General features: G+C 36.8%; 4 protein-coding genes and 1 long non-coding RNA gene across 7 annotated transcripts; 3 read left to right on the top strand and 2 right to left on the bottom strand.

Annotated features, from left to right (window-relative positions):
• Window positions 1-15,794: 15,794 nt before the first annotated feature.
• slc25a28 (solute carrier family 25 member 28) lies at window positions 15,795-27,802 on the bottom strand. The gene is made up of 4 exons (XM_082153702.1): window positions 27,287-27,802; window positions 21,446-21,674; window positions 19,283-19,339; window positions 15,795-17,380 (listed from the first exon to the last, which is right to left on the bottom strand). The coding sequence occupies exons 1-4, from the start codon at window positions 27,650-27,652 to the stop codon at window positions 16,842-16,844; spliced, it is 1,191 nt and encodes a 396-aa protein (XP_082009828.1). The 5' UTR covers window positions 27,653-27,802; the 3' UTR covers window positions 15,795-16,841.
• A 7,129-nt stretch (window positions 27,803-34,931) lies between these two features.
• On the top strand, window positions 34,932-49,699 carry pyroxd2 (pyridine nucleotide-disulphide oxidoreductase domain 2). The gene is made up of 16 exons (XM_082154484.1): window positions 34,932-35,112; window positions 35,997-36,016; window positions 36,112-36,205; window positions 36,448-36,521; window positions 39,838-39,993; window positions 40,102-40,255; window positions 40,406-40,467; window positions 41,530-41,627; window positions 41,722-41,863; window positions 41,987-42,121; window positions 43,840-43,912; window positions 45,273-45,429; window positions 45,654-45,808; window positions 47,901-48,007; window positions 48,195-48,315; window positions 48,478-49,699. Exons 1-16 carry the CDS (start codon window positions 34,995-34,997, stop codon window positions 48,546-48,548), a joined length of 1,737 nt encoding a protein of 578 aa, XP_082010610.1. The 5' UTR covers window positions 34,932-34,994; the 3' UTR covers window positions 48,549-49,699.
• A 1,057-nt stretch (window positions 49,700-50,756) lies between these two features.
• Window positions 50,757-70,877, top strand: LOC309486976 (uncharacterized protein). Of its 3 annotated transcripts, none has more exons than XM_082154501.1 (16): window positions 50,757-50,978; window positions 55,225-55,289; window positions 58,331-58,411; window positions 58,610-58,666; window positions 60,014-60,208; window positions 60,320-60,445; window positions 63,729-63,777; window positions 65,355-65,445; window positions 65,532-65,673; window positions 65,769-65,873; window positions 66,389-66,467; window positions 67,406-67,439; window positions 67,545-67,619; window positions 67,706-67,808; window positions 68,103-68,206; window positions 68,647-70,877. In XM_082154501.1, exons 1-16 carry the CDS (start codon window positions 50,924-50,926, stop codon window positions 68,717-68,719), a joined length of 1,434 nt encoding a protein of 477 aa, XP_082010627.1. In that variant the 5' UTR covers window positions 50,757-50,923; the 3' UTR covers window positions 68,720-70,877. The 3 variants fall into 3 exon arrangements, with proteins under 3 accessions (XP_082010627.1, XP_082010626.1, XP_082010625.1); XM_082154500.1 differs by having other exon boundaries at window positions 50,758-50,978; window positions 68,644-70,877; XM_082154499.1 differs by having other exon boundaries at window positions 50,761-50,978; window positions 68,687-70,877.
• Window positions 64,120-65,308, bottom strand: LOC309487035. Its single transcript, XR_014201720.1, has 2 exons — window positions 64,521-65,308; window positions 64,120-64,479 (listed from the first exon to the last, which is right to left on the bottom strand). It is a non-coding gene; the product is annotated as an uncharacterized lncRNA (long non-coding RNA).
• Window positions 70,878-83,885: 13,008 nt separating the features above from the next.
• loxl4 (lysyl oxidase-like 4) lies at window positions 83,886-123,143 on the top strand. Its single transcript, XM_082153701.1, has 15 exons — window positions 83,886-83,996; window positions 86,069-86,384; window positions 90,327-90,652; window positions 91,054-91,268; window positions 99,279-99,317; window positions 99,445-99,658; window positions 100,729-100,909; window positions 107,670-107,824; window positions 109,263-109,430; window positions 110,412-110,574; window positions 110,665-110,908; window positions 117,576-117,691; window positions 117,777-117,913; window positions 119,829-119,940; window positions 120,033-123,143. The coding sequence occupies exons 2-15, from the start codon at window positions 86,090-86,092 to the stop codon at window positions 120,101-120,103; spliced, it is 2,436 nt and encodes an 811-aa protein (XP_082009827.1). The 5' UTR covers window positions 83,886-83,996; window positions 86,069-86,089; the 3' UTR covers window positions 120,104-123,143.
• Window positions 123,144-124,270: the final 1,127 nt, after the last annotated feature.

Raw genomic sequence — 124,270 nt, 5'->3', positions numbered from 1 at the left:
CTTCTTTCATTTTCACAACTGTCTTCATGCGTAAATGCCAACTCTCTGTGTGGTATTAATACATCACTTTTGTGAGAGCAAGACGGTGCACTGTGCTCTCAAGACTTGAGGCCATTAAGAGTGTCTCACAACCATAAACAGCTGGATTTATTAGGGGAAGCTCCCTGTTCACAGCAAGCCTTGCATGAGTTTCTTTTATTTCATGGAAGGTGTGAAATATCCTGTTTTACAAGTCTAAACCAGTGACACAACTCAAGCCTTCACACACTTTGAAAACACTTTGCTAAAACATGGAAAAACAAATTCCAAACACTCACATTGGGTGAATCTTCAGGCATCTAGATAAAGAACCTGCTATTCAAGGACCGTTTACCCAACACCGGTTTAAACTAAAAATGGAAAACGTTTTATGCATTTTGGCCGTTCATTTACACTAAAATGGAGATTTGGGGGCCTAAAAATGCTACATTTTAAAAACGGGTTTCAAAGTGAAGTTTCTGAAAACACTACCATTATCATCTCTGTGTGAATTACAAAAACGTCATGCACATGTTCAGTCTTAATCTAAATGACATCGCCAACTACTGGCCTGGCAGTGGAATACAGTGTTTTCTTGGATCCAAACATTTTGATAATGTTGTCATCTGTACATGAAAAACACAAAGGAAACGCACTTCAAAGCAAGGGCGCTCATTTCTGTTCCTGGAGACCTCCCCATAGATATCATATAATAAAGGCTAGATGTCTCGTGCGCGCTGCTGGCCAATGGAGGTCGACGTCCGCACGTGGCGGCCATCTTGCCACAGGCAGCTCGCTCACTCGTAACATTGTGTTTTGCTGCATGTACTTTTTAAATAACCATAACTTGCTCAATTTTCTACTGATTTTCAAACGGTTTGGTTTGTTATAAACGTCAGAGATGTAGTTATGACACTGCATACATATGAATAATTATAACATACATGTTCAAGCATTCGGAATTATAGCCACGTTAATAATGTTTGTAAGAAACCAAACCGCTTGTAAATCCGTCAAGATTTCAGCGAGATAAGAGTATTTGTGTTCGTGCTGATCACTCACCTTACATCAGGTACCACAGAGCCCGACAGAAAGCCTGCCTGTGACAAGATGGCCGCCGGTGATGCCATATGAGACTCCGCCATAAGACATCTAGCCTTATATGGATATCTATGGATCTCCCTACCTGTAGAATTCAGATCCAGCCCTGATCAAACACACCTGTCGGAAATGATCAAGTGCTCCTGAAGATCTTAATTAGCTGCTTCAGTTGTGTTTGATCTGGAGCTGAACTTGGCAGAAAGGTAATCTCCAAGAACAGGATTGATTGGGCGACCCTGCTTTAAACCAACTGGACCAATTTGTAGTGGATATTATTCATATATCACAATATATTACAATTTACACTAATATTTACAAATACTGTATACGCTAGTTGTTGCGGTTTTTCTGACTGATAAAAAAACCTAATCTTTTATCTTGATTTATTCCTGTATCTTTTAACCATATCTTTCTAATCTTGAAAAATACACATATTATGTTTTTCTTACTAAAGTCCAATTTGCTTTGTATGTTATCAATGCAAAGCCATTCAAAAACGTGTCCAAATGCTACATTCATGTTATTGTCAAAATGAGAACTGAGGTTGTTAAATACTGTAAGCTGATCATCTGTTATCATCACATTACAATATTTTCATCCACACATATTACAGTTCAAAATTTGGAGTTAGTAAATTAAAAAACATTTATATCTTTGTTTAGCCTGGATGCATTAACAAAAGTTACAATAAAGACTTTTTCATTGTTACAAAAGCGTTCCATTTTAAAATGCTGTTCTATTAAACTTTTTACCAAATAATCCTGAATAAAATATATTGTGTTTCCACAAATATATTAAGGTTTTCAACATTGATAATAATAATAAATGTTTCTTGAGCACCAGATCAGCATAATTCTGAAGGATCATGTAAAGTAATAATGCTGAAATTTCAGCTTTGCTATCACAGGAATAAGTTACTTTTTAAATTATATTAAAATAGAAAACAGTTCATTTAAATTGTAATAATATTTTAAAATATTCCTGTTTTTACTGTATTTTTGATCAAGTAAATGCAGCCTTGGTGAGCATAAGAGACTAGTTTCAAAAACATAAAAAATCTTACCAACCTCAAACATGTGAACACTAGTGTCTTAGAAAGACAGTCTAAAAGATTAACCAACGTAGCAAACAAACTCAAAGAACTGAGGAACTGTCATGTCCTTTGGCTTGGCCGTGAGGTTTATCAAACTGAAGAGGAACCAGAAACAGACAGACAGATAGCAGCTTTCAGCACAGGCAGAGGGAAGGGACGGTAAAGGCAGGGCAGGTGTGTTTTCAAACAGCTTTCAGGGTTTTTGCCTGACTCACAGAGCCACAAAGCTTCAGGTAATCTGTCAAAATGAAGACTTGTCATGTGCCCATCTCAGCCGGTAAGTATCGTGCGAGTGTTAGAGTGTGACTTATAAATGAATTTGTCAAGTTAAATCTTAATATTCACCGAAATTATTCACTGTCTTCTGATTGTCAACAGTATAATAGAAAAGTATTTGACTACTGGTGTGTGAACAAACAGAACTGCAGTTTGGATAAAGTCTCATGCCTACAGGCTAATAGACATGGGACGAGACAGGCTGTCTGTCAACAGAGATTCTGTAAAGCAGTGTAACAGTATCATTGGAGGATTCTAGGATATTGCTGCTTTCTCTTTTTTAAGGTGCATGTTGTCAAGGGGTTTTACTCTACCTGGGCTGTCAATACCCTCTTCCATATGCAGGTGCACACGCTGAGGGGCTATGACCTATAGATTATGTTTCCAAAACATCAGCTTAGGCACACAACAAAAGGGAGAGAGAGTTGAGATTGTGTGAGCTTGTTTGCACGTGTGGCTTGTATAATGTAACAGACTTATTGCTAAATCTGCTTAATTGTCGACACTTTTAGAAGAAAACAAACACAACCCTAATTATTTATTTGATACAGAGGCTAAATCAATGACAAATAAATGTCCTAACATTTCCCAAAAACACAGCATAATGACTTCATGAATTTCCAGTCAGGATTTATCATCCTATCGTGGTTGCATCTCTCTATGAGTTTTACTGGACCTTAGTGCTGCATTTGATACCATCGACCACAACATTCTTTTGAATAGGCTCGAAAGTTATGTTGGCATTAGTGAAATCGCATTGGCATGGTTCAAATCGTACTTATCGGACCGTTTTCTGACTAGTTTGTAGCAGGAAACGAAGAGGTATTGATCACAAGTTTGGTATGGAGTACCACAAGGCTCAGTACTAGGACCGTTAATTTTTTTTAACCTGTACATGCTACCCTTGGGATATATCAAAGTATTAAACTAAGTCACAATGTGAGATTAAACAATTATGAGAAATAAGGTCACATTTGTGATATATCATATATATGTATGTGTGCATATCACAAAAAAGTCACAATTATTATTATTATTTTTTTTCTCTGATGCATAAACACTTCCATAGCTTAAATGCTTAAATATAAATGTATATGTTGTTATCTAATGCAATGATATTCCTACATTAAGTGCTGGCCAACACTTTTTGGGGCTACTTAGACTAAATGTTGATTTCCAGTCTCTAAAAATCTACATTATTTTAAATGAATATCTGACATAACTGTAGTTAACACAAAAAAATTGGTTTTTATTTTGCGTAACGTGTTATGCACATATTGTGCTGATTTCTCTGCACCCTGTATACACTAAGTTTTACACATTTCTTTCAAATTAATTATTTTATTCAGCAAAGATGCATTAAAATTAATCAAAAACGTCAGCAAAGATATTTACAAAGTTAAAAAACATTTATATTTAAAATAAAAGCTGTTCTTTTGAACTTGTTGTTCATCAAAGAATTGTGGCAAAAATGATCATGATAAGCAGCACACCTGATTTCAACATTGATAATAATAAGAAATGTTTCTTGAGCAGCAAATCCGCACTGAAGACTGGAGTAATAATGATACCATCACAGGAATAAATTACATTTTGAAATATATTAAACTAAAACAGTTATTTTAAACAATAATACAATAATATTTCAAAATATGACAGTTTTTAATATATTTTTGTACATTATTTAAAAAATTAAATAAAATTTGAAACTTCAACTTTTGAACAGTATTGTATTAATTGTACTGGATCATCAGAGAGCTGAAGAAGGTAGTGCCAGTTTTCGGAGAGAGTGGGAGTGTTTCAGTGAACCATGACATTACAGATTAGGCTGTGTGACAGAGAGCCGGCACTGGTTTGTGTTGAGAGTGCGTCTGCCAGAGATAAGTGAGTCAGAGAGGCTATTGCAGGAGGGAGTCCACTCTGTCATGGCTTATTTAGACAAGGCAAGTCCTGGGAACCGCTCACCACTCACGGGAAGCCAGACAATGGGATTCTTCAGCAGATCAGCTCTGTATATCCAGATCCAGCATAGGTCTCCCCTCTCAGCTGAGAGCTTCACGTCTGTCTGTAATGTACACAGAAGCAACTGGGCGCCATACTGTCTATCCAAAACACGCTCTCTGTGAAAGAAGGAAGATATGATCAAAAACCTTGCCAAAGGAAAGACTGCCTCTCACCCATCACATTTAACATGAGAGCTGAACATTATCCAGCAGCTACTCTAAAAACATATATTATAACCCAAAAATACTGGCAATCTCAACAAGATACTAAGCTCAACAAATATAGGCTATTCTTAAACTATTAGGCTCATCGTAAATTTGTGCTAACAGCCTTGCAAAATAGTTATTTATTGCTACGAAACACTACATTATTTTAACCAAGTAAGTTTGGAGTTCAAATATTTAATCATTTAAATAATTAACTAATACAATTTTAATCATATAAATTAAAGTAATTTCTGGTATATCAATCGGATTTGGTTTTCCATTGTGATAAATTATTATACAAATTAAATAAATGAATAAAATTTAACACACACACACACACACACACACACACACACACACACACACACACACACACACACACACACACACACACACACGCACACCCCCCCAAAATAAATAAATAAATTCCTTTTAAAAATGTTTTGTGACAACCTTGTTATATTCGGAAATGCACACTTTTTAAAAAAAATTTTTTTTTATGGTTCTATAAGAAAAATTCAGTTAAAAGGAACTGAATTGAAAATGAAAATAATATTCACTGTGATTGAAATTTGACCTATTCAGACTGATGTTTCAGTCATGTGACTTTTTCCTATCATCCTCCATATTTATGAGCGTCAGCGGGGGACAAAAAATAGCGGTGAATACAAAAACCAGGTCCAGTGACACAAGTCAGTCATTTTCACAAGCAGTGAGGACTTTCAAGACTCCTGCAAAAGAGAAAGAAGATAACTCTTGTTCGTCAGCGAGATGGATTGAAGAGGGGAGGTGTCTGCTGTAGGGAATGAAAACAAATGGAGTTGTGTGAGGGTCTGAAAGCAGATCTGTGATGGAAAACTGGGTAAACACAAGAGCTTCCTCAAAGCCTGCAGGCCTGCCAGTTACTGCTGTCAAAACTATAAGTGCGTCTCTCTGATTAATCATACGCCTTTCACCATGACTGCTAAGTGGTGCTATAACTAAAAACAAGATCAAGGCTTTTGTGGTCTGTTAATGTCCAAAAAAAGAAAGAAAGAAAAGAAAATAGAAAAAGAACATTTATCCTATACCTACCTGAGCGTCCTAGCCGAAACATCGCCCACCATTAAAGAGAGAAAAAAAGAGGCAATCCAAATAAATAATGGACATCAAATCAATCATATATACAGAGGGCATAATCACATTTACAGTAAAACAGTAATATTGTGAAATATTGTGAAATAGCGGTTTTCTATATATTTAAAAGGCAATTTATTCCTGTGATAGCAAAGCTGAATTTTCAGCATCATTACTCCAGTCTTCAGTGTCACATGATCCTTATTATTATCAATGTTGAAAACAGCTGTGCTGCTCATCGTGATCATTTTTTTTCATAATTCTTTGATGAATGGCAAGTTCAAAAGAACAGCTTTCATTTGAAATAGAAATCTTTTGTTACATTAATAAATGTCTTTACTGTCACCTTGGATCTATTTAATGCATCCCAGCTGAATAAAAGACAACAAATTTTGGAACGGTAGTATATATTTGCTGTTTTGTAACTTGGCAGTCCTAGTATTATCTTTAATAAAATGGCTCTAGCTTCCGAAGAGGAGTCATTCTTTGCATAATAGCACTGATGCTGAGAGGATTTCACTGCCAGACTAAATAGTTTAGATTAGGTAAGACTGTGTGTGTTTACAGAGACACAAAGGTGGAGACCTCTGCAAAAGGCCACATGAAGATGACCACCACGTCAAAGTTCACAGTCAAGTGGTCTCACAGTCACGATCAGGTCTCCGGGGTCAACCAATGCACAAACACATCATTCTGTAAAGGCAAAGCACAAGACCAATTAGTATAAATCACAGCTGGAAATCCTGTTCCTTGAATGTTGGTAAAGGTTGTTGCAAGATGGCTGGTGTGGATAATTTGAATGGCAAAGAAGGCTCTGGTTAATGTTAAGGTGGCCAAAAAGAGCAGCTGTCAGTTCAAATTATATGACAATGTGTTAACTTCAGATATAAAGACAGCCTCAGGCAAGGCAAACTTCATATCACACCTGTGTAATTGGCCTGATTTCAGGTGAGAGGCTTCCTTCTCAAACAATCACATATTCCTTGCCAATGGTGAACATTAAGGAGCAATTATTTTTAAGTATCTGTACTTTATCTGAGCATTTTTGCTACGTTCAAAAGCGTCTTTTTTACTGCACTGCATTTCAGGAAAACATACTTTTTTTGTTATTATTTGGAACTGAAGAAAGCAATATATGAACAAATCATTCTTTTGAGCCATTACCTTTTCACTGACTTGTTTGAAACAATTCAAACATCACGGTAAATGATTCATTTGTGAATCTGACAGATCCAATTGCAGTGCAAAGTCTGCACAGGTTTAAAGATCAAAGTGCACAACAAATAAAGTTTAGGGGCTTTTGCACCGGGTAGTTATAGGAACTCAGATATAGGAACTAGCCACCAGGACGGTCCCTTGAGAACTACATTTTCACCTAGGGCCATTTTTCTGGTTGCATTTGCACCGCCAGTAGGAAATCTGAAGTGACGTAAGCTCTGCCGCTCTGGTTGTTGTGCAACACTTTTAGTTTGATGGCGCTGAGAACGGCAGAGCCTGAGCACACAGCGCTCCCATTCTCCATCTTCATTTGTTTGCGATCTGTTTAACAGTCCTGTCTAATGCGTTATTAGATAGAACTGTTAAACAAAGAAAGTGGTAACACTTTACAAGAAGGTTTATTAGTTAACATTAGTTAACTACCTATAGTTAACATGAAACATTAAAATCAAGGTTGTATTTGTTAACATTAGTTAATGCACTGTGAACTAACATGATGACAAAGTGATGAGTAAATGTACGCTCACATTTAGTCTAGAGCTACAATAACCATCATGTTCACACAGTGGAAACAACACCTATGCTGCTCAGCATTCCCAGTTTCTCTCAACATAGTGACAGGAGAGCTATCAGTCAATATATGGGAAAACAAAGTAACTTGTATTACTTACACTATTTGAAAAAGTCGATTTAAAAGAAATATGTTACTTGAAAAAAAGTAATCTGATTACCTAACTCGTGTTACTTGTAATGCGTTACCCTCAGCTGATTCCTATTGTGCTGAGTTAGACCCTGGTCTAAAGTAGAAGCTACTTTAGTCCACTCAAAAGGTGTTCCTATAACTATAACCATTCTTAGTTCCTGTGGTGCGAACGTGCCAAAAAGCATGTACTTCTGCCAATAGTTCAACGCTATCTCACGACCAATTCGTACGAATTCGTACGAATGATAAAAAGTTGGCTAATTCGTACTAATTCGTACGACCTCACTCATACGAATTTGTACGATTTGTCTAAACCCACGTGATGGGTAGGTTTAGGGGCGGGGTCAGGGGTAGGTCATTCGTATGAATTCATACGAATTGGCAAATTCGTAAAATATGTACGATTTTGCAAAAATCGTACTAATTCGTACGAGTCAGGTCGTATGAATTCGTACGAATAAGCCACCTCGTAGAATTTGTACGTTTTCCCGTGAGATCGGGTTGAATAGTTATAGGAACCATGAAAACGTTCCTTCGGTGCGAATGCCCCTATTGTCTCCTAAAGAAAGAAACGATTTTGAACTGCTGAAACGAGTCATCAGCAATTCCAGTCTGACTTCCCGTTACATGCCTTCGTAACAATATAACAAATTGGCTGCCAACAAACAACGTCTACTTTAAGCCATCCTCAAACACTGTAGTTGTAGCTGAAACTGGCAGAGTCTGGTTCGTGCTGTCAGCATGTTGAGAAGTTGGGATTTTAGTGATGCAAATCCACTTTGCATGCATTACAAAAGAATGAGGACACACTGAAACAGTGCTACTGAAAAACTGTCCATCGTTCCTGTTCGTAACACTGTGATGCCTATACAAGTGCTAAGGAAGCCTCTGGAGATGAAATTCAGATATGGTAAAAGGCATTTAGTTTCTGACACACGCTGTAAGCGGAAGACCAGTCACAACAGACTGGGCCGTCTGACCAATCAGAGCAGAGGAGGCTCCCGGAATGAAGGGGTTTAGAGAGACTGAATCTTCCAACTAACCATTTTCAGACTCATTAAAGGTGCTCTAAGTGATGTCACGCATTTTTTAGGCCAACATTTTTTTTGTCACATACAGCAAACATCTCCTCACTATGCGCTAGCTGCCTGTCCCCTGAACACACTGTAAAAAAAACGCGGTCTCTGTAGACACCACAGGCTCCACAAACGGCAACAAAAACATTTTGGGCTCACCCGCACCACGAAACACAACAACAGTGCTCCAGCCAATCACCGACAAGAAGTATTTGAGGGGTGTGGTTTGGAGGTTAGTGCGCGTGCACATGAAGGGGGTGTGTGGAGGAGAGAGAAGCATGAAGAGGGAAGTTTGAATTATGGCCGACACATGACCAAAGAGACGATGTTCCGATGAACAAATTGCAAAGAAGAGGGACAAGGATAAGGGACAAGGATAAGGAACGCGCGAAGTCCCGAATTTACATCGGAAAAACCCTCGAAAGGTGGCGAGAACTCCGCCGGCAAAAGGGCTTCCGATCCGACATTCAGTTGCTCTGTTTTTTCAGAACAGGTAAATCCATCTTTCTTTCTAAACTGACGTTCATGTTCGCCAAACCAACACAAGAATGTAATTAGCTAGAACTATGCAGTCAGCGTTAGCTTTGGTGAATACAACATATATGTTTCTAGCAGCTAGCGATCAATCTCTATTGTAAATGATCAAGCAAATTCACAGTAGGGCGACAATTTGTGTGAATGGTTATTTTCATCCACTGTTTGTTATGGATTTGAATGTTCATTTATAGGCTATTGACAACTTTGACTAAATTTGTTTATGCTCACTGGGAAACGCGAAGCTAACGTTATCTTGCTATTATTGCGTCCTTGTATGGGAGCTAACGTTATAGTTATAACCTCAGGTGGCGAAACGATTTTAAGACAATGTTTCTCTTCTTCTGCATTCTGTTCTGCAATATATAAAAGCATTTATCTAACTTGGTGACATTACACATTGAATGAAGTATCAATAAAACTTAACTTTGTTTTCCGTGATTACTTTGACTTTCCTTTATGCCGGAAGGGAGGGGAGGAGGGAGGAGACGGGATGAGGAGGAGGGAGGGTCTAGCTAGCCTCCGTTTTGTTTGACAACAATTCGAATGTCAACACTCCCGGCATCACTTAGAGCACCTTTAAGAAATTATGTGATGTGTATATTATGAGGAATATCAAAGTTTTTAACCTTGAATGCATTTAACCCTATAGGAGACCTCCAAAGCAAAATTAGGAACCTTTAAAATAAAATGCCATAATAAGGACACTTTAACAACGCTCTGCTTCGTCGGACCCAATCTCAAGTTTTACTTTACTACATTCCAAACAAAGCATAATATTGTACTTTTTTACTGCACAACATTTAATAAAAACATGCCGTTCATTGTTATTTCAAACTGGAAAAAAAGAGAGCCGCTCCAAAATGTAATATGAATCATTCTTTTGATCCAATTTTTTGCAATGACTCACTCACTCAATGATCCAGTTGGAACAAAACAAACAAGTTTTACTTTCCAAAGCATAAGAAAGCTATGAAAACTAATTGTAAGGGAACTATCACTAAAAGTTTTCTTAGCTTCACTTTACATTTGATACTTAATAGATACTGTCACCTTTTTGAGCATAGATCTGAATTCAAATGATTGTAATTCATGAATGCTCTTTTATATTCACACATTATTTCACTTTAACACAGACCTAAGGTTGGTCTCTTTTTAAAGAAAATCCTCAGCAGATTATTGCAGAAGGAAAACAATTTGTGTTCCAAATCTGAAGTTAAGACCACCAAAACTGAGCTGCTAAAATCATGTAAAATAACGTTTCCTTTGTAACGCAATGTCCAATTTAAAAACGGTTTTCTAAGGGTGAATTTTTTGTGTTTAAGCTTTCAATGTAGAACTATTTTATGATGATTGCTATACAGTCAAGTGAAAAAGAAAGTACACCCTTCTGTTTTATGTATCTGGTCTATAGCAGGTTTTAAAATGAATTAAAACCTCAGATAAACAACAACACATAACATATTAAACCGTGTAATAAAAAAATAAAATAAAGCCAAAATGGAGAAGCTATGTGTCACAAACTACACCCCATGATTCAATAGCTTGTAGAGACATCTTTAGAAGCAATAACATGAAGTAATCATTTTTTATATGACTTTATCAGTATCTCATATCGTTGGGGAGGAATTTTGGCCCACTTTTTTTTAGTGTTGCTGCAGTTCATTGAGGTTTGTGGGCATTTGTTTATGCACTGCTCTCTTAAGGTTCTGCCACAGCATTTTGAGTTTAGGTCTGGACTTTGACTGGGCCAGTGCAACACCTTGGTTCTTTTCCTATCCAGCCATTCTGCAGTAGATTTGCCTGTGTGTTTGGGATTGTTGTCCCTTTGCATGATGCAGTTTCACCCAAGCTTTAACTGTCGGACAGATGGCCTCATATTTGACTCTAGAATACTTTAGTTTACAGAGGAGTTCATGGTTGACTCAGGTTGACTGTAAGGTGCCCTGGTCCTGTGGCTACAAAACAAGCCCAAATCATCACCCTTCCATCAGCGTGCTTGACAGTTGAAATGAGGTGTTTGTGTTGATGGGTTTTTGGCAAACGTGGTGCAGTGCATTAGGGCCAAACATCTCCACTTTGGTCTCGTCTGTCCAGAGGACATAGTTCCAGAAGTCTTGAGGTTTATTCAGATGCAACTTTGCAAACTTAAGCTGTGCTGCCATGTTCTTTTTAGAGAGAAGAAGCTTTCTCCTGGCAACCCTTCCAAACAAGCCATAATTGTAGAGTCTTTTTCTAATTGTACGGTCATGAACTTTAACATTTAACATGTCAACTGAGGCCTGTAGAGCCTGAGATGTAGCTCTTGAGTTTTTTGCAGTTTCTCTGAGCAGTGCACGGTCTGACCTTGGCGTGAATTTGCTGGGACGTCCACTTCTGGGAAGATTGGCAACTGTCTTGAATGTTTGAATTATCTTCCTCACTGTAGAAAGATGGACTTCAAATTGTTTGGAAATGGCCGTACAACCCTTTTCAGATTGATGTGCAGCAAGAAATTGCTGCTCTAAGATCATTGCTGATGTATTTTCTCCCTGGCATTGTTAACACACACCTGAATGCTACAGACCAGCAAACTGCCAAAACTTCTGCTTTTATAGAGTTGGTCACACTTGCTGATGATCAATTAATCAAAGGCATTTGTTTAGAATGGCCTGACTGCTACTTACCCTCTTAATTCCTATGGAAGCAGTAAGGGTGTACTTAGTTTGTCACACATGGCTTTTCCATTTTGACAAAGTGTGTGTTAAACAAATAATGACACTGTGTAATATGTCATGTGTTGTTGTTCATCTGAGGTTGTATTTACCTAATTTTAAGACCTGCCAAAGACCAGAAGATTTTTTATTATGTCCTCCTGATACGTAAACCATAGAATTCAAAAGGGTGTCCTTTCTTTTACACATGACTGTATATGTGATTGGGGGAAAAATGCAATAAAAAAAAGCATGCCAAGTGGGCATGCTATTTTATTGTACTTCTACTCAAGCATAAATAGGCTATAACTTTCAGGGGAATATTAGGTCATTATTAGGTCAGTAGGTGGAGAGAAGGCGGTCTTTTATGGCTGTTTCGAACGCATTCGACCACATGAGCGTTTACACTACGAAAGCAGTCCGGACCTGTATTTAGAGTTTTAGAGTGAACCGATCTCCTGAAAGGCATCTTGATACCAGGTATACAGGGCAATGCTTTTGTGATATTTTTGCCCGAGTCATAGGTTGATCTCAACATCTCTGAACAATTGTGGGGAAGAATACAACCAAATAGAGCTTCACTGCAGAACAATCCAGAGACTGATAAATAATCATTTCATATTTTATAATCATAAAGGCATAAAGAAATCAAGTCCAAGGGTATATACAGTTGTGTCTCAAACAGCCATGGTGCTAGTAACACCAATTGGGTCATTGGTTTGATTGATCGGAATCTTGCATGCAGAAATGCTGAGCATCAAATGCAATACATAACTACGTTAATGTGTGTGTGTGGTAAATCGATGGAGAACATCCCAAACAAACAAGTGTCTCATGAGACATATCCTCTACCTGGCCGTGAGGGCTCTTTATTAGAGTTCGAAGAAAAAGCAAACACTCCACTGTCTGTCAGCAGTCCAACAACTAAAGCAACACACACTCTCTCACATTCTCCCACTTAGGAAACTACTCCATGTCTCTCTCTGACTCAGCTGATCAAACATCAGCCCAGGCACATGTTCTAAAACAACAATAACATCACCTAATTCCCAACAAATACCTCATTCACCATCTCTGACTCCTTAAAGAACTGCGAAGGGCCGATCAGTGGATGGATCAGGAACCATAAACACCTCCTCATAATCCCCTACAGACTCTGCAGAGGAAGCTCATCAGCACCATTGTGGGCAAGCTTGTGCGAGCCACCCGCGACACGGATGGGAGGAGAGACATAAACGAAAGCTAGGGTGGGGTGAAACACACCATCACACACTCTCAGACATTCAAAGAGTGTTCATTAACACTCCCTGTTTGAACAGATGTCTACCTGACAAGATATACGTCTGGAGTAGAGAATGAAGACTGTATAAAAAAATAGCATCTTGCACCTGCAAACGGAACCAGCAGCAAAATCACCCAGATTTTGTTTTTTTGAATCAAACTTCGTACATATTTTTCAATGATACCCAATGTTCTCATTAAATCCAGTATTACTTTAAAAGGGAGAACAAATATGTCTGATGGATATGGATTCTTTCCGAAAGCAAATAATTCAATGTCCTGCAATGTGTGTGTTTTTTTGTGCAAACAGGACAATATAAAGTGAACACACTGGTTATGACTGACGTTAGACCTGTGTATTCACTGAGGCATCCAAGGATAGAAACTCCAGACCTGATTTCCATGTCAGGTTTGTATTCAAATTTGATCAGTTCTAAGAAATGGCAGACTAAAGTCAACATCACCTTGTCATTGTATGATTAGTCCCAGAAAATAAACTGTGCAAGAGCATCCAGATTAATAATCTACAGTTTACAGTTGAATTGAAACCAAGTACAAAATTGCATTGAGATCATTTGACTCTTTTTCCCTTGCCTTAGGCATTTGAATCAGGTCTAACTCACAGTGACATCCATGTGCGTCTCCATTACAGTCCAGCTCTTCCACCTGGCAGACTGACAGTCAAGTTCACGTTCAGCCGGCTGAGCCTTCGGCTCTCAGGAGCGGGACTGATGGTTCTTCGTCTGTCATCTGCTCTCTCTCATAGCTTTAGAGAAAAGGGAGGATTTTTTTAACCCCATCATCAGCGGCATGCTGTTACCTACCTGTTACATCATTAGGACATTATTGTGGCAGGTTTTAAAATAATATATACACTTAAAAAATGCATTATATGTAAAATATCAAACCAATAGGGATTTTAAACATTTTCAAGGAAAAACATTAAAGAAAGACCACTGTTATAAACCATAAACAACATATACAATCATAATTAATTACTGTGATGTCAAAGCTGTATCTCCAGTCTTCAGTGTCACATGATCCTTCAGAAATAATTCTAATGTGCTGATTTGGTGCTCAATTATTAATATTGGTTCTGATTGTCAATGTTGAAAATAGTTTTTGCTGATTCATATTTTGGAGTAAAATCAAATCTCATGTTACTTTTTTTTTCAGGATTCTTAGAACAATGAACAGCCTTTATTTGAAATAGATATCATTTGTAACATTATAAATGTCTTGTCTTGATTATATATAAATACAAAATTCTAACACACTCACACACTTTGTGATTGTCAAAAGTTAGTGGTTAATATATACTAGTAATTATTAAATTAATTACACATGTGCAAACTTGAGAGGAACTGACTTCATACATCTTCTAAAAACTTACCTTGGCACCAGGTGCTTGACAGCAAAACACACACACACACACACACACACACACACACACACACACACACACACACACACACACACACACACACACACACACACACACAAAAAGACTGAGAAACTGTGTTGTTTAAGTGTCCAAATACTTTTAGCGCCACATTAGATGCAGTCTCATAAAAAAAAAAGAAACATTTAACCCTCTTGTCCAGACATTAGCAGGTAAAGTGAGAGCTCCTCCATGTACACCCCTGGCAATTGTTCGGAAACTTGAAGTCAGAGGTCACATGTGCACCTGCGTCTTAGACCAAACACTGAATTTGCCACCAACAGAGATCTTTCAACTCTTCCTGCTTAAGAGGTGCTGCTCCTTCATTCCCGAGGACACCAGCAGAGGAATTCCACAATCCACACAGAGGAATTAGGCCACATGTATCTAAATATACTGGATAGCTTTTCAGGAGGTAATTACTAACTTATGAGCATCCAAGTAGGAATGTTAACACTTATGAATATACAGTAATGCACTTGGAAATAAATGGTACAAACAGTTCCAGAAGATTTAAAAAGCCAAAAATGAGACATTTGAGCTCCAAAGGTGTCTAAATTCATCTTTTAAGTACTGGGACTATACTGTTCTAGGTGAATTGTTTTCCATTGTAACCACTATGGGTGGATGTTTCTTAATGTTAACCAGTTTTATATTATATATATTCTTTACATTATACATACCTCTTGATATACATATTTCTTGAGCAGTAAATCAGTATATTAGATAATGATTTCTGAAGGATCATGTGGATAAAGGAATAAATAACATTTAAATAGAAAATCATTCATTTAGTTTGCAATAATATTTCAGAATATAACTATTTTTACTGTATTTTTCATCTAATACATGTAGCCTCGTTGAGCATAATAGACTTCTTTCAAAAACATAAATTATACCAACCCCAAACTTCTGAATGATATAATGAGTGCAATTTTTTTATATACAAACCAGTCAAAAAAATAAAAATAAAAAATTAATTTAACTCCCAACTTAAATTAGTTTACAGATAAATAATTGAAATCACACAGACATCAGCTTTATGCATGCCAAGGAATTTCCTGCACTGCGAATTTATTGGAAGCTGAGGAACAAAATGAAACGGGGGCAGTCAGACTGCTGTCAATAAAACTCCATAGTTTCAGCAGAAACTTTCAAAAACAAGAGCTCAAATTCAGTTAAGAGCAAACCAAATGACATTCTAGTGTCCATCAAGAAATAACTCAAACAAATTCATATTCATTTAATTACTCGGAAGGACTTCAATAGATAAAGAATCTGATTTAAATGACACTCAGGCCATGTGATCTGCATGTGTAAGGCATTGTTGACTAGATATTACTAATGCTGGGCAGAAAGGACTGTGTGTCTTTCTAAAGCTCTCATTCAGATCTATGCGGGCGTCCCCTAGAGACCTCAAAACTATTTTTAGAAGTTGTGGAGGGGCAGTGATCTCCGCCTCAAAACTTTGGAACAACTGCATGAGCATTCCCCACAAGTGCTGACGAAATGCCACAGCCAAATACTACAAAAATACCTCTAACATATATCTTTCATTACCTCTGAGTGCTATTCATCCAGAGAAGGCAATAAATTACTGTACAGGTCTACATTCTGCCATAAACAATGATTTAAATGACATTTAAAATTCCAAATTGAATGTACAGATACGTCTTTAATTGTGCGCATTGGTTTTGGCTGGGTATATTAAAAAAAATTGTTTCAGGTTTACTCTTGTGGGTACTGTTTAGATGAAAAAAAAAAAGGAATTGGAGAAGTCTAGAGATTCTGATGTCCACCCACACATTTAAAGGACCGCCCCCTCATTAGCATATCAAGTCTGAAGAGGCCTCTGATGCCCTCTTGTGGGACTCACAAAGATGGGTTTTTTTTTTTGGAGCTGTCACAGTGAAAACTTAGGTCATGATTATTAGCTGAATTATACAGGAAAGTATTAAATGCTGAATGAAAAGAAGTAAACAGACATGAGTGTTTCGACTCTATATGTGCGTATCATTTATTAAATCAGTCCATTTGCAGCTCGAGTGCTTATCAGGTTGGTTATGCCAGGGTCTTGCCGGTTACTTCTCTCCGTCCCTCTGGATCCTGCGCTTCTCGTGCTGGTGTTTGGTGATAATGTACTTGAAGAACTCGTAGACGGACCAGCTGATGGCGGTCGAGGGCATCTGGTATATGACCCTGGCCTGAACGCCTTTGAAGTAAGCGGGCAGGCCGCCAAGCCTGTAGACAGTCCGGAAGGCATGGCCGAGGCCTGAGATGTGTCTTCCGCCCTGGCTGACAGAATCGAGAGCCAGAGACTCCTGCGTGTTCAGCAGCGTCTTGCAAACGTCCAGTGGCGTCGTGGCGGCGGCGGCGATTGCGCCCGCCAGCGCGCCCGACACCATGTGGGACGAGGGGTGGTATTGTCTTTGGGGGTTCAACAGCTCTTGCAGGTATTCGTAGGTCATGAAGTGCAAAGCCTGGAAGGGCACATTCATGGTGAGCTGCGTAGTGTAACTGCGATAAAAGGCCAACATCCCCTCCCGCTGCCACACGCAGCGCATACAGTCCAGGACGCCACGGTATGGCGAGTTATACATCTGCATCCTCTGCTTCACCACTGAACAAGGGGAGGTCATCGCAGTCCAGACAGGAAACAAAAGAGGACAGGAAGGGGGACGTTAATCAAGTGCGTGAACAAGTCAGGTCGTGATTGAAATACAGTAAGGCCCATCAAAGGAGAAATGTCCGTTTCATCCGGACGCGAGCGGATCAAACGAGCCTCCTGCGTGACCTACAGTCAAGCGGTCTGCTGGGAACAGACCAGAAGGAGAGCAGGTGTCTACGCAAGGTCTTAGTCTGGCACCTGCGCTGTTAACCTTGAGCCTCAAGAGTGCAGAAACAGACGCTACAGTCTGACTGAGACTCGGGCCACTGGGGGATTTCGGCTAATGCTACCGTTTCAACATCGCACAGCTGTTAATTAGAGCAAGGCCAACCTGCTCTCACAAGGCTGTCTTTTGAAAATGTGTGTTTTTTTTTAAGGGAGAGAGAGAGTTTTGTAGTGAATTTAGATCTTTTCTGCCACCTCCTGGCTGGGAGGTTAAGGTTTGCTGCACAATTTGTGCATTATTTGGAGGAGAATTTTGTGGAATAAAGATATTTTATTTGATTAAATTTTTTATAAAATACAGAAAAAAGTTTTTTTTAACAAAAAAATAAATAGACTAGTTGTCAAAATAAGCAGTCGCAGTCCTACTAATTAGCATGGGACAATTTGCTACATCATCTGGTTGCAGAAAGCATCTTTCTCCTTTCTATCTTTTTCTCCTACCATGGTATGTGCCCCAAAAATATTATTGCCATGACATGAAATAAATCCAACAGTAAAAGAAAAGGACCCATACAAGTAAAAAAAAAAGTATCAATGTAAACTAGATACAGATGAAAAGAAGAGCAATAAACATACTACCATTCAAAAGTCTGGGGTCATTAACATTTTTAAATGTTTTTGAAAGTGTCTTGAAAATATGCACATTAAGGCTATATATATAAATTATAATTAGGGATGCACCGATAGGATTTTTTTTGCCGATACCGATTTTAATAAACTATTGGCTGATTCCGATATTTGTCACTTGCTCTCTTATTTGAACTTTTGTCATTAAAGTAGATTAGTGTTTTGATCATGTTTTAAATTAGCAGCCATTAAGCTGTACTATCTATTTTATTGCTGCATCATTAAATAATTTCAATTGAACATGGATTGGATCCATTTAACATTCAAAAGGCCAACATAAATTCATAAATACAAATAAACAGTGCTTTTCAGGAAGGTCAAACAGTAGTTTTCAGGTACAGAAATTAAGTAATCAAATGTAATATATATTACTCATTATATAGATTAAATATATAAAGTTATTTGGTTAAGAATAGTGTGCTTTTTTTGTCTTTTGTTGTTTAATCAAATGAGCATAATTAAGTGGAATTGAGTGCTCTTTTACATTATCTTGCGCTTGAATATTTCACAAGGCTTAAAAACATGTGCAAAGGATAAACTTTCATGAAAAAAAAAACGTATTTTACCCAGAGAAAAATTTTGTATTATGAAACAGACATTATACAACTTTTTCATGCTATAGCTGATGGTTTTAAATTGATCAAAATCTAAAAAATCGACCGATAAATATCGCCGGGCAACACATCGGTGCATCTCTAATAAAATTATTATTAAAAACAGTTGTGCTGCTTAATATTTTTGTGTAAACCGTTTTTCAGGAATCTTTGATGAATAGAATGTTCAAAAGAACAGTATTTATTTTAAATACAAATATTTTGTAACATTATAATTGTCTTAAGTGTCACATTTGATCAATTTTAATGCATCTTTACAGAATAAAAGTATACCTACCAGAAAATAAAATCTTACTGACCCAAACTTTTGAATGGCAGTATATATTAAAGACTTTTTAATAGAAATTAAGTGTAATAGTAAATAAAGTGAAGATTAAAGCTAATATACCTTCAGCTGGATTCATGGCAGCATCATGAAGCAATGTGGCAACACATCCAGCTGTCCCTGTAACACAGACCCTCAGACATTAGCACCAAAATTAGGGCATGCACACAGTGGACAGTCACAGGAATCAAAATACAACAATCAGATCTTCAGATGGATCAGATCACAGTCAAACAAAAACTGTTCAAAAAACTGAACAGCCACCAAATACCCCCCATGATTTAACAGAGAGATTAAGGATTGACTGGATAAACTCTGGGGAAATGTGGAGTCAGGAAAGAAAGAGTCTTTTGTTCAGAATACAGGCAATTACTTCACTCATCGTGTCTGTTTTACGGTAAAAAGCAAAAACTGCCGCTGCTACTTCTGAGAATACAAAATACAGAGATGCTAACAGGACATGAGGCATTTTCCTGCAAATCATGATCCAAAAATAATAATAATATGATGCAAAATAATTATTTGTATCCCTTTTCTGTGTATTCTACTGGTAAACGGTAATATGCCAGCAGTTACTTACCACCCTTTCACCCTGACCTGGAGGAAAGAGAAAGAAAAGAGACACAGCAACACCAACAATGACTTTTACCATGAGCTCCGCAATGTTGAGTCTAAGGCCGAGATTTACTAACAGCTTGCGCCGGCACAAAGCCTCTTTTGCCGTTAAAAAAAACTACCGTCAGGATACCGTAGCTGATGAAAAGCCGTGGACACAGTTATACTTGTGCTGACCTTATTGCATATGCATACGTAGGAGTTTCCATGTCAGACAGCTACATTTATGGGCAGAGAGTATTTAAAAGAATTATGCAATGTGATTTGCTAAGGCTTGCGGTAGTCAATTTTCTGGTATTATCACCATTATTTATTTAAACCCCCCCAAAAAGCATGTATTAAATGGTTAGTTCATCCAAAAATTAACTCTCACCCTCATGTAGTTCCAAACCCGTAAGATTTTTGTTTATCTTCGGAACACAAATGAAGATCGTTTTGATGAAATCTGAGAGCTTTCTGTCTCTCCATTGACAGCTACGCAACTACCATTTGACTCTTCAAAAAGTTGGTAAAGAGATTGTAAAACTAATTCATATAAATTGAGCGGTTTAGTCCACATTTTCTGAAGAGACTCGATTCGCTTTATGTGATGAACAGATTGAATTTAGGCTTTTATTCACATATGACATTCATCAACTCACACATCACCAATTGTGGTTAACGGAAGCTCAAGCGTGTTCGCTTGACGTGCGAGAACCAATGAGGTTCATTCTCGTGTTACGCATCACGTTTGAGCTTTCGCAAGAACCAGTGAGGTTTGTTCTCACGCATTAAGTACGGTTGAGCTTCTGTTTATATTCGCTGATCAATGTTTATGTGTGAATAAATTCAATCTGTTCATCATATAAAGTGATCATGTATCTTCGAAAAATTTGCAACTAAACCGCTCGATTCATATAGTCATTAGTTGTGCAATCTTTTAATAAAATTTCTTCATTTGCACTTCGAAGATGAACGAAAGTCTTATGGGTTTGGAACGACATGAGAGTGAGTACTGATGACAAGTTTTTGTTTTTATTTTTGGGAGAAATTAACAGATTTTGCACCTGACATGACTGAATTTGCACACTCTCAGAAGATATCCTGCAGAACTTTCCACTCCCACTGGTGCTTTTATTAGATTGCAGCCACATGTTAATTTGCTCTGTTTAGTAAATCTGGCCCTAAGGATGCTTTCACAGTTGGTTCGATTGCCCGTTCCAAACCAGAGTTCGACATCAGTCGGGTGTGCATCAAAAGTGCTAGTGTGAAAGCACCCTAAGTCTAAATATCCACTACAACACAATTTGATAAATGCAATAACACAATATAAATCAATCACTTATCAATAAACTAGTGTTCCATTACTATCCATAATTTAAGCTTTATAATGAACACTTTTCATTATATGGACATATAGCAGGTCAGTTTAGTTACTTTGGGCACTACCAATGGATCTAATATGTGAATACAGTTCATTTGAAAAGGCCTTATGAAAAAGCAAAAAAAAGACCTCAACTTAACACGTTTACTGACTGCCCTACGTAGAAATGCATGCCAACTAACAGTCTAGAATTGTGGGTGTGCAGGTAAGAGGAAATCAGCAGTGCTGATGGGCGGGAAAACTGGTACCGTTCGCCAAATGACTGTTTGCTCCTGGATGGATGATATCACTGAGGACCTTTTTCAACCTTTCATAACAGGCGAAGTAAAGTGCGTGGGCAGGCCCCGCCCCTACAGCTGTAACATTCAGGCCCCTGATTGGCCTCCAGATTCCCTCTGTCCTCACGATTTGCCGCAGAGCGTCCATCACGTTACGGTAGCGGGCAGCTGGCTCTGGCTGAAGGCTCTGCATGCGTGTCTGCAACAAAGAACAATTGTTTACTTACAAGCCCGGAATGTAGATTAACGTATTAGTTTAATGTGGATATAGAAATATTAGAAATGTAGATTTTTAAGTCAGACCTGCTGATACTTTATTTGTCCCACGCAAAAATAAAAAGTTTTTAGCAACTTCTTTTCATACATACATTATACAATATATGATATATTTAATCTGCAAAAATAGCTGGAAATAATACATCTACAATTTATAAATAATTTCAATGTTATTACAATCCCTTGATGGACTCTATCAAGGCCAAATGTATACGCACAAAACCACTGTCTTGACGAGTATGCACATAAACAGTCAGTTTTGTTGCAAGTGAATGTAAACAGTTGTGTAACTGCACGTGTAACAGTATATTGGATCCGTGCATTCGGTCTTAAAGTGACAGCAGCCTAATAATAACCCTGTCTTTCATTGTTAGAAGGACATTAATGACGTGCTGCTCTTGAATGACTAACTTTTGTAACCTTAATTGCAAGGATTAATGTATTTAGTTTATTCAGGGAAGACCATACAGTATTTTACATTTGATTCCTTATTACATTTCTTTAAAATGTCTTGATTCAATACTACTGTTAGACCTACCTTAAAAAAAAAAAAAAAATTAAAGCAGTTTATTTTATTTGTATCTTTATTCTATTTTATTTATTTGTGCTGCTCCTCCTTATTTTAGTACTGACTGTTTACTTCTCTTTTTTTGTGAATTCAATTCAGAGTTTAAAATCGGGCAAAATACTACCTTGCTGACATTTAAATCAGCAGGATTTGTATAATTTTATAGGTTGGTGGTGATTCCCCTTGGTTAGAATTGCATTCCGGTGGGGGAGAGTATATTCCCCCTTCGGTTGAAATCACGGGGGCCCCACGAAAGCCAGGGGCCCCGATATCGCCACCATCTTTCTTCCCTTCTAGCGACGGCCCTGAGGGCAAGTGTCCCAAAATGTCCTTATTTATTTGTAATTTATTATCTCAGGCCTGCAAAAAAGTGATATCAATCCAACACACACAAAAAAATTGTGCGTTAAATTAAGTACGTATAAGGTTTACAATTTATGTAAATACATTTTAAATAGACCATAAAAACTGTAGACCGCAAAAAATAAAACAAACATGATTGAATCAGCCTTGCAAACAATGCATTACAATGCTGAGTCATTGGATCTGTAGATCAGAACCGAAGTTTGAAGCAATAAGGTCACACAGGGACTTAATCAAACTAATCCTCTTTTCCTGCAGCGCTACTGTATCACCTGATGTACATCAGAAACATGGATGCAAATCAGTGCCTGAAGATGACTGAAACACTGAAGCAGAAACACTGGCTTTCAACAGGAAGAAAACTAAATGTTGGAAGCAGCCATGCACATGTTTAGTAGGTTTACGTTGTGAACTTTAGACTGCCACAAAAGTCATGTTTGTATTGACATGGTCAGATTTAGAGTAGCTGAAAATATTAGTTCAGAACAGCAGCTGCAATGTGGGGAAATTTGAGATGGCAACAATGGTTGCATGAGTAGTTTTATACCTGTAAGGAAACAGTACTTCCATTATAAAAGGCCCGGGAAATAATTATATTTGCCAATAAATGTGCGTAAATCATATCTTAAACCAGTTCCTCATGACAGGGGAGTGAGGAACTGCAACCTCCGACAGGAAGTTCCAAGATTTCTCTTGAAATGCTCAGGATTGCAAAATAGACGAAAGTACAGAGATTAGATCTGAAACCTTGCAAAACAAAGAACTGATCTTTTATTACAACAAAGGAAAATATTTCATTTCCATTAAGAAACAGCGTACTAAGATTAAGTCCATTTTCAAAAAGAATTCCCTTCCATACGTTTTTAGTCATTTGTGATTACTGATTTTTTTTTTATATTAATTTTCTGTTATTATAGTGAAGCATACTTTTTTTTTTTTGTGTGTGTTTAGATTCACAACTCACATTTGATAAACAAAGCAACTTTCAAAAAAGGTGAATACATAATATTGGTTTAAAAAGAAAGTAGATCTGTACAAATTAAAGTAACTAACCAATTTCATCTGCGCTTGCAAATAATATATATTACTTCAGTGTTCTACACTTTGTTCTAATTCTCTTCTCTAAACAGGGCCAATGTGCAGTGTGCCACCCTGACCCTGTGTGTTCAGTGATTTAAACTTAACCTTTGACTCAAGTGTAAATCCTTCTACGTTTACCTTCCCCAGTGACTCATACTGGTGTGAATCAACCTCAGCTTGGAATTTACATGTTTTGCAAAGAGACACAGACCAAAACAAATTTAACAGGAAAATACTACAACCAATTTTACTACTAACATGTTTCAAAATTAAGATATTCATCCAACAAAAAAAAAGTGGCGCGAACTTGATTTGATAGATTGATATATTAAAAACTGACTGCACCATAATACGTGATCTCTGATCGGTAGATGAAGAGGTGAAGAGAATTTTACATTTTTGTAAAATGTGTGGCAGTTGGAGCATTGTGGCATTCTGAGCATATGAAAATTTGAGGAAAAAAGCCCAACATGTAGGCTATGGCAAATATTTATATTTAGGGTTACAAAAAAAAATACATGTTCAAATATGCAAAACAGATTTGTGTTTTCTAGATTCACAATCTGGACTGGCTAATTTAGGAGAGAACAGCTGTAAAAGACATGATAAAGTGTCTTCGTCTGTAAAGAACCCTTCACATTATCCTGACAAGAGCAGCTGAACACTCAAAGCAGCTTCCTTAGAGCTTGCCAAAGGCATCCTGATCAGTGCATTCGCAGGCTCACTTCAGACTGCAGGTAAACCCGGCCCAAATCAGAGTTTTTTGCTCATATGCGACTCATATCTGCTTTTCCTAACAGTATGAATGGCACAAACCACATCAAATCTCATCTTTTCAATTTCAAAGTTTTGGACCACTTCCATATGGCTATGTTTACAGACTGTCAGTCCAAATCTGATTGTTTATGTACCTGGTCTAAATTATTGACTGTCCAGACTGTGTATCGAAACTGTTTGGGTCTGATTTGCATGTCCCGTGGTGCACTTTCATTTTCCGGAATATCTGCAATGGTTTCTACAGCAATGACCTTGCATACGCCATACGCCAAAAACAACAACAACAGCAATGTGGAGGGGTGTGCAATACAGATGTTGTCTTATTTACAACATGACAATGTGTAGTCGCCGCCCGCCCTGGACTACAACGTCTTCTGAGGCAGTGGCAGAAAGATATCAGGCTGGTATGCGCGGCTTTATTCCCTTCTGTCATCTCCGCCAGTCTTAAAATTCAGCATGTCTCCAATATAAACATCACTTTCTGCTAGACCAGCACTTTGTGACAACACAACCTTGTTTCTGCAGCGACTTTCAGCATGTTTACTATAACAGCGTCTGACGTGTACGCTTTACATGGCGTGATAAAGTGACAAACTTCCCATTAGAGTGCTCAGACTGAAATGGATTTCCAGAAATGCAATTTGAAAAAGATTTCAAACCATATATGAATGTAGCTCGAAACAGATTCGTAAATATCAATTGCATTTTGTGTGATTTTTTTTACATTTATACTTGCTAAATATGAGCGGATTCCAATCGGATATGCACACAAATCGGATTTGGACTGACCGTCTGAACAAGGCTTTAGTGGTCCTAAATCTGATACAGGTCAGATGTTTTGCAATGCGACCTCAGTCTGAACAGTCAAATCAGAATTCATCCAACTTTTACATCACGCTAGATCAACATTCATCACAATTCATGGGAGTCAGATTTAACCCACCCAGTCAGTCCAGGACCATTATCTTTTCGCACTGGAATCTGATATTGAGCACATATGAAACAACGTCAACAGCTATACAAAAAAATCAATAAATCGTAATTCAGCACTAAGGCTCGCAGTGTGAATGTAGCCTTATAGTTTTCCTGCAAAGCAGCTTCCATTACATATGACGTGACAAATGACAGTGTCCTGTTCAGGGAAACAATGGTTTTAGAGAAGGAATTAGGGCTGGGTAATGCCACAAATTTCATGATTTGATTCAATTTGATTTTGATTCCCAAGCTTTTGATTGAATTCAATTCTGAGTACAAATGAATTTGATATTGATTCATGTAGATAGACCTATAAATCAGGTACAGTTGTATATATATAAAAATATATAATAATAATAATAAAAAGAAAACGTTGTATAACAACGACGTTAGAATAATACATTTAATGACATAATTATGTTTCTTCTCCAATTAGTTTTTTTTAAATATAAACACTTAATTGGTGGCTGTCATAAAAACTTGTTTTCATGACAGATTTCTTCAAACATAGCCTACATTAGGCTACTGTATATACTTTAGAACAGGTTAAGTAAAAAATATAGCCTAATGAATATATAATGCTTACATTTATAAAAATGCTTCTCCATAGACTTCATTTTTCTAGCTGACTACCAAGTTTATGGACATAAATGGCTTTTGTAAGTTAAATGTAAAGTTTTGGATTGATTTTATTGACTGACTGAGCGATTATATTATAACTTGTTCATTCAAGTTAATTTCATGCTATAACTTGTAGTAAAGAGGAAGAGATGATCAGTTTGCCGCTTGAACTAAGGCTGGCTCTACAGCGATCTGCCACGCCACATTAAAGAGCGCCACATAATATTTATTGTTGAAATTTTGTGATAAAATGGACAGAATTTGAAAGCTGAGACTTTGTTTCATTGCAAAATTAACTAAGTTTACTGCGATGTATTGAATGGGAGGCACGCTACAAAGTTGTGTACATTTATCAAATGAAAACTGCTTAAGATCTATTCCACATGGGATCATCAAAATCAGAATTTATTAAAATCGATAAATCGATACTTTTAAACTCAGCCCTATGCATTCTGATATCGGTCTAGTCATAGAACTAGAGCATATCACAGATCTGCTGTGGTGCATATATTAAATAAATAGATATTTAGTTAATGTACTGTCTCTATTGTAACCTTTAACTTAAAAGACAAAAATAATCTAAATACAGACCATATTTGAACTAAAAATACAGCGGAATCAATGCGCATGCGCACTAGCCTAGAGCAGCGTCAACATGGTCATGTGGTTTAAGAGCGGAGCCACGTGTGACCTTCTAATCTTCTCATGTTTCATAATGACACCTCGTTGAAAGAAAGGTACTACAAACACTCCCAACCACAGGATGCAATCATATTACAACAACAAAAAAAGAGGCAAGTTGCTGCTGGAATTACATGCTAGGGACTTTAGCTAGTTATTACCAGATTAGTCCAGACAGATCTTGATGTTTAAGAGATTACAGAACTACAAATGAGCATTACCATTAATAACCGCAAGGACGGTGAAGTGCAGTAGTAAAGTTTAAAAGTACAAAAACTAAAATCTGAGAAAGGGCGTGAGGGAAATGACTGTCTGAAAAGTATGTAGTCTGTAAAATACAGAGGAGATCACAGGGAAACTAACTCGACCTTGCTGGATCTTTCAAGGGCCTGCTGGTCACATCAGACATGTTAATGAATTCGTTTTCTTTTTTAAATTCTTTATAAAACTCTCATCTCTCATTTATTTACCTTCACACAATCAATAGGGAACATCAGGCAATGCTCCATGATTCCTGCCACTGCTCCTGCCAACATGTGCGTGCTGGTGGAGGCGCCCTGGGGCAAACCCTCATAGTCCGGTTCCGAGAGATCAGTGGCCTCTTGGGAGCCATAGACATGTCCAACATGAAGCTCCGGTTCTGCTGCTAACCGAGGTGTCAAAGTGCCAACGAGACTTTCCGAAACACCCCAGAACCTGCCGCCGAGCCAGTGTATCTCCGCGCCCGCTGAAGCTCCGGCCACCGCGGCATCGCCGCCCGATGTGTCCGCTGTCATCCGCCGCCTGCGCATAAAACCATCCGCTTCCATTTGCAGCACCCTGTCCTTTAAAATCATGCGTCCCACGCCCGATGTTTACGCGTTCCGTTCAGGCCTCTCCCGCCTGCGCACCGGGGAGAGGACGCGTCTCGTTCAGCGAGAACTGCGCAGCAGGAGGTGACCGACAGAACAGGCCGCGGACTCGCGGAGGGAAACGGAAACGCCCTCTCACCCTGTCCTGCTCTGTGATTGGTAGAAGCCGTTGCCATTCAAAACAGAACGCGCGCAGTGACATAACATAGCGAAAGCAGCTAGGTACACACACACCACACATGCGCATGCAGTATTCATAAGCATATATATATATATATATATATATATATATATATATATATATAGTATACATACACACACACACACACATTTTTAGAAAAACGTACATTAATTCACGTCATAACTTAATTTGTGTCAACTCCTTCAGACGCATTAAAAAGAATGCTATTTTAATTTGATTCATCCAACAACAGCGTTTAAGTCTTCAATTATGTAATATGGTGTTCAGTAAAGGTGCTAAGTAAAAAAACAAACAAAAAACAAATCTCTAATTATTATTATTTTTTCTGGGTTAAGGTTATTAATAACAATCCAGTTCCTAAATTCCTTAAATCTCTACTTTTAATCTTAAACATATATAGGCCTAATCAATGTTCTTAGGTAAATCAGACGTAATATCATGTAGTTCAGTTGATGTTTTAATATTTTAACACAATAAATAAAAAATAAAATAAAAAGAATAAAATATTTATTTCAAAATTAATTGAAACCTTCATCTGACGGTGTTAAATATGCGGGAGTTGACAAAACCTGAAGGAGTTGACAAAGGTCAACTGAAGCAACAACTAATTGACAAGACAAAAAAAAATAAAAAAAAAAAAAAAAAAAATAATATTTAATGTAATACAACAATCCTTCCAGTGGTTTGTTTTTCTCCTTACAATACAGTAGGCCTACATCTCATTCTGGGTCTTCAGTAACTCACATACAAGCGTATGTTAGATTCAGTGTAATGGTAAGCATTATTATGTGCTGCTCTAGCAGAAATAAAAATGTTCCCACTGTGAATCCAAAGGATCTGTAGCTTGTCTTAAAACTGCATCATTACATACAATTACACCGGGGTGACACATTTTTCTATTATATTTAATTATTATTATGCTATTATTAAAAAGGGTGTTTACTGTGTTGCAGCATTGATTCATTTCTTAAAATCCAGTTAGACTCTAAATGTAATTTGCATTTACTATAAACAATATTAAAATTAATTTACATGTCTTTGCTGAAAAAAATATATTTTCTAAAAGGTATTTATCAACTCTGTTTGGTTTCACTTTATTTTAAGGGGTCATTGTTACAGTGCAATTATATATTTAAGTACTGAGTAATATTAAGCAACTACATGTACTTATATTGGGTTAGGGTAGGTTTAGTTGAAGCCAAGGTTAGTTGCATGTAATTATGCATAACTTACTGTTATTACTATACATGTAACATATATGTAACAAGGACACTGTCAAATAAAGTGTTACCCTCTGTTTCTTATGAATGTCAATAAAACTGTGATGCTATCAAGTTCATTCTGATACTTTTAGATCATGCATTGGTTCTTCATCGGTTTTCTGCTCAAACTGATTCAGTCTGATTCATTGTTCAGACTGGTTGATTGAAAAGATTTGACTCACAAGAGCTACACCCAGCTTCAGAAAAGCAATTGTCAGGTTATAAACAAAAAACTAAGGAAATGTACTTAACATAAACCATCTTAAGATGGCTTGCTGGTCCTACCTGGTCTTTATTTTGATAGTTTTAGAGGGGTTTTGGGATGAGACCAACAAGCCTGAAAAATAATAGTTCTGCCAGGCTCATGGACCATTTTTAAGGGATAGTTCATCCAAAAATTTAAATTCTGTCAACCAAAGAGTTAATGGATCCCATTGGCGTCCGTAGTATTTCCGTACTGAAGTCAATGACTACCGTCAACTGTTTGAAAACCAACATTCTTTAAAATATCTTATTTTGGGTTCAACAGAACAAAGAAATTCATACAGGTTTGGAACAACATAAGGGTGAGAAAATGATGACAACATTTTCATTTTTGGTTAAACTACCACTTTAACCATATAGCCATCGTTCCACCATTATGAATTTTCAGGAAAAACTCCTAGACCGTTCATCTGATTTTCTCGAAAATTGGCTCAGATCATCTTCAGACCATGCTGACAACATGTTATGGAATTCAAGTTGATAAGTCTAACCGTTCTTGAATAACACACAAAATAATTTGACGAAAGAGCAAAAAAAACGTCTCCAAATGTCATTACTCATTTTTGCAGATGATTTTTAGATATCAATACAGTTATTCTTATACTTGCAGTTTTTATAATGAGATTTTGAATGCCAGCTTTTTTTCTAGCACTCATAATAAAAATAACAAAAATCATATCAGCCTTCAGAGACTCGACAGTAAACATCATCATTATCTTGACCCAAAGGTTCAAAATCATCTCTTTGGAAGAAAATTAATAAGGTTACTTAACAATGAGCTAATTATACTTTAGAGCAGGACCATTTTCAGCTAATTTCATTTCGGACGCGAGCCCACGGTGTAGAATTTCTGCCGACGAAGGGAATGAAGTGTTAATTTTCGCTTACAAGAACAAAATTCCCTGGCCTTGATCAAATTAACGTTGACTGTGTGTTGACCAGATGTGTTCCTTCAAGGAAAGCCAAGCTGGCGTGCCTGTAGAGTATCTCTCAGTCTTGACCATAATTCCCCGATGATAGAGGTGTCGGGAAACCCTAGATTGTCTAATAGCGGGCTACTTTATTCCTTTTCCTTCTGAGAACCTGAATCAATAGGAGTTGTTTTTCACAGCATAAGCAAAACAAATAGAAGTTCAATGATATTGCGTACCGCGTCACAGCAATTACACATCATACAGGCTCGAATTGAGTTTCTAATTCATTTAAGGCCTAAGCTTTGGTTATCTTCTGTTACTTGAGTGGAATGCACAAAGCCACAAACCTCCTGTTTTTTAAAAGGTGTCTCTGAAAGCTGTCTGCAGTCCCATCAGCATGACGTCGATGCATCATCTATTTAACATAGAGAAAGAAGCACTTATGATCTGAAGAGACGGGCTCTTCAGTCAAGATGATTTCTCGAGAACATTTCTTAAGTATTCTTCTGATGGCATGGCCTTGAAGCATCTTTATTTGATGCGTCTTATAATAGAAGGAGACAGTATTCGAATTAACTATGACGTCTCAAATAGTCTAGGTCAAGTGAACAAGAATGAATATAAAAGGCTGATGCTGAAACTGTAAATCTCAGCTAACACTTTACAATATGGTTTTATTCTATTGTTAACATTATGCACTAGCTAACATGAGCTAACAATGAGCAATATTTTTAACAGCATTTATTAATCTGGTAATGTTAGTTAATAAAAATACAATCTTTATGTTTAGCGCATTAACTGATGTCAACAGATATTGATTTTAAAACTGTATATTGTTGGTAAATGTTGAACATGACATTAAGATTCAGAAATGTTAGAAGTATTGTTCGTTGATAGTTCTATATGTTAACAAATGAAACCTTATTGGAAGTACTTCAATCATAGTATAAAATGATATGTTGGCTTTTATTAACTTTTTTATGTCAACAGGTTTCACATAACTGGGTTACGTTAAACAAACATAATTTGTTCAAGTAACTTCAACATCGTGGAATGAAGTCATTTTAAGTGACCCATTTGAGTATAGTATCAAAATGAATTTTTAAAGGCTCCCTGACATGATTCAGGTATTCATATTCATTCATCCTTTAAGATATCATTTATTTTAGGGACACACAATTGGATTGATTGACTAGCTAACTATTTACTAGCAGTAGCACATATTAGCATCTTAAATGCTAAGATTTACATGCTCCTTCAGCCAAAGCAATTGAAAGTAATTGAATCAGTCCACAGCCTAACAAAATGCTCTACTCTTCTCCACAATGATAACCCACTGTAATTTTAATAGTTCTAGTAATTCCAATGTAATTGAACATTAAACAGTTACACACTATCAAGTCTTGCCTTTTCTCATTTTCTCAACCCCCCCCCCCCCCCCCCCCCCCCCAAAAAAAAAAACAACAACATAAAATAACACTTAATTTGAACATTTATTCTCTCCTAATTCAACCATATGCAATGCATGCTGGAAACTACCGCCCAGCTTCAGTTAATGCAACACAAATCATTCATGTAATCCAACACAAACGGATTAAGTAAACTTAAATTGTACATATATTTAAGCAGATTGAACACAATCAAATTAAGTTAGGACAAAATGTATAGCAATTGTGTTGCTTAAGCTCATTTTAATCAAGCAATTTGCACAAGCAGTAAAAAAAAAAATATATATATTTGTGTAAATAGCTCAGGTATTAGGCTTATCTGTAAGAATAAACCCCAGTTCCACAGACAAGGCTTAAGTCTAGTCCTAGACTAAAATGCATGTTTGAGCTGTTTTAACCCAAAGCAACTTACTGGCATATCAGTGCCTTTGTTTTGCCTCAAGATGCACAACAGTAATGTTTTTTATTTTTCTAAAGCATGTTTATAAAAGCTACTTAAATGTCCAAATTTAACAAAGGCCTAATCCTGGCTTAATCTAAGCCCTGTCTGTGAAACCAGGCCTAGATGATCTAAATTCTAAATTAAGGATCTTGAGGACAAGAGTCCTGCCCCTGACATCTCAAAGTCTTTGCTGCCACCTACTGGAATAAAATAATGGGGCTTTGTGAAAATCTCAGCTCTTGTCCTTCTTCTTCTTCTTCTTCTTCTTCTTCTTCTTCTTCTTCTTCTTCTTCTTGTTCTTCTTCTTCTTCTTCTACTCTTTCTTTTTAAGTCTTTTAGTGGACGACATGCCTCTGCACAACATGCAAAGATATTCCTGTTTCCAAATAATTTTGTCCATATTATGTTAAATAATGAACTACTATTTTACCCTTGCGGTTACTATTTTATTTAAAAAATAAACCATTTATTTGTTCATTTAAAATAATAAATTTTACATACAAAATACTAAATATTAAATAAAATTATTTTTACTTAATAAAAATAATCGTATGCTATAATTCAAATTAAACAGCTGTGGTAGCCATGGTCATTTATAAAATCATATATAAAAGGGAATTGTTGCATATAAAGTTATGTATAAAAGTGAATTGATAAAAAAAATAATAATAATAAAAATCGGAATTGCTTGTTGTTGTTCTTTTGCATGCCATTTCACCTCTCATTTCTTATAATCAAAACTAAAGGGATAGTTCACCCAAAAATGAAAACTTTGTCATTACTTACTCCCCCTCATGTTGTTCCAACCCTGTATGAGTTTCTTTCTTCTGTTGAACACAAAAGAAGAAATCCTGAAGAATGTTGGTAACAGTTGACGGCAAAAAAAAGTCGATTGGTGCCGTCAAACTGTCTGGTTACCAACATTCTTTAAAATTTCTTCTTTTTTTTTGTTCAACACAAGAAAGAAACACAAAACAGGTTTGGAACAACATGAGGGTGATAAAATGATGACACTATGTTCATTTTTGGGTGAACTATCCTCTTAAATGAGACGTCAAAGAACACTTCTAATATAACTTTGTGCTTCTTATTTTGCTTGCAAAGTTGTTGTTTTTTTGATCACATGGTTTGGTCAGAAAGCAAACTCTGAGAACGCAGGCATGCCACAGACAGGTGATATCTGTTTATCTTGTATAATCAGTTGTCACCATGCCCTCATATTTGGTTTAAGAAGCAGATCAAGACAATGGAGCTTCTGTGGCTCTGATCTGAGATCATTTGGCTCTGTCTTGTGATTTTCCCTTGTGCCTGGAGTACCAGGGTATTAAAGGACAAAGCTCTTTCAAATAACTTTATCTTGATGTGTACTTTTATTATGTGCTTCTATGAAGGAGCAAACACTCTCTCACTTTATGTTAACTGTTTATATTGAGGCATGCCATTAGTACAGATTATAAAACACGGTTAATACAATCCAAGGTTAATGAAAAGGCCAGGTTTATTTTAAATCACCCTTTGACCATCACATTTCTACTTAACATTGGACCTTGATCTAACACTATCAACAAGTTAGATGTTCAGTGTGTGAATAGTTATCCAGACACGCAAAACAACATACAGTTAACAATGAATAACGATTTACCAAGCTGAGAGGTTGGCGATTTTACAATGAATCCAACTGACTTTTTCACTTCACTTTTGTAGTCTATGGTATCCACTTATTAGTAAATTCAAAAATGCTATATTCTGCACATTTTCAGACCTCCGAATAATTTGAGTCACTGGAAAACAGTAATAAAAGTGACTGCCAGCAAAAGAAATGCTTTACAGCAGAATCAATGCAAGGACTGCATGTAGAAAAAATAATCAGATTTTTCTTGGAAAAAAGTTATTATGTACTGTAAGAAATTATATGATCAATAAGTTATGACAACATGCGTTTTTTACATTGCTTTAACTCATCAAAATAAGTTAACCAGTTTGCTACTTTTTTTTTAAAGTTATACTAGATTCAACTAATTTTTAAGTCAGTTTAATCTAATTTAAGTTGAAATGACTTAAACATCCAAGTTGATTGTACTTAAAAATGTAAGTAAATTTTTTTTTTTTTTTACCTTGCTCTAGGCTACTAAAGTGAGGTCACCACCAAACTTGAATGTGAATGACAGCCCTGGTTCAAAAAACATGCATGGTGCATGGTATTATGTCCAAAAAATGATATTTGTTTCATGATCTCATGATGCATCATCTCCAAATGTGAAGTGATAATCCTTGTGTTTTTACATGCTAAAATGTAAAAATAGGCCTATAGCGTATATATTTTTATGCATAAAGAGCCAATTTACTGTGAAAAAATATATTATTTAAATATTAAATATTATACAATTTGGAAAATAATATTTTATTTATAGCCTATAATAATTATATAATAAAACATTATTAAATGTTTTACTCAATATTGTACTGCAATGTCATAACCGTTATTTAATTATTATTTTATTTAATAATTTAATATTATTTTATTTAATGTTATTTATTTGTGTAATTTATTTATTTTTACATTTTTACCCTGCTTTTCCACAGATGCCTTATCGCGCGGGCCCCTGATCTTTAGCCTCTGATTGTTAAGAACTGTTTTACATGTGGGGGCGGAATGTTCTCAGAAAAGGAGAACAACACCTTGGACTTGGGAGTTTTCCATAAGAGTTTCCCCCCAATATACAGTGTTGAGGGGAGGAGTTGAGGAGTTTAAGCTAAAGCTTCGGGTTCGGGTTTGAGGGCTGTCAGGACTCATCATGGCTGCGGCTGTCGGGGCATGTCGCGCGCACAGAGGGTTTATTTCAGTGTCACGGCGCGGTAACCACAGCTGCACTGCCCTCAAACCTCAATATGACGCGATTGTTATCGGCGCAGGTATGCTATGACATTAATGCACGGACTAAAGAAACACAATAAAAATGTAGCATAGCAATGTGCACGAAATTGAGTGCTTCAGTGGGCGGGGCTTACTGCCCGTGCGTTTTCTCCGATTGGTCATATGGTTGTAAATAATAATTATTTTATGTGAACTCCTCATAGTGTATTTTTTTTTTTTTTTTTTTTTTTTTTTTTCAGTGTCGTTGGCTAAATTATTATACATTTACTATTTATTGACTATAAATTATTATTCAGTCTGTTATGGAAGTATCGCATAGACATCTTAGTCACGTGGGACCTGTTACTTTTCTCATCGCTCCTCAGAATGGGCCAATGACAGTCGTGTTTGAGTCGTTGTGAGGATTGTTTTGTTAAAATTATTTCATAGAAACTTGAGGGAATTTAAATGTGTATTCCATATGGTAATCTTTGGGATCGATATTTTTTAAACGATTAAGGGTTTCTATTTACAAACGTCCCCAGTGAGACCAAAAACGTCCAAAGATTTGAATGTGATTTAATATGGAATTCGCCCTGCTGAGCCCACATGCTCCCCCTGCAGGAATAAAAGTTTGCTACTGTAAATTAAAACATGCAGTGTTCTACTTTTTATACTTTTTTAAAATTCATTTCTAAAAATGTTGTCTCAAACTCCTGCATACTTTGAACCACACTCACACTCTTTCACAATCATCATGTTTCAGGAGAAATGAATGCCGCATTCATGAGGTGTTGCACAATAGCTATACGGAATCTCTATTGTCTCAAATGCAAAACTTGCAAGCATTCAATACATCAAAACCAGTTATTCAACAGATAGTTAAAAGATTGTAGAATTTAGACTCTTTTGAACAGCCTAAAACCCTTTTCTTTCTTTTCAGGTCACAATGGCCTTATCGCTGTAAGTATACACTAGATATGTTCTCAACATATGTTGCTGACTAATGATTGCACAACAGTTTCATCTCAAGAAACGTTCTGTTGTAATTTGCCCAGTCAGCATATCTGCAGAAGGGAGGGTTGAAAACAGCAGTCCTGGAGCGCAGACATGTCCTTGGAGGAGCAGCCGTATCTGAAGAGATTGTTCCAGGTGCGAGTTTTGGTTTATCACCCAGACCAAGGTTGCCTGAATCCCTTACAGACTGGTGGCCAAGTTCTGGTTCTCAAAACACTTTGTTTTCATCAGTAATTAGAAACTCAGAACTCATACAGTATGTAGTCTAAGAATTTTAGGTTTAAGTTGATGATTGGCCCTAAAGAAATATTAAAAAGAGTGTCTGCTTTGGATCACTAGTTTGCATGACTGTAATGGCTGTTTATTTTTATGTTCAGGGTTCCACTTTTCCAGGGCCTCGTATCTGCTCAGTTTGCTGCGTCCACACATCTACCAGGACCTGGAGCTCAAGGTGTTACATTACATGCCCCATTCTCTTCTTCCTTTTTTGACTATCTTTAGTGAAGCGCTTTAGACAGACCTGACAAACCTTGTGAAAAAGAAGTACACTTTAGCATACTTTTAAATGGAGTAGCCTACTTATTACGAAAATAATATAGCATACTTTAAAAGATCAAACTTAAATGTGAACTGAATGTAATGTTTTAATTGTAAATATTGCAATTAGATTAACTTAAGTGTGCTTTTCTTTGACATACTTAAGTTGGACTTAAAGTCTCCATGAAATCCAAATTGACAATTCTTGTTTCTTTATGGAATATTGCAGTTTTTACTATAAATGATTTATCTGTGAATATCATTATTATATATTTTTTTAATTCATGTGCTCTGGTAATCTTTAATCAAAATAACTTCCGCTACCCTTGCAGTGACTTCTCTTCTCTTCTGTGATGATGTGTTTACTGGCGTAAGGGCGTGGCAACCTGTCACTCACATGACATCGAGTCAAGTCAAGTCAAGTCAAGTTTATTTGTATAGCGCTTTTCACAATACAGATTGTATCAAAGCAGCTTCACAGTATTAAATTAAAATAATACAACAAAGTTTGTTTCAAGAGGAATTTATTGATCGATAAAATTAAATTAAATATCCCCAAAATATCCCCAACTGAGCAAGCCAAAGGCAACAGTGGCAAGGAACCGAAAAACTCCATCAAGTGACCTAATGGTGTCCTAAAACTCCATCAGGTGACCTAATGGAGAAAAAAAACCTTGGGAGAACCCAGGCTCAGTCGGGGGCCAGTTCTCCTCTGGCATTTATGAGCTAGAGGCCGGATTGTAGTTTGAACTGTAGGATTATATGAATGCCTGGCTGAAGAGATGCGACTTTAATCTAGTTTTAAACTGGGAGAGCGAGTCTGAGCAACGAACAGTATCAGGAAGACTATTCCAGAGTTTTGGAGCAATAGAAAACCACAACCATCCAATCAATTCCCAAAAGACAAAATCAAGTCCCGCCTTACATTTTTCTTGTTCGAGAAGCAGCTTCACTCAGATACGTCACAATAGGAAAATAAAGACTATCACAACTTCGGTTTTATGCTGACTTTAAGTAAATCTTTATATGTAATTTCATAATTTCTCCTGGTTTCTTTGAAATATGATTTTATTGTACTTTTGAATATACCGACAAAAATTAATGGTAAACTAAAATATACTTTAATGTTATTTCTACTGAAACTTGTATTTAAATGCATTTGTAATTAGCCTACACATTTGTAATGATGAAAGTTGCAATTTAGTACATTTAAAATATATTATCTTTAAATGTAACATCAAATAACACACTACTGTTCAAATTATACTCAAATTTAGTTTAGTATGTTTGCCAACTCATCAAAGTAAGCGTACTTAAAGAATGATAAAATATTATTAAAACAATTATTTAAACTTTAAAAGTAAAACTTAAGTGAGTTAAGAAACAGTCAAAAAATTGGGTAACACTTTATTTTACAGTGTCATTGTTACACGCTGCATGCAATTACTATAGTAATAACTGTTAAGTATGCATAATTACATGCAACTAACCCTAAACCACACCAAACCCTAATCATAACCATATGGTAAGTATGTGTAGTTACTTAATATTACTCTGTACTTAAATGTATAATTACAGTGTAACAAAGACACTTTAAAATAAAGTGTAACCTTAAAATTGTGGCCTTTTATTTCATTATCTGCAAGTACAGTTTTTTTTTTTTATATATACTTTTAAGATTTAAAGCACACTACAAGTGCACATTCAATACAATAAGCACACTTCTATTTCACAAGGGGAAGAAACATATGTCCCGCTTTATATGAGGTGTCTTTAAAGATGCACTAACATTTAAATTAATCATTTGATACATTGCACTTATTGTGTACATATTTTACATTGTACTTAAAAACAAAACACCTGCATGTCATTACAGCTGTAATCAATTTCTGTAATTACATCTATAATTACACTGTTGAGTCTTCCCTTAAAGGTCCCATTGCATGAAGATTTCACTTTATGAGGTTTTTTAACCTTAATATGAGTTCCCCTAGCCTGCCTATGGTCCCCCAGTGGCTAGACGTTTTGATGGTGTAAACCAAGCCCTGGGTATTTTTGAGAAAATGAAAGCTCAGACGGGCAAATCCAGAAATCTTCCCCTTATGTCGTCATAAGGGGAAAGGTTACCTCCCCTTTCTCTTCTTTGCCCGCAAAAAGAATTTGGCCCGCCCATGAGAAAATGAGCTGCACGAGTGCGATATTGTTTTTTCCTCGAGAGACATCATGGCTTGCAAACGAGCGAAGCATGGCAGTTGCTCAGTGTTTGGATGTACAAATGAACACAAAAGTATTTTTTTAGTTCCTTCATCCGAGGCTCTGAAGAACCAGTGGGTTATGTGAATTTCTGATGTGTGATTGTTCAAGTTCAGATGGATAATCTTTCTCTCAAAGTCGTTCAATACTGTTTATGCATTAGTAAATCAAGCCAGTGACTAAACGATCAACTTCACGTCGTTTCTCTTAGTAGGATGAAAATAATCTTACTTAAACTGTGATTAATATATATACAGAAAGCGATCAAAGAACAATCCCTTTCCAATCGCCCAAGCTGTCAATCACACAGCGCAAGTTTATCTGGACACTTGCCAAAACTCGTTATGAAATCAATGACGCTGTTACACTGCACAACGAAGCTCTTACTGTACTTACCTCATGTTTGCATTGGTGAAATCATTAGTGAGAGTGCAGAAACTGCGTTGCAATGATAAGATCTTCCTTCACGTGATCAACAGGCTGTCATCTGCTCAATGCTCATCACTGCAACCTTTTATGTGATGGGAATAGATCTAAATACTTAAAAAACTTCTCACGATTCGTTAATCCCGATAGCTAATAGTAAAAACGTATAATAGCTGTAATAGTAAAAGTTTTCGAGAGAGTTCCACATGTAATGCTAAATATTTAATATGCAAGCATGTCAGCCAATTACAGCAGTGGGCGTTTACACTGAAGTCTCACAGCAGACACGCCCCTTCAAACAGAGCGTTCAAATCCGAGGCTAAAATCAGGCTAGGAAATATGCCTTTTATTTCTAAATTATAACAACTTTTGACTAAAAAACATACTAAAATAATAAAATAACCCATGCAATGGGACCTTTAAACCTTCCCGTTCCACCAAACCTGTCCCTAACCTTACACGAATCCCACCTTAATAATAGCACACTTATTTTTTGATTAATTGCTTTTTTCTTTTAATCTAAGATGACAGCAGTGTGTCTTTCTGTGCAGAAACACGGCCTGAAGGTGTACATGAGGGACCCCTTTTCATTTACCCCGATGCTGGAGGAGGGCGTAGGAGGGCGGACACCACGGTCTTTACTGCTTGGAGCTGACATGGCAATGACCCAGAAACAGATTGGCAAATTCTCAGAGAAAGATGCCAAGGTTTTTATGTCAATGTCAAGAGGTCATGAGCTTGCATGTGACAGTAAAAAGCAAAACTCAATATGAATTTTATATGTTTTTTTTTTTCTCTCTGTCCTATCACTAAAGGTCTATCCTGAGTTTTTAACCTATTTGGAAACACTGGCCTGTGCCATCCACCCTCTTTTAGATGCTCCACCCGTTGACATTCCAGGACTGACTCAAGGCTCTTTGAGAAAGAGAATATCTGCCCTGAGGAGCTTGAAACCTTTGGTGAAGTCTGGTAATGATGCTTCATGGTTATATAACAGACAATAAACCAGATTTTCCACAATTGTTCTGCTGCTGCTGAAATAAGCCAGCAAGTCTTGTAAAGCTAGAGCTTATAAAACTGAAGCAATGAAGTAAAATCCATGTGCCTCTGTGTTTAAAGGGTTGAAGTTGGGAAAGAATATACCAGATTTCTATGAACTTGTTACAGCTCCAGTTATGAAGGTGGGTAATGTCTCCTCCTGACCTTGACAGAAAAGAAATACATGACATTTTTGAATATATTTGACTGAATTAGTGCCAGACCCTATGTCAATCCAAAAACAATTATGTGATTATTTTTCTCTTAGAAATTTGACACAAAGTAAGCCAAACAAGAAGTAAAACTAACAGTGGTCTGAGTGTCTCTGTGAAATTTAAGGACTGTGTCCTCTAGTGGTCAAGCAGTGTACATTTACATTTGCTCACATCAATATCTTGAAATCAGGTCTGTTGTCCTCAGATTGTTGGGATTGTGCTCAGGTTAAAATATGTCTGTCACTGTATTGTATTAATGGCTGCTGAATACTGATGGATGCAGATTCACTTAAATTGTAATAATATTTCACAATATTACGATTTTTTACTATATATATATATATATATATATATATATATATATATAACACAATAAATAAACACACACACACACACACACACACACACACACACACACACATATATATACTGTATATACACATATATATACTGTATATATATTTTGTGTAAATAACTTTATAAATAACTGTATAAATGTATAAATCTGTATAAATAACTTTAACTTATTTATCAGGCAATGCTCAAAATAAATTATGCATATTTTGATCTATATATTTTTTTAAATGTATTTTCAGATCAAACTTTTGAATATACAATTCTGGTTTAAAGTTTGGAATAATTACATATATATACATAAATATAAATAAACACACACACACACACACACACACACACACACACACACACACACACACACACACACACACACACACACACACACACACACACACACACACACACACACACACACACACACACACACACACACATATATATATATGTAATTATTCCAAACTTTAAACCAGTATTGTATATTCAAAAGTTTGATCTGAAAATACATAAAAAAATATATATAGATCAAAATATGCATCATTTATTTTGAGCATTGCCTGATAAATAAGTTAAAGTTCGAGGATGTTTCCTGAAATGCACACAGTATTGATGAAATTTGAGTTTTTTTGTCTGTAGGTGCTCAATCGCTGGTTTGAATCAGAGCCATTGATAGCCACATTAGCCACTGACTCTGTGATTGGCGCAAACACGAGCCCAAATAATCCTGGAAGTGGGTGAGGAGGATAGTTTGACATTTCTGTGTTTGAACTGAATATCCTGTAATTGACGTTGTGGATACTGTATGATAAACTGTGCTTAATCTTGTAGATATGTCCTGCTGCACCATGTGATGGGTGAGCTGGAGAAGGAGAAAGGTGCCTGGGGTTACGTGGAGGGAGGAATGGGTGGGGTGTCTCAATCAATCGCCCGCTCCGCCCGATCTCTCGGAGCAGATATTTTTACAGACAGAGTAGGTATTCAGGAAGAAGGTGTGACCGTTTTCTTGAGCCATTGTTTCCGTGCAAGCCATATTGATTCAAAAGAACCGGTTGTCCCACGGATATTAATCTGTCGCCTTTCTTGGGGCCTGTAGGATGTTGAACGAGTCCTTATCGGTCAGGGTGGTTCTGCCAAAGGTGTTGTGCTGAAAGATGGAACTGAAGTCCGCAGTAAAGTGGTTCTGTCCAACGCCACTCCCTACGTCACCTTCAAACAGCTCACCCCACAGGTACAGCCCTGATGGTATGTCCCGAGATCATGCCAGTTCTGCTCATTTTTAAATGTTTAAAAGTAATGAAGAGCATTTGTTTTTACATCAGTGCATTTAGATATGGTCATGACCTCATGATTATAGAAATTTCTAGGTCATTCCTTCCACAGTTACTGTCATCCCATTCTGTGTACTTCAGTTGTTGCCTTGAGCAAGAGTCACATTATCTGTTTACTCAAGGAGTGACCTTATTCTTTAACTGACAACACTCCACCAGTTTACACCTTTGTTGCCATTGGCTTGGCTTGCTTGCATTACATTTAACATTTAACATTTAACATTTAACATTTAACATTTAACATTTAACATTTAATTTAATATTCAACAATAATATTGATCTGCCTGCATTGACACTATTATACAATAACTGAACTGAGCTGGACGATGACATCACGGTTTACTCCAGAGCGGCTATGGGCCTTAACTTGCACCCAGCGCAATTGACTTTGTACACCGACGCATGTATCATTCCTATTTTGCACCCGCGCACTGCAGACTTTTCCATCCACAGACGCACGCCGGTAAACTAGGTAATTAACTTGCGCTCCCGGGGGCGGTTCAGCGCAAAGAGGAGGCGTGTTTCGGCGCAAACGTTCCCTGGTGCTATTTTGCAGGTTTAGAAAACAATTCCGCCACTGACCAGGAAAAACCTAGTCTAAAGTCAGTGGAGCATGTTATTCATATGCTATTTTAAGGGCGCATTCTTGGCCATAATCAATGTAGTGTTTGATTCAACAACCGACTTTGATTCTCTCATCTACACACAGATGCAGCAGTTCTCATTTTTGCAAATCATACATTATTACAAGGAAAACTATTAACACATGAGGGAAATCATTGTTGTGTCCATGAAGATGTGAAAAAATAGACATAAATCTAGCTTACACATTTACCCAAATTTTTATACGCCTTTTTAACCGAAGCTAATTTGGGTGGGTTTCTCCCATCCCCATACATGTCACTTCTCTGTGTTTTACGGCCCTGGCGAGAACGTCGGTCTCCTTGGCTGTGAACCGCTCCTGGCGCGCGCCTGGCAAATCCGCCATGGAACAAGCGCGCCTGCTCTTAAAGGGAATGTGAGATGTCGCTCTGATTGGTTTGTTTCACGTTACGCCCAAACCACACCTATGAATAATGAAGCTACTTCAGACCAACCCATTTTAGATTTGCGTCGGGCGCAAGAGTCATTTATCCCGCCGGTATAATAGCAGCAGCGCCCAAGACCCGCCCACAAAGTTACTTGCGTTTAGCGCTTGATACTTGCGTTTCAGATCGTTAAAATAGGGCCCTATATGTATATAAATGTTTTAAATTTTAAAACAAAAATTAAACATTACTGAACTTACTTAAGATGGACTGTGATGCTATTTTCTTCTGGAAACAAACTTTTTTACATTATTTTCCTGTTATCTCTGTAAAGCTGCTTTGAAACAATCTGTACTGTAAAAAGCGCTATATAAATAAATATGACTTGACTTGACTGTCCACATGCAAGTGTTAGTTCGGTTTACAGTAGAAATATATATATACAGTATATTAAGAATCCCATTGAACCTACTTTTTATTAATCCAATGTAAAAATAATATTAATAATAATGTGGAAAAATTAACAACCGTTTTACTTAAATCTTAATGACAATTCTGAATAATTGATGTCTGTGGTTGTCCTGGTAAAGGGTGTCCTACCAGAGGCATTCATCAGAGCCGTAGATCAGATCGACTACACCTCTCCTGTTACCAAGATAAACGGTATGATTACAGATGATTTAACGACTCATTTCATTGAACCAAATGTGCATTTTCTCATTAAAAACATGTTTGCAAGGCAGCAAAAGAAGAGTGTTGGTTCTTTGTAAATACTAAAGGAAGCTTTGTCGTTATCTTGATACTTAGCAAGCAAACAAGACAAGACCAAAGATAATTCATTATGCAATAGAAGCATGAAAGAATACCAGCTGGAATTCATTGTCGTTTAATTTAAATGGTGAATATTCAGTCACTAATTTAATTGAAATAAGTATTCATTAATAATGAATTAATAATTAATTAATTCCAATTATTAATTTAAATAAATATGAATTCATAATTAATTAATAATTCAATAATTTATACTAATTATAATTATAGTATTATAATAAAAATTATAGGCCTTAGATTAAGCTTAGTTGAGTTCAGAAACATGCCATAGAAAAAAACATTACTGATGTGCATCTTGAGACAAAACAATGGCACTGACATATTTCAAGATATGTCAGTGCAAATTGCTTTCAGCTAAAACAACTCAATAATGCATTTTAGTCTTGGACTATTTAAAGGCCCCCTGAAATCTAAATTTAAGTTTTTTAGCTTTTAGTATGAATATGTTAGCCTTAAGGTTATGAATAAGATGGTGTGTTCCAAACAATGACAAAATTTGCATTTAGGAGATATAAGCATTCAACATTTACAAATGGATCACGGATTTTTATGACATCACTACAGACTTGACATCAGCTTGGTAGAATCTAAAGCGTCCCGTCCCCTATGCTATAATACCGCTGACACGTCACGGAGCAATATGGGTTGGAGATGTGTCTTCGGTTGCTTAAACGCTTTAGTTTTATTCCATTTTCCAACTGTACGTTGGTTAAAAATGAAATGGCTAGAATTTATTCACACCTCTACTATTGAATCCAACGTATCATCAGCGCTCGGATTTGCTTCCATGGTGCTGTCAAGTACGACTTGCAGTCTGTGAGGTAAACTAAACGCTATTGGCTATTTGAAAAGGGGGAGGGGCAATTCAATATGTCCCGCCTTAGCTTCCTGTGTCAGTGGAAATTACGTCAACGCATCATACAAAGCTGCGCGTTATAAAGCACTTTAGGCTTTTAAGCCTTGTCTGTGAAACCTGGGGACAAAGTTTATAAAAAACTAAACGCCTCAGGCAGAATTTACACACTTGTATGTTAAGCATTTGGGTCTAATTAAGTTGCTGTTTGATATGTAGAACAAATTTCGAGGCAGAATATTTTAGGAATATAAACAGTGCTGTCTTGCAAAAGCTGTCGATTCCTTACAAGAAATTGTTGATTGGGATTATCTGATCTCTGTTTTTGCAAATACACAGTGGCTTTGGACAAGCTGCCTAATTTCTTGGCTGCTCCGAATAGTGCGGATGGAAAACCAGGTCCACATCATCAGTGTTCAATCCACCTGAACTGTGAGAGTGTGGAGGTTCTGGAGGAGGCCTACATGGAGTGCCAGCAGGGACGCCCATCCTCCAGGTCAGCAAAACCTGCTGCATATAATGGAAAAACTAATATTTGCACATTACACACACATGAAGGCGTCAGGACATGTGAATTTGCAAGTCATGACCAGGGTTTCAGTGACAGCAAATCTGTTGCTCTGGGTTTGGGGTTTATGGTGAGGGTTTTCCATTCATTGCACCAAACCACAGCAATTTACTTTATATCCTGATTCATCTTCTGGTGATTTTTTTGTTTAGGCCTATGATAGAAATGACCATTCCCTCAGTGCTAGATCCGACTCTAGCGCCCCCCGGCTGTCATGTGGCGTCTCTCTTCATCCAGTTTACGCCATATTTGATGGAGGGTCGCCGCTCTTGGACAGGCGAGGACAAGGAGAGATTTGCTGACACAAGTACCTAGTACCTTATTTGCATTCTTGTGTGCCGTTTGCTGGCACAGGCATAATAAGGATTGTGTATGTAAAAGGTCTTGGTTGTCTTACAAACAGTGTTGGAGAAAGTTACTTTTAAAGTAATATGGTACAGTATTGCGCTACTCCTTAAAAAAGTAACTAATTACGTTATTTAGTCTACGTTCACACAGCTGCAGAATACAGTTGTCAATCCTGTATTTAAGTCCTTAATATGGTTATGTTCACACTTCAGTTATACACGAGAGTGATGACTGTATTATATAACCGAATTCACAGCCGTACATTTTAAACTAGTTGTCTGTCATACAGAGTTGTGTTTTCCGTACAGCGACTTAACTTGCTGCTTAACTTCCAAAGTGTGATGCATCGTTATTCGTTAAAGAAATCAACTAGCTTGTCACGACTGTTTTCCGAAACCGTATTGTCGCAAACCTGTGATGACGTCACCTAAATCTAGTGATGTCACGCAGACTGCCCAGACAGCAACATAGTGTCGGCCCAGATCCGGCCCACATCTGGTACGTGTGGATTTCACGTGTAGTTTTGTGTTCTAAGTGCGACTCATATGCTTTGCTCTCCACCCAGATATAAAAGCTGCTATTGGTTAATGGTCATTTAATGGATGAACTTGAGGCTTGATTGGACTCTTGTCGTATCAAGAGTGCCCATAAGACATCCATAAGACTTTTCAGCCTTATGGACGTTATCTTTGATATTTGGTCAATGTCGCTATGGTTCGTAGAATACAGGCTTGACTCGCGTTGCACATTCATACAGACAGTATTCAAGTTGCTGTTTGAACAGGACATTTCAAGACTCACACATGTAAGTAAATGCAGTTTTCAATCCCAAAAACGGACAGTGTGAACGTTACATTTTATGGAAAGTAATGCGTTAAATTACTTGTGTGTTACTTTTTCTCTCCTGGCTGAGGCTCGCTCTCTTAAAGGCCTTGCAGATGTTTGTTTTTTTCTTTACTGAGAAGTTCTTTTTTGCAAGTGTTTAATGCAGTAATGCCTAAACATAGCCTAAATAACATACACCTTCATTTTCTTTTAAAACACATTTAAAATATTATTATATTCTGACCACTTAGAATATTTCCTGACCCCTAGAACTATGTATGACAAACAAAAGACCTCTTAAAGTCCCCCTGTGGTGAAAATCAAGCTTTTAATGTTGTTTATATGTCTATGTGGTGTTGTAGAAATGCTTTAAGACAAACCATGGGCAAATTTATGTCAACACCATTTCTGAGTATTTTCTCCTTAAAACTTGTAACCAATCACGTCAACGTGTAATTGTCAACGAGTGGATCTCTTTGCTGGTGCGAGTGAGTGGAGGCGGGGCTAATATGCATATTCATAGGACCACATATACTAAATTAGGCAAGGGTGTAGAGTTACATTCAAGCTATTTTAAGGCATGAATAATTTTTTTCAAGGAAAACCTTTTAAATATGTCCTTTTGGTGATCAAAGATAAGTTTTAAGAGATCAAATAATTGACTACAGTGAGACTTTAACATTACGGGTTATATTGCATTCTGTACAACTCTTTTTATTGAAATTTGAAAGTCATGTGTTTTGTTACTTTTGTACTTTTTGTCTGTTGCATGTATAAGTGACTACATTATGGAGAAAAGAGAGATTTTTAAATCAGTAGCATACTTTTTTTTAAGCATTTTAATTAAACTGAAAAGTAAAGTGCATTACTTTACTTGTTACATCAAAAAAAGTAATCTGATTACATATAATGAAGTTACTTGTAATGCGTTAACCCCAACACTGTAATATATACACTACCGGTGTACAGTAATACAGTAAAATCACATGATCTTTCAGAAATGTATAATATAAAATGTATAATACAAGAACAGGGTTTCTTGACTAGATTCTTATGTGATATTTTCTGCATTTTAAAGACCGCCCCAACATTCCCACTCTGATAGGCGGGCAGGAACTACCTACTTTTTAAACCCAGTGACACAGTTTGTGCTACCACAGTGATATCACATGCCTTGAAGTAATACGATCTTTGTTGTAATAGGTTCTTTGTTTCCCGTTTCACAGCATTCGACTGTGTTGAACGTTACGCACCTGGATTTAAAAAGTCAATAGTGGGCAAAGACATCCTGACCCCTCCTGATCTTGAGAGGGTCTTTGGTCTCACTGGAGGGGTATGAACATATCATTTAATTCATTTTATAGACATTGACATGGACTTTTTATAAATGTATATATATATTTTTTAATTTTTATTACAGAATCTAATATATAATATTGTCTCAAAATCTCAGTTAATTTTTGTAAATGTGCTCGTCATATCATTCAAAACATTAATTACATGTATTTTTTATGCAACAGAATATATTTCATGGCTCAATGTCTTTGGATCAGCTTTACCTGGCGAGACCTTTGCCCTCTGTCGCAGACTACCGCTCACCCGTCAAAGGATTGTACTTATGTGGCAGTGGCAGCCATCCAGGTCTGTGCCTGAATAAATAAAAGCTTAAACAGTACGTATTGGGTTTAGAAATGTTATCAGTGTGATATCAAGTATCATAAAACCAGGTCAGGTAAATGTTGAGCTTGACATGCATGACCTCCCCTGTGTTCTCCAACATTTATCTGAGCTTGTCTCATTCAGGTGGAGGTGTTATGGGCTCAGCCGGCTGGAATTCAGCTCTCAATGTTCTGGCAGATTTCAAGCGACTGTGATCTCGGCCTTCGATAGGGAATGTACCTTTCCAGTGGGATATTTCAATGAAAAGAGAGATGAAGACAAATAGTAAAGGGATAGATTACCCAAAAAATGTAAAGTCTGTCATCATTTACTCACCCTCATGTTGTTCCAAACCTGTATGAATTTCTTTCTTCTGTTGAACACAAAATAAGATATTTTAGAGAATGTTGGTAACCAGACAGTTGACGGCACCCATTAACTTCCATAGTATTTTTTTTCCTATATGGAAGTCAATGGGTGCCTTCAACTGTCTGGTTACCAACATTCTTCAAAATCTCTTCTTTTTAGTGCAGCAGAAGGAGGAAACTCATAGAAGTTTGGAACAACTTAAGGGTGAGTAAATTATGACAGAATTTTCATTTTTGGGTGAACTATCCCTTTAAGTGTTGTTGACATTGTGTAATATTTTTTCTGTCTTGCACAGTTTTTGAAACACTCCCAAAATATTACCCTATTTTGTGAAATTTGAGATCATGTAGTCAATTATAATAAATATAACTGACAAAAAGCTATGACATTGTTTTTATAATAACTTAAATTATATCATTGTGATAATAGATAATAAACTAATTTGGTGCTATGAAAGTAAAAGGTCTTTGAAGCTTTATTGTTTTCCTCTAAATTCTTAATTTTTGCAATTCTGCTCTGTGAAGCCAGTGATGCAGGACTGCAGATTTCATCTCAAATAAATGAATTACATAAAATAATATAAAATGATTTCTTTAATGCATGTCATTTCTCAATGCACATCAGAGCACGCAGGCAAGACTCTAGAAAAATAAATATTAATTTAAGGCTGTTCATTATAACTTTCTAACCTGAGTACAACTCTTCCTATTTTTTTACAGTATAAACAGTATTATGTAAACTACACACAGTATGCAAATGTCCTGAATGCTTGAAAATCCAGAAAATCCATTCAGTAAACATGCCAAATGTGCAGTAAACAACAGACCACATAACACAAAAGTAATTTCAAGTGTGATGAAAAGTTCAGCCATGGTTTTAACATCTCTTTATCTTGTTTGATTGATTTGCCAAAATAAACAACATAGTGAATTTAAAAATGTTTATTTTTTTATTTTTATTTGTGTGGTAACTGGATTAAAGTCAGCATGAAATGCAAGATGCAATGGTGTCTTCTTTCTTATTGTGATGTAGGCTATATCCAAGTGAAACTGCTTCTTGAAGATGAACCAGAAAAAAAAAAAAAGAAGGCCTGGACTAGATTTTGTCCTTAACCTATGATGGAAATATCCAGACAGAGAGGATTCTGAAATTAAGGAGCAGTTTTATGCCAAAGTGTTAAGACTTTTTTTTTTTTTACTATTTATTGTATTTTTCACTGCCACCTTCTGTATTTACTCATTTAACTCTGCAACACTTTACAGACACTTTTTACTGCCGCTTCAGACACTGAGACTTCTACCTCAGTATTCGTACTCAGGACTACTTACTATTCTTAATACTTTTTTTACTTTATCGTATTTGTTACTGCCACTTATTTATTGTTCTGCCTACGAAATAGCATGTCACTTTAATATCCCAGTGCCCACCACTTTGAGCTTATATTTGTGGTTATGCTTACTAAATGTGTGTATGGTCCTGTTAATCTTATGAAACGGGTAGTTCCGGTCCTTGATTCTGATTGGTTGAGCCGCGTTCGAAGCCGTTGTAAAACAAAATACATCTGACCGCATTACATAGTATTACTGCGCATTGCGCAACCGCCATTTGTGATTTTTTTTTTTCTTTCTCTACATGTGTTGCATCAACTTGCATGGCAACCTCTTTGGAACTACACTGCTTGGCGGAGGACTAAATGTGTTTTAACTTTATTTTTTTGTTGAATGAATTCATCTTTTTTTATGGAGTAACCGTTTTATAAAAGTAATAAGCCCTTTGAAGCCGTGTTTTACAGTGGATTTAGAACAGCAAAGGGGCGTTGTTAGACACGACGCAGTTTTTTTTTTTACAACGCCCCTTAGCTGTCCTAAATCCACTGTAAAACACGGCTTCAAGGGGCTTATTGCTTAAGTAAGTGTGAGCATCGTCACAAGCATTTCAGTGCCTAGTTTCCCCAGTGTAATTGTGCAAATGAGTAATAAAATGCTATTGACTTGACTAGCGAAAAGTGTGGCTCCAGCACACTATGGCCCCTGCGGCCCTTTAAGACGCTTGTTCTGGGAGGCGCTTGAGTACAGTTCAACACACCCGCCTGACGCTCCGCTCGACGCCCAGGAAGAGAAACAGCTCGCTACAAGTTTAAAGATGTTGACTCATTTGTTGTTTTAACATGTATTCTGTCGTGTATATGTTCCTGTGGTGTTATTGAGGGTAATAATGCTGGATGGTTGGACTAATGAAGTTCGGTTTGGATTTCGGCCGGTTACTGGGGCTCAGCGGTGAGTTTCACGTCTGCTTGTAAACTTTGTTTCTGTCTGTCCGAGTTATAAAGTTAGTTTTCCATGAACCAGAGCGTAAAACAAAGTGCACGATATGCTTATCTCGCCATAGCGCACTTTAGTGACTGATATCTAATGTGAGTCAGTTTTATATAGATATAAAAGCGTATTGAAGAAATCATGATGCCACTTGCGAATGTTTTTTAGGCTCAATGTAACTGCGGTTGTCAACCGGTTACCTTTTATTTGTCGATGGTAATTTTGTTTAAGCCTTAATATGTGTCAAATCCATATTTAATGTTAAATATTAATATTACAAAGACTAGCCAACGAACTCGAGTTAAACTTTGTTAGCCTAATCTCTCACATATTCTATATTCATTTATTTACAGTTGATTAATTAAAGAAATTAAATGTATACGTTTACCACAGGCTTTTTTATTTTATTTAATTCAGATAAATCACATGCAACTGGCCTGTGAATCACAGACACTAAATGTGATTTTAACTGCTGATGATTTCCTGTTTGAGTGTGTTTTTATTAAGAATAAAGTTTTTCAGACAAACCATTTCAGATGCATCATAATTTAGTTATAATTTGTTATGGTTTTAGCATTCTTGCAAATTTAAGCGCACAGGAGTTAAAGGCTGCCTCAAGTCTAATGGCAAAAATTGCCTTTTCATACAATAATAAACACAAAGGTTCTTCAATGTTTCTTTAGGATAATCAACAATCCTTCTTATCAAAGACCATTTGGGGTTCTTGAGTTACCCATATGATTCTTTGGAGATTATCTTGATTATTTTCTTGACAAGTTCTTGATCTATGTTGGAAAATCCTAGCTGGGAGCTGCGTTCGGAACATGATCACTGGTTCCTAGTTTTTGGAATGTGGTAGCTGGTAGACCCATAGTATATATATATATATATATATATATATATATATATATATATATATATATATATATATATATATATGCATATGTATATATGAGGCACATAGATGCCTCATTAGCAGCTGTTGGCCGCTATACGTAAGCCGTTCTCCATGTTGAAACGGTCAAAGCTGGTTTGTGAACATTTTGTGAGCAAGTTGCCCACAACCATAGTTAGACGCATGTATGAATATCTAAATCTGTAATAGACTTCAGCAGATGACTTTGCGAAACTTAGACACAACAAGACACAGGCTTTGGCTAACATTACATTAAAAAGTTACCATAGTTTAAAACCCAGTAATATTGAGTTAATACTTAAAAAACAGAAACCAACACATTCCCATCTGTGAAAGGTTATCCAATTTCAAATCTCAGTGGTTTTTACAACCAGAAGTTGAAAAATGTTGTGGCAAATGTGAGTGATCTGAAACGATGACATATCTGGTGTGGTGGCATCTACATGGGAAGGCCAGCCAATGGTCAGATAGAAACCTCTTAATGTTCCAAAACAGCTACCAGTTTAAATGATTAGTTCACCTAAAAACGAAAATTCTGTCATCACCCTCATGACGTTCCAAACCCGTAAGACTTTTGTTCGTCTTCGGAACACAACTGAAGATCTTTTTGATGAAATCTGAGAGCTTTCTGTCCCTTCCTTGACAATCTGTGCAACTACCTCTCTGACGCTTCAAAAAGTTCTTAAAGAGATTGTAAAACTAATCTATATGAATCGAGCAGTTTAGTCCAAATTTTCTGAAGAGACTCGATCTCTTTATGTGATAAACAGATTTAATTTAGGCTTTTATTCACATATCAACTCACACATCAGTTGTGGTAAACGGAAGCTCAAGCATGTTTGCTTGACAGGCGAGAACCAATGAGGTTCATTCTCGTGTTACACATCACGTTTGAGCATTTTACAAGAGGTTTGTTCTGTTCCGTCAATCAGGTTCGGTTGAGCTACTGGTAATGTTCGCTGATCAAACTTACATGTGAATAAAAACCTAAATTCAATCTGTTCATCATATAAAACGATCAAGTCTCTTGTGAAAATTTGGACTAAACTGCTCAATTCATATGGATTAGTTTTACGATCTCTTTATGAAGCATCAAGTGTCAGTTGCGTAGCTGTCAATGGATGGACAGAAAGCTCTCAGATTTCATCAAAAAGATCTTCATTTGTGTTCCGAAGACGAACGAAAGTCTTGCAGGTTTGGCACGACATGAGGCTGAGTCATAATTACAGAATTTTCATTTCTGGGTGAACTAACCCTTTAAACTGGATTCTTCAGACCAGAGTTTTGGTGTCTGGACTCTTTAAATAATGAATACATGGATGGTTTTATAAAAAGCTAGAGAATGAAAATTCTTTATGGAACTTGAAAAGGTTCCCCAAATGACATCAGGCTGTAAAGCCCCTTTAGCTTTTAATTGGAACCTTTTTTCACTGAGGTTTGTGTGTGTGTGTATGTGTCTGTGTGCATTGTCATTACATGAAGTACTGCTAGCTAGTTTGTGTTGTCTAATATTGGTCTGTACTCAAAAGTTGGTGGTAGAAATGTAAATATGCTTAAGATCATGATCCATCATTAAATGCTGAAGTGTACATAGTTTTTTTTCCCACCAGGGCTGTTGCTGTAAGTTGCTATTTGCCTGTCTGTTGCATTCACAGTAAAATGATCGGAGATGTGGAAGGTTGGCACTGGCAGGGTATCTACCAAGTAGCTTAAATAAACATCTTTGTTAACATTGTGACATTTCCTTACAGTCCTTTTCTGCATGCAAGTATTTAGGCTACCTATTTGTATTGTGAATCAAGATTTTCCACTGCTGTTTTAATCAAATGGATTCAGCATTCTGACTGGTGGCAGTGAAAACCGTATCAGTGGGGATCTTTGCATGGAACAGTTTGCATGATCCAAGGAAGACGTGACTAGCCAGGGGCCATCTGCGGTTTCTGTATCTTACCTAGGTAAATCAGTTTTTCGACCGCCATTGTCACGAGGCCATCGAAGTGTGAGATGTGTCACTAAAGGGAAGTTTGCTGGTCGATGCATCACTTCTCTGCAACCGCAGGACTCGTCTCAGATCACGGCCTGCTTCATTTGCATTTGCCTGAGATTTGTGGTGCTACTTTGTCTGTGATTTATAACTGAAGGCAAACTGTGTGCATCTCTTTGCTGTATGAGAACACTTATGTGGGATATTAAGAGTGTTGTAATGGCTAATAGGAGTGGTTGAATACACGGAAAATAAGTTTTTTGAGCACCTAATGTATCTTCATTTCTCTGGAATCGGTTAACAAGCTTGCAAAGTTCTGTCTCTTTCTGAAACAGGAATGTTATTGTTTGGCTAAGAAATGGCAAAAAAAAAAAAAAATTGGACTTGGTCATTTTGTGTTGTTTATGTAGGTTTTCGGACATTGTGCAGATGGTTGCGTATTAGGATGATCAAAACCCTGGGCTGAATCAAGGATAAAACTATCACTGAGCTATCATGAATCACATAAAAGAAGAGAAAACCTAAAAACTGGTCTGAAAACCATTTGCTTAGATTAGCTAATGGCAAAATCCAAATATCTGTCATTGGACAATCTTCAGAGAAAGTATTGTTTTACTAGGCCGTTGTTTAAATGGCTTTCTTGTGGAATGTTTTGAGCTGTGTAGTTTATGTGAGGCCGTGTAGCTTAGAGAAATGTCTGCAAGGTCTAATTTTACCGTTGCAGCAAGGAAACTTTTAAGATAGCTGACAAATGAATTGCAATCCTGCAGGGCTTTAGGCCCCATGTTTGATGAGGGAGTGTGTTTTTCTTTTTGCTGATAACTCTTTTCCCACTGGTTTAGTTGGCTTTTCTGTGGCAGACATTATGTGAAATTAAAATCTTTGCACAGCTTGACCCTGCAAATGCTAATTAAACAAAACCATCTGCAGTCAAGGTTAAAAATATAGCCTATGACATAGGCCTTAGTGGCTAATGCAATTAGAGAAGTACAAACCAAGACTTTATTTGTGAGGAAAGTTTTCATGGGTTTGTAACAATTTGACAATGTCATTTCATAGTCACAAATGAAATGGTATTTTCTTATTGTGAGTTTGTCGTGACTCGTGAGCATTTGGAGTGAATAAAGAACTAGGAAATGGGATTTGACAACATGATACAAAACAAGTGGCTTGTGTTGATTCTCTTTTCTGCATTATTGAACATTTTAATTCTCAAAAAGTGTGATGTTGGCTAAGGCTATAGTGATTATCTTTGCTTGAATTGGGACTTTGGACTTATGGATTGTTTTCTCTGGATATTTCCACAGGCTCCAGTGATGAAAGGCCAGAGGAGATGGACACAGGTGCTCCAAATGACCACATGCTCTCACAGGTACAAGAACACTGGGCTTTTTTTCATGAATTGTTACATTAAATCAGAAATGAGAATGAGAGGTCAAAAGACCTGCATGTTTCCCTGTTGTTTTTGAATGAACTGCTTCATATGTTTTCTGACCATTAGTTTTAAGTCTGAAATTTAATTAACTTAATTCAGGTCTTTTACTAACTGGCTGTCTTTTTAACTATACCTGATCGATTCCTGCATATCGACGTGTATAGTGGCCTTAAAAGTGTAGGCTATATGAAAATTTTAAGTATGTGTTAGTGTTGCATGGTGTACCGATACTTCAAAAGTATCGCGATACTCGGAAATTAAAAACGTCACGATACCTAAATTTATCAGTATCGATAAAAAAAAAAACCGCCTCCCTATGGACGTCTGTGTTTTTTTCCTGACGCACGCTGCAAATAACCTGCAGCTGTCAGTGTCATGTGACAAAACACTACAGCGAGATGGCTGCATGTGCGAGCACAAGTGGTCCACGACTCGTAGAAAAAGATGACGCGAGGAGTGACATATGGAAGTATGTTGCCTACCTTGCTCTGTTGCACGGTGCACCGATACTTCAAAAGTAAATCGGAAATTATTAACGTCACGATTCCTTAATTTATTAGGATCGATACTTCTAAGAATGACCGCGTTCCAGATTTGTAAGGCCGGCGACACACTGGCTGCGTGTCGTGTCCGTTTTTATTTCGGCTCCCATGTTAACTGCCTGCTGCGCAGCTCAAGACGCGCGGAAAACGTGTGCATGCTAGAAATAGAACCGACGCCTATTTTTCACGCGACACGCAAGCGTGTTGGAAGCGTTTCCAGGCAAAATAGAATAGGAAAAGATGTTTCTATGTCATTTTGACACGAATACATATTAATAAATTACATTTTGATGTTTGAAAGTGTTGACATAAATACAAAAATATTATCGATTTTCAAATATTGCACCTCTCAATACAGAACGAATTATTCTGTATCTTATTTTGCCGTCAACACTGCCGACGTTGTCTTTGCTGCTATATATTTATGTTTAACATGAAGTATAGGCCTTCCATAACTCTCTCCCCACATGTCAAATATATCACCAATGAGGCTTATCATATGTTACCAATATTAAACATTGTTTAATATAATCGCTGTTCATATTTTTATTCAAAGTTCAGAATCAAGATAAAGCTCTTATGTTTCTTATGATAAATGAGATAATGCTGCTAAATTTATAAAAAAAATTTACCTTGAATGTCATTGCTCTAATTTATTTTTAATATTTTGATATTTCATATTTTGTTCAAATGTTTAATATATCTGCTGTTCATATGTTCATTTATTAGTGTGTTATATGATTAGAATGTTGTCCCGGTTTTAAAATAAAGCACAGCAATGATATTTGAGAGTGTTTCTCCCTTTTCAGGAAAAGTATCGAAAAAGTATCGAAATCGCAATACTTGACTTGGTATCGGTATCGAAACAATCATTTTGGTATCGTGACAACACTAGTATGTGTGTGTTATATATACAGTGTATTCAAACATTACATTTGAATGAATTATTTAAAAAAAAAATCAGTTTGAATGAATGATTCGATGACATTTCACTTGCTTCATTACTGGATGAACAGCATTAAAAAAAAAAAAAAAAAAACTCATGAGTGAATGATACATATTTTTTTTTTTATAGTCACCTGTCATCACCACCTAGTGATGTAACAATATTATCTATCCATCTATCCATCTATCCATCTATCCTCTATCATCTATCTATCTATCTATCTATCGTGACTTTCTCTATTTTGACCGGTGCCGTAGAGATCAGTGTTTGTATCCAAACTATAACATTTTAACATCCCAGTACTTATGTGTTAATTTTAATTTATGTAAAAGAAAAGCGATACTGTGTTGTTCCCAATGTGTTTTGGAGAAAAACATTTCTTTCATAATGTGTTTTTTTTTTTACTTTCAATTCTGTTACTTCAATAAAAGGTTATTTTTTTATTTAGTTTAAATAAAATATCAAAAGGATAAACAATGCAAATACATTTTTTACAGCCATCTTTGATCATATTTACCAAGGGGGCAAATAATTCTGACCAGCGATAGATGGATAGATTTCTACGAAAACATTAAGCAGCACTTATTGTTATCAGCATTGCTAATAATAAAATGCTTCTTGAGCATCAAATCAGCATATTATAATGATTTCTGAAGGATCATGTGACACTGAAGACTGGAGTAATGATGCTGAGAATTCAGCTTTGACATCACAGGAACAAATTAAATTGTAAAATATATGAAACTAGAAAAGTTATTTTAGGTTGTAATAATATTTCAAAACAATATTTCTGTTTTGATTGTATTTTTGATCAAATAAATATAGCCTTAATGTGCATAAGAGACTTCTTTCAAAAAATTAAAATAAATAAGTGAATGAACTTTATCTTTCAGTCATGTCTCAACAAATCCTTTGGGTTAAGGTCGGGTCGGTGTGCTCCAAACAGAGTTACTCCCAGCATATTCTTTGCAGTTGTTTTGAGGCTCTTTGTTCCAAGAAACACTGTGTTATTTGGTGAATGCTTCACATTCATTGCTGAATTTCAAATGGCTTATCTATCCATGATAGTGTGCATTCTTCTACAGGCTGTATAATATCAGACATTGTAAGTGTTGTCTGCTCACACAAAACTGTTACACTGTGGTCATCTTTAAGAATTAAAGCTTTGAGTTACATTTTATTTGGTTAACCACTCATAGTGAGTGCAACACTGGCTTCAAACATTTGTGCTTTGTCAATCAGCATATGGATTTATAGAGGCCAAAGTCCTCCACAGTGGTTTTGCAACATTTTCAACCTTGTGTTAGCACGTACAACTAAATAAGTCTCTCAAATAGGGTAAACTTCCTTTTTTAAGGACATGCACTACTCTGAAACGGACCTCTGTTTGCTGCTATTTTGCTCAGTTTTTCTTTTCTGAAGCAAATAAAGTACCTGTGTGTTTGTTTGTTCCTGATACTCTCTCATTTGGGTTTGTGTGTGTTCTACAGGATGTCTTAAATGGTGAGGAGGGTCTTAGTGAGGAAGAGAAGGCCAGACGGAAAGCAGAGAGGCGCAAAGCCAAGAGGAAGGTGAGAGGAGATACACTTTGCCACACTAAGTATAAGAATGAATCACCTTTAACACAGAGTTTACTGTCAGGGCAGATCTATTATGCATTGTTTTTTAAATGTTGTTCTAATTGTGAAGAGAGCCATTAATAAGATGGATTTTATTGCATGCATTGTGTTGCTGGCCAACAAAAAAAAGATTTCTTTTTTTTTTTTTAGCGTCAACGGCAGCGGAAGAAACTAGAACGGGTTAAAAAGGATGAAAGTGCTGAACAGGTAAATTGAAACTAGTTTAATGGTTAGGATGGTGTGAGAAGGCTTTGACACAGGATGTGTTCCTTCTGCACCGTTTTTTAATACATTTCTGCAGATCAGTGCATCTCATCTTTTCCTCTTTCAACCACGGTTATTGAGTACTTAAAAAAAGCATGTTAAAAGTTACAATGCTCAAAGTTCAAAGCAAAGGGAGATATTTTCTTTTAAAGAAGTAGTTTTATAAGGACTACAACAAACAGCTGGTAGGGACTACACAACATTCCTCTCGGGTTAGTGACATCATAAACCCTAAAATTTACATAAACCCCGCCCCCTGAACACGATTTATAGATTATCAAGACAGAATATGCTAATCAATGACTTGAAGACAACTACACATAAATTCATCAACTTACCATTCAGAAATGTTGTCACTTCTTTTTTAGTCTCTCCATCTTTGTCTGACTCCGGTTTGAACATAAAAGGCTAAAAGTTTTTGAAAGTTTCAGTGCATGTCTGTGTGAAGTAATCGAAGCTGCAAAGAACAAGCTGTTGAAGCTCCGCCCTCTGTGCCGGGAGCAGCAGCTCATTTGCATTTAAAGGGACACACAAAAACACAGCATTTTTGGTCACCCTCAAAAAGTGACAACTTTAACATGCTATATAAAAATATCTGTGGGGTATTTTGAGCTAAAACTTCACATACACACTCTGGGGACATCAGAGACTTATTTTACATCTTGTGAAAAGGGCATTATACCACCCCTTTAAAACAATGGACCAATCAGAATTAACTGGGGGTGAGACGGTAATTTCCTTATAAACTAATTTCCTTACACACCCGTGTTTTTTTTGTTTTTTTATGTCTGATTCTCACCAAGTCTGCATCAAAAATACAATAAAATAGTATTACCATTTAAAATGGCTCTTTTCTATTTTAAGATTTTATGATGTAATTTATTCCTGTGATGATAAAGCTGAGTTTTCAGTGTCACATGGTCCTTCAGAAATCTTTATGCTGATTTGGTCCTCAAGACGAATTTCTTATCAATGTTGTGCTGCTTAACATTTTAGTGGAAACTGATACTTTTTTTCTTCAAGATTCTTAAATATTATTGACCCCAAACTATTTAAAATGCATGCAAATTGTATTGAACTTTAGCCATTGGCTGAAACAGGATATTTTAGAAGGCCAGACATTTGCGTGACACTGATGCCTTTAAATGCTGCTTACTAGTTCTGTAACAGAGACACTTTGTCTATTCTGTCATTTTTGTAACTTTAATATACTGTACATTTTATGTATATGCCCCTAGCTCTATCAACACACACTTTTAAAAATGTGATGTGATATTTATTTTCTTTCAGGAGGAGGATGAGAATGCTGGAGCTGATTCTGAGCTCGACGAGTCTGAGGAGTCTGAGCCAGAGGAGGTGGAAGATATTGGCCTTTCAAAGGTGGAAGAGAAGCCAGTCGCTCCTCCAAGTAAAAGTCTTTCTGGACCTCCACTGGCTTCAGGGAACAAAAGCAACCGGCAGCCGACGGCCCGTTCTAGTGAGGAGGTATGAACATGGAGACAACCATTCTGCCATAGCTGATGGACTTCCAGAGTTTGCTGTTTGAATGTTTTATTGTTTAAATTGCTGACTTTGACACGGTTTCCTCATGTTCAGGACCCGGGATGGGATGTGAACAGTGCTTTTGTTGCCAATGCTGTCAATCACATTCGACCCAAAGCTAAAAGTAAAGGAGCTCACAAGTCGAAAGAGAACAAGGAAAATGAGAGCAGGACTGGAGAAGTGAGTTTAAGTGTTTATTCAGTGTCCTGTGGTTTGTTGCCATCTGTGGGGCTCTTGTGTTGTAAAGGTGGAGCCCGCTGAACCTGGGCGTTGGGATTATTGGGTATTAAAGTGGTTTAAAAATCTGTAAGGTGCTGTCACTGTCGACTTATATGACAGCTTTTATTCTTTCAGCTGGTAGAGCTGCCACTTTTGTGACAGATTGCATGTTTCACCATACTATGCATCTACCCAGCAAGCCCAGTTCATATTATGCTGGATGCACACTGCTCGATTTTCAAAAAAAGAAGAATACAAATGAGAGAATGGTTGCTTGCAGAAGCCATGCTTGTAATGTTCTGTTGCAGGTCTATGACTCCTTCCTGCAAACGTTCTCTTGCCCTGTATTGCTCTCTCATTGGCTATAGGTCATCGCAGATTTAATTTCCAATCAAAACACATTTCACACTTCATGACTGAGTCGCAGAGACGGGTCCAGATATTTAGCAGGCTAAATATTTCAGATATTTCAAATATTTTCTTTGATCATACACTACGCAATTGTCACTCACATGAACAAGCCCCGGTTGCCTCCCGATTTTGCACATTTGTTTATTTCCACAAAACTGTAGCTAAAATGGGGGCTAAAATCGTGTAGTGTCTCCACCCGGCATCAGTTTGATTTATTGCAGTGTCTCATTTCTTTCAGTTGCGTTGTGCTCTTATGACATATCCACATTAAAATAGACTTAAAACAGTAATAAAAAATAAGAAGTGTCGCACATGCCTAGTTCCTTTACATTAGGTACAGGTAGGTACAGTACTGTCTTTTTTGTGGTTGTTGTGAAATATTTTGTTAAATAATACAAAATATTATTTACATGTTTCTGTAAATGTTGTTTCTTTACTTTTTTTTTTTTTCTTAGTTACGTTTAGTGTACACTCGTTCAAACATTTGGGAACAGGAACATTTTGGAGAAATGAAAAATACTTTTATTCATCAAGTTTGCATTAAATTGATCAAAAGAGACACTGATTGATTTGATTACTATCTCAAATAAATGCTGTTAAACTTTATTCTCATAAAAGAATCCAAAAAAAAAAAAAAAAAAAGTAGCATGGTTTCCACATAAACATTAATCAACACAACTGTTTTCAACACTGACGATAATAATACGAAATGTTTCTTGAGCAGCAAATCAGCATATTGGAATAATTTCTGAAGCATCATGTGACATTGAAGACTGGAGTAATGATGCTGAAAATTCAGCATTGGCATCAATGGAATACATTTTAAAATAACATTAAAATATGATATTTTAAAGGGGTCATGAATTGAGAAATCAAGTATTCCTTGATCTTTTGACATACAAGAGGTCATTGTACTTTACAAATATCCTGTACACTTCAGAACTCAAAACTTCCTTGTTAGTCCAAAAACAGCTTAAAAACAAGCTTCCAAAAGTAATTGTTTCGGATTTTGTCACATTACACCATAGTGCGACAAAAGACCTGCTCTGCAGAAGCTCAACGCCTACTTCTACATCATTGCCTCTTTAGCCCCGCCCACCGATTTGCACGTCATGAAGTAGTAAATACAAAACAGGCTTGCTGCATCAATAAAACTAAAGTGATTCCTCTGAGGATTACAAGACATTTTGAAGTGCCAAGTTGTGGAAAACAGTCTTTGCATTGCCTTCCTTGTTATCCTTAACATTAAGGAAACGTGTATGAACTTTATTTTTAACAAAGTTCCAGTCAGATCCAGTAAGACACGGTTCGTGTTCACTTCATTTTACTGCGGATTCGTTTATAAACAAGACATAGTTCGACGCAGGCTTTTCAGAGACTGAAAATAAAAGATTATGCAGTGATGACTATTGTCCCAGACAGAAATGTCCCATAAGAATAGCCAAGAAGAAAGACAGTGTGACAAACAATGGTACATTCATTCATAATTCTGTTTACACGAAACACTTAGTCTTCCTTTTGTCAACTTTAACTATGATACTTAAACTTTATTTGCCACAAACATGACTTATGAACCATTTGTAATATGCATAAATGTTTAACATTTTTGGCAAGTGTATAACTAAGTTTCGAGATATTTTTCAACATCGAAGTTTTCAAAACAATTCGACTCGTTTAATGGCGGGACGTTGAAATTTTAATATGCAAAACTGCTACCCATGCAATTATAGCACTGGGCGTTTACTTCTGACGCTCCTGCCAATGGCCGGGGACTTAAAGTCGACATGAAATCAAAATTGACCCTATTTACTTTGTTAGCGCATATTACTAGTCTTGTGGTGAACAATTCATCCGTGCAAGTTAATACACCGAAAAAAAAAATTTGCCGTGGTAATCTTTAATCAAAGTCTGAAAAGTTACTTCCGGTCTGAAATGGCGTTCCTTTTCTGATGACGTAGGCTTGACGGCTTGGGTTGAAAAACGCTTAACCACTTCCCTCAAACCGTTAGTCTGCTATGAGCAGAGATGGAGAGGAGGAGCACTGAAGTAAAACTCTGCCCTCTGTTCAATATTCCGTTTCACTTGGAAATACGTCACAACACTGGAGAAAAGTAATTTGCAACTTCCGGTTCACGCGGACTTTAAGAAAATTTACCAGCCATAGAAGTTTTTTACCGGCCATGAAACTGTTTTTGCAAAAACAGGCAGTTATGACATCAACATTTTAAATACCAGTGAAAATAGCCTCTTACTTCTAAATTAGAATTGTTTTTGTGATGTAAAAATCTCAATAACATAAGTGGACCTCAGAGAACATTATAACATTTTTAAAAATGCAGTTCATGACCACATTAAATTGTAATAATAGTTCACAGTACTGCACAATGTTACTGTATTTTGGATCAAATGAATGCAGCCTTGATTAACATAAGACATTTATTTCAAAAACATTGTACTACAGTAGTAAATTACGATTTGGCATGTGGTAATTATAATCCATTATAATTATACAGTGATTAGACTATTAGAATTGAGATGCAGCCAATGCTTTTGGGTTATGTCACATTCTTCCTGATTTTGTGTCACAGTAGAACTGTTTGTTCATACTTTTGGTATTTACATATTTGAATGTCTTTCATGCAGCTTTAAATGTGTTTCCTTTTTGCTTTAACAAAATAGATAAGTCAGTTATTTCAGTGGTAATCAGTAGCATGCTTATGTGATGCATGGACATTGTTGAAAATAATCCGTAATTAATATATTATCCTTGTATATTATTGTAATATATCATTAACCCGCAATTAATATATTGAACTTTTTTTTTTTTTAACAGGTCATTGGCTTATCAGATGCTAAAACTAAAAGAAGTGCCTTACTAGTAGGTATGTAATTCTTTTTTTTTTCTCACACACAAAAAAAACACGCAAAGTTTGCCTTGCAAAACCTTGGTGTTCTCCCGAGAACCTTTGGGTTTCCTCGCAAAACCTTTGCGCTCTCCTGAGAAACTTTGGGTTTCCTCGCGAAACCCTTGCGCTCTCCCGAGAAACTTTGGGTTTATTCGCAAAACCTTTGCATTCTCCCGAGAAACTTTGGGTTTCCTCGCAAAACCTTTGCATTCTCCCAAGAAACTTTGGGTTTCCTTGCAAAACCTTTTTGTTCTCCTGAGAAACTTTGGGTTTCTTTGCAAAACCTTTGCATTCTCCTGAGAAACTTTGGGTGTTCTCGCAAAACCTTTGCGCTCTCCTGAGAAACTTTGGGTTTCTTTGCAAAACCTTTGCATTCTCCCACGAAACTTTGGGTTTCCTCGCAAAACCTTTGCGTTCGCCTGAGAAACCTTTTGCAGTGTCCTGAGAAACTTTGGGTTTCTTTGCAAAACCTTTGCATTCTCCCACGAAACTTTGGGTTTCCTCGCAAAACCTTTGCGTTCGCCTGAGAAACCTTTTGCACTGTCCTGAGAAACTTTGGGTTTCTTTGCAAAACCTTTGCATTCTCCTGAGAAACTTTGGGTTTCCTCGCAAAACCTTTGCGTTCGCCTGAGAAACCTTTTGCACTGTCCTGAGAAACTTTGGGTTTCTTTGCAAAACCTTTGCATTCTCCCACGAAACTTTGGGTGTTCTCGCAAAACCTTTGCGTTCGCCTGAGAAACCTTTTGCACTGTCCTGAGAAACTTTGGGTTTCTTTGCAAAACCTTTGCATTCTCCCCAGAAACTTTGGGTTTCTTTGCAAAACCCATGGCGTTTGTTTGCCAAACCTTTGCGTCCCCTCACAAAACCTTTGTATTTCTCTTTGCGTTTCTTAGAAAGTCTCTCAAAGTTTTCTCGGGAACACACAACTTTTGCAAGGAAACGCAAAACATTTGCGCGACAACACAAAAGCATTGTAATATATGTTTTCTCTCCCCCCCCCCCCCCCCCCACCCCACCCCACTTTACCTCAGAGCGTCAGTTAACTGAATGAATTGAGAATATCACCTGAAAATCCGATAACATCAGCAATTTTCATTCAAGCAGCTGATTTCTGTTAATGAATGTAAAACTGAATGTATATTCCAGCACAGGGTGAAGTCAGTATATACATGAACGACGATTTGAGACAATGTACACTCATAGAGAATAATGTGTTCGAATTTTAAAGACGTGGCGCTGCGCTTCTCGTCTGGTGTGCGACCCCCTTTAGACATACGGAAATATAGTAGGCTAATTCTTACATTAACTGATCTGTTAAACACAAACACAGATTTGGTAACCTCCTACTGTCATGCTCATCTCAACACTAAATTAAAGGCCTGTCTCATATAGACGCCTGTCTCAAATACAAGCCGGTGCAGTTTTGCGATTTGGGAAAATAAAAGCCCGGGCTATTATTTGAAGTTTTACGGTAATTATTTTTAAACATTTGTGCTTTTATTCTTTACTAATGCAGTCTCCTCCATATAAGTCTGTCTTTCTTTTCACTCCAGAAAAAGGGATTCGATTCGTTCAGGAGGGCCAGTACACACAAGCTGTTAGTCTGTTTACAGAGGCCATCAAATGTGACCCGAAAGACTACAGGTGAGTCTTTGATTTGACTGAAACCATATCACATGTATTTCCATTTTTGTTGTTTTCATGAATTCACTCTGATATTTTGATAACAGGTTTTTTGGGAATCGCTCCTACTGCTACTGTTGTCTGGAGCAGTACCCTCTGGCCCTCGCAGATGCCGAGAAGTCCATTCACATGGCTCCTGATTGGCCCAAAGGCTATTACCGTAGGGGAAGTGCACTTATGGGCCTTAAGGTGTGACCCATTGGCATATTTATTTTTTCTCCATTTGGAGTGAATCTGCATTTAGGTGAGTCAATAACTTTGTTGTGGGTTTGTTTGTAATATAGAGGTACAGTGAAGCTGAGAAAGCCATGGAACAGGTGCTAAAACTAGATCGAGATTGTGAAGAAGCCGTCAATGACCTCTTGTACTCTAAAGTGCAACAACTTACGGTGAGGACTGGATCTCTTATTGTATCTCAATTGGTATACCATTGAGCTATTAGTAAGGTTTTTGGATCGATTCCCATGGAACACTACCAAACGTACTGATAAAATGTGTATTTTGAATGCACAAAGTTGTAGATCATTGTCATGAGAAAGCACATAAAAGCGCAAGATAATTAGTCCTAAATCATTTACTTATTTTAGTTTTTTCTTATTTTAAGTGGAAAACCAATGGAAAAATTTAGCATTTCAGTATGACTCATCCAAATGTAATTTTTTAGAGCTGCATAGCTTTGGTTGGAACAAAAACAACTTTTGTTCCATGGAAGAAAATTAGTCAAACAGGCTTTGAATAACAACAGGATGAGTAAATCATTGTACTTTTTGAGGGAATTTTTCCTTTGATCTTCCATTTAGAACGGGGTTAGCTTTAAAAATACTTCTTTGGAAGCTAAAATAATGCAATAATGCAAAAGAAACGAATATCATTTCAGGCTTTTTCTTTACTTTCTTCTTATTAGGATCTTGGATATGATGAGGAGCAGAGTATTCAATTGCTGGAAAAATACAATACAGTGCAGGCTGTCGTTGCAGCGAAGGGTAAGAGCTCCTCGTCTTCCTGTCTGATTTTTCATTGAAATGAACCACTTGAGGGTGCTGTTGCTACAAGCCAATTTAGTTTAAAAATAATGGGCCATGAATGACCAGAAATTAACAGTACAAGTCATTTTATCACACACAGTATTGTAGAAACGTTTCTATTATATTACAATTTAAAATAATGTTTTCTGTTTTAATACATTTTAAAAGGTAATTTATTTATGTTGGCAAAGTTGAATTTTCAGCATCATTACTTCAGCTACTTAATCATTACATTACTACATCATTACATAATTTATTATTAATGTTAAACAGTTGTGCTGCTTTTTGTGTGTGTGTGGAAACCATGTATTTTTTTCAGGGTTCTTTGATGAAAAGAAATTTGAATTGTTCAAAAGAAAAACATTCATTTGAAATGGAAATATTTTTTAATATTATAAAAGTCTTTACTTTTGATCAATTTAATGTGTCCTTGCTAAATAAAAGTATTAATTTCATTAAAACATAAAAACAATATACTATAAAAGTGTATATTATGTTTTATACAGTACTGTGTATAATAAATACTGTTAATGATAATAAAAAAATCTTTACAAATAAAAGCTACTTTATCTAATTTATTTTCTTTTTATTTCAAACCCGATGGATCTAAACCAAAAGATAATTATTCATAACAAATGATTAATTAGTCTGGCTTTAATGCAAAAGAAGCTTAACTTTGTGCAACTTGAGTACAACTAAAATGTTAAAATCAATTATTTTATAAATCAGTTAAAGTCTATATTATTGAGCATGTTGCTCTGCCAACATAAACAACTAAACTTTGCTTCACATTATACATTATAACATCCCTGTTATAACATAACTCAGCAGTTAAACGCTTAATTTCTCACAGCTAATTTGTCACATTGTAATAAACAAATCTATATATTTTACAGCTTCAAATCAGGACTGTGCTCTCCTCCTGCCGAGGTAAGCCGATTGCCGTGTTTATTTTCATACTTTTTATATGTTGTTCTTTCCCTCTAATCCTATTTCCATATTTCTCTTTTTCTTTCTCTCACTCGCCTCCACAAGTCCTTGTAATTCCCTGTGGGTGGGCAACGTGACCACAGAACTGACAGAGAAACATCTGCGGGACCTGTTCAAATCGTGAGATCTGATGCTATTGCAATATTTTAGTTCTAAAATGATTTCCCATGAATTTGGTTTTAATTTTTGATGATGATGTTTGCCAGTTACGGAGAAATTGACAGCATTCGGGTTCTGCATGAACGTTTCTGTGCATTTGTTAACTTTAAGAATGCCAACATGGCCTCCCGTGCAATGGAGAACCTCAATGTGAGTGAAACGCTTAATTCATTATTATTTATTGTTTGTTGTTGTTAGTATTATAGTTAGTATTGTTTATAGTTGTAGTAAAGCCATTTTTGATCCTGAATTTGTTTAAAATATTATTACAAAATAATAATAATAATTATAATAATTGTAGTAAATAAAATTGTAAGCAAGCCTTCTTTTGAACTGTGTATTTTATAAAAATGTAGTTAGTAGTATTATTAGTATTTTAATCAAGCCATTTTTGAGCCCTATGTATTGTTTATATACTTGAATGTGAAACCTTTTGTAAAACAGGGACATTTTATTGAGAATACCCGGCTAGTGGTTAGATATCCAGATCGACGGATTCCGAAAGTCCTCCCGACACCTGCCATTCAACAACCTGCAGGGGCTGCTGGGTAATTCAGTCTCTATGCTATTAAAGGGGATAGGTCACCCAAAAAAGAAAATTCTATCCTCATTTACTCGCTCTCATGTTGTTGTAAACCTGTACAAATTTATTTCTTCTGCTGAACACAAAAGAAGATATTTTGAAGAATATGTGTATCCAAACAGTTGATCGTCCCTATTGACTTCCATAGTATTTTCTTTCCATACTGTGGAAGTCAATGGGGCCCAATAACCGTTTGGTTACACATATTCTTCAAAATATATTGTGTCTGTGTGTGTGTGTGTGTGTACAGCAGAAGAAAGAAATTCATACAGGTTTGGAACAACTTGAGGGTAAAATGATGACCGAATTTACATTTTTGGGTGAACTTTCCATTCAATGAGAAAAGTAATTGAGGTTTCAAAAGTTGCAATATATTTTGATGCAGTTATTTTCTTCTTCAAGAAGATTTGAAAGAAATGTCCACACCAATCTGTACTACTTCCAGGCCAAGACGCAGAGGTCCTGTCAACGGAGATGAGTGTTACTTCTGGAGGACCACCGGCTGTCATTTTGGAGATAGGTGTCGCTACAAGCACATTCCCTATCATCGAGGCAAAGACTGGCAACCTTGAGTCAACACTAGCCTCTCTTCCTCTCCCTAAGAACTCTGGGAGTTGACTGCATGACTGTAGGGACTCTAATCTTCACTTTGATAATCTGTAGGTCAGGACCAGTATTGTGGATCAGCATCTTACGAAAGCTCTCGAGGCCAGAGTGCTTTGAACCTCGCGGGGTTTCAAAGCGGACGGGACTATGGGAAAAGTGTCTCTTTTGAGGTGAGGTTTGGGTGGTGCAGAGTGCCAGAGATTCGCTGCGCCGCATCACCGTCTGCTGAGGTTTACACGGCCTCTCATATCATACGCTCTCTTCTCTCTTCCTGTGCCAACACCACCAACCCCAAAGAAGAGCCGTAGATCTGGTCCGACATTTGAGTTCATCCTGAGAGAATGACTGTCACACTGCATTTGAGGTCACAAACCCTCAAAATGAGGATGGGAGAATCGTACCAAAGAATAATACTATGCCATATGTGGATTTTTACATGGAGAGAGAGAGAGAGAGAGAGAGAGAAAAGGGCATTCAGGGAAAATTAGCTTCTTAATTTTGCGTGTGTTTTGATTTGATTCCAGCACCTCAAACACACTCCAACTGTTCATTCATCATGTTTGTAGTCATTTCTAATCGGACTAATGATGTTTTTCCCGGCTACTTCTCTCAAACGGCCCTAATTTCAAGACCTGCGAGGGCATATCAGTATTGCAAAGGGTTAGAGCAATTGTTTGAATCTTTCACAAACTCATGCTAAATTATTTTCAGTTCTCCTTTTTGATTTTCTTGCAGTCTTGCACTTTACTATGGTGGATGTTGTCCCCCCTCCCCAAGAGTAGAGTCAGAGTCGTGTTGCTAAAAGTATTGATGATTCATGGTATTTTCTAATGGCCTGTCATTGTCATATAGATATTATTTACATTTATCTATACATATGAACATGGTTTTACATTCATGTGATCACAAACGCAGGTTTCAGTTGTAGATTGTGTCATGCTGCTCCACATAAAGCAGAACATCGTGGTTTTCTGTGTATATTCTGCAAGAGCTCTGAGACACAAGAAACTCTTGCTTTGGCTTTGGCACTTTTCATGCCGTCAGCTCAAAGTTGATCGGCTCATCACTTCCTCTTTTATTTAACGTTCTTGGTTCAGTGGAAGAGAAGGAAGTTGGCTGTTCGAGACGGTTCGTCATATCTTCCACCGCATGACATTTTCATGTAGGACAGCATGCACATTTTTGTTTATTTTATTCTAAGTATGATAATGAATTGATCAAGCAATATTCTCGTTGCAATGCATTTGAAAACTCGTATGACCTCGTTGTGCTGTTCTGACACACTTAACCAAAGAAACACTAATGTTTACCTAGTGTACCCCAGACAAACACATCTGCTACTTTTGTGCATTACACTATTTAGGACTTTTTCCTCAGTTTTTAGTTAAGACTGCATAGGCTTTTATGCAGTCTATAGTCACACTAGTGCTGTATTGGGCTTTAAACGTCATTACTTTTGGTACCTTGACAGTCCAGAGTGCCTTAAAAGCATTTGCTTTCTTATCAGATGGGTTATTTTAGCATTAATATTTAAGCTGAGGTCCCCCATGAACAAAAAGGTTTTTTATATATATATTTTAGGCTGTGAAATAGGGGACAAACTGAATAATGGCGAAGTTGCGTGTGTCTGTCACATGTTAATTTGGGATTGAAGATTACAGCTGTAGTTCTCATTATTCTTGTTTTTAGTTTTTTTTCATCTTTTTTTTTTTTAATACCTTGTGTTCAAATAAATTAGTCTGACAGTGACAATTTCTCATTGTTATGCTGCTCAAAGAGCAGTTAATAACTCAGTCATGCGTTAAAAGACTTTTATCAATCAAATGGAGGATTTTCATTTTGCTTGAAATCTTTAAGAGTTTTGCTGATCTCCACATAATTAAATTGAAGATCACATTCTCCATTTTCTCTCTCTTCGTTCCAACTTTTAAGTCACATTCTTGCTCCATATTCTAAGCATGTTTTCTTTTTACCCCTATTTAGCACGACGATGGAAAAAAAGTCCTTGTAATAAATGTATTGAATCTTGATTTTCTTCTCTTTTTTTGGGGGGGTGCAATTCAATAAGAGAATTTGTAGCTTGCTGCATGTGAAAAGAAATGCCATGTTCATGTTTAATTCAGAACTCAGAACATTGTTTTGGTTGGTTCGGCTCAGTGTGACTGGGCAGATAAATTGGTTCACGGCAACTGTGAAAACATTGAAAACCAAACATTAATCTTAGCATAAGTGCAATATTTTATGCTGTTGTTTTGACTAATTGGAAACACTGCTATTAAAGGGTTAGGTCACCCAAATTATCCCATCATTTACTCACCCTCAAGCAATCCTAGGTGTGTATGACTTTCTTCTTTCAGACAAACACAATCGGTTATAGGCTATTAAAAAAATAACCTGGTATATAAAACAATATCCTCTCATCTTTGAATAATAACTCCAAAATCAAGTGTATCAGTCAACACTAGGGGGAGTTCTTGCGCAGGATTCACAATACATTTTTAAGTAGGCTACACTCAAAAGCTCCAATTTCCAACATAAATCTTGATATAATGTGACTGAATATTACCGTCTTAATTTCTGTAAATATCTAGTATCTCTAAAGCGTCAGACTATAAATATCCAAAATAACTGTAGCATCACAAAATGCTTTTCTTTCATCAGAAGCACTTGAAAGTGACCTGTGGTTTGTGTGATCACAGGCGTTCCATATGAGCATATTGCAAATGAGAATCATTAGAATCAGGGAAAATTCTACTGTGTCTAAAAGCAAGTTTCAACTCAGAAAAAAAAAAAAAAAACTTGTGACCTACAGCATATTTAACCAACCACCAGCCTGCTGTTGTGGCCTGGAGAGCCAGCGGTTTGTGGTCTGTATGTATGTATGAATTGTTTATGAAAGTCTTCTGATAATACAGTTGTTGGTTAGAGGCCTCCATGACCCAAGTCAGACCTTTCCAGGAAATGTGTGTTTCTTATACTGAATTAACATTTGAGCATTACATGTAAGCATTGAATCTGTTAACTTGAATGTCGGTTGCATTGAGCAACAACCTCAATGAATACCCATTTATTTCATTTTATTTATTATTTCGTTTTATGTGTTGCTCTTCTCAAAAAAAAAAAAAAAAAAATATATATATATATATATATATATATATATATATATATATATATATATATATATTAGGCATTGTTTTAAAGGCATCATGAAAACAAAATTTACCTTATTTACCCAATTATATATTTTTTCATATTTGCTCTTAATGTTCCTGCTATCATACATGGTTTGTCTGCCTGAATCATGCACAATTAAAAAGAGTTTGTCTTTATAATCTTTAATCAAAATATGAAATCTTACAGTCCTGCGGCTGCCTCACAATTTTTCTTGTTAAATGCGTTTCTCTCTGAAATACAATAGATTATTGGATTATGAAAGTAAAATGGCTTGTGGATATGTCATCTCAGATTGGTTTTGAAAGAATTTGATGAGAAATATTTGGGTTCTTATTGAGATTTCAGAATTTTGATTGCGGGCTTAAGTTGAGTCAAACTTGAGAGAAGACATTGTTGAGATCTTTTTAGCCGAGTGTCAGTCATCTAAATTTTGAGAGTGAATCCCGCATTTATATGCGGCTGGGCCTATGTATTGGAATGTGTGGTGTCTTGTCAAGCATGGCAAACAAAAGTTTTATTCAAATTATGAATATATTATATTAATTATCCTATGGCCTAGACGGCGCACAAGCTGTCACTCATTCAATGAACGCTGTCTCACAAAGTTTCGTTATATTAATCAGTGAAGCTGACTACACAGTGAATCTCTTAGTTGTGTAATGTCTACACTTTGTTAGAGATCATTGTCGTCCTATGCCCTTTGTGCTGGTCTGCGACGCGCCAGGCATTACGTAATCACGTTGGAAAGGTCACGCTGGACGTGGGCGGAAGTACCGCCCCATTGTTTACAAAGCGAACATGCGAAGACTAATACAAAAGCCCTCTAACAAAAAAGGTAAAACAATGATGTCGGACAATTTGAAGTTGGAGGAGAAAATGAGATGGAGTTTTTCGCTCTACTCTACCTTTTTGAGCCAGAGTAGCCTACACATAGACGGTAAAAGAAAGGGAGTACACAGATGAAGACCTTACGCCCGTTTCACACATACTCTGTGCAGTGGCGCCTCCAGAAGTTTTTCATAGGGGTGGCCAGATGGGGGCACTTAAAATCTTGGGGTGGCACACCAAAACTATAAACCATAATTTCAGAATTGTATTCTACTGTTGTAGTAAACCGGCCTGTAGAAAACTCTCAGAAAGACTTAAGGAAACTCCTACTGATATACTTTGGTTTATTGTGTTATATTTAATGTTACTAATGATATAATGTGCATAGACTAATAACAGTACAGTTAACATTTTTGAGTTGCACAACAATTCTGTTTTATTTTGCGATTATATTTGGCATAAGGTGTACATTTATTGCAAACAAAACAGTTACTGGGGAAAAGCATGATACTGGCAGATACAAATAAAAGCAAGGACAGAAACAATCACATCTTTGCTTTATGTAACAGGACTTTCCCAACAGGGATCAATAGTCTGATCTGATTACCAGGCTATACAGTATGTGTAAGAAACATTTATATCTTTGCTTAATGTAAAACAAAAATAATTATTACTGTTACAAAAAGAACTTCCCAACAGGGATCAATGGTCTCTGATTCTGATTACCAGGCTTCAGAATAGCTTTATTCGCCTGTTGCTATGTTTTTTGGCAAACACATCCACAAAGTCATCAAGATTTATGGCCCTAGCCCTTCTTGATTCTACACTTAGCACACCCAAATTGCTTAAACGCTCATCAGTCATGGTACTCAAGGCAGTTTTGATTAACTTTAGCTTAGAAAAACTGCGCTCACAGGATGCAGTGCTCACGGTGGCACTCCAAACATTTGGTGGAAGACCTCCTTAAATGGCTCCAGAAAGACAGTGAGCTCTATTAATGCCTTTGGTGTTTCCTGACCACTACTTTGCTTCCTCTCAAGAATGCGCTTAAGCTGGGGGATCTCATATTGTAGATCCTCAGTACTGCAGTTGTATTGTGAGGCAAATGGAAACACTACATCTTTCTCACAAAATATGGCACTGCACGGATTCAAGACCTGTATCCCTTTCGTTATGACACAATTTTCTTTAGAAAATCTTCTCTTACCTCAGAGAGAAGCACATCAATAACTGGAATGAATGAACCTGTCCGAAAGGACTCTTTCTCTGTGCTCTCTTGTCTTTGAACTATTGGAGTGAACAAGTAATGCCCTTCAAGCAAAGAGCTTGGTCTGACCTGACGGCCTGAAGGTGTGGCACTGATGTTGCATTGCTCAGTAAGAGTTAAAGTATTGTCCCAGATGTCATTAAAGAGAGAGTCCTCTCTGTAACTCTCCAATGTGTCAACAAGAGAGTCAACAAGTGTGACAGCTGTGCCCAAATCAAGTTGTGGGGACTGTAAAGTATCTGACTGATATTTTATCTCACCAAGAACACTGGTGAATGTTACAAGGAGGCTAACAAACTTGAGATCTATTTGGGCTAATAAACCTCTTGCCTCAACAGCTCTGTCACCATTTTGCTCTTCTGATATTTCTTTTAGTAGACGTATGATGGCTGACAGTCTGTCTCTCACTGTCTTGCAAGCATTATACCCATAGACATAATAAATACATAGACGCCCTATTGGCCGCTGGATCGTACGTCAACGGCGCCGCCATACTGCGGAGGGCAACTTTCCTATACCTCTCATAACGAGAACTGAGAAAAATGCCTATTTCGTGTGCTGCTTGGGGCTTTACAAATCGAAACAGGTCTCAGGGAATTACCTTTCACAAGCAAAACTGAAAATTTGTTTCTGGTTGTATTTCATTTACTATTTTTATTTTCAGAGGAGAAAGGCCGCGAAATTTTAAAATACTACTGTTATTGTGTCACGAAATGTAGTTTTAAGAGTTTTTCAGTCGACAATGTAGTTGTTTAAAGCTCAAATCTGTGGTTTATTTATAAAGATAGCGCCTATTTAAAAATGTTATCTGACGGTTTTGGAGTTGTGAGATCCAGCGATCACCGGGCGCTCAGCGCTCATGTACCCCGCCGAGAACAGCCTTACCTCGGCTAGTGCTTCTGACGTTCGCCGCTGGATCTGATGTCTTTAGTCTAGTGGTTAAACATGAGAATAATTTGTCTTGTGTATATCTAACGGGCGATCTTTGGTCTCAATAATCTATAATTTGTTCCTTGGCAAATCGTTTTGGCTGAGGGCAAAGTGAAGTTTCATAACTTTATATATTTAAGCTATTTAACTTTAACGTTGTAGCCTGCTGTATGTTTGACTCAATCGTTTACTTTATTTCTTGACTTGTATAGATTCTTATACCTTTTAAAAACTGAAATTTAACAAAAAGAGACAGGGTTGAGTCATTTTATTTTATATAGCCTATGTAAGAATATTTTAAAATATATAAATTTACATTATTTATTAATGTTATTATAATAATATACCACTTGCGATTATCAATCTATTATAGTTATGCTGTTAAATTATTGTACTATTCATAGTAACTAATTATTTTTTATTGTCTATATTCTGTAATTGATATTTCATATTCTATTGCTATTATTATAGTATTATACATAAACTATATGCTATTATCAATATATTATTATTATATTATAGTACTTATGATATTATATAATTATACTTTTCATTACTATTTTATTTGCTGCTACTGTTTGTTTATTTTATTGACTAAACTATTTACTATTAGCCTACTTCTCACTTTATCTTATATTTACTATTTGCATTGCACTGTAGTTGTACCATATCATATGTATTACCATAAAGGATCTTTGTTATTGCTAAAATCGGGTCAATGACAGATTGCTTTTTCCACAATAAGAAAACTTTTTTTAATTTAATGTGAAAATTAAATTATATCTCAGTATGGGGGTGTTCACAATTCTTATCCAAGAATAAAAAGCCAAATACATGACAAGCCTGAGCTTTGGCCATTCCTTATTAAAAAAAATATTTTATAAGTCTAACTATCGAGATTTTAAATAACTAGGGATGGAACTTTTTTGTACACCAAATACAAACCACTGAAATCGGTTGATAAATGTAAAAAAAATTTGGTTTTTATCCAGACAAACCGCAGCTCACCTGTTTACTTGCATTTGATTACAGCGCAGTCTTGCCCTCTGCAAAATGGCGGACGCGTTGACGTATCGCAGCAACGTTCCAAAGCGGCCAATAGGGCGTCTATGTATTTATTATGTCTATGATTATACCTACAGTACATGCCCACCGTGTCTCTATCAGTCTTTGTAACTCTCTTGGGGCCCCCTGAAACATCTCCCTCTGTACCTCAAGCCATCTTTGGTGCACATATGACCCTGACACAAAAACATACAGTTTCTGCAAAAGAGAAAAGAAGCAATTAGCTTCAGGGATGCATTTCACACTGTCAACTAATACTACATTTAAACAATGCCCATTGCAGTGCACATAAAAAGCTAATGGGGACTCTGATTTTATGCGTGCTTGCACACCTGTGTTTTTTCCGCTCATGACTGAGGCTCCGTCATATGCTTGCCCTACAAGGTGGTTTTTGTAGTCAAGACCATGCTTCTGCAAAATTTGAAAGTGCTGCAGCATCAAGGCCTCAAAGGCAAGGAAGCTCTCACATACTGACCCATTGTAATAGTATCTTATTACAAAGGACATCTGTTCTTTTTTGCTTAGGTCTTTAGTCTCATCAACCAAAATGCTGAAAGCCTCACTTTGGGAAACTTCACTAGTTACTTAAGTGCGGACCATTTCAGCTAGACAATCAGTTATTTCATTTTGTGTGTCATGCCCAAGATATGTTGCATTTCTTTGACTTGTCATTTTTCTTTTGACTGTGGGATTGTGTTTGGCTAGCAGTTCCATAACAGCGAGAAAGTTTCCTTTATTCTCACCTTCTGATTCTTTATGTGCTCTCTGTGCTATGTTCTGCGTAGCTGTGAGAAGCAGGGTTTCTCCAACAACTTTAATGTACTCTCTATTTTCCTTCACTAATTTATTGTATTCTGCATTTAAGGAGGCTGAGAGAGAGGATGTGCTTGCAGTGGATTTTTCATACTCTGCCCATGCTAACATTGCATTTGTATGTGCTTCAGATTTGGCATGACCTAAACGTCCCCCATCTTTGAAGGTTGCCTTTTTCCAATGTTTGAACCCCTCTTCAGATGTAAATACTGAATCACCTGAGGAGGGGAGACTGAAGTGCCGGCAGGCATAACAGTAGGCAGAGTCTTTACTCTGAGAGTATTCCAGCCATTTATGTGTGTTGTACCAGTCTTTAGAGAAGCATCGTCTTCTGTCCCCTTGATAGGTACGAGGGAAGATTTTCAGATGTGGCTGCTTGGGCTCTGTGTGCAGTGCATACGCGGTGCAGGAGCAGCACGCGCTATAGTGCTTTCACATATGCTGCGTTTGCAGTGCGTAACTGATCCGTGGCTGTACCACAAACTCACTATTTGTATTTCAAATCCAGAAGTTATCAGCAAATTTGATTTAAAAAAAGTTTTTTGTCAGCATTGCTATTCTCTTTGTACACACATACTCTTTAATAGACGTATTCACGTTTAAACACAATTTAAACAAAGTATTAAATGCATTACTTCTATATAATTATATATTAAGTTGCTCAAGCAAGTGGTAAAATATTTAACCATGCACTTATTTATATTAAAATCGCATATATTTTAAATTAAAACTTAAAATTGACAAAAACAGCCTTTCTTTAGCATAATTTAAATCTTTATGCAATAAATATTGCATGTCACAAAGAACTTGTTTTTCCACCTCCACAAATGAGACGAGTGTTGTTCATTATGTCGCCTTGTTGAAGTAAGTTGTAGTTTTCCTTGATTTACCCCGGTCTTAAAGTAAAAAGATGACTGTGAAAAATAGTAGTATTTAATTAAATGCATTTATGGTAAGATTACTAGGCCTACATTTTATTTAATTAAATGTATTTATGATGAAATTACTACATTTTCATGTCAATCTGGTCAATCTGTGTTCATTTTGACCACGAACCATGCGCTGTCACTTTAATTCAGCGCGTAAAGCACAGCAAAAATAGACTCGGTGCGGAAACTATCGCTGCACTGCTGTATACGCACTGCAAACGGAGTAGGCCTATGTGTGAACTGTGAAACGGGCGTTCGGCAGATGGAGGAGACCGCTACGTCCAGCGTGACCTTTCCAACGTGATTGCGTAATGCCTGGCGAGTCACAGACCAGCACAAGACGAACAATTGTGGTTAAAAAGTATATACATTTTCATTTTATTTAGAAAATGACCGATCGTTTCTCTAGATAAGACCCTATTCCTTAGCTGGGATCGTGCAGAGCCCTTTGAAGCACTTCAAAGCCCTTTGAAACTACATTGATTTGTACTTCAATTTGGTTACCGTTGAAGTCCATTGTGTGGAGAAAAATCCTGAAATGTTTTCTTAAAAAAAAACTTAATTTCTTTTCCACTGTAGAAAGAAAGACATGAACATCTTGGATGGCATTGGGGTGAGTTTATTATCAGGAAATTTTCATTTTGAGGTGAACTAATCCTTTAACGAATTTAACTCCGAGAAGACTCTTAACTCTGAGAAACCACGCCGTGAAATGGGCTGGTGAAGCAATTCCTCATAGTTAAATGGCAGTGACACACAAAGGTTATAGTAATAGGTTATAGTAGTAGGCTACTGGAAATTGTAACCCATGTTACCATAGTATTATTTTTTTTTCCTACTATGGTAGTCAATGGGACCTGAGATCTGTTTGGTTACAAACATTCTTTCAAATTTCTTCCATTGTGTTCAGCAGAACATGTTCATTTATACAGGTTTGGAACAATTTGAGAGGGAGTAAATTATGACAATTTAAATTTTTAAGTGAACTATCCCTTTAAAGGGATACTCCACTTTTTTGGGGGAAATAGGCTCATTTTACAACTCCCCCAGAGTTAAACAGTTGAGTTTAACGTTTTCGAATCCTTTCAGCCGATCTCCGGGTCTGGCGGTACCACTTTTAGCATAGCTTAGCATACATCATTGAATCGGACAGGACCATTAGCATCTCTCTCAAAAAAATGACCAAAGAGTTTCGATATTTTTCCTATTTAAAACTTGACTCTTCTGTAGTTACTCTCATTCCTGCGTAATAATCAAGAAACTTTGCTGCCGTACCATGAGTCCAGCAGGCGTAATGATATGACGCAGCGCCTGAAAATAGGTCTAATAGGTTAGACAAACTTAGTCCCGGTCACGTTGGAAGTTACCGAGCTGGGGACTATTTTCAGGCGCTGCGTCATATCATTACGCCTGCTGGACTCATGGTACGGCAGCAAAGTTTCTTGATTGTTACGCAGGAATGAGAGTATAGTTCCTAGCCATATCAGCCTAGAAAATCGCAACTTTTCATTTTCCGTTGGTCTTAGTACACGATGTAACTACAGAAGAGTCAAGTTTTAAATAGGAAAAATATCGAAACTCTTTGGTCATTTTTTTGAGAGAGATGCTAATCGTCCTGTCCGAATCAATGATCTATGCTAAACTATGCTAAAAGTGGTACCGCCAGACCCGGAGATCGGCTGAATGGATTCGAAAACGGTAAAACTCAACTGTTTAACTCTGGGGGAGTTGTAAAATGAGCCTATTTCCAAAAAAAGTGGAGTATTTTTCAATGTGCAAGCACGCAGCATTATTCAATGTGTTGACATCATTTCCACTCAAACAGGAAGACAGGGCGGGACACATCGAACAGCTCCTCCCCTTTTTTAAAATAGCCAATAGTGTTTAGTTTATATCACAGCTCGGCCAGAGCCGTTGAGCTCGGTAAAGCTGCAGTTTCCTCCTAATCTTCTCCATATCGCTTTACAATATAGAATTCTGTGCAAAATTCGAATGGGTCTGATACGTTTTCTGTACTGTGCCATTCACCATGTAGAAAATATAAAAAATGACAGATTTTAGCCTCAGCTTCAGCGTCTTCTTATAATGGTGGGGGCGGGACACTTAAGATTCTAGAGAGCATTTGATTGGACAGAAAATCTGAGAAGCTGAAGTCATCAAAATATTGATCCATATTGGTGGAGGTGAGAGACTTTGATTGCTTAAATCTTCTAAATGTGAATTTTGTCAGTGTTGTGGAGCACACCAGGTTATAGATAACAGTAACATATTCGTACTAAAAGGCAAACAACTTCAATTTTGATTTCATGGGGACTTTAAATTCGCAACTTCGGATGGAAACAGAGAAACAATAGAAGATATTTGAAAGTAGTGACATGTTCTTCACTTTTTTATTTTAAACAACTAAAACTGTTTACTTGTGCAATATTGTAATTTACCACTTTGCTCTGAAGTCTGGCAGTATATTTACAAAAGAAACTCCAGTGCTTTATGCAGCGTTTCGTGAACACCATGGCAGTATTTTCTCAGACAGTGGTGCCCTTCATGGACGTGCGAGGCCTGCGTTATGAAACTTGCGACTCATGAGAAGAGAGAGAAAACAGTGGGGGTAAACCGGAGGAGGTGCTATAATTTGAAAAGGCAGTTGTTTATTGTTGAAGAGCATGTATTTATTTCATGGCACCGCAAATTGTGGCTAAGGGCAGAGCCGGGTCTCGGTGGGTAATTACAGAGCTTGAGGCAGCGCCCCACCACAGCAGCGTCTCTTAAGAGCCTCTGCTTTCCCTTACACACACTTACACACACACACACACACACACACACACACACACACACACACACACACACACACACACACACACACACACACACACACACACACACACACACACACACACACACACACACACACACAGACAGTCTACGAGGACTTGCCATCTATGTCCATTAGACATATGTCCATTCATCATGCTGAAGATGCCACCTGTGTTCTCAGCTAATGATGCTTCTACTAGCATTGTATTATGTTAAAGGTGAAGTATGCTAACAGTCAAAGTTTGGATGCATTTGTCTGAATTTGTTTCGCATGGTCTTATAAACATTACTGATCAAAAAGGTTTATGCTTTAAATGCTTGAAAGTACATAGCAGACAAACATTTGGGGTCAGTAAGATTTTTTATAATAAAATAAATGTCATCTCTTATGCTCACCAAGGCTGCATTTAGTTGATCAGAAATACAGTAAAACTAATATTGTAAAATATTATTACAATTTAAACTGTTTCTATCTTCATATATTTATTAATGTAATTTATTACTGTGATTGCAAAGCTGAATTTTCAGCGTCCAGCCTTCAGTGTCACATGATTTTCTGCTCAATAAATATTTCTGATTATTATCAGTATTGAAAACAGTTGTGCTGCTTAATGTTTTTGTGGAAATTTTCCAGGATGTTTTATTTGAAATATATTTTTTTGTCACTGTTGGTCAGTTTACTGAGCACTTGCTTATTAGTTCAAATAAAATTAATTTCTTCAGAAAACAATTTTTTTTTTTTATATATATATTTTTTAATAGTTGATCAAGATGACTTTTAATTAGAGTTCAAAGATTTTAATTGCCACTTAATCTCACAATTGTTATTTTATATTCTGTGTAATTGTGGCTTTATAATTACCAGACTGTTTTTATATATTTGTTTTATATATAATAACGAATCTATATCTCAATGCTACTAAAATCACAGTTGGGACTATGTAACTCACAATGTAACTTTTAATTGAGTAAATTCTCATGAAGTTGATTGAGAGTACAGCTATAATCTACTGTATGTATGAATATATATATATATATATATATATATATATATATATATATATATATATATATATATATATATATATATATATATATATATATATAAATACACATACATATTATAAACTATAAATCATCACATTATTCAGTTTGTGTTATTTTATAGTTTTTATGACTTTACCATTATTATAAAATGTGGAAAAACAGTAATAATAAGGAATGAGTGGGTGTGTCCAAACTTTTGGCTGCCAGTGTATGTCACGTATGCCACCCATGATGAGTCACATATAATGTACATGTATAGGTAGAAATAGCAATCTTGTTGATTTGAGGTGCTGATGTATATTTTTGGCTCTGTTTCTCTCTCTTCCAGTCAGTTGGTAAGATTTCTCTTTGATTCGCTGTTCTAACAGTAACCCCCCCTTCCTGTCTTGGTTTACCCAGTGGGAAGGAACTGCATTCAAGCACATAGTCACACCAAGTTTGGCACAAAAACAACTAAATTGCTAGTTTTCAATTGACAGCGAATATGTGAACAGAGGTTAGGTAATTAAGGAAATTGTTAAATATTTTCTCTTGATGGTAGGGCATTTTTCCATGTGGGTGTGATTTAAAATTTCTCTTGTTTGCTTCTAAATCTGTGCATGGAAGTTACGGTAATTGTTTCTGAGGTGCAGCCCACCTTGCGCACAGTTATGGATGTGATTTGCTAGAAATATGCCGGTGAATCTAAAACAGTCCTTCTGAGGTTTGTTAAAACTGAAATACACTATCAACAGAACATGCTAATTTTGTCACAAACTTTTCTCTCATAAAGCTCACAGACATGTAAACATTTAAAGTATGTACAAATAAAAACAAGTAGCTGTCCGGTTTATCTATAGAGTGACCGAACGATGTGTGGACGAAGTGAAAATGAGTCTTGAGATATTTAAGAGAATCCTTACTGTGGTTTAAAGAGAAGGATGTCTTGCTTTTTTGGGAGTGAGGTTTGTGGTCAGCTCACTGAAGAAACATCTATGTGGTTATGCAGCTTCTTTTAGTTACTTGGAATTGTGACATATGGAGTTATTCAGGACTCGAGATCTTCCTGTGGCTTTGTGTAACAAAGTTGGCCATAAAAAGTTGTGAAACGATACAAAATGTCAAACGATAAAACCAACTTCTTATTTGATGCGTTACATAAAACCCTTTGTTAAATGTAATCTTTTTTTTTTTTTTTTATGAAAGTATAATAGAATGAAGTTCAGATGAGTCTCCTTGATATAAAAAACAACATGCATATGCTCTATAACAAACATAATTTCGTGAGCTTAGAATTATAAGGTTCTATCTCCACTTTTGGTCGAAATTGAGTTTTTGACATAATCTGATCCATTAGGTGTTTATTAATGCCTGTGTGGTGTTATTTTTGTAAAAAAAATAAAATAAATTGTTAGTAGTTATTAATAATTAATCAAATAAAAAGGTTCCATCTCACAAAAACATAAACCGAGTTGGGATTATAAGGTTCTATCTCCTGTAGATCCAATCAAGCTGTGTGCTTGTATTATAAATATATAAATTGATTAAAATCAATGGTTATATACATTTATTCTTTGAAATGTGGGGTTTTATTTGTAAAAGTGGAGATAGAACCTTATAATTCCAAACAGAATCAGAGCTCTCAGAATTATAAGGTTCTATCTCCATTTGGGCCATCTTAAAAAATCCCATTTCCAAATGTGCCAGGATTTTGATATTCTATCCTCAAAGTACCTGTAGGGTGATGGTCTTGTTGAGCTATAATAGTAGATTATACTACATAACAGTTTTGCCAGCTGGGATGTAAAAACTTTGATGCTCAATATCTCAGAACTACCATAAACGGAGATAGAACCTTATAATTCTAAGCTCACGATTTATAGTTAAATAATTACAAATGCCTGGTTTATTTACTAATAATGAGTTATTTAGAAGAAAATGATCAGACACGTGTATATACGTATACACTCAGAACAAAGGTTCAAAAGCTGCGGGGGCGGTACATTAATGTTACATATTAGAACCTTTTAAAAGGTAAATTATCATATGAATGTATGTACTGTATACAATTTAATGCAAATATACTACAATACGAACAACTGCTAAAAAATTCACAATTCTGCTGGAGAGGCATTGATGTGAGAAACATTGAGATAAAGATGGAGACATCTGTGGGAGGGATGTAGAAGTGATAGAGAGAGAGAGGGAGAGGGAGAGGGAGAGGGACAGAGTGTATGTTCAACTTTCTCCTTCATTCATTTTCCTCCAGTCCGTGACTGACGTGACTTGCGTGTGGCTGCCAGGTGAGTGAAATTTGACTTTTAACTCTTTGGAGCGTCTGCTTGGGCTCCTAATGATATGATTGAATATGTGTTTCTTCTTCTTCTCTTAGTGCATGCTTAATGTTATAGTGGGTTTTAATGATTGATTCATGAATTAAGCCCATGATTTCTGGCCACTTACCTGGATGAGGTTGAAATGTTATGTGCTTTTGATATACATTGATCTATTTGTATATACATGATCTATTTGTATCTCTAATAATGTGTCTCCATATAGAGATTGAGAAATAATAGCTATTATTCCTGTTTGTTGTTTGGATACTTTAAACAAAAAAATAAATCATGTTGCTTCTTAGACCTACATAGACAAGGTTACTGTTATCACACCTCTACTGAAACTTTTCGTCCATCTAACATGCCCCAATGCAACATGTACAAATCTGTTGGGTGAACCTCACTAAACCTGTAAAGAGCATGTCTGAGTCATAATTAACTCCAAAATGAAACAAGAAAGAAATCAGAAATAATATTTGGGATATTAAAGGTGCGTCCCAATTCACTATGTGCTATTCTATGACGTTTTGTAGTATAAATAGTGTGAGTAGTGTTTTCACACAGAAAATCCCCCCCAAAAAAAGTGCACTTTAAATATCCTGAAGATGCACTTAATTAACCGAAAAAGCAAAGGTTGGAATGTTGGACGCTTCGCGCATTCACCTGACGCAGCTTTAGTTACGTAGCGGAGGGGGAGGGGCTTCAGATCAGACCTCGAAGTTGATTGACAAAATAACCTTATAAAATTCATACACTACACGGTTGAGTACATAGTTGCATAACATTTCCTACTTCCCACTTCTGAAGTTGTGATTACGAGCTCGTCGCATTCAGGTGTTTTGTTGTCGGAAAGAACAGAAATCATGGAGGACACCGGGTTTATTCTTGCCTATTTATTGGGAAAATTGTATTTGAAGCCAAAATGATATTTAGCTCCCATTCATTGACAACCATATAAACATTCACCATGCTATGTAGATAGTCAGCTTGCTGACAATTCTGGAATTTAAGTCAAATATTGAAAATTTTCATTGTGTATAAAACATACAATATGCTTCAAATGGTATCATATTGTAAATATGCACTACTTTAAAGACAAGACAAGGAGATGTAGCTGTTGTGGAAAAAAACGAATAATTCCAGTCACAGCAGCAATAGTCCTCCCCTCCGCCATGTTTAAAGTTTGTGGCCCACCAAACTTGTGAATTTGGGTGTTAAAATTATTCCCAAGCTTCCCAGTGATACGACTTGAGAGAGTGTAATGTTAAATGTTTAACTAGAAAACTTGTATTTACGATAATTATGATTGCGCGTGAAGGCAGCATAAATTCACAGTGTTTAGTGCATCATTTGTGATGCAACTTAAGATTTAAATTTTTTATTTTATTTATTTTATTAGTTTAGTTGTCATAATGCAAAAAATCCTAATGGTCTTCAAATAGATTTGTCTTCATACAAAATATAATTTGTTACATTTTTGTTTTGACGTTGAAGTGAAATGTGGCCTAGCACGCCAAGTCTAAAATTTTCGTATGCATTTTTTTGTATTCGTCATTCGGTGGCTCTGAATTGTCAAAACGACCCTCAAAATGCTTGCTAGTTGCTATGGATGCGAAAAACGCAGAAATCCCATTTTTTTTTATGACGGATGAAAGTTTCGAAGGCAGTGTGTAAACGTGATTGACACAACGTGAGTTCATATTTACTTTTTAACGTGCAAAAATTTCGGACTCTGTGTGCAAGGACCTTTTAATATTTCCCAAATGATCTTATTAACGGAGTTGTTTAATGTTCTGCTAATTCTTAAAAAATTGCTTTTGCAAAACATGTTTAGACAAAGACTCCAGTTATATCAGTAGCTTAATAAAAGCAGTTTAATTTTACATGTAGTGGGTCACCTCATGGAGGCTGCCATATTGAGATCACATGACCAGCCGAATAGCTACTACTCAATTTATCTCTATCACTCACTCATATTACTGTTAATTTAATTTAGTAGTTAATTTTCTAACATGGACCCCTGTTGTTTTCTATTCCAGAAGCCTCATCTGTGTGTAGTCATGATTCGGGCCATCTTTCCCTCGAGTGTTCTTACCTTCACACTCCTCTTTTTGTGCACGGATGCACGTCCCGAAACGCCTGTCCGGTCAAGGCGTGCTCCCGCTGCCAAAGTGCGACTGGCAGGTATCGGCCACAGAGAAAACGAGGGACGAGTTGAAGTTCTGCACAACGGGACGTGGGGCACCGTTTGCGACGACGAGGTCGACATTAAACTCGCTAATGTTGTTTGCAGGGAACTGGGTTTCCAAAGTGGCATAACATGGGCGCACAGTGCCAAGTACGGAGAGGGAGAGGGTGAGTGAATTTCTCTATTAAAATACATGGCATGTGGGTTATGAATCTCTTTTTCTTTTTTTTTTTAATTAAGATGTTGTCGTAATTTACTCACCTTCATTGTTGTCCCAAACCTGTATGCCTTTCTTTATTTAGAAAGATGTTTAGGAGAATGTCAGTGCTGCTCTTTTCCATACGATAAAAATGAATGATGAAAGCCTCCATGCTCCAATTTTGAGTTTTTGGGTGAACTATCCCTTTAAGTATTTTAAACACTTGCTGTCTGAGTAGCTGAGGCTTGAGAGTTTTAATCTCTGTTATTTTCACAAGTAACTGTGGATTATGTGAAAGGCTTGAGCGCAATTGCGTATAAAGGCGCATTGCTGTTTTAAATAGCTGTTTCACACTAGTGCAAGTGCACAGAGCTACAGTTCTTTACATCGCCCAAATCGCTCCCTGTAATTTCACTTTAAGGCAGCTATAAAGATAGCCACTAACCCAAAGCATGTATAACACTTAGTTGGCAGGACAACATCGTCATTAAAACTAAAACAAACCCTTCAGACAGCTTCACCAGAGCTCTTTTGTAATGTTTTTGTTGGTGAAACTTCTTTCCCATATTAAAGAAGTTTTGTGTAAATGAAGTCTGCAGACTTTTGCTGTATACTTATGTACCTTTTCTTAAAAAAAATATTTTATGACAATAATTGAGCTATTGGTAGTGTCTCGCTTAAAAGTAGTTCACCCAAAAATTGTCCTTATTTACTCATCCTCATGTCGTTCCAAACATTTATGACTTTCTTTTGAACACAAAATAAGTTTTAATAGTGATTGCTTTATTTAACGATTTGAGACTGAAGCTTTAAACTTAAAAAAAAATGTCAAAAGAACCATAAATGTCTCACAGAAGTGGTCGGTGCAACTTGTATGTTGTATTTCAAGTCTTCCAAGCAGATATTATAACTGTATGTTATGAACAGAACAAAATTGAAGTCATTATCCAATGATAATCTTCTCCTCTTCTCCAATTTGAGAATCATAATCTGATTCATAAGTCTAAAATGAATAATTCAGGCCAGTTTTGAACTGGATTGACTGATTCACTGAAAATATTTTACTTAAAATAATGATTAGTTTATTTTTCTTATGAACTTTCAAATATCAGGGTATCCAGTGAATAACGACTTCAATTTTGATCTGTTCATCACACAAAACGTATGAAACGAGAGTTATTCAGGCTTGGAAAGATATAATTTTCATATTTGGTTGAACTGTTCCTTTAAAGTGCCTATTATTCCTACTTTTGTTTCTGGGGTCTCATGTTATAGGTTTACATGCATCCAAGGAAAATTTTTTTTATTTTTTATATATATATATATATATATATATATGTATATTTTTCTCTTAATATACATTGTAGCATCACCTTTTTTCTCACAGTGTCTGAAATGGTTCGATCAAGAGTCCGGTGTCTCTAAACCCCTCCTTTCCAAGAGATTACTCTGCTCTGATTGGTCAGATGGCCCAGTCTGTTGTGATTGGTCTACCACTTACAGCGCATGTTGGAAACAAAATGTCCTTTACCATATAATGAGACCAGTATTGATGCCATCGATTTTACCATATCAATTCGAGCCTGAGTCCACATACTTTGGAAGTGCTTGCAAAGTGGATTGCTTTTGCAGCGCAGAAAACAGTGTCTTCTCGACATGTTGACAACACGAACCAAACTTTTCCAGGCCTCTGCTACAACTACGGTGTTTGAGGGCAGATCAAAGTAGTTTGTGGCAGCCAATGAGGTCCAACGGATGGCTTTATGCAAATTTGTTACAAACTTACAGTACGTAGGTTCAAGTAGGAAGTAAGGCCCTGCTTACACCTGATATTAAGATGCGTTTTGGTTGATAGGATCACAAGTGGATGATGCTAAATACAGATGTAAACAGGGTCTAAAACATTTTGAGCTTGTCCACTTTCAACCGCTTCCAGTGGTAGTCGAAAACGCATTCGACCACATTGCTTTTGTTGTCTTAACGCTCAGGTGGTCGAATGCGTTCGAACAGACACAAAAGACCGCCTTGTCTCCTTCTACTGACCTAATGCGTAAACATGGGAAGCACACTAGACAGAAAGGATTGAAACTTTGTCGGATGAAGACCCAAGTTTGGTTTAAAAACGAAAAACTTATCAAGCACAATGTTCTCTCACCATTCCTGATTTCTAACACAAACTGTGTTCGGCGTGGGCTTGCGGCTATCAGAGCAGAAACGAAATCGTCTGCTCTTCGTGTTTTTTTCCGTCATCTCCGGTCACATTCATATGTAAATTGCGAAAAAAAAACACATACATTTACCTGCCTATAGACCCTCCCCTCGAAGAAATCAGGACAGAAGTGGTTGAAAGTGGAAAAAAGACAGATAACAGCAGGTGTAAACGGGAATGTGTCTCTCTCATCTACTGATGATCTGATCGATCAAAACCCATCTTAATACCAGGTTTAAACACGGCCTAAGACTGGAATCACTGACGACTTGTTTCAGGCAGTTCAGAAATGGTTTGGGAGACAACTCCATTTGTCGTGCAGTTTGATCTTTGAAACTTTGCAAGACATTTTACATTCACAACCAGCTATATTACACACTACATGAGAGGTAATATGCAAAAAAAGCATAAGGGCATTTTAAAGCAACACTATGTAACATTGTTTACCTTAAAATAATGTTTCCAAAATCGTTTCAGTGGTTCATCAAGTCGTAACAGGGTGAAAGGCACTTATTCCTCTGCTTTGTGGTCCTTTATCTGCGATTACTACCAATTAGCCACTTTCCGACTGGAGGAACCTTTTCACAGTTCCTAGAACTATTGGCTATAGTACCCGTATGTTCCTGTGGTGCGAACACGCCGACTAGGAATTACTTTAGTTCTAGGAACTCCATTTGGAGTAGTTCCCTACTTCAGAGTAGGGTCTAAACCAGCACTATAGGAACTACCCGTGACGTTAGTGTACGCTGATGACCGAACGCATGCAAAACACCAGCACTTTCCATTTTTAAAACAGCTATATGTAAACACACAGATTATAGCCTATATTTACTCCAGAAACTAGATACAAACATGGAAAACAGTGATAGATGGGCCTCTAAACCTTTATGCTGAAGAGAAAAACCAACGCAACTTTGAGGGGACCAAGTCAAACATGATTATGTTTATCTGCCCAGCTAGCAACACTGGACATCAACCACACGGCATAGGCTAATAACTTTTTTTTCATATACTGTGTACTTTCTATAACAACTCTATCTAATAACATGTTAAACAGTACTCTTAGACAGATCGCTTACTAATGAACACAGAGAATGCGAGAATTGTTTGCGTTCTCAGCGCCGTCAAAATAAAAGTCGCCGTGCTTGCGTCACTCCCTATCCCTCCTACCAGTTCCTATGGCCACTTGGCCAGTGCGAACGCAAACAGCAAAACCGAGTTTGGGGGAGAGTAGTTCATAGAACTGTTTAGAAGTGGACAGTTCCTATAACTAAGTCCCTGTAACTACTTGGTTGGAAAGCGGCTTATGTAAGATTGCCAGATCGGGTCGCGTTTCTGTAGTTCTAATGAGACATAAGAAAACTACAAATTTGACTTGCTTTACGGCAAGCGTTAAAATAGTCATTATTTAGTTTTTCTTCGTTTCTGATGTCACAATACATCATACTTTCATAAAATCATGCATCATACTCTACCTTGTCTGTGGACATCATTTATTTTAAAGCCGTTGCTGGATAAACAGTTGGCGTGCGTGCGACAGTAGGCTGTGGTTGGCTAAATCATTTACGACAGCGGTAATGGACAATTCTGCTTCCAACCTGTAGGGGGACCGCTGAGGATAAGTTCCATTGTGTTGCTTTAAGACCCATAACTGATGTTTTATTCATCTAGTGCTTTTGTAACCTGTAACATCTGCCACAGGCCCCATTTGGATGGATAATGTGAGGTGTGAAGGAACAGAGAAAACTCTGAAAGACTGCAAGTCGAACGGGTGGGGTGTTAATGACTGCAAACACACTGAGGATCTCGGGGTGGTCTGTAGTCCAGAGAGAAGGCTGGACCAAGTGCATCCTGGATCCACCAGAAGAGGGCACACCATCGCTCTCAGACCAAACGCAGTCACCTCCAACCGTTGGCAGGACATTTACTCCAGTTCAAGAACACATGCACACCTCAGGCAAGGCAATGGACATTCCCAGGATCATACCGGATGGGATCAATTCTCCAGACAGCAGTTTCATAATCCGGTAAACAGAGAATGAAGTAGATCTGAAATGCTTATGATTAACTCTAAACCGAATCCTGACCTTGACATTTTTAATCCAGAAGTAATCTCATCTGCATTTTCTTTAAATTTAGATTTAGTTGAAAATTTAAACAAAGCATTTATTCATCTTCATATTGTTCCAAACTCATCTTACTTTCCTTCTTAGGTGGAACACAAAATAATACTTTTTGAAGAATTTCCTACTTGGAATCTAGTGCACTTGTTGCAATTGGCCACTTTTTCCAATACTTTTATAGTACTTTTTTTTAATGCATGACACATAAAAGAATAAAGGGTTTGGATCAATATGAGATGTTTCGTTGTTGGACAAACTTGCAGGTAAACTCATGAGAAAATGTTGTGTTTTCAATCTTCCTCTAGTCTGCCAGTAGGGTGAGGATTGAGGAAGTCCGTCTCAAGCCAGTCTTAACGGTTACAAAGAGGCACACTCTTGTCACGGAGGGTGTGGTGGAAGTAAAGCATGCTGGGAGATGGAGACAGGTGTGTGATAAAGGCTGGAGTTTGAATAGCAGCAGAGTTGTGTGTGGGATGCTTGGCTTTCCTGACGCGGAGCAGCCCAACATGAACACCTACAAGTGAGTCTTGCACTTCTAATGAAAAATACAAAACTGGCATGATTCTCTGAGGTTTTGGTCCTGAGATAATTAGTATTATATTAAAATCCAACATTTAGCGCTAATTCCCTGTTATTGGATGATATTAGTTGTGTGAATTTCATTGTGTTAGTACAGGGTTTCCCAGACTTTTGACTAATAACTAGTCCAGACTGCAGCATATTCTGTCCAAAAACTGCCCACTTGGACAGGAAAAGACTGTCTGGTTCACATGCAGCAGAACTGTATCAGCCAGCAACAGTTTTATCTGTACATGCTGTTTAAGTAAGGGTAAATACAGGTAAAATTTGGTATATTGATGTTGAATAAAAAATTCTAAATTTTAGGGTCTGTTTTGTTTTTGAACGTTTTTGAAGTATTTTATGCTCACCAAGGCTGCATCTATTTAATAATAAAAAAAACAACAATAAAAAGAGTAATATTGTGAAATATTATTAATTATAACTACAGTAACTACATGTAACGTGTAAAAATGACAATGTAAAATAAAGTGTTACCAAATATTTTATAGTATAAAAGTCATTTCTTTCATATATATATATATATATATATATATATATATATATATTTGAGGAAAAAAGATACTCCTTAATAATTTCAATTTCAGTATAATTTAAGGAAAAAAATATATAGAAAGACTGGTACCTGTTATTCAAGGGATCCTATCTTTATTTATTTTTTCCTCTTGTTTTGTTTGGTTTTGGATTTGCTATGTTTGTTGGACCACACAGGATGATGTGAGGATGATATTGCAAGTAGAAAAAGTTCATTTCTAAGCACAAAAAGATGTTTGTCTCTGCATGTAGTGGAACTTCGTCACCTTTATTTATATGGTGCTTTTTTACAATACAGATTGTATCAAAGCAGCTTCACAGTGAAAACATGAAAATAATACAACAAAGTTTGTTTCTAGAAGAAAATTGCATCATCGTCCACCTTAAGTAAGGCAGATCAATAATATTGTTGAATATTAAATGTCCCCAACTAAGCAAGCCAAAAGCCAAGGCAACAGTGGCAAGGAACCAAAACTACATCAGGTGACAGAATGGAGAAAAAAAACCTAAAATGTGTTGTTTTTTAAATCAAGCTGAGTGCTCGTTGCCGCTGCTATCAGTTGCATGGATACAGTGTTCCCTTTCGAGAGGTCTCTAGTATTGCGTAAGGCTAGCTTACGCTATGGGAAAACTCCTTTTCTCGAGAATATTGAAGCCAATTTTTTTTAAACGCAGTGCAGCTGCACAGCATACACAGATGAGTGACTAGCGCGGCCATTGGCTGTGCTGCGGCAACTGCACGAATCTATGGCGAGGCGGCTCAGACACGCAAACCAATCAGGTCGCTTCGCGCCCTAGTGCGTCAGAGCCCGCCAGAATGGGCGTGGCTTATGGCTATATAAGCACCCATTCTTTGCCAAGGAACTCAGATTTTATCTCCTTCAGCGAACGCTGATCTCTGGATAAAAGCCTTCGCGGCCGTCGACAAACTTTCAGCGGAACAAGCCTTCCGCTTCGCAGCCCTGAGGATGCCGGCTTCCTCGGTTCACCGGACGCCGCCTTCAGCCTGCTTTTCTGCTGTGCGATCCGGCGCGCCATATCCTTTAACGCTAGTGTGCTCGCCGTCGCGTCACAGTTTTTCTAAGAGAGCTAAATTTCTGAGGCGTTGCTTCAAATACCTCGTACCACCCGCGCCCAAAGGGTTCGCGGAGCGCTACACTGAGGCTCAGAAAGCGTCGCAAGCTATGTGTCACTTTCTCACAAATGCTCTCACAAATGCTGTGTCACAAATGCTCCAACTCTGCTTCGAGCCGCCAAAAGAAGGCGCCACCTCCTCAGCAGGTAAAATCAGCGCCTCCGGTCTCCCAGCCCCGCCCAGCGGCTGAAGTCTGTCACTGCTCTCGCTCTGCAAAGCGCCAGTAGTTCCCTGAGAGACAGGGACCCCGACCCAAGATTGTGTTGGACCCTGAGCCTCGTAAGCCTTCCTAGCCTTAGGAAGAAAGAGAGAGAGTTTGAGTCCCGCCAAGGCCGGACCACTCTCCAAAAAGCGTCTCACTCATTTCCCAGTCCCCTCGTTGCAGTAAATGGGTCTGTTATAAAACACACACACACCTGCAAACAAACGCCGTTTTTACGGCGACACAAATAAAGCACGAAAAGAGCTCTTTTCTGTCTGTGTCAGTGTCATATGTAGGTCACGCACCCCTACACACAAGCACTGTTACCAGTTTTTTTAACCTCTCCTCCAGCTCACGCTGGGGATGCAATAAATGCAGGTCATGTGCCCACTATACAGTACGCACCCCTGCGGGAGATGTAATAAGTGTAGTTTGTGTGCCCACTATGAAGTACTCACCCCTCAACATGAAAACTGTTCCCACAGTTTCAGTTCTCCATCCAGCTCGCGCTGGAGATGTGATGAAAGGTGATGAAAAACCTTTCCAATTGTCTATGAACCCTATATTATTTTGCGGACACCACTTAGAAAGTGAAAGATTCACCTCCTCTGTTGGTTGGAAAAGCACGTCTGTTTCCCTTATCTCTGTTCCTCAGGCACCTTTCACAAACTTGAGCACTTAAGCAATGATTAAAAGATCTTTCAAACGTACTGATGCTATCTAGACCCCAGTGCTAGTGAAATGAACGGTCTGTTCTGAAAGCTTAGATTTAAGTAAGAAGTCTAATATTCCTGCTGATTGTTATTGGAAAAGGACATCAGTTTAAAGCCTTCAAAGTGTCTGTTGCTGGAGAAAGAGTTTCAAGTTTGTTTAATGATTTTATTGACATTGTCACCCTTGACTTTCTCCTGGCTCCTCACAGAGTGTTTCCAACCAAGCTGTATTTTCACAGTCTTGTCTTTATTGATCAGTTGTTTTAAGTATATAAAGAGCAGATTACTGTTGGGAGTTTCTGGGCTAAATTTCACCTTTTAGGTATATTCTAAAAGGGCATTTATACAGTTTCCTACTTTTCTATTAGTTTACTCTCATTGGGTTAGACCTACCTACAATAGTCACTGTCACAGTTTGTCTTAGTTATCATAGACTTTTGTTTAGTTTGTTTTCATTAATTCTCATGTTCCTTTGTTTGATTTTCCGGCCGCTCCTTTGTTACCATGGTCACCATGAATTTGTTTGGTTCAGCTGTGTTATATTAATCATATTGTTTGCGTCACTATATAAATTGTTCCCTCGCGTTCATTCTCTGTCTGGTCTGTCTTATGATTATGTGTGAAGCCACCTTCTGTTTACCTTTTGGATATTTGTTATTAAACTCATGTTGGAACTTTATTCTTCTTATTCTTTGGAGTGCCACTGGTGGGGCAGTGAACCCAGGGTTACCCCATGAGTCAGTCCTAGAGCTCCTCCTGTCCGATTTTAGGGGAAAATCTGGTCTATTGGAGACGTACAAAATAGATTGAACACCACAGACACAGTACAAATCAACATGGGAAAAGCTCAAAGTAAAACAAGCAGCTGTGGAAAGTATGTACTTGTTTTGCCTGATAAGAAGTTTATCTATGTATAATCTTTTTACTCTTTTAATACTTTTTATAACTGCATCCACTGTACGTCCAACTGATTGCACTGTATTCCTCTTTTTGATTCTAAACTGAACTCAAATGGCACTGAGAATTGTGTAAGAGACAAACATATCCTAAATTACTTAATTGGGGAACTTGAGAGATGAAACCATGCTGATGACCTGAGTCTGTGGTGGAGTAGTGAGTTTGATGGATTAAACTTGAGGTTCTGTGGGGGACCAATTCCATTCCTAGAGCTCCCAAACAAATCTTTGGGGTGCGGACTGATGGGGCAGTGAACCCGAGATTACCCCGTGAGTCAGTCCTAGAGCTCCTCCTGTCCGATTTTGGGGATAAATCGGGTCTATTGGAGATGTACAATAGATTTCTTAAGCGCGCCGAAAGAATACCACAATGAAAATATCAGAGTAAAACTGGGAGCTGTGAAAAATATGATACACCGGTGTTTATGCCAGATGAGAAGTTTATCTATGTATCATCTCTATGTATTTTTACTCTTTTAATTCCTTTTATAACTGTTTTAATTTTCTTTGTTTTTATTTTGGGATTATTTTCATTCCTTTCTGTGTAAAGCACTTTGAATTACCATAGTGTATGAAATGTGCTATATACATAAACTTGCCTTGTCTTCATCTGTCTGCCTGCAACAACTTGTGACAGTCAGCCTATCATTCACCTACTCACCTACCTATCTTTTCACCTTCCAACCCCTTTTTTTTAACCTACTTTACTTATCCATATAGCCACCAACCAGCTTGCTGTACTTGCCCATCTAAAGTATCGAACTACCTTCCTATATATTTTCTTCCCCTCCTACCTGCTTACTTGGATAACTGACTATCATTTAACTAATTGCCTTCATATCTACCTTTTCTTTTTTTTACCTACCTTTTTACTTGCCTAACTACTTAGAAACCTATCCACATTATCCATCGGCCTGCATACATATTTCCGTCTCCTGCAACCTAGTTACCTACCTATCAATCTTTTTACCATCCTAGTTATCTACCTAATGTACTAGTCAACTACCTATAATTTACATACCTACCTATCATTTAACTATACCTACCTGCCTACTTAGTCAACTGCCTACTTACCTACCTATCTATCTATCTTCTTTTTTTTTTTTTTTACCATCCTACCTACCTTTCTACCTACCTATTTTTTAAACTCCTACCAAACTGCCTACCTACCTTTTTACCTACCTAAATACTTATCCTCCTATCTACCTACTTATTTTCATCCCCCTCCTGTCTTATACCTTCTTGGTTAACTACCTATCATTTACCTACTTTCTACATATTTACCATTTTTATCTACCTACCTACCTTTACCCAAACTACTTACACCTATCCACCAAATCTACAGTGTTTGCCTACCTCCCTTCTTATTTTCTACCCCTCCTTCCTTCCTACCTACCAACCAACCTTCTTATTTGTCTGTTGCACGAGCACATTTTTATTTCATGACCATGCAAATCCATTTAACTCTGAGCAGGTTTTCTTAGTTTAGTTAATAATTTGGTTTGAAATAGAGGCATTCAGAGGCATTTTTTTGAGTTACCACACTCTCAGCACAACTATTTTATTCCCATCGTGTGAATGGACTTTGGCCGTGCTGGCATGCCATCCCATGTGCTCATTATAAAAAGCACCACCTTAATCTTATGGGTCTGCGGCCTAAAAGCTTTTTTAGGTTTGTGCTGGGGCGTTATAAGTGTTGTACGTGCATTCTGCTGATGATTCTTCTAAGGCCTGTCTGCTGCTGCATTTCAAAATGCCCCGATAAATGTGCTTTTAAATTTGTTATGCTCAAAAAAAATAAAAAAATAAAAATCTTACCCAGCAGATAAGATCGTTGACAGGTTTTTGTTATCTTTTTTTCTTTCTTTTTTTTTTTTTTTGCTTTGTGCCTTTTTTCCTGAGAATCCTAATCTTGAGGTCACAGGAACACCTAAGCAAGCTTTTGTTTATGCATGACTCAAAGACATGCCACAAACAGCAACTTGAATATGCTGTTTGAACTTAAATTAGAGCTTATAGAGCTAGCTGTGGTTTTTGTGGCTTACGTCCTAGAGAATCTCCATTTGGCTCTTCCTCGTCTGTGAGCGTGCCCAGTACCTGACCTCACCATGTATTACGTGCATTTTGTTAAGTCTCCAAAGAGCACCAGACTTGGCAGATGTACTGAAGAGCGATCCCTCACGCTCCCACTCAGCGTCTCCGAGATCGCGAGCCACCCCGCCCTGACACTGCTTCTTCTGGATCCTCAGCTGAAGATGCTGTAATTAAATGTTGGGTCCCTCAGAAGATTTCCACGTTTCTGGCGAGTAAGGGAAAGACAGATTACAATTATAGCTGCGCCCCATAGGCTGCTGTGTCAGCAGGACACACTCTGTCACCGAGGAAACCGAAAGACTTAAACCACAATAAGGAAATATCCTTAGACGAGCATCTCAAGAAATGAAATACAATATTTTAATGGTTCGGATTCTGGTCTTCGGTCTAAAGCAGTGCCCCAGTCAGACTGTGTTCAGAAAGAAAAATCACCTTCTATATTTATGGAGTTTGTACTGTAATTTTTGGCTCAGTCATTTAATTGCAGGATTTAAACACATTTTCAGTCCATTGAGAATCACATTTGAGGGTCAAGCACAATAATCAGTTTAGGTGTGTTGTGGTGTGAAAGATTTTTCATTATTTTCATTATTTATATGTAGTATTATATCACATACATTGTACAGGATGAGGCACAATTCTTTTTCTTCTAATCAAAGGCGATGGCCAAATATATGACCTGCATTTAGGAAATAATTGCTAAGGCAATTTAGTTTCATGTTTAGTTTCAAGTAGGCAAGTTTCACACTTTTTATATATATATATATAAGTGGATTTTTAATAACAATCAACCCTGGAGACATAAAAGTGGCTGGTGTTAAAGAAACCTTTTCATCAAAACTTGCGTCCTTGTATTGTATTATGTCATGACTGTTGAGATTGGTCCTTAAGATGTACTATATTATTTAGAATATACTCAATATATCAGATATTTGAGTGCCCTATTGCTTAAATAAATGCTTAAACAGCATTTCAGAGAGAGTGAGAGAGTGAGTGAGAGAGAGTGTGTTTTGTGTGTATGTAGACTAATGCTTAAAACAGTGGCATGATTGTTGTCTCCAAACAGACCAGCTCTCTCTATCATTAAGTTTTCTTGGTTCAGCAGTAAACCAAGGGTGGAACTCTTGGACTAATTACATGAGCAGGTGGGTATCAGTGCCAGACACTGTAAGACTGTGTGTATATATTAGTTATGGTAAAGCATCTCTTCATGTTCAGAGAACTGCATTTGATATATAAAAGGATAACTTCATATATAAATTATATGAAATTATTTATTTGAATTCCAGCTGTAAATGATCATTTTTAAGATGGAGTTCTGTAGCTTTAGACATGAGTTACTATAATGTTACTCTGCTGCAGAATGTCATATGGAAGAAACATCCAGAATATTTTATGAGGTCATTGAACTGGAGATTCCACACAGCAGTTGACTTGTTTCTTTTCTGTTGACTGATATTATCTCTTGAATATTATCCGTTAAGACGCTTCCGTCAGGAAATTGAAATTGAATTGAATTTACATATTTTGAAAGTCCTTATTAAAGTAGACATTTGATAAACTATTTTGTGTGTGTAGTCAGAAAAACAGATTCAGCTAAATCAGAGTAAAATCCTTTGGGTTATACCAGCACAAATCTTTAATAACTACCACATTTAGTTGGACAGACGGTGGATGATGACAGTGATTATATAATGTGTCACTGTGATGTCACAGGTGCATTAGAGGGCAGGTGTTCATGGGTGGATCTCTCTCTCTCTCTCTCTCTCTCTCTCTCTCTCTCTCTCTCTCTCTCTCTCTCTCTCTCTCTCTCTCTCTGTCTCTCTCTCTCTCTCTCTCTCTCTCTCTCTCTCTCTCTCTCTATCTCGCGCACGCTTTCTCTCTCTCTCTCTCTCTCTCAGTTTGTTTTACAGTCTTACTGTGCCCATTCCGGGATACCAACATGCCAGTGGAAATATCTGTTTATAGAATGTACATATTTGAAAGCCAGTTTAGTGGTAGATTAAGTTAAAACACATGTTCTTTGATGTCTGTGTCTGTGGGCCATACATTTTATTATTATAACAGCAATGTAAACAGATGAATCTTTATTTTGAACAAAGACACAATGGTAATGAACTGGTCAAGACCTGGAATAGTGAGTTTTTACTCACTATAACTGCCTCCTAACGACAAAATCTCATGTGGCTTTCAGTACATTTATTTTGCCTTATTTCCAGTGTAATATGTTTTATATTATTAATCATATTTTTATATTATTAACAGCATCAGGAATCACTTGTCAGATTTTTTCCAACATTTTTTTTTTCATTTACAGAAAAATATGGGATAAAAAGGTCAAGGATTCAACAACAAGGTGAATTCAGTTTACTCTTCTTTACCGAATATCTACATGCACACTAAAGCACATTTCTTTACATCAGAACATCTTATTATTCTTAATTTAACTTACTAATGCTCTTGTGAACTATGTTGTCTCTTAGATTGAGTCAGATGACCAAGAAGAAGGGATTCTGGGTTGAGAAAGTACATTGTCTGGGTACAGAGCCCAGCCTAGCGAAGTGTCACGCCCAGCTGTCAATCCCTCGAAGCCCCGTCCCCTGTAAGAACGGTCGCCATGCTGTGGTCCGCTGTGTCCCAGGACCGCAATTTGCTCGTATGTCCTCTGGCAGACCCCAGGCACCTCACCCTGTGCAGGTAATCCTTGAAACATTTAGACTGTTCAGACTGCCAGCAAAAATCCGATTTTTTGCATTTCCAGATTTTATCCGGATAGTCTGGACAGGAAAAAAACACATGAAACCTGAATTTTTCAAACCTTATTCAAACCACATTTGGAGGTGGCTTGAAATGCGATTTCAATCAGAGTCTGGACACTCTGTCAGCTCAAATCGGATTTCAAATTTTCTTTTGCATCACTCTTAATGTGACACATTGATAACGTCAAAGTCGGTGACGGAAATGACGAAAGTATTAATACGGTATTCAAAAAAAAAAAAAAATCTATTATCTAATATTTCAGATATAAAAAATATACGTTTTTAATGTTTGTATCAGAATAACCAATTTGTCCCCACTCATCATTAGATTTTAATGGTTATACTGAATACATAACTCAAAAATCACAAAAATAAATCTCTTAACAACACTAATAATTACTATAATCTAATTTGACCCTCATTATGCCATTATTGAAATTAAATTTTCTATTCATCAATTAGTCCTGAACAAAATGCATCAAGGTTTCCACTAAAACATTAAGCAGCACAACCGTTTTCAATGTTGATAATAAGAAATTTTATATCAGCATATTAGAATGATTTCTGAAGGATCATGTGACACTGAAGACTGGAGTAATGATGCAGAAAATTCAGCTTTGCTATCACATGAGTAATTACATTTTAAAATATATTAGAATAGCAGTGAATTATAATAACATTTTATAATATTACAGTATTATTTTACTGCATTTTTGATCAAATAAATACAACCTTGGTGAGCGTAACAAACTTTTAAAAACGTGTATAGTTGTAATGTGCCGTTTTGTCATGGGTTATAAACAGATATTTAGGGTTGGGGCTATTAGAATTAACCAGTGAAAAAAAAACCATATTTGTTGACCACTAATCTGAAGATTTGGGAAGGCGGTCCCACTGGTGGTCCTCAAAAGTCTTTTGTGGTTATAATATCCCTGGTACTTTTGGACTGAGGCGGAAAATGATGATTTCCTGAAAGTAACCTTGTCAATCTCTTTTCTCCTCTCATAGCTGTCAGTGCGCCTGAAGTCAGGGCCACGTCTGGGAGAAGGCAGAGTCGAGGTTCTGCGCGAGGGGAAGTGGGGAACTGTGGTTGACCACCTGTGGGACCGTATCTCAGCCAGCGTGGTGTGCAGAGAGCTGGGCTTCGGCTCTGCCAAAGAGGCTCTTTCCGGAGCATACATGGGTCAAGGTGAGAATTCCAGTAGTTTAAGCTTAAAGAAATAGTTGACCCAAAAAAATGATTTGCTATTATTTACTTACCCTCATTCTGATACCAGTTGGAACTACTTGAGGGTAAGTAAATGACAGATTTTTCATTTTTTCCTTCAATCTGCCAATATGGTGTTTTTGGGAAGAAGGTGATTCATAACTACAAACATGGTTATTATACTGAGTTTGGCACATGAATCATGATTCCAACGAAGTCTGAGTCTGAGCTTAATTGGAAAGCTCTGCTTATCTGTGGGATACGCCTGTCTGCAGCTGAATATGAAAGCAGTCTATGACGTGACACGAGGATGTCTTACATTATGCGAAATCACACTCCAGACGCAAAGCATGAATGTACCGTACGGGAATGACGATTCTTTAAGCCAAGGAACTTTCCCTGAACTTTCTCTGCCTCAGATCCACACTGCATGTGAGTTTATTTAAGCTGACTGAGACAAAACTCAACACTGATCTGTATTCCGAGCGGCATCTCTTCTCTTTGGCAGAGCAATTATCTCATCCGGTCAGAGCGAAGCGATGACAGTAGCAATCTATTGAAGACTTCCAGATATCACACTGATGAAAAACACAGCCAGTAATGTTGTGCAGATTTTTGTTTTGTTTGTTTTTTTAAAGGAAGGAAGTGAAATGACGTTTGACACATAATGATGTTTTATCAGGTGCTACCATTCAAAGAACTGAAATGATGAAATGTTGATTTATGGATTATGATAATTTTAGGGGTGTGTTACTTTAAAAATATAAGCTGTAATGCACCAGTAGTGACTCATATGAAAGTACAGACTTGAAATGAATCTGCCTAAGGTTGAGTACTTTCATCTTATGAAAATAATCCAATCAAGGTTTTAATTTAACACTCGCCAAGTGCCAAATTCTGTAAGTACAAATAGGCTATGTAATGTGTTGCTTGTCTGTTACTGGCTGATATTTTGTTTTAGGAATGGCAACTTCAGAATTAAATTCAAAGCAACCAGTTAAGTACCTGTTAAGTGGTACCACTTTAGGCTTATTTATACACATGGATGGAATATTTCTTGCAGCACCCTTACAAAAAATAAGTATACTTCAAGTTCATTTTATTAAGTATATTTAAGTAAAGTTCAAGTATATTTTTAAGTATTAGTAAGCAGACTAATATCAATGTACTATAAGTATACTTGTAAGTGTACTATTTCATTACTAATTGGGACTAAATTGGCCCACTTTTTAGTGTATAAATTATACTTTTAAGTATATTTTAAGTGTAACAGTAGTAAATGTTGAGTACACAGTTTACAACTATGTTTTTCGTTTGTACTGCAACTATACAGTACAAGTGAACTTATAGGTATACTGATAGTTTACTAGTTAAATACTTGTAGCACACTTTTTAGTTTATGAAAGTACACTTTGAAGTGTACTATCAGTAAACTACTAGTTTAGTAGTTTTATACTGCAAGTATAATTGTAAGTTTTTTTTAAGTGAACTTATCATACTTATAGTTTACTATTTATATGAAGAGTTCAGATGCAAAAGCCTCTAAATGCCATCTGAAATTTTCTTATAGAATGATCATTTTTATTAAGCTTGTATATTTAAGTTCAGTAATTTCACTTAAATGACAATTAATAGGTAATCTTCATTGCCATTTAAGTGAAATTATTGAATTTAAATATACAAGCTTGATAAAAATTATCATACTATAAGAAATTTTCAGATGGCATTTAGAGGCTTTTGCATCTGAACTCTTCATATATTGATTTTGCACTGAGTATACTACTATGTTCCTATTCGTATACATTTTTATATTTGAAATTTACTTGATCTTCTTAACTGTACTTTAAGAAGATCTGAAGTAAATTCCTATGTACACTACCAGTGGACTACACAAAAATTCACATACTCAGACAAAACATGTATGTTTTCTTTGTTTGAAAATATTGATTTATAATGTAAGTTTATAAGACCGTATAAAACTGTGAAAGAAGTATTTAATAGGCAACTCAAACAAAAGAGTAAACACAACTACAAGGCAAGTATACTTAGAAAACTTACAATTATACTTTTGTGTATATCTCGATCAAAAGATTGAGTAAAAGTAGAGGCCAAATATCTGTATAGGTCAAATATACTGAATTTGCTGTCAGTATAAGTCAAGTATACTTATATACTTCATGTTTTAAGTATATTTCTGATAAATACATAATGTTATTTTTAGTTTAAAGAAGTAATAGCACACTTAATAAACATCTTCTTTTTTTTTTGTAAGGGTAAAAGCTAATATACACTACTGTTAAAGTAGAAAACAGTTATTTTAAATTGTAATACTGTATTACTGTTTTTACTGTATTTTAGATTAAATAAATGCAGCCTTTGTGAGCATAAGTGACTTTAATATATCAGATTATAATTGCTATAACGCACAAAGAAAAAAAGCTAAATCTCATTGTCACTGAGACAAAAATACACAGCCTACATTTGAAATAAAACAAATAATGTAAATTATAGTTTAATGTTGGTTAATAAATATTTTTGGTTGGTAAATTTTCTTAAATCACCCTTCATCGGCAGGTGTGGAAAAAAAGAAAAAAAAAGAAGCTATTTTAGACTACACTTGCTGATTTTTGAACCCATTCGGATGTAAGACTACTTGAGATCAAAGCTTATGATTTCTGTCCATCTATAGCGTCGAGGTCTTTAGGTATTTAGATGTCATGTATAATTTTCCCATTGCAGCCGAGGCCACAAAAACATATAGTGAGTGAAAAGAGACACAAATTAGTGTTTCAATGACAGAACAGAGCTGGACTGTTTGGGACAGGCAGTAAAAATAGGAAATCTGTTGAGATGGGCTACATGTACCAGACTGTGGTTACCACATTTAGAAATGATCCTGAATAATGGTGTTGGTACAGTCCTTATTGCACTGCCAGATTTTTCCAGACATTTAATATAACATAAAGGGATAGTTCGGCCAAAAATGAAAATTCTGTCATCATTTACATCATTTTGGGATGAACTATCCCTTTAATGTGCTTAGTGGTGGAAACAAGTTTGAAAATTGGATGTCATTGTGGCTGCATTGTGGAGCACATTCTTTCTGTGGATTTTTTTGTTCAGAAATGTTTTTATGGTGGAGTTAGCATGAACCCTGTTTGACGATGTAGATCTTTTAAGGCCAATGCGGCGTGAAGCAACAAATTCTGTTGAGGCGTTCTCTAAGTCTGACCTCCCAGTAAGAAGTAAGTAAGCGTTTCTGAAGTCCCTCGATGACTTCATGTTTTGAGATTTGTTTGAATGCAGTATCAGCTGCTTTTACTTCAGTCAGACACTATAGACAAGGGATTTTAAAGCCACGTTCACCGGTTCACCTTTTGCTTTACTGACAAAATGTATAAGGTGAGAATATATTTTTGTATGCAGTACACACTAAGTTTTTCCTCTGGCTTGGAACTGATGCTGACACATGCACTTGGCTAAGAGGAAATATTTCTTATATAGCAATTTAATCTGCTCTTAAAATAGGGATTATAGTCATTCCATGAAAGGAAAACACCATTAATGCGGAATATATATATGTAGTTTTATTTTAGGGAGAACAAAATGTCCATTTTCCGTAAACCACACTCTAGTGAAACTATTCACTGCAGTCAGTCACAGAACCACTCCCTTTCCTTCAGCCACTTCTGGAATACTTACTTATTTACTTGCCTTTTTGTGCATACATGGTTTTATATTTATGCTAAGATTTTTATTTGTAAAACAAAAAACAAAAAAATAAGGAACCATTCAATTGATTAAAAGTAACCGTAAACCCAATCACAGTATAATGTTCATAAATTATTAGATTTTTTTAAATGTCCACAAAAAGATTTAGTTTTCAGCACTGATAATAATAACAATAAATGTATTTTGAGCACCAAATCAGATTATTAGAATGATTTCTGAAGGATCATGTGACACTGAAGACTAGAACAATGATGCTGAAAATGTATCTTTGCATCAGAGGAATAAATTCAAAAATAGTGAAATAGAACACAGCTATTTTAGGTTGTTATAATATTTTACAATATTACTGTTTTTTTGTTCTGAATTTTTTATTAAATAAATGCAGCCTTGGTGAGCATTAGAGGCTTACTTTAAAAACATTAACAATCTTAGTAACCCCAAACTTTTATGGTAGACAGTGTATATTTATTTTGTAACAATATATTATTATTTATTTATATGTATATCTATATTTCTATAGTAGCACATGACACAAAGAAAAAGTTTTGATTGAGCCATTTGAGTCCAAATTATGATGTCATCATGCTGTCTACTGGAGAAATTACATGAACAATAATTAGACGTCTCTTGCATTTCTTCTTTTTTTCTGTAGTCGATCAATGGGTTTTTCAATGACTCTTAACTTTTACTTTTGGTCTCCACTCTTTGCTTAACTCCTTGATTATATATAATATTCTCTGTGAGGGAACATTTCCATATTAATCCTCATGGTTTTAGCCAATCTATAGCAATTTGCTTCAGAAGCGAGTCCAAATAGGGTGCTGTGTTTGCTTTTGTGCTCTATCATTTTTGCTTCAAAACTAAACAGCTGGTCATTATTTCTACTTCATTTACCCAGCATGTGTTTCTGAGATGGGGAAAAACTTTATAATTACTCTTACACTAATGTTGCTGTGGTACATTTATGCTGCAGATTTCACATGCTTGTGAGATGCATATCTGAAGTTTTAGCACACTGCTCACATTGGACTCTGATTTCGACCGACGTCACAGTAAACAAAGAGGGAAATGAACTGTGACGTCTGATACTTTTTATCAAGCTTTTTATCTCCATAGAACCTCAAGAATGTGATGATAATGATTTCACATGAACAAATCCACTCCTCTGTATCTGATCAGACTCATGTGTGGCCCTCTGGTGTGTGAGGAATATTTAGAACGTCCCCGTTTTGTGGAAAGTTACTTTTAGAAGTAATGTGTTACACTATTGCATTACTCCCTAAAAAGTATCTAATTGCGTTACTTAGTTACTTTTTGCGTCCCCTTTTCTCATCTTTCTCATTTCAAAAATGAAATGAATAAGCCTCAGGTTGAAGGAAATGTAAATGCACGTCTGTATACAGTAGAGGGCTCGGCTCAAACAAACCTTTCAGCTGTGCTGTCATTCTGGATTGCAGAAGAATGGGACGCAGGAGAAAGTTCGACACTTACCTCAGCAATAAAAACAAAAAAATAAAACACAAATGTGATGTTTATCTAAAATAGTTTTTGCTTATTAGTATTAGTATTGAATCATCGAAGGTCAGCAGCAGAGACATTGGTTCATAAAGTGAGATTAAATACATAAAGTATATTTGTGTTATTTCACATAACCGGTTTGCAGAGTTTCTCTCAACATGGGGACAAGAGAGGTGTCCGTTTATAAATGGGAAAACAAAGTAACATGCGTTACTTGTTTGATATTTTGTTGTAAATGTAAAAGTAATGTGTTACTTTACTAGTTACTTGAAAGTAATCTGATTACATAATCAGATTACTCACATTACTTGTAATGCGTACACTGCCCATAAGAATGAATCCATTTACAACATGGTTTTCGGTAATAATTATGACCGCCGCTAGCGTATCATATAGGGATTGTCAAAGTTTTTATTTTTTATTTTTTTCGTCATCTACTGAATTTTTCGTCAACGATACCAGGGACACCGAAACACCGGGGAACATGAAATTTGGTGGGCATGTAGCCCCACTAGACTTTTACGGAAAAATTTCTTTTGGTTCCCGGGGGCCACTCCCCCCCCCCGCGCTGGGCCCCCCCAAACCCCAAAAATGCAGTTTTTCCTAATTAACTACCTGAACCGTGGCACCGAGGATGAAGACATTTTTATGGTATGTTGGTCTTAAGGGCCCACATGCAGGAATACAAACAAACGCAAGCATGCACACACACTGACATCCACACGCACAGACACACACCCATACACACACATACAAATCCACATGCACAGACACACACACACAAACATACACGCGCACACACATGTACGCACGCATACATACACGCACAGACACACACACACACACACACACACACACACACACACACACACACACACACACACACACACACACACACACACACACACACACACACACACACACACACACACACACACACACACACACACACACAGACACACACATACACACACATACACAAACACACACACATACACACACACACAGACAGACATGCACATACTATTACTTTTTTTAGGTATATACATAAACACGCAATACAGCCAAATTGCTCCACGTCATTTATTTTTGTGGAAAGCCAGTGCAGGCCTGAGCGGCGGTCATATTTTGTACCGCCATGCGGTACATCTAGTTAATGGATATTATTCTTACATGGGCCGGATGAATTGTGACGATGCAAAGCTTATTTATCTGCCATTTTTATAACAATGAATTGTTCAGTTACTCAGTAATTATCCTCAATAGATTTACATCAGTAAAGATCAAAGATTAGTTTGAGAAAGTGACAAATGGCAGCAGTTGGTCAGTTATGTTTTTTAAGGCCATTTTTGGAAAGGGTCGGTTAGAAAGTATCTAGTGTTCTCTGTGGCAGAAAGAACTCAAACAGGCCGAGTGTTTGTTATTTTGTTTCATATTTGAGACTTTTAACTTGTGATTCCCCAGTGACATTTAATGTTTGTTTGTTCTACAGGGACGGGGCCAATCCACATTAACTCTGTCCAGTGCACTGGCACAGAGCGCTCCATTTTGGATTGTTTCTTCCAGGAAGTCCCTCCCTGGACATTCAAACACAGCCAGGATGCTTCTGTCAAATGCTATGTTCCTAAGACAGGCGTGGACACCACGGTGAGCAAAACGATCACAGGTTACTCTGATATATTTCAGATAGCTCCTATCAGTCATGTTATCTGCACAGTAGTCCCCAAAAATATTTGGACACTTAAAGTGTAGCTTTGTAGATTTTCGACCCGCCTTGTATTGTTATAATGTGGGTTGGTAGTATACAGTATGTAAATGAATAATGTTGACTTGTTCTCCATGTTACCTGGAGAGAGAAATTCATGTTTATTTGTCAGCAAAAGGACTTTTTACAGATCCAGAGCTTTTGTGAAAACTATTATTCTTCTGCATTTTTTGTATACCTGGCCACAGACAAGTTGGATCAACAGATGGTTATTAACAAAACCGTTATTGTAAGGGTATTGTATTACTACTCTTTATTGTGTTGTCTTACATTATGTTGCATTATGGTAAAAATGGAACACTTAAAACAGCTTTCTTACCTGTACGCGACAGCGTTTTGCCTTGGGTTGGGTGTTCTTTCAGTTTTTCCCCTCCGTTTGGCCTAAAACACGAGTGTTCGTGCTCATCAAGTTTGAAATGTTGACTGCAAACATTGAGGTTCTCGCGCCGTTCTCTCCGTATTTACGATTCTTTGCTGCCTTAAATTAGTCACGGCCTACAACACGCTGGATCTTTCACTGGAATCTGAAAATAACTCACTCCTACTAAATGTTTACTCTTTGAATTCTTGCATCCGGGAGTAATACAAGGCAAGTGACTAAAAGTTTGCTAAAAAAGTATTTCCTACTAAAGTAAAGCGGTATTTGACTCTCGTAAGCAAATTCATAGCAGACTGGCTGGAGTAGCCTTGGTCACCAACATGCCCAGTGCATTATGGGTGTTACAAGTTTTACTAGCTATTTGGCAAAAGTGAAGACAACAGCATTTTTTTCTCTGTTTTCTATAGTCAGTAAGAACCAATAATAATAATAAAATAAAATAAATAAAAATTTAAAGGCCATTTTGCCAGCGGTGAAGTACCCCTTTGGCCACACTTAAAATGTCTTTGCGTTATATAATGCACAAATATACGTTATTTAAAATTTCTTTGCATTTAGTGCATTAAATGACATTTATTTTAAATAAATATACAGACTTTGCTATTTTATATAATGTATTATATGGTAGTTATTCATTCCTGTATCTCAAACAGCGTTGGCAACACCAAGGTCATGGGTTCGTCTCCCAGGGAATACACAAACTGATAAATAGATAAGCTTTTAATGAAAGTTCCTGCCAAACGCTACATTTAAATATGTACATTTAAATGCATTATGGCATTTATTTTAAATATACACACTTAATCCGCTAAACATCCCCTAGGAAAGTGAAGTTAGTTCTGAGAAACGTTCTAGCATCATCTGTTTGCCAAAGTGTTTGTTTATTCTTTGAGGTCACTGCGTGTGTAGTTTTCACTCCTGTGAGCATGTTTGTGTTTCAGGTGCGGTTGGCAGGCGGCAGGGATTCGGCTGAGGGTCGTGTGGAGGTGCTCATGGAGGTGGGGGGCAGAAAACGTTGGGGGACGATTTGCAGTGAAAACTGGGGAATAAATGAAGCTATGGTGGTGTGCAGGCAACTGGGCTTTGGTTTCGCCTCGCGTGCCCATCAGGTGAGACTGCTGAAAAGAATGTTGTGTTTTCCAGTAATCGCTCTTAATATGTTGCTTTGGTTGCCTTGCATTTGAGAGCTTCCTGTGCATGTTTAGGGGTTTGGATACTTCTGGGAAACATAAGTGTTATACAGTAGCTGTTTTGTGAAGATGAAGAGGTGGGACAGGTTTAGAAATAGTTGAAAACAGGAATCAAGGCATTTATACTTTCATTTCACACTGTTGACCTTAATTCTGTCTCTGTACTACATGTGCAGAACTAAACTGTTTTACGAAATCTCAAAGAAATGTCCAGGTCATATCAAAACCCCAAATAAATGAATGAATGAATTAAGTTAGGGTTATTTATATTCAGTTACTTCATTAAAAATGAGTTGTTTTAAAACTGTAATGGAGATCATCTAATCTTTCTTCCCCCAAAAAATCGGCATTAAATAAATTCAGGATTAGTGTGTGTTTTCAGTACAAATTCAGTATAATTTATAATATGTTTGGGGAAAATTGGACAATTAATGTGCTTCATTTTCACGTCAAAAAATGGAAGAAGGGTAAAATTGCATTATTTCTGGTAATAAGGACTAATGACCAAGTTCTGGACCCATAAATAAGTAGATTAACATCATCATGTAGATTTTAAGTTAAACTGAATATGAATTAATATAGGTGTGTGTATACTAAGTCTTGTAGAAGGTTATTCTTTCATTTTCTTTTGGTTAACTTGTTGGCTTCACCTTGTTACTTCACTTAACTAGTAAATGGTGCATACATACAGTATAATCATATTAATTAAGTACAAAGCATAATTAGGTATAAACAAGTACTGTAGGAAGTGCTAAATTAAAATAGTTAAGATTATTCATAACTTGTGAAACTAGAGGGCATATCATCTTCCCAAAAGTATTTCATGTCAACTACCTACCTTGCATATTAAGCATAGCATACGATATGCAGACAAATAAGATTTGGCCTTCCTGTGTATAGGACACATATTATTGGCAAGGAGACCCTTCGGCAGCAGAAGTGACATTGAGTGGGACTCACTGTGTGGGAACAGAAATGTCCATCCAGCAGTGCCGTCGGAATAATCACGTCCACTGCCCTCGAGGAGGCGGGGCTAAAGCAGCAGGTGTCACCTGTTCTGAAAGTAAGTGATTTGGAATGACAAAATCTGATGCATTTTATAATTGTATCTGCACTGAATGATCCCAATGAATTAATCAACATCTTGTTTTAGCGGCACCTGACCTGGTTTTGGATGCACAGCTCGTGCAGGAGAGCGCTTACCTGGAAGACAGGCCTCTGCACCTGCTCACCTGTGCTCATGAGGAGAACTGTCTCTCCTCCTCTGCCAACCGGATGCAGTGGCCCTACGGACACCGCCGGCTTCTGCGTTTCTCCTCTCGTATCATGAACTTGGGCAGAGCCGACTTCCGTCCACGCTCCTCTAGAGAGTCCTGGACCTGGCACCAGTGCCACAGGTGAGGGTTTCCTTCTTTCTTCTGTTTTAATGTCTATACAGAATGAAACAACAGCCTGAGATCTGCTGGGAAAACATAGTCTGGTCATCTTGTTTTATAAAAAGCTCCCCTTGCTGAGAATTCAGTATGATGCATAAAGGAAACTGGACCCCAATACCAAGAAACATTTGCACAGATGTTTCAGTGACAAAAACTGAATCTTATTCATTAGCTACCTGCAATCCAGTTTACATTTTTATTTTAGTTAAAGTAAAAGTTATTTTATTCTCTTCAGAATATTTTTATTATTAATAATTTTATATTATAATTTTTACTTTTTCTTTCCTGTTTCACTTTTTCTTTTCCTGTCTATTACTTTTATTTATTTTTATATTGTTTTAAATATCACACAGCGTCACACAAACCCGCCTCCCCTCACTCACTCTGGATGAATATTGTTGGTGTTACAGGGCTTGAATTTCGACATGGGATTGCCCGTATTTCCCATAATTTTACTCATTCACGTAGATTTTGTGCTCACACCCAAAGTGTGCACACATAAAGCCACCTCTCAATACTAAATTTCGCTGCTTATTGCTCTTAAACAGTCAAATACACCGAAAAATAATGTCAAAATGCCGGTCTTGATGAGGATTCACATAATTAATAATAACATAACAGTATAATGGATCCATGCGTCAGGTCTTAAAGTGACAGCAGTCTAATAAATCTGCTGCCAAATTATGAGATAATATTAAGAATGTCTAAACGGCACTTTTCACCATGGTATCAATGTCAAAATTGTGGCCAGTGAAAATGCTGACCAAAAAAAGTTAATGTCAAGCCCATTTTATAGATAGATAGATAGATATTGATAGATAGACAGATAGATAGATAGGCTTTCAGCATTGTAAAGAAACAATTCAGGTTATTATTATTAATATTATCATCATGTATTATTATTCTATTGTTCTTATTATTTTTATAATATTATATATTTTTTTGCTTTCTTCCTGTTTTATTCATTTCAACCATTTTAAAATTACTTTTTATTTTTTATGACTTATTCTTTAAAAAAAAAAAATGTAAAATTGAGTTTTATATGAAATTTATTTTTCTTACTCTTTTTCATGGCAATGTATAGTCTTATAAGTGCAGCATATATCCATCCAGACATGTGGTGTAGTCAAGCGCTGTTTTCGCTGTACAGTCCCAGTAAAGTACCTTTTATTACATCATGGTAGTCGTCTGCATCCTCCACAACTGGAACACTCAGAATCAGCTTTTGCATTTATTCTTTTAATAACTCGGGTACTAAAATAATGCAGAGAGCACATGAAACTAAATAGAGCTTGAATGATCAAATGGAATTCAAGCGTAGTTCAGACAGACCACTGATCTCTAAACAATATCAGCTGACGCTCAGCTGATTTGTTACTCCACCAACTCTAATCAACTATAGTATTTAAGCTCATTCAACATCATTCGCACAGACATTAACACCCACCCTCCACCCCTTCACCTCCTAGCATCTTCATAATAGAGCAGTGGATTCTGTATTAGAAACTCTATGTACGTGATCACTGTATCTCCTTAACATATGCTAAGAAACATTTGGTTATTAAAAGGCTTGTGGGATTTGTGTCTCAAGGATGTATCTCAAGCTGTCTGGTATGGCAGCTCGAGCAACTTAGAGCCAGGGCCGGATTAACCATTAGGGCAACTGGGCACTTGCCCAGGGGCCCATGACATCTAGGGGGCCCTGACAGGTAGGAAATACAGGTATCAAACTCTTTACAGTCTTCACTGCATAAACTGCATCTACGCGGGTTCACGCAGACTTTCCTCCCGCTGAACGCCAGCGATTACTAATTCGTGAAATGCACTCCCGCTGGTTGAGTGCGGTAAAGTTCATTTCAGGTTCGCAGGGCTCGCAAAATTTCTAAATCTCTGGTAGCCCTTCGGGCAGGCACTCTTCAGATTTTGGTAGCCCGAAATGAATTTTACTAGCCCAGATAAAAAGACAATTTTCAATGTAGAAAATTGGTTAGGAGTCAAAACAATGAATCAAAAACTTTTTCAAAACACAAAATATCAACAAATATGCATCTGGTTCTGACTGAACTGAAATGTGTGTGACAAGTATGGAACATGAATCAGTCATGTCTGTGACTTAGCCCCCAATGAGGGTATGATAAAAACATTTTAAAAAGTAACACTTTAGTTTAGGGTCTAATACTCACTCATACTCAGTCAGGGGGGTTCGAGAAAATGTGTATTTCTCTGATCTACATATGTGCATTTTAAGATGTTTTGAAGGCCAAAAAAAATGGATAACAATAGCTTTAAAACCATGTAAGTGGGCAGCTGATTATTTTTCTCTCCTCATCAGCATCACACTCATATTCTCTTTGTCTTCCCCTCCTAAAGCTGAGCTTTGACTGATATAGGCTTTTCATTTTTGTCTGTCAGTGAAGTAAACATAGGGTCATCTGATAGGTTGATTTATGAATCATTTTCTCAGACGCATTAATTTACTGAAAGCTACTAGGAAAGCTAGGTAGCCTAAGTTTATTAAATTCATTCACAGTATGTACACATTCATTATTGATCTTATTCCTAATACAGGGCCGTAGACAGGGCTTTATAATCAAAGAGGTCCTGCATTTAAGGTTATTAGGGGGTTACATTTTTCAATTTTTTGTCCATTTCAAGACATTTTAAGGCCAAAAAAGGATAAGAAATAGCTTTAAAACAACGTCAGTGGGCAGTAGATTATTTGTCAATACCTGCTCTCACTTCTTATCCATCACTCTTTCTTTTTCTCTCAGTCTCCTCATCTTGCCCTGTCTCTTCCCCTCCTAAAGCTGAACTTTAATTTACTGAAGGCTACAAATTGTATATTAATTCTCAATACTTACACATTCATTATTAATCTTGTGCCCAACATGAAAACGGCTTTGTTAATGCTCTGTTAATGTCCCCTCACAATGACAGCAAACTAATTATTAGTCACGTTACATAGGCCTATTTTCAGTTCAAAATGGCGAAATTCGACAAAGTATATTCGTTTGTCTGATCATTTTTGTCATTCGTTTCACATTTATGACCTAAAAAACTGTCAAATAGGAAATGTTTAGTTTACTTACATCTTATCTCGCACTTGACCGTAAACTAAAGCGAGTCGCTCTGCTCAAATTCGCGCTCAGAAGCTTCTGTGTATATAAAGCCCGCCTACTTTGATTTGATTGGTCATCTCAAATATTCTGACATTGACAGACCAATGAGATTCAGATGAACACACACACACACACACACACACCCTGTCCTCTGTTTCTGACGTGCGCTCTGCTCGGAGCCACTGCGGATTGAAGATGAAGAACGCGCTGAATCTGATTATAACAAGACTTAAGCGAACAGTATTTCAGATAGCCCGTTGGGCAGGCCGGTTATACATTTTGGTAGCCCGAATCGAAAACAATATAGCCCCCGGACGTCGGGCAGGCGATTTTGCGAGCCCTGGTTCGATATTAGCCGGACATTTGTTCTATAGGGTCGGTAGTCTAACAAAGATATCAATAGCAAGATTAGTTTTAACATTATGTGACCATTGTATATCGACATGATTAAAATATTCATTCAAAATCATTCGTGCATTAATGCTGCATAATTATACCTGAAAATGCTTTGACGCGTTTCCACAGCGCGCGATGCTTAAGGGAACGTCTGCCAATTCCACCAACTGCGGTAAACGTAGTCTATAATTTGTATTATTTAAAATTACTTTTAACATTTAAAAACAGACGTTTTCAAATCCCAAAGCTTGCAGAAGGTTCCTAATGGCTATACTGACTTAGGCTACAGCTTTCCTGGTAGCCTTGAGTAAATTAACATTTAACATTAAAATTAACAAGAAAATGATTCATAAAACGTATAAATATCAGTTGAGCCTATGTTTATTTTCGTCACTGACACAGACGAAAATGAAAAGACTATCAGTCAAAGTTCAGCTTTAGGAGAGGTAGAATAGGCCAGGATAAGAATACTGAGAGAATAAGAAATATGAAGATGAGGAGAGAGCAGGTATCGACAAATAATCTAATGACAAGGTTTTAAAGCTAGCCTATTTCTTATAATTTTTGAGCCTTCAAAAGTCCTAAATTGCACATATGTAGGTCAGAGAAATCCAAAATTTCTCGGGGGAGCATGCCCCCGAACCCCCCTAACTACGGGGGGCCTTGAGTCTTGTTGCCCAGGAAATTGTTAATCCGGCCCTGCTTAGAGCCTAAGCCTCTCGCCAAATCCAAAGATTGTCAATAAATTTCATTCTCAAAGTGGTCCTGACTGAAATAATGCAGGAATAACCCTGACGTATGACTAGAAGAGTATTTGTGGGTACATTTCCTTTCAGTTGAGTTCACTCAGTTATTTCAATGTGCAGTGAAAGGAACGTACACTCCTGTTTATAAAACCGGTCATGGGTGGTCAAAAAGCTTGCCGTCATCTTTCAGATTTATTAGTTGCTTTGAGCACCTTCACTCCCTTTACATGTGTTCTGAAAATAATTGCAAACCCATTCTGTGGGAACAAGGCACTCTGTTGTGGAGGAGTCGTGGGCTTTGCGTGTTCGCAGGCCAAACCTGTTTTATTAATCTTTTAAAAACACCAGAGAAGTTGGCATTTGAAAGCAGTCTATTCAGACGAGCTGAATAAACAACTCTGCAAGCGTAACCCTGTCAGCATAACAACAACTTCCTGTAAAGGGTGTTACGGTAGCAGCCAACACCTTCATGTAGGAGCAATGAGGTCATCAGACAGTGGTCCATAGTGAACCTTTGTTCTGCCCATGTTCACAAGCCAGCATGAAATATAAGTCAACTACATTTTTACATATTCTGGAATAGAGTTAGGGAAAACTCCTGCCATTTTTCTAGGGTGTTGTGGGTGAGTGGTATCAAAGTCTCTTTCAAGGAAAGTCTGTTCACTCTGCGCCAATATTTGCGACGCCTCCGGGCAGCTACTGTATTTCGGGGCATCCGAGAGCCAGTCCTATCTACTTGAATGGGGGAATCCTGAAATTTCAAAAACTGTTTTCTGAACTCCCAATTAAATAACATTTAAAATCAGCAACAAAATCTGACATGAACTGTCCCATAAATGTTGTTTCTCATGCTTAAATGGCATTAAAAACGCTTATTTTCCAGGCTTGACCAGCCAATGCACGTGCAGTTCTAAGCGCGCAATGAATTTACCAATTAGCTTTTGGCTCTTTTATTTAGAAGGCAGGACTTATTCCGCCATATTGTGCTTTGCACTTTCTTCGAGTAATATGAGTGCACTGTCTTTGTATATCTAAAGTTTTTGGTGGTATTTAGCATATTTAACATGATTATACGGTGTTGCTAGAACATTACTACAGGTATGTACTATGTACAGTTGCTAAGGAATTCGGAGTGGTATATAACACATTTAATACTAGGCTTTTTCTCAATTCCAAGAACGCAAAGAATGGACTTGTTTTGCCAGGTTGCCTTGAAAGAAAGAACTCGGAAGGATGTGAGGGCACAGAACGCCCAGAAGTGCTGCGATCTTGTTGCTCAACTTACCGTCCTATTATAAGTAGCGTCCAATACACAATAAATTCAACATACAGTAACATCACAAACAAATTTAATAACCTATTGAAACATTTCTTTCATATTATTATTTTCATATTATTTTAGATCGTTTTATTTTAACGACGAATATGCGAAATAAACCTAAAATTCTCGGGACAGCAGCATGTGTCCAAATTTTTATCTTAACCGTTCTATTTCATCAGATACGATCTGTAAACAGGGCTTTAAGTGTAAAATACCGAACTTGTCCTTTAAGATTCTTTTTAAAAGCCGTCATGAAATCACAATTGACCCTATTTACTTCGTTAGTGCACATTACTAGTCTTGTGGTGAACAATTAATTTGTGTTAAGTTATTAAGTTAATACACAGAAAAAAAAGTTGTTTAATCAAAATATGAAAATTTGCTTCCGCTCTGGAATGGCGTTCCGTCTCTGACGTCGGTTTTGACGGCTTGGGTTGAATATCTTTAACCACTCCCTCCAACCATCAGTCTGCAATGAGCGAGGGATGGAGAGGAGGTGCGCTAAAATAAAACCCCGCCCCCTCTATTCAATATTCCGTTTCACTTGGAAATAGCACACATAAAAACCACAAAGTGCCAAAGTGTGATTAATCTTGCTCTATTTGTTTACCACTAGCACATGCTGATGACGTTTTATTCTTCTATACTAACTTGCGTCGTAGCCTACGATTCAATAGGTGTCATCATCGTACAATCTACATACATGTTTTACAAAGTTTATTAGATCCATTTTGTACAGTGTGATTTGTAATGATCTTATAGGATTGACGAAATCTTACAGTCAATACAAGAAGTTTAAAGCTTACATCTTACGCAGCGATTACTTCTGGGATTTTTAACGGTTCGATTCTCTCAAGTTTGCATTCGATACATTCTCAATATCGTCCTCAAACAAGTTGCCTGATTTAAATGATCTTTTATGTGCTTAGCACGAGCAGTAAAGGTATGTACAGTCAGTACGGGCAATAGTAATTGTGGTGCTTGCCTTGGCAATCACTTAATTATACAATGCTACTTGTACTTATATTATTTTTTGTTTAATTCAGGCATTATCACAGCATTGAAGTGTTCACGCATTATGACCTCCTCACACTCAATGGAAGCAGAGTGGCTGAAGGACACAAAGCCAGTTTCTGTCTGGAAGACACCTTCTGTCCTGAGGGTAAAAGACTAGTTATGTTAAAACCTTATACTAGCGCAAATTGGTTTACGAGAGCAAATAAAACAGTTTTTGTGTTTATCTCCAGGACTTCACAAACGCTTTTCATGCTACAATTATGGAGATCAAGGCATTTCAGTGGGTTGCTGGGACACGTACCGCCACGACATCGACTGCCAGTGGATAGACATCACCGATGTGAGACCTGGAGACTACATCATGCAGGTGAAATGATTCAAAACATCTGAACGGTGGAAGACTGGAGTCTTCCAGGCACAAAACATTTTTCACTATTCTTTCAAGAGTAGATTCTCTTTTCAGGATGCAGTTTTTCCACTTTTTCTCTGTCATTAACTTTGGAAACGTGTTAATCATCCAAATCACTGTGGGCACTTCCGCAGCTGAGCTTCACATGCAGAACCAGCCAATCATAGAGCCGCTTTAGGGGCCAATCAAGATGCCTTTTATACATCCCAGTTGTAAAATATAGGTTGATGTGAAGCTTTGTTTTAATTACAGTGTACCTTCGTGCTCTGACCTTTTTGAAGATTTATTTGCTCGAAAATGTCGCAATGATAGATTTGCATGTATTTTAAGCACGTTTGGCAGATGCTAATTACAAACCGGCATCGGGCTGCTGCTATATATGGCACAGCAATGAGCCGTGGTGATAGTCAAAAGGTCAGAGCTACCATCTCCATGTAGAATGAGTCCAGCTATCCCATGCCAACCCCGTCTGAGCAAAGACGCTGTGTAAATGAAGCATCTATACTTCATGAACCAGACATACTTGTTGCTCTTTCCTTGAGTTGCTTGTCTTTAATTTTACACCAAAAATAACCCAATGCTAAGCTTTTCCTGCTGGAGGAGAAAAACATGCTATATCCCCCTCTATTAGACATGGTCAATTACGTTCAGAGTAATTTACGCCCGCCAGTTTTACAGGCGCTTTCTCGCTCAAACATATGCTCAGACAGACCCAGATCTCAACAGTCCAGAGTTAAAGTTGCACAGTGTCATTAAAAGTGCAAAAAACGAAACAAAAAGATAAGTGAGACTTTCATTTAGAACGTGCTCACAAGAATAATTACCTTCGGCTACTAAGAACATTATTTCAAGAGCTGAAAATAAAAGCTGTTGTATCAGCGTTTAAAAAGTTCTCAAGCCTAGTAGGCATAATCACATTCAATTTATAACGAACTGTTGCTCAAAGCTGCTCTTTTGACTTCTTACCCTGCTTACAGCATCTTTTTGGACTATTAAACTATTATATTGCGATTTTATAACAGTAATTTGAGAGTCTGGTTTGGTGGAGCCAATTTGTAAAGTGGTTTGATGAGCAATCTGTTCGCAAAACATTTCCTTACAAGCTCCACGTCCTTATTGGTTCTGCATGTCTGCAACTGATACTAATAGTATTATTTCAGGCTGGCATTGTAAAAAAAAAAACATCTATATTTAATACAGTTCATCTTTAATTCATTATATAATTATTAGGCAAGTCGATGTTGATCATATTTTTTTCCCCAAGTACATTTTACCAATTCCAAACCCAATGAACATTTTGTCATCACTTACCCTCAAGTTGTTCCAACCCTGTGTGAGTTTCTTTTTTCTGTTGAACACAGAAGAAGATATTTTAAAGCATGTTGGCAATTAAACATTTGACAGAAGCCATTGACTGCCATAGGAGGAAAACAATACTATGGAAGTCATTTGTCGGGTTCCCAACATTCTTTAAAATATCTTCTTTTGTGTTCAACAGAAGAAAGAAATTCATACAGGTTTGGAAAATGAGGACAGCATTTTCATTTTTGGTTGAACTATCCCTTAAAGTTGTGTCCGTTGGAAAGAAATGCTCGTTGGGGCACCAGAGTCACAAAAAAACAGGTTGAGAAGAAAATATATTAATTTTAAAGATATTAACCCTATAGTCTCCAGTGCCACCATTTTCCAGAACTGCAAACCACCTGGAGTCTCTAGAAGTACAAGGTGTAGAAGTACAAGACCATAATCTGCTTAAAAAAAATAAATAAAAAATAATCCAGAGGGAACCCATGGTAAATAGTCCTTCTGGGTTGCCCTACAAATTGACATAATTACTGACTGGTTCTATTCATTCTTGTGTGTGTTTTGTCAGGTTGAGGTAAATCCGTCCCTGGATATGGCTGAATCAGACTTTATGAACAACGTCATGCGTTGTCGATGTAAATATGATGGACACAGAGTGTTTATGTACGGCTGCCATGCAGGTATGATCCCCATATCAGTGAATGATTCACAACATGCATGCTCAAGCGCACTAGTATCTAAATTCCCTGTCTGCTGCACTCTTCTTTCACAGGTGATGCCTACAGCGCTGAAATCGAGGATTTATTTGAACATCAGCGTCAGATCAGCAATAACTTCATCTGAGCCTATAGTGAAGATAGGTGAGAGGAGGGGATGGGTCCTGGAAATTCTGGACAATAAACTGTGTGAAAGAGAAAGAGATCTTGTCAACTGATCTCAGAACAGTCTACCAGTAGCACCACAGTGGAAGAGATCTGCTACATTTTTAAAGGGGTCATGACATGGATTTAATTTTTTTCTTATGTTTCTTGAGGTTCACTTATAATGTTAATAAAGTTATGTTGCGCATACACACACAAAAACAAATATATATGCAGAAAAACTATTATTTTCCACCTTTATTCTGACCCTCTGTCTGAAGTGATCAGTTTTTAAGGGGCGGCTCCTTTAAGGTTTGTCAGTAAATGGCCACTGTTATGATTGGCTAATGTCATTGCATAGGAAACAGTATCAACGTCCACTCGCTATTACACGCGAGTAAGTGTTTTGAAAACTTTATCCACATAAAACCGTAATTTACAGACAAAGCATTATGAAATAATTTACTTACGGTTTGTGCAGCTGCTGTCAATTTCAAAACAGTTGGCCGCTTCATCTTTCAACGAACGTACTAAACAAAATGCTCCGGACAAACATATAGCCACTGAGCGACTGAACGCCAGTGGCTGGGGCCTATGGTGTGATGATGTATAACTATATCATGGTCTTCCTCTGGAGTCAGGCATATGCAAATGTATTTGCTTGTGGGATGCAACAAATCCCACAATATCCAAATGAGCCGTTTTTGGAACTTGATTAAACAAATGCTTTGTTTTTTAACTATGAAACTTGCAGGACTTTTTAATGGTAACAAGACCTCTTATATCTCAAAAGATCAAAGCAAATTTGATTTCTCATATCATGACCCCTTTAAATGGTTTTCTCCATGGAATTGAATTAAGTCTAACAGATGTTTGAAAATCAATCGAAAGAATAGAACTTTAGGATTAGTTCACCCTAAAATGAAAATTCTGTCATAATTTGTCTTAGTCTTTTGTATTTGACTTTATTTTTTGAATAGCATAATGGTTGTTCTTTTCCACCCAGTTGCAGTCGCAGATGTCAACATTTTCATTGAATAATAGCTTAATTTTTTGTCTGTTCCTGACACACATCACTTTGAATTAGAAGACATGGAATATACAGTGCATTATTTGTCATTTTAGAGCTTGATAGCCGTGCACAGTCTTTTCCCACTTTCATTATACTCAAAAGAGTCAGAATTTGTATTTTTGGGTGAACTGATGCTTTAGTAGTTATCCATTGAACTGGGACATTGTTTTCAGAGACTAAGTTGCAATTGTTGCCAGTTTAAAATAAAACATGCAAAATTTGTAGTTCTTGGACTATAAGACTATTAGAAAATAACATTTTTTATTGTTGTCTACATGTACACATATTTATTTCCTGACATTACAGAATAATTATAGAATAATAAATATGTTGTTATAGAATAAATGCATCTGTATAATGTTTAATTTTTCATTACATTTCACCCCCATTACATTTAATTACAATATGATCTATTTTATATGACATCCAAATGCAGTGTGTTCACTTTTTCTGCTCATTTATGAGTTTTATATCTTCATGACTTTTACATCTTTAGTTTTATAACTTCAATTCTTCTGTCTGAGTTAAGCACTTTATTGATGAACCGTCAGTATTCTGGTAGAAATGGGTCATTCACTAGAATCACTACCATATTTCAACACACATCTCTTTGTTTGTTTATTAACAAATTAAGTATTTTATACCTTCTTTCTCAGTGACTTTCCTAAATCCTAAAAGATAATAAAGGATGTTGTATATGCAAAAGATTAATTTATTTAATACAATGTTAAAAACTAAATTTCTGGATGAGAGTTTTATTAGTTTGACAATTCATAGCATTAATAAATGCTTGCTAAATGGTTGACTGCTTTAATAGTCATTTAACATCTTGGAGATTTGATTTGTGGATGAATGGAACTTGTTTTCTTAGTCTAGCGTGAACTTGAAGCTTTTTTTAACATCTATGAGTATAAAGGAGTATGTTGTCACAGTGTCCTAAAAAAAAAAAAAAAAAAAAGTAGTGTAAAGCATAAAAGGGATGCTGGGAATACTATGAAGAGCTCACTACAGCATTTAATGATGAGTTCAAATCTAGCTTGAATAATATTTATGGGCCAGAGCATTACATAGTCTTAGTCTAAACATCTAAAGTTTTTTTTTTTTGAGCTGTACTGTAACAGTCTTTATGTTTGTAATTATTTGCACAGTACAAGACGCTGTTAAACAATGGTTATTGTGCATGTAATGAACTGATATGTAATTTGTTCCTACTGTTTATCCTCAAATCCTCATGTTATTTATCTTAAAGTATAATCCATAATGGTTGATTTCATAAACACACGAGTGATTTTTCTTAAGTGAATCATCTGTGCCCATTGTATGTGCATAGATCAACTTTATGTACTTTCCTTTTTCACGAAATACTGTTTTTGTAAGATCATAAATATGACTTATTCTGTGCCTCTATTGTGTACCTTTATGTTCAACTGTTATTTCATCTATACTTTTATTTATGATTTGCATGTTACCATATGATCTTAATATTATTAGTGCATAAATTGATTTCAGTCCATAATTCACAGCAAACTGTTTTTATATATTATTATCTTCTGGAGCTAATTGTGCACTTTTCTGGGATTTTTTTTTTGATGGAGTAGTTGAGAGTTTAAGCTCTTATTGTAATTTGCAATACTCTCAGGGATGAAATATGTGTGTTCAAAATTCTTTGAGATCATTTGGACAGCCAGGACACAAATAAATGGGAAAGTAATACCAAAGTCATTCCAGAAACTCAAACGTGATGTACAACTCTTGTTACTGTTCTGTGATGAGTGTTACAGTGGTCAATGCAAACAACTGATCTCAAATGTGAATAAATATGGCATATCAGGTCTCATTTAGCTACCTATACTCTGTTTTTCTGCTCATTGTGTACCGTGATCAATTGCACAGGGACTCCATTATCAATAAATGTGTGTTTGTGAAAGACTGTTTTTGTTTTCAAATAAAAATAAATGTAATACATTTAAGTGGCTGCTTCAGATGAGGGGGAAAAAGTTGAAACCATTGTAGCAAAAAAGACGGCAAATATGGAAGCATTTTACTTTGACAAAGCAAATAAAAATGTAGTTATAGGGGAGACTGGGGACAGTTGCAACACTTTTTGCATTTCTCTCAATTACTCAGAGACTATTTGGACTAGACCAACCAAATTTGTATATATTAAACTTGCATCTATCTGCTAATTACCCATACCATTTAAAGATGATTATATATGACATATCGTTCACAGTATTTATTTGAATGGAAGAAGTCAGATCTTGGGACGGTTGCAACATGTTAAAAATACCTTAAATTTCACTAATTAACCTAAGCTTTTTGTCTCAATGAGCGAAGAATTCTGAAAATATTAACTGTTTTAGGCCTACTATAATATTATAGTATTATTTATTTCAATAATATTATTGTAGCCTACTATTTATTTATTTATTTTTATCATATTTATCAAATAACAGTTATTGAGTTTTGTTTGTTCATGTGTAGAACATAGGCCTACATAGATTCAGTGTGCAGGTGTTACAGATGCTATTCAATCTCTCCATATTTCAGTGTCAGACAGGAAGAATTTAACAATTTGCAATGCAACAAACTTTTATTAAACATGCAATTTATAACATGTTGCAACCGTCCCCAACCCTATCAGCCATGACAGAACATCATGTGCCTGCTAGACACACTGACTTCGACACATGCTAACCATGTCACTTAGAAGTCAACAAAACAATAATTCAAACGAAGTAAGTTTTGATTAATTCATACAAAATTTCAGGACAAAAATATATCTCATGAAAAAATTTACTTTCATACCTCCAAAACAAGTTTTGTTCAATAAATGCAGCAGATGTTGAATATGTCTACTGTCTTCTTGGTGGGGGAGGGTTAACTGTGCATGTGCAGTATGAGTGTCATCACTCTAGCTTGTTTCTGATTGGAGAAAAATGACATGTTGCAACCATCCCCTGTTGCAACTGTCCCCGGTCTCCCCCTCATTTTATAATTCTACTTTTTAGTAGTTGTAATTAATTATATTATCTCTGTAACTGTTATATAATCAGTTATATAATAGTAAACACCACT

This window comes from Leuciscus leuciscus (genome assembly GCF_965113295.1).
Source record: "Leuciscus leuciscus genome assembly, chromosome: 22".
Classification (NCBI taxonomy): Eukaryota; Metazoa; Chordata; class Actinopteri; order Cypriniformes; family Leuciscidae; genus Leuciscus; species Leuciscus leuciscus.
Note: the sequence above shows the minus strand (reverse complement) of the source record. Positions and strands in the feature narration are given on the sequence as shown.

Excerpts from the sequence above, each read along its gene's own strand:
- LOC309486976 (XM_082154499.1), top strand. The coding sequence starts at position 50,924 with ATGGTTGGACTAATGAAGTTCGGTTTGGATTTCGGCCGGTTACTGGGG. Across the intron at positions 50,979-55,224 it reads CCGGTTACTGGGGCTCAGCG|GCTCCAGTGATGAAAGGCCA; the intron begins GTGAGTTTCACG and ends ATATTTCCACAG. Across the intron at positions 67,620-67,705 it reads CTGCGGGACCTGTTCAAATC|TTACGGAGAAATTGACAGCA; the intron begins GTGAGATCTGAT and ends GATGTTTGCCAG.
- slc25a28 (XM_082153702.1), bottom strand. The coding sequence starts at position 27,652 with ATGATTTTAAAGGACAGGGTGCTGCAAATGGAAGCGGATGGTTTTATG. Across the intron at positions 21,675-27,286 it reads TCCCTATTGATTGTGTGAAG|ACACGCATGCAGAGCCTTCA; the intron begins GTAAATAAATGA and ends TCTTTGTTGCAG. Across the intron at positions 17,381-19,282 it reads TGCCATGAATCCAGCTGAAG|TGGTGAAGCAGAGGATGCAG; the intron begins GTATATTAGCTT and ends CCCCTTGTTCAG.
- pyroxd2 (XM_082154484.1), top strand. The coding sequence starts at position 34,995 with ATGGCTGCGGCTGTCGGGGCATGTCGCGCGCACAGAGGGTTTATTTCA. Across the intron at positions 41,864-41,986 it reads CAGATATTTTTACAGACAGA|GATGTTGAACGAGTCCTTAT; the intron begins GTAGGTATTCAG and ends TGGGGCCTGTAG. Across the intron at positions 45,430-45,653 it reads CAGGGACGCCCATCCTCCAG|GCCTATGATAGAAATGACCA; the intron begins GTCAGCAAAACC and ends TTTTTTGTTTAG.
- loxl4 (XM_082153701.1), top strand. The coding sequence starts at position 86,090 with ATGATTCGGGCCATCTTTCCCTCGAGTGTTCTTACCTTCACACTCCTC. Across the intron at positions 91,269-99,278 it reads CCCAACATGAACACCTACAA|AAAAATATGGGATAAAAAGG; the intron begins GTGAGTCTTGCA and ends TTTCATTTACAG. Across the intron at positions 110,909-117,575 it reads ACCTGGCACCAGTGCCACAG|GCATTATCACAGCATTGAAG; the intron begins GTGAGGGTTTCC and ends TGTTTAATTCAG.